The sequence below is a fragment of the Schistocerca piceifrons genome, chromosome 10 (genome assembly GCF_021461385.2).
Source record: "Schistocerca piceifrons isolate TAMUIC-IGC-003096 chromosome 10, iqSchPice1.1, whole genome shotgun sequence".
NCBI classification, from domain to species: Eukaryota; Metazoa; Arthropoda; class Insecta; order Orthoptera; family Acrididae; genus Schistocerca; species Schistocerca piceifrons.
In genome coordinates this window covers 39065657-39209835 of record NC_060147.1, presented here as the reverse complement: position 1 = coordinate 39209835, position 144179 = coordinate 39065657, and the positions used below count along the sequence as shown (strand labels likewise).

At 43.8% G+C, this 144179-nt stretch overlaps 1 non-coding gene across 1 annotated transcript; it reads left to right on the top strand.

Annotated features, from left to right (window-relative positions):
* The first annotated feature begins 68117 nt into the window (after positions 1-68117).
* Positions 68118-68191, top strand: Trnat-ugu. Its single transcript has one exon. It is a non-coding gene; the product is annotated as a tRNA-Thr (tRNA).
* Positions 68192-144179: the final 75988 nt, after the last annotated feature.

Here is a 144179-nt window from a genome sequence, read left to right as displayed (position 1 = left end):
GAAGTTGAACGTTTTACAGATTATTTATTGGAATATGGGCTACAACTTAACACAGGGATTTTACAAAATTTTAGTTCAGTTATTAAAGATGATTTTTTTTCAATTGTAATAAAAATTCACAACATTTTTTTGCAATTTTTTATTTATATATTCAAAAATATACAGTTTTTTGGAAAAAGCCTGTGTTAAATTATGCAGAAGGTACTGTGTAACATTTACTGAAAGTTTGAAACAAATATGTTTGGAAGATCCTTAGAAAACATGTAATTAGTATGAGAAAATAAAAGTTTTGGGAATCGAGCGACAAAGATTGGATTAACTTTTTAGTGCATTCCACGTCCATAGGATGGATTATCTTCATCCTCTGCAAACTCCTCCTCCAGCTTCCTCTTGTTCCTCCTCCTGTTTACTCTTGCTTGTATTTCTAGACTCTTTACAGCCCTGTCTGCAGCCCGAAGGCGTTCCTTGTCTAAAGCAAGCATCGCTCGTTGTTGTGTTCGTAGATTTTGCTACCATTTTCTTCAGTTGCAGTTACTGCAACACTGTTCCAAAAGGTGGTCATGTATGAACACTTATCACATTTCAGTTGTATTTCACTAGCAAGTCCTACGTGCTTTATTATGGAGAGTTCCAGACCAACTTCACTACAATGTTTGAAAAAATTCCTTTGAGAACCGACATATCAAATATTTCATTCACATCCGATTCGCCCATGAAACATTCATAGTTTTCACTCATGGAACCAAGCTTCTTCTGTGAAGTATTTTCTTTCCCACTTTGACTGCTATGGGCAGGTGTACTTGAGAGGTTAGGTTCACTCACTTGGTTATCGTCTTTATTGTTTACAGTAATAACACATACCTTCGGCTTCCCAACATTTCTCCTTTTCTTAAAAGCCTTCAGAGGATTTCTAATAACTTTACTTTTACTCATTATTATACTTCAACAAAACAGAGACTCAAGAAACAGAATTAATTACGAATATTTTCGAGATAACGAGAGAATAATAAACATGAAACAATCGACAATCACACCAGCGATATATATTGAACCATCACAGGTTAGCCACAACACATACTCTATCACACATCACTAAAATGTACCTGATGAACACGGACGTTAATAATAACACCATTTGACAGCAGTTTAACAGCGCCACAGTGGGTCACGCCCATGTAGAACACATTTCAAAAAAAATTTAAAAATAGTTGTAGCCTTCGGAATTGAATAAATTATATATCTATTAAAAGGTAATAGTCTGCAGATTCAGAAAACGCAAAAAAGTAAAAATTGAACTTTTCATGATTTTGAGCCTTTGCGGAGCCCCTTAAGCAAGGACCTTGAAATAATTTGTCAACATCAGTTCAATTACGTGGTTTGCTGCAAAATGCCTTTCTGTAAAGCATTATATACAGTATATGCAGATTTTCGACGTTTGTGTGTGAAAACAGGCCTGCGTTCCCACGTGGCACTAGATAGCCACGTGCGCGTAGCATTAATGCAGTTAGTTAGGCGCGTTATTGGTGCATAAAATGTGCCGCGGTTCTGTTTAAATTCCCCCGTGTCGGTGGAAAACACGCGCCGTCGTGTTCCTAGCTTTGTACGGTCCTTAAACACTCTAACGACACACATTTCATTAACACCATTCTAATTAATCCAACAGTACTTATATTTTGCAAAGGATGGAGATGTTAAAAAAAAACAATTTTGCCTCTTACTTTGTACTAACTCTTTGATATTCTAGAAATTGGCGAGTAAAGACCTGAATTCGATATTTAACGAAAGTAATCAACGTCCATTGTATTACACAATTAACTAGAATTTATTCTATGCAGATTCTTAGTTCTTAGGTGAACGCGACCTTTCAAAATAACAATAATCATTTTCAATGACCACATCTTACCAAAAACTTCGTCAACGCACAAATTGATCTCTCCAGCTCTTCGTCCTTTACTCCGTTCCGTTATTGTTCTTCTTCGGGGCATAGAGAAGTCGTAACTATTGAAAACGAAGAGACTTAAAGTTTAGGAGCTTACTTCACCTTTTATGGTAACGGCGGCAAATGAGGGCAAAGTTAGTTACGTTTATTCTTAGATAACCCAAAAGCCCTTTTTCTCACGATCGGGTAGATGCATCAGCTGTGTCGCATATGCGGTGTAGAAAAATTAAGCTTCTCGTCACTGCAATCCAAAGATTCGGGCATATACGTAACATACTTCGACACTCACCAAATCACTCCTCAAAACCTATGCGGTATTTCCTGTTGATGTAGAATCGTGAAAAATGTCTCAAGCACGGTTCCGCAGTACAAGTGAAGTAAAAAGTCTGGAACTTGTTAAATCATACAACATAAAAAATACCTTATTGTCGTTTGAACATAGACTGCATTCATCAATCGTCGAAAGTATAACACACGAATATTACTGCATGAAAACATATAATTTAAGTTGAAGTCATTTTTTTATAGGTAAATAAAAACTGTTTTATTAAATCTTCTGTCTCTACATATATAAATTGAAGTCCCTTTGTCGATTGTCTTGTATGTCCGGGCTAGTCCGAGGAACTATGTAAGGATTTTAATGCGGTCTTGGAATTGTTGAAAACCAGCAAAAGTAGTTGAAATTCTGGATTTCGACGATAGTTGCGCTACATGTATATAAATACAGAAGAGCCGAAGAAACTGGTAGACCTGACTAATCTCGTATAGCACCCCCGCGAGCAAGCAGAAGTGCCGCAACACGACGTGGCATGGACTCGATTAATGTTTGAAGTAGTGCTGGAGGGAACTGACACTATGAATCTTGCAGGGCTGTCCATAAATCCGTAAGAGTACGAGGGGGTGGAGACCTCTTCTGAACAGCACGTTGCAAGGCATCCCACATATGATCAATAATGTTCATGTCTGGGGAGTCTGGTGGCCAGCGGAAGGGTTGAAACTCAGAAGAGTGTTCCTGGAGCCTCTCTCTCTCTCTCTCTCTCTCTCTCTCTCTCTATTCGTTTAGTCTGTTCCGACTCTTCGTGACCCCATGAACCAAATCACGCCACTTTTTCCTGTCTTGCACTTTCTCCCGTAGACCTTCCAGGTTGGAACCCATTGCTTCTGTGATGCCATCGATCCATCTCATCCTCTGACGTCCTCTTCTTCTAGTTCCTTCAATCTTCCCCAGCATTAATGTTTTTTTCCAGCGAGGCATACCTTCGAATTGTGTGTCCAAAGTAGGTCAGCTTTTGTTTTAACATTAGACCTCCCAGGGAGAAATCTGGTTTTATTTGCTCCAATATTGATCTGTTGGTTCTCTTTGCAGTCCATGGTACTCGAAGAAGTTTCCTCCAACACCACAATTCGAAGGAGTCAATTCTTCGCCGTTCAGCCTTTCTAATGGTCTGGCTTCGCTCAGCTCAAAATGCTCCTGGAGCCACTCTGTAGCAATTCTGGACGTGTGGGGTGTGACATTATCCTGCTGGAATTGCGCAAGGCCGTCGGAATGCACGATGGACATATATGGATGCAGGTGATCAGAGAGGATGCTTATGTACGGGTCATCTGTCAGAGTCGTATCTAGATGTATCAGGGGTTCCATATGACTCCAACTGCACACGCCCCACACCATTACAGAGCCTCCACCAGCCTGAACAGTCCCCTGTTGACATGCTGGCTCCAGTGATTCATGACGTTGTCTCCATACCCGACACGTCCATCCATTCAAAACGATTTGAAACGAGACTCGACCGACCAGGCAACATGTTTCCAGTCATCAAAAGTCCAATGTCAGTGTTGACGGGCCCAGGCGAGGCGTAAAGCTTTCTGTCGTACAGTCATCAAGATTACACGAATAAGCTTTCGGCTCTGAAAGCCCATATCGATTATGTTACCTTGAATGGTTCCCATGGCGACACTTGTTGATGGCCCAGCATTGAAATCTGCACAAATTTGCGGAAGGGTTGCACTTCTGTTCAAATGGTTCAAATGGCTCTGAGCACTATGTGACTTAACTTCTGCCGCGCGGGATTAGCCGAGCGGTCTGAGGCGCTGCAGTCATGGACTGTGCGGCTGGTCCCAGCGGAGGTTCGAGTCCTCCCTCGGGCATGGGTGTGTGTGTTTGTCCTTAGGATAATTTAGGTTAAGCAGTCTGCAAGGGAGTGATGACCTTAGCAGATAAGTCCCATAAGATTTCACACACATTTTTGAACTTAACTGCTAAGGTCATCAGTCCCCTAGAACTTACAACTACTTACACCTAACTAACCTAAGGACATCACACACAGCCATGCCCGAGGCAGGATTCGAACCTGCGACCATAGCGGCCGCGCGGTCCCAGACTATAGCGCCTAGAACGGCTCGGCCTCCCCGGCCGGCTGCACTTCTGTCACGTTGAACGACTCTCTGCAGTCATCACTGATCCCGTTCTTGCAGCACCTTTTTCCGGCCGCAGCGATATCTAAGATTTGATGTTTTACCAGATTCCTGATGTTGACGGTACACTCGTGAAATGGTCTAACGGGAAAATCCCCACTTCATCGCTAGCTCGGCGATGCTGTGTCCAATAGTTCGTGCGCCAACTATAACACGACGTTCAGACTGACTTTAATCTTGATAACCTGCCATTGTAGCAGCAGTATGCGATCAAACAACTGCGCCAGACACTTGTTGTCTGTTTACATACCTCTGTCTTTAAATGCGCATGTACAGGGTGTTTCAAAAATGACCGGTATATTTGAAACGGCAATAAAAACTAAACGAGCAGCGATAGAAATACACCGTTTGTTGCAATATGCTTGGGACAACAGTACGTTTTCAGGCAGACAAACTTTCGAAATTACAGTAGTTACAATTTTCAACAACAGATGGCGCTGCGGTCTGGGAAACTCTATTTTCCACATATCCACCATGCGTAGCAATAATATGGCGTAGTCTCTGAATGAAATTACCCGAAACCTTTGACAACGTGTCTGGCGGAATGGCTTCACATGCAGATGAGATGTACTGCTTCAGCTGTTCAATTGTTTCTGGCGGCACACCTGGTCTTTCAAGTGTCCCCACAGAAAGAAGTCACAGGGGTTCATGTCTGGCGAATAGGGAGGCCAATCCACGCCGCCTCCTGTATGTTTCGGATAGCCCAAAGCAATCACACGATCATCGAAATATTCATTCAGGAAATTAAAGACGTCGGCCGTGCGATGTGGCCGGGCACCATCTTGCATAAACCACGAGGTGTTCGCAGTGTCGTCTAAGGCAGTTCGTACCGCCACAAATTCACGAAGAATGTCCAGATAGCGTGATGCAGTAATCGTTTCGGATCTGAAAAATGGGCCAATGATTCCTTTGGAAGAAATAGCGGCCCAGACCAGTACTTTTTGAGGATGCAGGGACGATGGGACTGCAACATGGGGCTTTTCGGTTCCCCATATGCGCCAGTTCTGTTTATTGACGAAGCCGTCCAGGCAAAAATAAGCTTCGTCAGTAAACCAAATGCTGCCCACATGCATATCGCCGTCATCAATCCTGTGCACTATATCGTTAGCGAATGTCTCTCGTGCAGCAATGGTAGCGGTGCTGAGGGGTTGCCACGTTTGAATTTTGTACGGATAGAGGTGTAAACTCTGGCGCATGAGACGATACGTGGACGTTGGCGTCATTTGGACCGCAGCTGCAACACGGCGAACGGAAACCCGAGGCCGCTGTCGGATCACCTGCTGCACTAGCTGCGCGTTGCCCTCTGTGGTTGCCGTACGCGGTCGCCCTACCTTTCCAGCACGTTCGTCCGTCACGTTCCCAGTCCGTTGAAATTTTTCAAACAGATCCTTTATTGTATCGCTTTTCGGTCCTTTGGTTACATTAAACCTCCGTTGAAAACTTCGTCTTGTTGCAACAACACTGTGTTCTAGGCGGTGCAATTCCAACACCAGAAAAATCCTCTGTTCTAAGGAATAAACCATGTTGTCTACAGCACACTTGCACGTTGTGAACAGCACACGCCTACAGCAGAAAGACGACATACAGAATGGCGCACCCACAGACTGCGTTGTCTTCTACATCTTTCACATCGCTTGCAGCGCCATCTGTTGTTGAAAATTGTAACTACTGTAATTTCGAAAGTTTGTCCGCCTGAAAATGTACTGTTGTCCCAAGCACATTGCAACAAACGGTGTATTTCTACCGCTGCTCGTTTAGTTTTTATTGCCGTTTCAAATATACCGGTCATTTTTGAAACACCCTGTAGTTTGGCTGGCTCTGAGCACTATGGGACTCAACTGCTGTGGTCATAAGTCCCCTAGAACTTAGAACTACTTAAACCTAACTAACCTAAGGACATCACACACATCCATGCCCGAGGCAGGATTCGAACCTGCGACCGTAGCAGTCGCACGGTTCCGGACTGCGCGCCTAGAACCGCGAGACCACCGCGGCCTGCCCCTGTAGTTTCTTTGGCTCTTCAGTGTAAAAGTAAGAAGGGTAGCCTGTAAGAAGTAGGAACTGTGCTGCATTTCGGAGCAAGATAAAAAAAATTCCCGGCAGCCTTCCTGGAGAGAGCGCTTCGATTATGGAACGTTCCAACGAATAGCAAACCTGCGCCGTCCTGCTCCTCGTATTCTCGACAAGTCCCCACCCTGCGCCAATGCGCTTTGACGAGAAAGAAATATGGCGGCTCGCGTACGGCTTTCATCGGCTCCAAGTAGGCCGGCGAAAACAGAGCCACCGTCCGGCGGAGTCCGCTACTCAAAGCCGGGCCCAGCAAAAAGCCTTTTAGGGCGAAGGGCCGCCGCCAACTCCGGCCATAAATATTCATCGGGGGCCGAAATTAGGTCCTCCAGTCGGGCTGCTGGAGGCTCCAGAACTGCGCCCGGCGGCTAATGCCCTCCTCTGCTCTCCAGCGAGCAAACTCCTCACAATACTTTTCGTGCGCGGCTGCTCCGGGCCGCTCGAGTATCGCAAACATTTACGTCGACGCTCTCCGAGGCGAGCTAGCGCGGTCGAAAAGCGCTTAAGGCGTAATATTTGCTGCGGTGCTGCTTACCTGTTTTTCGTGTGGGTTCTCCGCGCCCAATCTTCAACATCATCTTCTTCAGTCGGTGGACTAATCTGATGCCTTACAATAGAGCGCGGTCGCCGCTATCTGCCGGGCCAAAATTGGAAAGCACAATCCCGAGCCGGCGGGAGTGGCCGTGCGGTTCTAGGCGCTACAGTCTGGAACCGAGCGACCAATACGGTCGCAGGTTCGAATCCTGCCTCGGACATGGATGTGTGTGATGTCATTAGGTTAGTCAGGTTTAATTAGTTCTAAGTTATAGGCGACTGATGACCTCAGAAGTTAAGTCGCATAGCGCTCAGAGCCATTTTTGAACCACAATCCCGGTCACGTGAGGCAGGGCAAACCGCGCCGTGTCTGTCATCACGCACGTCGAGACTTCGGCTCCAGTTTTGCATAACTGAATTCAACAAGTGATTTCAACAATTAACCCTCTCAGAGTTAAAATTTATTTTGCATAAATGTTCAAAGTGTGCGAATTCCTAAGGAACCGAAACGCTGATGTCATTGGTCCCTATACTCACACACTACTTAAACTAACTTACGCTAAGAACAACACACACACTTATGCCCGAGGGAGGACTCGAACCTCCGGCGGTAGAAGCCGCGCAATCCGTGACATGGCGCCTCTACCCGGGCGGCTATTTTGTATATATTTGAAAAACAAAACCTCAAAAACTGTCTTCATTTGCCATGAATAATATCATTTTCATTTTAAAAAATTTTGACCGACTTTGAAGATCGGTGTAGTGGGACAGATAGGACCCAGTAAACTAACTACACGGAAGCGCCAGAGAAACTGGTAGAGGTACATTACATGTAAACAGGCAGAATACGGCGCTGCAGTCGGCAACACCCATACAGGGTGGTACATTGAACGTGACCGGGCCAAATATCGCACGAAATAAGCGTCAAACGAAAAAACTACAAAGAACGAAACTTGTCTAGCTTGAAAGGGGAAACCAGATCGCGGTTTGATTGGCCCGCTAGATGGCGCTACCATAGGTCAAACGGATATCAACTGCGTTTTTTTAAAATAATAACCCCCATTTTAATACATATTCGTGTAGCACGTAAAGAAATATGAATGCTTTAGTTGGACCACTTTTTTCGCTTTGTGATAGATGGCTCTGTAACAGTCACAAACATATGGCTCACAATTTTAGACGAACAGTCGGTAACAGATAGGTTTTTTAAATTAAAATACAGAACATCGGTTCGTTTGAACATTTTATTTCGGTTGTTCTAATGTGACACATGTACCTTTGTGAACTTATCATTTCTGAGAACGCATGCTGTTAGAGCGTGATTACCTGTAAATACCACATTAATACAATAAATGCTCAAAATGATGGCCGTCAACCGCAATGCATTTGGCAATACGTGTAACGACATTCCTCTGAACAGCGAGTAGTTCGCCTTCCGTAATGATCGCACATACGTTGACAATGCGCTGACGCATGTTGTCAGGCGTTGTCGGTGGATCACGATAGCAAATATCCTTCAACTTTCCCCACAGAAAGAAATCCGAAGACGTCAGATCCGGTGAACGTGCGGGCCACGGTATTGGTGCTTCCACGACCAATTCCCCTGTTATGAAATATGCTATTCAATACCTCTTCAACCGCACGCGAGCTATGTGCCAGACAGCCATCATGTAGGAAGTACATCGCCATTCTGTCATGCAGTGAAACATCTTGTAGTAACATCGGTAGAACAGTACGTAGGAAATCAGCAAACATTGCACCATTTAGATTGCCATCGATAAAATGGGGGCTAATTATCCCTTCTCCCATAATGCGGCACCATACATTAACCTGCCAAGGTTTCTGATGTTCCACCTGTCGCATCCATCGTGGATTTTTCGTTGCCCAATAGTGCATATTATGCCGGTTTACGTTACCGTTGTTGGTGAATGAGGCTTCGTCGCTAAATAGAACGCGTGGAAAAAATCTGTCATCGTCCCGTAATTTCTCTTGTGCCCAGTGGCAATTCCTGGTGCATAGAAATATGGTACAGGTGCAATCGATTGTGATGTAGCATTCTCAAGACCGACGTTTTTGAGATTCCCGATTCTCGCACAATTTGTCTGCTACTGATGTGCGGATTAGCCGCGACAACAGCTAAAACACCTACTTGGGCATCATTTATTTGTGGCAGGTCGGGCTTGACGTTTCACACATGACTGAACACTTCCTGTTTCCTTAAGTAACGTAACTATCCGGAGAACGGTCCGGACACTTCGATGATGTCGTACTGAGCGGCATACATAGCACACGCCTGTTGGGCATTTTGATCACAATAGCCATATATCAACACGATATCGACTTTTCCGCAATTGGTAAACGGTCCATTTTAACAAGGGTAATGTATCACGAAGCAAATACCGCAATACCGTCAGTTAAATTTTGATAACCTGCCACTGTATCAGCAGTAACCGAACTAGCAACTGTGTCGGACACTTGTTGTCTTATACAGGGTGGTCCATTGATAGTGACCGCGCCAAATATCTCACGAAATAAGCATCAAACAAAAAATTACAACGAACTAAACTTGTCTAGCTTGAGGGGGGAAACCAGATGGCGCTATCGTTGGCCCGCTAGATGGCGCTGCCGTAGGTCAAACTGATATCAACTGCGTTTTTTTTTTAAATAGTAGTACTTAAAGAAATATGAATGTTTTAGTTGGACCACTTTTTTCGCTTTGTGATAAATGGCGCTGTAATAGTCACAGGATTCGAACCTGCGACCGTAGCAGTCGCGCGGTTCCAGACTGAAACGCCTAGAACCGCTCGGCCACTCCGGCCGGCCCGAAGTCTATCGAGGAGATGGCAGCAGTCGCAGGTTAGAATCCTGCCTCGGGCATGGATGTGTGTGATGTCCTTATGTTAGTTAGGTTTAAGTAGTTGTACGTTCTAGGGAACTGATGACCTCAGATGATAAGTTCCATAGTGCTGAGAGCCATTTGAACCATTTGAAAGACTTCGAAACGAGACTCTTCCGACCAGGCAACATGTTTCCAGCCATCAACAGACCAATGCCTGTGTTGACGGGCCCTGGTGTTTTATTTCAGGACACTCATCTACATCTACATCATACTCTCCAAGCCACCTAATGGTGTGTGGCGGAGGGTGCTTTCGGTACCACTACCTGATCCCTCCAAGCCTGTTCCACTCGCCAATAGTGCGTGGGAAGAATGGGTGTCGGTAAGCCTCTGTATTGGCTCTAACTTCTCGACTTTCCTCCTCTTGGTCAATACGAGAGACGTGTGTGGAGGGAAGGTCCTCCTGAAAAGTGCCGTACCGAAATTTCAATGGGAAATCCCTTCATGACGCACAACACCTCTCTTGTAACGTCCGCCAGTGGAGTTCGCCAGCTAAACAATCCCGTGAAGAAACGCGCCGCTCTTCGTTGGATCTTCTCCATCTCCTCTATCAGCTCTACCTGATAGGGATCCCAGATAGATGAAGAATACTCAAGGCACTTCTTTTGCGGATGACTTACATTTCCTTGAGATTCTTTCGATGAATCTGGTTGTGGTGTCTGCTTTTCCCACTATCTGTTTTATGTGGTCATTCCACTTAATGTCGCTCTGGATAGTTACGCCTGGATATTTTACGGCAGACGCTGTCTCCAGCTGTTTGTCATCAATAGTGTAGCTGTACAGTAGTGGATTTCTTTTCCTATGTATGCGCAGTATGTTACATTTATTTACGTTCAGAGTCAACTGCCAGAGTCTGGACCATTCGTCAATTCTCTGCAGGTCGTCCTGCAAATTCTAGCTATCTTATGGCATTGCATCATCTGCGAATTGCCTTAAAGAGCACCTGACGCTTTCTGCTAGATCATTTATATATATTGTAAACAGCAACGGTCCTATCACACTGCCCTGCGGTACTCCGGATTTTACCTTTACATCTGTCGATTTTGTTCCGTTAAGAGCGACGTGTTGAGTTCTAGCAGGAAGAGAGTCTTGAATCCAATCGCAAGTCTGCTCCAATACTCCGTACGCTCGCATTTTTTACATTAAGCGGCAATGTGGGACGGTGTCAAATGCTTTACCGAAATCAAGGAACACGGCATCAGCCTGAGCGCCGTCGTCCAATGCGCTGTGGATCTCATGGAGGAACAGAGCGAGCTGAGTTTCGCAGGATCTCTGCTTGCGGAATGCATGTTGATTTTTATAGAGGAGATGTTCATTTTCGAAAAACGTCATAATTCTTGAGCACAACTCATGTTCCATAATTCTACAACAGAGTGACGCCAACGATATAGGTCTGTAATTGTGTGAATCTTAGGGCCTTTCTTATAAACAGGAATGACCCGCGCTTTTTTCTAATCGTTAGGTACCTTTCGCTGCCAAAGGATCTACGATAAATAACTGCTACAGGGGGAGCAAGTTCTATCGCGTAATCTTTATAAAATCTTATATGGCTCTGAGCACTATGGGACTTAACTGCTGAGGTCATCAGTCCCCTAGAACTCCGTAAACCTAACTAACCTAAGGACATCACAAACATCCATGCCCAAGGTAGGGTTCGAACCTGCGACCGTAGCGGTCACGCGGTTTCTGACTGTAGCACCTATAAAATCTTATAGGATGCCATCTGGTACTGAAACCTTTCTGCTACTAAGCGATTGTAACTGCTTTTCATATACGCAACACAGACAGAACCAGCAGTCAGTTTTGCTCAGCTATAGAATACGACAGCTAAAATATATTTTACACGAGGAAAGAAGTTTTCGAAATTTGCGTATTCAGTTTTCTATTCTACACACACTATTTTATAGGAAGCTTCCATATCTTAAAACTGTGGCGAATTTGTTTACCATGAACACGTTCCGCTTTGTCGAGCAGTAGTTTTCAAATGGTTCAAATGGCTCTGAGCACCATGGGACTTAACTTCTGAGGTCATCAGTCCCCTAGAACTTAGGTTTAAAACTAACTAGCCTAAGAACATCACACACATCCATGCCCGAGGCAGGATTCGAACCTGCGACCGTAGCGGTCACGCGGTTCCTGACTGTAGCACCTATAAAATCTTATAGGATGCCATCTGGTCCTGAAGCCTTTCCGCTACTAAGCGACTGTAGCTGCTTTTCACATACGCAACACAGAGAGAACCAGCAGTCAGTTTTGCTCAGCTATAGAATACGACAGCTAAAATACATTTTACACAAGGAAAGAAGTTTTCGAAATAGGCGTATTCAGTTTTCTCTTATACACACATAATTTGATAGGAAGCTTCCATATCTTACAACTGTGGCGAATTTGTTTACCATGAACACGTTCCGCTTTGTCGAGCAGTAGTTTTCAAATGGTTCAAATGGCTCTGAGCACCATAGGACTTAACTTCTGAGGTCATCAGTCCCCTAGAACTGTTTAAAACTAACTAGCCTAAGAACATCACACACATCCATGCCCGAGGCAAGATTCGAACCTGCGACCGTAGCGGTCACGCGGTTCCAGACTGTGGCACCTATAAAATCTTATAGGACGCCATCTGGTCCTGAAGCCTTTCCGCTACTAAGCGACTGTAGCTGCTTTTCACATACGCAACACAGAGAGAACCAGCAGTCAGTTTTGCTCAGCTATAGAATACGACAGCTCAAATACATTTAACACAGCCGGCCGCGGTGGTCTAGCGGTTCTGGCGCTGCAGTCCGGAACCGCGGGACTGCTACGGTCGCAGGTTCGAATCCTGCCTCGGGCATGGGTGTGTGTGATGTCCTTAGGTTAGTTAGGTTTAAGTAGTTCTAAGTTCTAGGGAACTTATGACCTAAGATGTTGAGTCCCATAGTGCTCTGAACCATTTGATACATTTTATACGAGGAAAGAAGTTTTCGAAATTGGCGTATTCAGTTTTCTCTTCTACACACATTATTTTATAGGAAGCTTCCATATCTAACAACTGTGGCGAATTTGTTTACCATGAACACGTTCCGCTTTGTCGAGCAGTAGTTTTCAAATGGTTCAAATGGCTCTGAGCACCATGGGACTTAACTTCTGAGGTCATCAGTCCCCTAGAACTTAGGTTTAAAACTAACTAGCCTAAGAACATCACACACATCCATGCCCGAGGCAGGATTCGAACCTGCGACCGTAGCAGTCGCGCGGTTCCAGACTGTAGCACCTATAAAATCTTATAGGACGTCATCTGGTCCTGAAGCCTTTCCGCTACTAAGCGACTGTAGCTGTTTTTCACATACGCAACACAGAGAGAACCAGCAGTCAGTTTTGCTCAGCTATAGAATACGACAGCTAAAATACATTTTACACGAGGAAAGAAGTTTTCGAAATTGGCGTATTCAGTTTTCTCTTCTGCACACATTATTTTATAGGAAGCTTCCATATCTTACAACTGTGGCGAATTTGTTTACCATGAACACGTTCCGCTTTGTCGAGGAGTAGTTTCGTCTGTGTGCTTGTTTGCAAATCACTGTTCGCATTGACCCTGTGTCCATAATCATGTTGTACAAATGGAGATGATGTCGTAACTATTGATGACGCCTTTGGCACAGTTGTTTTATTGATCTCCATTGCAGGGTGTAATTTTAGTAAGTAACTAAAAGATTTTGTGCCTGTATTACTCTGGTAATTTTGCGGTTACTTAAGCTTTAGTGTTTTTTCTTTCTCATTTCTGATGCTAAGATTTTGCTAATGAAAGTGTCTTCCTGTGCAGGATTTTTTTACTTGTGATGAAGGTATATTTATATATATACCGAAACCTTGGTCAAGAATTTTAATAAATCTTTATCCTGCAACTGTATTAGCTGTCATCATTTACCGTGAAGAATTTCAACAGATGCTGTTTCAGCCATGTTTAAAATCTTGTCACTCGTGACTTTTCCGAGACTAAATTCCCCTAAACGAGTCCACAGGCAAGCGAAACATTGCCCCAGCTGGTAATTTTGTTATACCCCGAACATTGGGATTAATGCGGTGGAGGGCAGCAATTAAAAATCTGTCATCCGCAGCGAGAGCGTGCGCTAGGGACCTCGAGCCCGGGAACTGGGCAGCAATTACCAGTAGCGCGGTGAAACAGATGGCCGTAATTACGCACCCTATCGGCGGAGATAATCAGCGCCTGTGATTGCTGGCAACAGACCAGGGGGCGCTGCTAAACGCACTCTGCCCGCCGTCGTGATAAACTGTTCAGCGCCCGTGCTCGTAACAGAAACTGCCGCGTTCTGTTGGCACCTGGTGCTGTACGCCTCTCGGTGTGAAATCTCGGTTAAAGGCCTGGCCAGACAGAATCCGGCCTGCCGCTGAGACGGACGGCGCAGCGGTAGGCCGGGCCAGTCAAAAGCGGCCAGGGACGCCACACAGGCAACGGCCGGCCGCAGCGGCTCTTGATGCGTCAGCTGTTACACTGTGGAAAGGGCCGAACCCAATTATTAAGCTTAAAGTGCAAAAATGAGTAAGCTCGCACTAGCGATACGAAATGGCACCAACAAAAGGAGACGTTGGGTGCACGACATTAATAGCAAGAGAGAAAGCTTAGGAGAATACCATCGGCTGTGTATTGATCTAAAGTCTGACGAAGATAGCTTCTTCAAATATTCTCGTTTGTCGCGAGAATGTTTCCGGTCTAAGGCACTGCAGTCATGGACTATGCGACTGGTCCCGGCGAAGGTTCGAGTCCTCCCTCGGGCATGGGTGTGTGTGTTTGTCCTTAGGATAATTTAGGTTAAGTAGTGTGTAAGCTTAGGGACTGATGACCTTAGCAGTTAAGTCCCATAAGATTTCACACACATTTGAACATTTTTGAGAAGGTTTCGAGGAACTGCATCGCCTGATAAAAAGGTAGCACCGCGGAGTGCACAACGAACCGGAGAAAGCCAATTGATACAAGGCAGAGACTAGTCATTTGTTTGAGGTAAGTTTTACCATTTGTGGCCTCTTTGTGCTTCAAACAGAAGTCGTATAATTTATTCCATTTCAGTTTTGCAGTATCATATGAAAGGTTTGGCGGAAGAAAGTGCTATCCCACAACATAGTTACGAGTGGAGTGATAAATTTATCTGCAGTGTTTACGAATACAGCAAGCGATAGTAACATCTAGTTCCGTATGTCCCGCTAGAGAGAACTTTCAACTTAATAGATTGTTTTGTTTCATTGTATTCATAACATTGTCATTGAATTTAAACAAACATATCTCTGGTCGTTAACTTATCTATTCGCTCTATCGGCATAATTGATTTTAATCTTTTCCATATACTTGACTACAGGCGACAGTCACCAGACCATAGCTTTTTCTTTTCGGTTAGGACGTTCAACACTCTCAGATATTGTGAAACAAGTGTGCCAGGCAATAAGGGCTGTTCTACAGCCCAAGTATTTTCCTACCCCTACAACAGAGATGTGGAAGAAATCTGAAGAAGGATTTATAGAACTGGCGGTTTCCGAACTGCCTTGGAAATACAGACGGAAAGGCTGTCAGGTTAAAATGCCTGGAGGATGGTGGATCCCAGTTCTTCTGTTACAAACAGTTCTTTTCACTAGTTCTCCTGGCGATCGTTGATCGATACTACCGAGTTTACAGTAGTTGATATTGAAAGTTATGGACGCCACAGTGAAAACACTCTTTAGCTTTCTATCAAGAGTATATCGAGGGCAAAAGTATTCTACCTCCAAATCAGGATCGCGTGTATCATACAAAAAGTTGTATTCTCTCACCTCCCCTCACCTTTCTGTGTGCGTGCACTACGAGCTGCAAGACAAAAACCGCCTCACGCCGTTGCTTCTAGTGTGACAGCAGAGCAGTTGAGTGCGCCAACAGAGGCAAGCAGCCGCTCCGGCTTGCGGCGAATCTGTAATCTGTGACAACCCGGCGGCGGCCGGTGCGTCAGAGCCGCAGTCTGTGTGACCGCCGCCATGCAGTAACGAGCGATTCAACAGTGCGGCCTGCCGGCTGCGGTTCAAGGCCACAGGCCGGACAGCCAGGCCGCATTCTGTCTGGCCAGGCCTTAAAGTACACCTTGCAGCAACCGATGACTGCGGCCGCAGAAAACTACCTAACTACGCTGTCCAGTCTGAACACCTGTCAGAAGCCAGAATAACCACCTTTTGCAGGGCGGACCGCTCCAAGACGTGCGGGTAGAGCGTCAGTAGGGGTTCTGACACGTGCGGTCTTAACCGAAAGATTGAATGGGGTGCAGGTGAACCGTGGCGCGCAGGTGGGAACGATGCAGTTGAAAGACTCGTCCTTACTAGAGATGGGCAAACTCGTTCATCGTTGGGAACTGTGGTGTGCGTACTGTAAGATCTTCAGTACACACACCATCAGATTATTTGACATGTCGCTCTAACGAAGTAGGCGAGTGTCAACAATATGTCTCGTGGTCTTATCGTGTCGTGTTTATCTTCTGCCATTAGGTCACACGATAGAAATGCCGCTTGCACCCTTAGAGTAGCAGATGGACGGTGACCAACTTTAAACAGAACTTAATTAATTTTCACACACATTTATTAAAATAATAACAAGCATAAAAATTACTTAACTTGGTTCTGGATGCTATTTACAATTGACAATATGAAGTTCATTTGGTATTGGTACGTTAATCTTATTCTCACATATATCTCTGATACTTGACAAAAGTGTCTATACGTTTATCTTCATTGCAATGTACAGGAATACGATAATCTTACTAGGCGCAGACTGAAACTTGACTATAGGCTGGTACATACAAATGTAGAACTCGTACAGACTGTTGCAGACAAATGGAGACTGGTACAAACTGATGTAGACAAATGCAGACTGACTAATCGGAGGTCTGCACACTCGTTATAATATCTCGCGCATCAGGTATTAATGCGCGAATGTGAACCGCGAGGAGAAAAGGTTCTACGTTAGCAGCAATCTCATTGGCTGCGTTGCATATTAATACGTGGATCGGCGGAAGCAGAATTTGGTCCGTCTCTAAGGCAGCGCCATCTCGTAGTGTGGAGATGGACAAGCGCTGCGCCTGCGCTGTTGTGCTTCGTGGGACGCGCTCTAGTGGGAAAAGTGTGTACATGCTGACTACGCGGAACTATGTACACAACAGGAACTACAGTCCAAGTCTTTTATCTTGGTGGCTCGCGCATGTCCGACCAGACGCGGGAGATTGCTGTGTTGCCAGTTGCAAACGACGCACGCCCCAAGAGAAGCAGCGCCATAGTATAGTATAGTTCGCAAGCTTACGTTTAGGGGGGAGCGCGCAGTTTATGAAGTAAAGCCACCACGGCCGCATTAACCCTTTCGCTGCTACAGAGACGTGCTCCCCGCATTCCACACTGTGCGCGATTTTATCATCACTGCACTGCTCGCCTGTGCAGACACGTGGTGTTCAAACTGCTTTCACACACTTATCATTTGTTTTCACAAAAACTATTTGGCCCAAAAATTTGATTTTTACGCATCTTCTTGACCGATACCTTCCCCCCATAAATGACTTAATTTTGTTTCGATGTTCAACGCAGTTATTATGCAGCATTATATATAGTAAACCATTGCACGAAATTTTGAAGAGTTTGCAGAGGTAAAAGTCCATAGAGTATACTTTCCGTATGGTCGATTTTAGTTGCCACAATGTTGAGAATGAAACGTGGACAAGATACCGAAATTTCATATAAAATTTACTGTATAACAATATCTCATTTAAGTACCAGATAGGTGTAGTATGTAATATTGAGAAATATTGTGTCTTTCGCGACTGTAATAAAAGTTTTATTTATACCAGTCATTTCGCTTTTTTGTAAAAAGTGCTGATTAAATAAAAGTTGGCAAAGTACACAAAACTGAATTGTGGACATAATAAAACATAGAAACTAAAATATATTGTCAGTGAGGCGAAGTGCGCAAACAATTTATGTTTGTCACAATGGACAGTAAATACTTGCCAAAACATAGATAAGTCGATGAAAATATTGTATATCATGATGCTGCCAAAGCAGCGAAGCAAAGAATTGCGTCAGACAATCAAGTAGCTCGGCAACGTACGAGCCGAAATTCTGCTTTAAATAATACTTTTAATACTGTAGCAAAAGAATATATCTCAACATGAATAGTAAAACAGTGACTGCGGAAGAGAAGAAATACAAACAAAACAGATAACATGAATATTGCGTGTGTGCATTTTCATTGTTTTTAACTGCTGTGAAAAGAAATATTGGAGGACAAAATTAGAAAAACCGAAAACTTATTATGATTATAATGAAGAGACAAAGCACTAGAAATTTCAAAAAATTACATTCAAACGAATAAAATTCATGAAGTAAGACACTTCGATATTGTTTTTAAATAAAGAAAATATTAAGCACCAAACAAGGTTTGAACTCAAAACCTTTCGCTTAGCAGTCAAATACATTAACCATAATGCTAAAGCAGCTCGTCATAAACTCAACTCCTGGAGGACTATAAAATATCACGCAAAGTACCGACAAACACTGTAGGCATGAGTGTGAATTACTCATATTTCGTCGAAGTACAATAGGAAATAAACAATTACCGCTGTTCTTTATTGCGAAAAAGTGGTTCGTGAGAATGATACAAACACCTTTCCTTGCTACGGCCTGAATTAGGAGGCTTTTTGCTTGTTTGGTTTAATTAATTAATAGAACATGAAGCAATTGGTATAAAGAATGCTTTTTCCAAACTTTCTATAAAAGAAAGTCTGCTATCAAGACATTGCTTTTGTTCAATAACTTTATTTATGACTGAACGTTTCTAAAACTGAAGATACTCGTCCGTGCTCTGCACTGCAGTCGATCTCTGGCAATGTGTGGTGTGCGTACTGTAAGACGTTCGGTACACACACCATCAGATTATTTGACTTGTCGCTCTAACGAAGTAGGCGAATGTCAGCAATATGTCTCATGGTCTTATCGTGGCGTGTTTATCTTCTGCCATTAGGTCAGACGATAGAAATGCCACTTGCACGCTTAGAGTAGCAGATTTATTAAAATAATAAAAATCAGAGACATTCCATAACTTGATTCTGGATGCTGTTTACAAATGACAATCTGATGTTCCTCTGGTCTTGGTACGTTAATCTTATTCTCACATATCTCTGATACTTGACAAAGTGTCAACACATTTCTCTTCATGGCTATGTACAGGAATATGATAATCTTATTAGACGCAGACTGAAACTTGACTACAGACTAATGCAGACTAACTAATCGGAGGTCTGTACACTTGTTATAATACCTCGAGTGTTCAGGTATCACTGCGCGAGTGTGACCTGCAAGGAGAAAAGGTTCTACGTTAGCAGTAATCTCATTGGCTGCGTTACATATTAATACACAGATCGGCGGAAGCAGAATTTGGTCCGTCTCTATGGCAGCGCCATCTCGTAGTGTGGAGACGGACGAGTGCTGCGCCTGCACTGTTGTGCTTAGCGGGGCGCGCTCTAGTGGGAAAGTTGTGTACACGCTGACTACGCGGAACTATGTACACAACACAACGTCATTCTCTGTTCATTGGCTGACTGTGTTTTGTGACTTAAGATTCGCCGAACGAACCTAAACTCGGCCGCCGTCGTAAATGACGCGCACTATAGTCCACTGGCGATGGCTCTTTTTTGGGAACCGTTCATTTTTATTGGTCCACCGTTCATTTGTGCTTATTAAATGGTTTTTATGAAAAATTAGTAGCATAGGTGATTGATGATGGAAGGCACCAACAGTGGGCACTTTCCTCCCCCCTGGAGTACAGAGTTTTTATTCATAATAGAATTCACACACACTTGTAATTTTCGTAATTCTGCAAAACATCTCCATAAGCCAACTGTAGCGTTATGTGGCTGATCGCAGTCAAACAATATAAGGTGGCGCACGAAAAACCGGCCCCGGATACAGACAGCTCGCCAGTTACGCAAGATTTGTTAACCGCTACGAGCAGAATACATAAACACGTAATAATTAGGCAGCGTAGAAATAACGGAGAAGCTAATTCAAACAACAACTTCGAAACAATAGATGATGATTGTTGGGCGACAATGAGCAGTCTATGACTCGGGGCCGATGTTTCGTGCGCCACCCTGTACCACTGAAATAATATTGTAAGAATTATCATATTCTCTTTGCAAAATGTGACACCAGACACGCGATTATGGAGCGCGGGCTTCATTCGGTTGTAAGTCGGTCTGCCTTCCATAATAAAGCACATGTTTTTTTACCTTGAATCAAAAAAAGACGGAAAATGGCCACTCGTGTGTGCCGTGACCACTTCTTTTGCAAGGTTAATAACAAAAAAATCTTGCCTTTTTTCAAGTATTTCTTCTGCTGTTTATCAGAATAGTGAAGGAAGCTGATATGCCATTTTGCAACCTGAAAAGGTGTATGTATTACATAACACGTAATTTTTATGCAATTTACGTAATTATAAAATATATTTTAATTACCAGTCATGAACGCTGAATAGAATACCACGAAAAGAACCAGAAGTTCAGAGTTGAAAAAGTTTTGAAGCAGGTCTACACAACTGCCCATTAAAATTGATACACCACGAAGTTGACGTGTTACAGACGCGAAATTTAACTGAAAGGAAGAAGATGCTGTTATATGCAGACGATTAGCTTTTCAGAGCACTCACACAAGGTTGACGCCGGTGGCGACGCCTACAACGTGCTGACATGAGGAAAGTTTCCAACCGATTTCTCATACACAAACAGCAGTTGACCGGCGTTGCCTGGTGAAACCTTGTTGTGATGCCTCGTGTAAGGAGGAGAAATGCGTACCATCACGTTTCCCACTTTGATAAAGGTCGGATTGTAGCCTATCGCGATTGCGGTTTATCGTATCGCGACATTGCTGCTCGCGTCGGTCGAGATCCAATGACTGTTATCAGAATATGGAATCGGTGGGTTCAGGAAGCTAATACGGAACGCTGTGCTGGATCCCAACGGCCTCGTATCACTAGCAGTCGAGATAACAGGCATCTTATCCGCATGGCTGTAACGGATCGTGCAGCCACGTCTCGATCCTTGAGCCAACAGATGGGGACGTTTGCAAGACAACAACCATCTGCACCAACAGTTCGACGATGTTTGCAGCAGCATGGACTATCAGCTCGGAGACCATGGCTGCGGTTAACCTTGATGCTGCATCACAGACAGGAGCGCCTGCTATGGTGTACTCGACGACGAACCTGGGTGCACGAAAGGCAAAACGTCATTTTTTCGGATAAATCTAGGTTCTGTTTACAGCATCATGATGGTCGCATCCGTGTTTGACGACATCGCGGTGAACGCACATTGGTAGCGTGTATTCGTGATCGCCATCACCCGGCGTGATGGTATGGGGTACCATCGGTTACACGTCTCAGTCACCTCTTGTTCACATTGACGGTACTTTTAACAGTGGACGTTACATTTCAGATTTGTTACGGCCCGTGGCTCTACCCTTCATTCGATCCCTGCGAAACCCTACATTTCAGCAGGATAATGCACGACCGCATGTTGCAGGTCCTCTACTGGTCTGTCTGGATACAGAAAATGTTCGACTGCTGCCCTGGCCAGCACATTCTCCAGATCTCTCTCCAACTGAAAACGTCTTGTCAATGGTGGGCGAGCAACTGACTCGTCACAATACGCCAGTCAGTACTCTTGATGAACTGTGGTATCGTGTTGAAGCTGCATGGGCAGCTGTACCTGCACACGCCATCCAAGCTGTGTTTGACTCAATGGCCAGGCGTATCAAGGCCGTTATTACGGCCAGAGGTGGTTGTTCTAGGTACTGATTTCTCAGGATCTATGCACCCAAATTGCGTGAAAATGTAATGGCATGTCAGTTCTAGTATAATATAATGGTCCATTGAATACCCGTTCATCTTCTGCGTTTGTTCTTGGTGTAGCAATTTTAATGGCGAGTAGTGCAGAATGGGCGTGTGCAGCGAACGAAACGAACAACAACCCGATACTGAAGTATGAGCAGTCAGCCGGCAGTGGGACTGCGACGAGTGACGTCTGCGAAGAAAGAAGAGTCCGGGCGTGCGAGACCGAGACCTGGACAGATTGGAACTGGATCGAGGCTGGAACGAGACCGGCCATTTCCCAGTGCTGGTAACTGTAAGTAGAAAGCCGCGACCGAAATTAACTATGAAAGACCGTCCCTTAGAATTCGTTCCTCGCTCGTAACGTTCTTCTTGATGAATCGTTCCTTTGGACCCGTTAGTTTGCGAACGACCCGTCTCTAGTCCTCACCCATGTGCAAGCAAGCGTTGAGCAGTGCCTCGCGCAAACGTCTGCCTGTATGAAACCCGTGCGCAGTAATGCAAAATTTGAAAAAAATGTACAGATGTGTGTGAAATCTTATGGGACTTAACTGCTAAGGTCTTCAGTCCCTAAGCTTACACACTACTTAACCTGAATTATCCTAAGGACAAACACACACACCCATGCCCGAGGGAGGACTCGAACCTCTGTCGGGACCAGCCGCACAGTCCATGACTGCAGCGCCAAAATTTGAAATAATGAAAATCAGTCCAGTTAAGGAAACTAATTGTGTGCACAATGAAAAGTATGTTACTAAAACTCAGTACCGAAGCAGTACGATGCGCAATATGAAGCACAATGTTAAACCAAGAATTCCACGAAAATAGATCAGCGCTGTATTCGGATGGAAATAACAGTTTGAAATTATCAACACTATTCACTGAAACTTAATGTGCTAGCTAGGTCGACAACTAGCAATCTCGACTACACACTGATCAAGAATGCAAGGTGAGATCTGCCCTGAAATAAAACAGACATACCATCTTGTTCGGCAATCACTTTTTGTTGGTTGGTTGATTCGAGGGAGGGGACCAAACAGCAAGGTCATCGGTCTACATCTACGTCTGCATCCATACTCCGCAAGCCACCTGACGGTGTGTGGCAGAGGGTACCTTGAGTACCTCTATCGGTTCTCCCTTCTGTTCCAATCTCGTATTGTTGGTGGAAAGAAGGGTCGTCGGTATGCCTCTGTGTGGGCTCTAATCTCTCTGATATTATCCTCATGGTCTCTTCGCGAGATATACGTAGGAGGGAGCAATATACTGCTTGGCTCCTCGGTGAAGGTATGTTCTCGAAACTTCAACAAAAACCCGTACCGAGCTACTGAGCGTCTCTCCTACAGAGTCTTCCACTGGAGTTTATCTATCATCTCCGTAACGCTTTTGCGTTTACTAAATGATCCTGTAACGAAGCGCGCTGCTCTCCATTGGATTTTCTCTATCTCTTCTATCAACCGTATCTGGTACCGATCCCACACTGGTGAGCAGCATTCAAGCAGTGGACGAACAAGTGTACTGTAACCTACTTCCCTTGTTTTTGGATTGCATTTCCTTAGGATTCTTCCAATGAATCTCCGTCTGGCATCTGCTTTACAGACGATCAACTTTATATGATTATTCCCTTTTAAATCACTCCTAATGCCCACTCCCAGATAATTTATGGAATTAACTGCCTCCAGTTGCTGACCTGCTATATTCTAGCTACATGATAAGAGATCTTTCTTCCTATGTATTCCCAGCACATTACACTTGTCTACATTGAGATTCAATTGCCATTCCCTGCACCATGCGTCAATTCGCTGCAGATCCTCCTTCATTTCAGTACAATTTTCCATTGTTACAACCTCTCGATATACCACAGCATCATCCGCAGAAAGCATCAGTGAACTTCCGATGTTATCCACATCGGATTAGGGAAAAATAGCGAAGGAAATCGCCCGTGTCCTTTCGAAGGAACCATCCCGACATTTGCCTTGAAGCGATTTAGGGAAATCGCGTAAAATCTAAGTCAAGACAGCCGCACGCGGGTTTGAACCGTCGTCCTCCCGAATGCGAGTCCAGTGTGCTAACCACTGCGCCACCCCGCTCGGTACTGTTTCTGTACCTGGAGTACTGACGTTGTCGAAAGCAAATACAGATCAGCAGATTCCGCAGCTAAAAATAAATAACACAGTGTCTTTTTATCAGGTACAGTCTGTTGCTTCGTGTGGCGTAAGGTGCATGCACGAACGAAAAAATTGGAATGGTTCAAATGGTTCAAATGGCTCTGAGCGCTATGGGACTCAACTACTTTGGTCATTAGTCTCCTAGAATTTAGAACTACTTAAACCGAACTAACCTAAGGACATCACACACATCCATGCCCGAGGCAGGATTCGGACCTGCGACCGTAGCAGTCGCACGGTTCCGGACTGCGCGCCTAGAACCGCGAGACGACCGCAGCCGGCGAAAAAATTAAAACTTTACTATGACTCAGGAGGTCAGTTTTACATTAACGAAGATCTTTTTCCAAAAGTCAGACGGTGATTGTTCAGGAAAAGACCGCACGACAATCGAGTACTCTAACAATTTAAAAATTCCTTCGAATTTTTCTCGATCGATAAAATGCGCAAGATAGCGTTATATGTCTGTTTTGATTTCCATAATGAAGTATTCTATATAGCTTCTCCCAGATTCACAGAAAACAGATTATATTCTTTGAAAATCCTAAAAACGCGCTAGCATGCCTAAAATAAGAATGGCTCAGCACCACGCAAGTGACTGACTAACAAGTCAACCACAGATAAAACGAAAAACAGAGTCAAGGATCTTATTAACTTCTCCCACAGTGCGGTCATTCATCTTTGTCCCCTTACAGTGAAGGGAATTATTTACAATACCAGAAAACATACGGAAACCTTACAAATACTTTATTGACCGAACTCCTGCACGACAAATGTCGCTATACACCACCACTGTTTCAGGATCTTAGCCCCGCCATAGATGTATCTGAAATCTAGTACAGTAGGACATCATGCCCTTGCCCTAATAACTAACCGGCAAATATCTATCGCAGACGGACCGTCAACCAACATCCCAAATTGTGGCTGCGAAGAACTCCAAATTTCAACCGAGGCCTGGGCGAAATGTAGTTCTGGCCGAGAAAGGAAGTAACGTAGGCCCATGATTCGGTGCAGTCAGGATACACTTCTAAGTAGAGAAAACTCTTGAGGGGGAGTATAAATGGCCGTTTAATTGAAAAATTTTAATTTTTTTTAAATGCAGAAACGTTATTTGGAATTTACTGATGAATTTGGTGAAGGAGTTATTAAAATTGGTACATGGGAAGTGTATTTATTTTAATTTAATTAGTTACACTGGACATTTTTAGGATTTCATAAACCATTACTCAGTTAAAAATTTAATATGTCAAGAACCATAAGGCAGGCCGGAGTGGCCGTGCGGTTCTAGGCGCTACAGTCTGGAGCCGACCGACTGCTACTGTCGCAGGTTCGAATCCTGCCTCGGGCATGGATGTGTGTGATGTCCTTAGGTTAGTTAGGTTTAAGTAGCTCTAAGTTCTAGGGGACTGATGACCACAGATGTTAAGTCCCATAGTGCTCAGAGTCATTTGAACCATCAAGAACCATGACTGTGATATGATTTAAATCCTAGTGGAGAACGTTGGTAGGGCTGATAAGACATTGGTGATACTTGATTACGTTGTGCATGCGGTATTCATGATATAATGGAGAAATCAGGAGCAAGACTGTTAGAAATCGTCTGCCAGACGATACCATCAATGAAAGATCAGAATACTGTCGTGAAGCTAAAGAAAGCAAATAATCTGGATAGTACGGAAAAGGCTATGAGGGCAGTCCTTTTCCACAAAATATTAACAGATCCACAACCTTCGTCGTGGTCTAGTGGCTAGCTCTGCTGCGTCTGGGTCACAGGGTCCTGGGTTCGATTCCCTGCCGGGTTGAGTATTTTCTCTCCCCGGAGTCTTTGTGTTGTCCTCATCATTTCATCATCATCATCATCATTCGTGACAGTGGCTACATTGGACTGTGTAAGAAAGACTGCGAAAAAGTTGGGCCTTTGAACGGGCTCTAATGGCCGCGCAGTTGAGCGCACCACAAAACAATCATCATCATCACAACCATTGTTTAAACGAGTGGTGTAACTATAAAAAAAGCATGAATCAGCTGGAACTTGAGACAAGTTCACCCACAAGAGCTCTTTACTAAGGCTGCTATGTTGGCTGTAGGGCCAGTATATGACGATCTGGCAAATCCAGATCTACTGGAGAAATGTATATATGCAGACTGAACTGAGGAAGGCCGGGCCTCGAACCTGGGTCTTTTGCTCACTAGGCAGATGTGCCAACCGCTACGACGCCCTGACGAAGTGGCTCTGCACAAATGCACGGACTCCCCTAGTTTCATATATTGCGGAAGTGTCTGATAGGGAAAACACAAAATGCGAATGAGTCATTCAACAATATTCTGTGGACAAGATGTCTACAATTGTATTTGTGGGGTACCATATATTGAAACTTGCCGTATGTGACGCAATCATCACATTTAACGATGGTAGTACTGGTAGACTGACAGTCTTGCAGGAATTGGGAGTGAACGCTGGTTGGAATAAGAGAGTCTTACTGGAGGGACTAGACAAGGAGCGAGTCGGAAGACTGAACTACAAACCCAAAATGTGTCCAGAGAGGCAAAAGTTTTGAAGCGGATGTGTTCGGAGAATGTAGAAGACATACTGCAGTTCCTTTGCGTTTTACCTGTTGTTTCTATTAAAAGGTGAGATTTGATTTAAATTAATTTGTACTTTCAATTGCTGATTTTTTTTCCCCCCTGCAGACAAATGTTCCGTTTTCTCTGGAAGTATAGATGACAAAGTGTTGACTTTTTTTACAATGCTTGAAAATTAAACAAAAGACTGTAATAAAACAAATACAGCAGAAAAAAACACTCTGTCCTAGGGTAAATGAAACTGAACTCCTCCCGATCATGCCATCAAGGCCTAGCGTCACCGACCGGCCGCCATGTCATCCTCATCATCCTCTTATCCGTCACTGAATGCGGACACGGAGGGGCATGTGGTCAGCACACCGCTCTCCCGGCCGTATGTCAGTTAACGAGACCGGAGCCGCTACTTCTCAGTCAAGTAGCTCCTCAGTTTGCCTCACAAGGGCTGAGTGCACCCCGCTTGCCAACACCGCTCGGCAGACCGGCTGGTCACCCATCCAAGTGCTGGCCCAGCCCGACAGCGCTTAACTTCGGTGATCTGACGGGAACCGGGGTTACCACTGTGCAAGACCGCTCGATCCTCGGATAAACAGTTCAACCAAAGTAGAGGAGTAAGTACATGAAGGATGTATAAGTAAACTGCAAAAGTTTCAATACATTGCATGACGTAGTACTTGAGAAAATGGCTTAGTAAAGTAGGAAATGTAACAGTATTGCTACAAGAAATCAATTCAAACACATTACATAGCATATAAACAGTGTTAAAGATGGCGCTTGATATGCCTGCTTCGCACTGTCACGTAAATGCACGGATACTACGGTAAGCGACGCGACCTAACATCGTTTACTTGCTTAACGAAATATGGAGGTTTGCCTGAACAGTAACACCTTCTGATGCGCATTTCCGTTCGGGAACACATCCGTGATCTTTACCGGTGTCACAATTGTTCAAATTATCCTCCAATTCGTAGAGTTCTTTCCTGGATAGCACATTCTTGGCGACGACCGCTTGTAACATTTACCATTGTTTACTTGCACACATAGTGCCAAAGTCGCCACTAGCTAGAATCTGAATTTCGAGATGGATCTGCAACCCTCGGGTTATCGTGGAACTTTCAACTGGTAGGAGTTACAATGTTTTGCATGCAGCTCAGTTTCCATTTTGGATTCGGGTAAAATGTAGGAACATTTGAGGCAGTACTGACCCTACGCCTTCTCTCAGAAGGTAGATTAAAGAAAGGCAAATCTGCGTTTACAATATTTGTAGACTTTGAGAAATTTTTGGCAGTGTTGACTGGAATACTCTCTTCGAGATTCTGAAGTCAGCAGAGGTAAAATAGAGGGGGTGAAACGCTATTAACAAATTGTGCAGAAAGCAGACGGCAGTTATGAGAGTCGAGAAGTAAGAAAGGGAAGATGTGGTTGAGAAGGAAGTGAAATAGGGTTGTAGACCCTATGTTATTCAATCCGTATATTGAACCATCAGTAAGGGAAACCAAAGAAATATTTGCTGTAGGAATTAAGCTTCAGAGAGAAGAGATAATAACTTTTTGCCAGTGACACTGAAATTTTGTCAGTCAGCAGAGGACTTGGACAATGTCTTGAAATGAGGACATAAGAGGGACATCAACAAAAGCAAAACAAGAATAATGGAATGTGATCGAAGCAGAAGGAAATACATTAGGAAACGAAATAAAGTACTAGATCAGTTTTCTTATTTGGGTAGTGTAACAACTGATGACGGGTGAAGTAGAGATGATTTAAAATATAGACTGACAATGGCAAGAGAGGTGTTGGCAGGAAGAAAATTTTCTAAACATCGAATATACATTAAAGAGCCAAAGAAACTGGTAGACATGCCCAATGTAGTGTAGGCCCCCTCGAGCACGCAGAAGTGCCGCAACATTGCATGGACTCGACTTATGTCTGACGTAGTGCAGGAGGGAATTTACACCGTGAATCCTGCAGGGCTGTCCATAAATCCGTAAGAGTACAAGGGGGTGGAGATCTCTTCTGAACATCACGTTGCAAAGCATCCCAGATATGCTCAATAATGTTCATGTCTGGGGAGTTTGGTGGCCAGTGGCAGTCTTTAAACTTAGGAGAGTGATCCTGGAGCCACTCAGTAGCAATCGTGGACGTGTGAAGTGTCGCATTGTCCTGCAGGAATTGCACAAGTCCTTCTGAATGCACAATGGACATGAATGGATGTAAGTGATCGGACAGGATGCTCACATACGTGTCACCTGTCAGAGTCGTATCTAGACGTATCACGGAACCTATATCACTCCAAATGCAAACGCCCCACACCATTCCCAGCTTGAACCATCCGCTGACATGCAGGGTCCATGGATTCATGAGATTGTTTCCATACCCGTTCAAGTCCATCTGCTCGATACAATTTGAAACAAGACTCTTCTGACCAGAAACATGTTTCCAGGCATCACCAGTCCAATGCCGCAGTTAACGGGCACAGGCGAGGCGTAAAGCTTTGTGCCGAGCAGTCATCAAGTGTACACGAGTGAGCCTTCGGCTCCGAAAGCCCAGATCAGTGATGTTGAATGGGTCGTAAGCTGACACTTGTCGGCCAAGCGTTGAAATCTGCAGCAATTTGCGAAAGGTTTGCAGATCTTTCACATTGAACGATTCTCTTCAGTCGACGTTGGTCCCGTTGGAACGTCCCCTTTGAACAATTCTACAAGACTGCTTAAACTGATACACAATATTTTTTCTTTTTTTTTTTTTTTTTTAGCGCAACGCAATCTGACTTTCAAAAATCCCTACGAAAGAATGGCCCTGACTAACATTAACCTATACGTTTCACAAATCACTTACCTCACAAAAATCTTCGCTGCTCAAGCTACTGCAATACAGCGAGCGCCACTACTGCCAGCTAAATAAAAGATTCAAACTATGGAAGGCACTAACTACTGATAGGGATAGTTGGCAAATGAAAGATATTAATAGAGAACAAACAATGTATTTACCTTGATATCATCATATATAAATATAGCAGTTCATGCCAAATTACAAATCTCCGCCATCTCTCTCCCCACATCCACCACTGCTGGCGGCTCACCTCCAACTGCGCAACGCTACGCGCTGTTCACATCCAGCTGCCGCTGCCCAACACTACAATGGCAGACAACAATGCAAACTAGCCACAGACTGCACACAGCACAGCCAGTGATTTTCATACAGAGCGCTACGTAACGTTGCCAATAAGAAAACATAAACAGCCTACTTACATAGAGAAAACATAAACAGCCTACTTACATAGCCCCCATGCTCCCCACAAAAAATTTTACAAATTTTTTTTGGGCAGTGGCCAATAATGATTTGATAAAATTTTTCATAATTACAATAACAAAGAAATCAAAAGCACACACTTATTGATACAATGTTGGTCAAAAGCTAAAATTTTCTCACAGTCCATAAAGACAGTCCTCATCATTATCACAGTAAAATTGCAGTGTTTTTTTCAAAGTCTGAGCAGTAAAGGAAAACGCACACAGAAGTAGTGGATTTCCATGCAATCTTGAAGAAGTAGTGTTGTCCTTCCAACGGAATGACAGTGCTGACTCTTGACATGCATACAGGTAATGGGCCACAACAGAGCAAACCCACAGCAGAGTCAGTCGAAATTTTGAAGAGTATTGGTAGGTAGGTCATCACAGAGCAGACCCACTGTAGTCCTGGTAGAGATTACGGTATTGGTGGGCCACCAGAGGTGCAGACCCACTGCAGTCCTTGTAGAAATAATGGTATTGAAGGATCATCAAAGATGTAGACCCACTGTAGTCCTTGTAGAAATAATGGTATTGGTGGGCCATCAAAGATGCAGACCCACTGTAGTCCTTATAGAGATGGCCAGCAGCCATGTGTTGTGACTGTGCAGGTGCACAGTCACCATCGAAGAGTCTTGCGGATAATATAGCAAGTCCATATACCACCACTTGTGCACTCACAAAGTTTTTGAAATTGTCCTTAGAACCAGCAATGCTGTTATCCAGTCCCTTGCTGAGCTATTAACACACGTGCAAACACTAACAGTCCCAACTTCTCACATATTGTCCATATACTATGACCAACAGAAACGTGTGCAGTGAAATGTAACTAACAAGTTAATAATATCATGAACTGGTGACAATTACAATTTTATAACATAAGAATACAATAACAAAGGTACAAAATACATCATTAAAAACATAACAATACAGATAACATTTGTAGTACCGGCTTTACAACAGAATAGAAATAAACATATACATCAGTGGAATTATGACATGAGTACATACATAAAAGATCACAATAACTTTTGAAACATCAACTTCACACATGAGCATTAAACAGAACAGAATTAATAATGTCTAACATCTTTACAAAGTAAATAACATAGTATCAGAAAAATTCTACAATGTAACTCATATCCGCTAAACACATAAAGACAGGAAAAACACAAATATACAAGAGTACACAAACACATAGCAGACTAACACAAGAGGAAAGGGCAGGGTTTGTTTTCAGTGTAACATTTGGTACTGCAGTCCAACCTAAAACTTCATTCCATAGATCTTTCGTCTTCTTTCAAAATTTGTTTCCACCAAAAAAATCCTATCAAAGCATGCTTTCTGTATTTATATGTTCACATATTTCTTACCTCATTATTTATTTCCAAGAAAATCCTACGTAAACCCGTTGTCCCTAAACCCTACTTTTTTGCTCATATCCTCTTTCAAAATACTTTTTTTGGCCAAACCATTTTCTTATAGCTTCTCAATGCATTTCTTCCAATTCATCACATCTCGTTCTCTCATATAGCCTACCCCATCTTAAGCTAACTTAAATCTACTGAGCTCAGATGCTAAACTGAGGGACGAGGCAATGCAGCAGCACAAAACAATTAACACAAGCAGCAATGACAAAAAATACAGATTGGCAAAGCTAGCAGCAGCAAATGTAATAACTTATATCAAAACATGACATAGCTCAAGCAGAAAAAAATATTACACTAAAAATGGCCATGTCTAATACCTATGTCACATCTTAACACTAGAGTGATGCATCACAATTTATTCTACAAAAGAAATTACCAAGTACTTGAAAAGAAAATTATGAATGCAGTTCCTGTGAAGGTAAATGTCGCTTTGTGCTCCCTCATTTTTTTTTAAAAAAAATTATTATATACTCGATCTGTAGACAGAAAATATTTATATTAGTACATCTATAAAATTTTATTTTAATCAATGCTGCAGTGAAGCTAGAAACTAGATATCAAATGAAATAAGCAACTATGTACAAAGCAAAGCGTAAGAACATCGTTCAATAGTCATGTGGCATTTCATAACTAGTAAAAAAATCCCTCATCTAGAAAGACAGTAGTCATAGTCAGGTGTGTAGACAAACTATTTCTTGTCATTTCATTAGGCATTTCAGTAAATATCAGAAAGTACGATATGTTTCCAAGTAATTAGCGTGTCGGATTTGCGATGCTTTCTCTAAAGGAATGACAATGGCCAGGATAATGGCCTCCCTTTTTTTTTCCTTCCTGTGCTCTGAAAGGCATGCACCAATGGCCCTCTCTCCAGGCGTCCGACACAGCTGGGTGCCCACGACGCATTACGTGCAGGTGGTCACTTAACTTTCTTACGGAAATATTTACGACAGCAGTTTCCGCTACAGTGACAGTCTCACATAAAAATATTTCACAGGTCAAGAATTAGCGTTGCAAATCTGTAGAAAGAAAATCCTATAAATATAAGTGTCCAAATAAAATATTCGTCAGTATTGTGATACAGTCACGCATTTACGCACATTTCATAACTTAAAGTACGATTCTTGGTTTCCAACATACTTCTTATTCCTCATATACGGTAGCAACATCTTATTGATCATAAACATATCTCAACAGCATAGTACACATCGTCGTCGTAATAATAACATCATAACACCTCAGTCAAATCTCAAAATCGTCGTAGCTTCCTCCAATATTTTCAAAACCTAAAAAAAATTCTCTGCTCATTTCAGTAGTGTCATCTACCTCAAACGTACTTTAAAATCATGCTCCCTTACCAAATACATCATTCAAAGCTCTCATAGTATCACAATGATTCCGAAAAAATATGAACAGTTTACAAAGTACAGACAAAATACAGTTTCATAAGTGTGAAGTTACCCAACTGTGTATTGCGTAAACATGTGTCACTGATGTAGTAAAAAAATGTTTATCTCTCAGTTAAATGATCAGATAGCTGTGTAATTTGTGTGTTAGAGAAATATGGTACCGATGTGTAAAGTTGTATAAGCAAATACCATAATAGCTAGGGTTCCTTGTGGTTGCCACACACATGGTACACAAAGTAAGCGTGTACCCCCCTGAGGATTAATGTAATTATACCCTCAGGTGTTACAGATTACAGCAGTGGAATAAAATGTATCACGGAAAACTACTTTGTAATTCAAAAAATCTTTAAAAATAAATGTTTTAAGTACAAAATTAATCACTCAAATACGTGTACTGTAGCGCTAAATGTGCGTCTTGTTGCAACATAATCTGTGTGGAAGTGTTGTAGTTATCGTCCTCCGAAAGCTAAGTTCTGCAGAAGTCAATGTACTTACCTCATAATACACAAAAGTGAAATGCTTTGCGTATAAATGTCTTAGTTATTACGCTTATTGCCGTGATGAAGAAAGTACTGTACTGTAACGTATTGTTGTGCTACGGAAAAGGCAGTCTCATTGTAGCTATACTACAAAAGTTACTACTAAAACCTGTTTTACTTTCCAGAATAAAACAGAAAACTGTGCAGATATAAAACAGAAACACTGCAAAAGCAACATTGCAAATTTTCACTCATTAATAGTGTCGTGATAAAACCGTGTAGTTTTCACATAAACTAATCACTGTGTCGTCTGGTATCTCACAGAAAGTACTTTAAACCCAGAATGTATTTTTAAGTAAACCAAAATGTTGCATTAAAATCTCATTAGCAGTACTGGTAAATGTTCTAAGTATGTGAGCCTTATAGTCGTTACGTAATCGTGCAACTAACAAGCAAGAATGTACAAATACAACACTGTGTCGTCTGTTCACTATAACAATGCATTCGTAATTTCTGTTTAAAAATGTTCCCTAGGTTCTAGACTGGATATTTAACTTCAAACATAGTTGTATGTTAACAGTTTCTTAAGTCTGACAAAGCATACTAGAAATGTGAAGTGAAAAGTTTTATGGCAAAGACGAAGTTAAAAGGCAGATTATCTTTCAATAAACGGTTTTACAAGTGAAATGTGGTGCAATCCTTTACTCTTCCTAGTACGCAGAGTTTCAACTTCAAAGCAATTATCATGTTGTATACGTCGGTAAGGAATGCTAAAATTTGCTCAAGGTTAGCGTCTATGTTATTTTTCCCTGAGCCAGCAGGCGCAGGTGGCTGCCTGCGGTGCGAGTCATTGTCCGTTTCTTTGTTGGCGCGCGTCGTTACTGGGATTAGGAGACCTAACTTCTACAAATTCACCTTGCCGAGAGGGCCCAGCCCTGTTTAAATCCCGCCAGTTCTGATGAAATTCAGGTCTGTCGTTGTGATTATATCGTCTGTCGTCGTGTCGGTAGTTCCTGTAGTTTCTTTCTTGTCGGTTAAGTGGTGGAGAGTTTCTCCCTGAATTATCACTGCACGGTGGAGCATTGCGTCTGAAGGTATTCTGTCTCCCGTGATAATAATAGTTCTGGTCGCCAAATTGTCTGTTTCTATGATTGTCTCTGTCATATTCATTACTATGGAAATGCGATCTTTGTCTGTAACTGTTATTCTGTCAGTGGTTGTCATACGGGTGGTGTCTGTTTTGGTCACGATTTGCGTTGTAAGAATAGACCAGTCGTGTCCGGTTATTGTTTCTGTCGTCACGGAATTGTGACGGATGTGACCTGTAATTGTTGTGTCCTTGTTTTCGCGTTCCGCGATTATCAGTGTCAATTTCTAGTTCTTGTAACAGTCCCTGAAAAGCTTCAATGTCGTCTTTGCAACGTCCTGCTAAAACAATATGCCGTAAATGTTCAGGCAATTTGAGTAAGCAAATGCGGATGAGTTCTGAGGGGCTGTATGGGTTTGAAAGATACTGATTCTTATGCAACATGTCTTCAAAATATTTGGCAAGACTGGAAAATTCAGATTGTTCAAAGTGTTTCATCATCATGATGCTATGTTTTATTCGGTCTTGTGTAGCTTGAGACCAATATGCTGAGAGGAAGGCATGGTAAAATTCTCCTTCACTGTGACAATCGTGAATGACCGATCGCATTCTTACAGCTGGTTCATTCTCTAAATAGCCACACATAAATTCTAACCTGTGCTCCAATGACCAGCTGGGAGGAAAACAATGAGAGAATTGATGGAGCCACGCTTGTGGATGAATGTCGTTGCCGGAATTCTTAAATGTTTTGAATTTACGTGTAGTAATGAACAGCTTATAGTCAAAGTCATCATGTCGGCGAGTCGCATATCGGTCATTGTTAGGTCGTGTCGGCCGTTCCATTTCAAAATTCGGTGCACATTGCCAATTTCTTTCATAACTTCCGAAATGCCCTGTGTTATTATTTTGCGGCTTTTCCGTGTTTCTAAGTCCCTCTTCCCGTGTTGGAGCGCCAGTGTCCTCTGAAATACGTAATTCTTGTATTACCTGCGTCAACTGATCTTGTACTTCCCGGATTTCTCTTTTGTACTGTGTATTGATTTGATTTTGATTTTGTTTGAATTTTCTTATTTGTTCATACTCTTCTGTGTCAGTGAAGGCTACGGGTCTTGTGTCATTCAGATCATCATCTACCTTTGTAGATAAGTTAGTGACCTGATCCGAAAGATCGGCTACTTTCTCCGATAGTGAAATTATTTCCTCTGTATGTTTTTCTGAACCAAGTTTCAGAGTATCTACTGTGTCCTTTAAGTCTTCCTGAGTTTTTGCAAGTTGCGTAACCGAATCGGTAGATGCAACTGAGTCAATTTTAGCCCACAAGGTCTCATGATTTTCATGAACAATGGTTTGCAGTTCTTTTATGGCTGTTTCGTGATTCTGTAATGCATTTTCTTGCCGCGAAAAAATAGGTTGGAAATGCTCACAAATTTGTGTTTTTACGTCATTACAGACCTTTTGACATTTCGATTCGATGTTATGTAACTCAGTGGTTAAATCTTCACGTGTTTGTTCAAGTGTAGTGTCTAACTTTTGAAGATTTTGTTCCATTGTGTCTAACTTTTTGAGATTTTGTTCCACTGTGTCTAACTTTTTGAGATTTTGTTCCATTTGTCTCTGATTTTGTTCCATTTGTTGCACTAATTGCAATAATAATGTATTAGTGTCTGGAATCTGTTTCTCTACGCTTTTCGGCAGTGCATTTGCACCGGCAACATTCACATTTTGACAAGCAGAAAATGCGTCTTGACTTATTTGAGAAAACGGTGATAACCCAAAACCTGAATCTACAGTATTTGCGAAATTGTGTCCTGTCATTTCGGATTCCTGAGGCGAGCTGTTGCCGACCGATCGATCGATAATGCTTCCCTGTTCACTACCTGTTTCACTGTCTACACCATTGTTTGCAGCCCGCTCCATTTCCCTATGCACAATTACCAAATTACTACTTTGAACATCAGTTAATTCATTACTGGGTGGCGCTAACACACTGCTTTCATTTTCACTGTCATTTCTCAGTTTACTTTGGAGCCTAGTATTACGTTTTTCACACGCCATTATTGTCACAATATTTCACACGACAACACAGAAAAGCACAATTTGAAGAGCAAAAATAAGAGAACACATTAACATAACACTGAAAATAATATCTAGTTAATTGCAGCTGCGAAATACTTGGTGCAAATCTACATGCATGCCACAACTGTTTTACTGTACAACAATGAAAGACTGCAACTACAAAGGAGATTTTCTCTACAAGTACGAGCTAGCAATAAACAAAATCTACACTAATTACACAACCTACAACAAAAAATCAGAAGATTCCAGTGAGGTATCCTCGGCTAAGGGTCGCCATATGGAACGTCCCCTTTGAACAATTCTACAAGACTGTGCTTAAACTGATACACAATTTTTTTTTTTTTTTTTTTTTTAGCGCAACGCAATCTGACTTTCAAAAATCCCTACGAAAGAATGGCCCTGACTAACATTAACCTATACGTTTCACAAATCACTTACCTCACAAAAATCTTCGCTGCTCAAGCTACTGCAATACAGCGAGCGCCACTACTGCCAGCTAAATAAAAGATTCAAACTATGCAAGGCACTAACTACTGATAGGGATAGTTGGCAAATGAAAGATATTAATAGAGAACAAACAATGTATTTACCTTGATATCATCATATATAAATATAGCAGTTCATGCCAAATTACAAATCTCCGCCATCCCTCTCCCCACATCCACCACTGCTGGCGGCTCACCTCCAACTGCGCAACGCTACGCGCTGTTCACATCCAGCTGCCGCTGCCCAACACTACAATGGCAGACAACAATGCAAACTAGCCACAGACTGCACACAGCACAGCCAGTGATTTTCATATTGAGCGCTACGTAACGTTGCCAATAAGAAAACATAAACAGCCTACTTACATAGAGAAAACATAAACAGCCTACTTACATACCTGGCAGGGTCGCCATATGGAACGTCCCCTTTGAACAATTCTACAAGACTGTGCTTAAACTGATACACAATATTTTTTTTTTTTTTTTTTTTTTTTTTTTTTTTAGCGCAACGCAATCTGACTTTCAAAAATCCCTACGAAAGAATGGCCCTGACTAACATTAACCTATACGTTTCACAAATCACTTACCTCACAAAAATCTTCTCTGCTCAAGCTACTGCAATACAGCGAGCGCCACTACTGCCAGCTAAATAAAAGATTCAAACTACTGAAGGCACTAACTACTGATAGGGATAGTTAGCAAATGAAAGATATTAATAGAGAACAAACAATGTATTTACCTTGATATCATCATATATAAATATAGCAGTTCATGACAAATTTCAAAACTCCGCCATCTCTCTCCCCACATCCACCACTGCTGGCGGCTCACCTCCAACTGCGCAACGCTACGCGTTGTTCACATCCAGCTGCCGCTGCCCAACACTACAATGGCAGACAACAATGCAAACTAGCCACAGACTGCACACAGCACAGCCAGTGATTTTCATATTGAGCGCTACGTAACGTTGCCAATAAGAAAACATAAACAGCCTACTTACATAGAGAAAACATAAACAGCCTACTTACACCGTTCTTGCAGGATCAAAAAATGATTTAAATGGCTCTGACCACTATGCGACTTAACTTCTGAGTCATCAGTCGCCTAGAACTTATAACTAATTAAACCTAACCTAAGGACATCAAACACATCCATGCCCGAGGCAGGATTCGAACCTGCGTTCGTAGCGGTCGCTCTGTTCCAGACTGTAGCGCCTAGAACCGCAGGGCCACTCCGGCCGGCTTTCACGATCTTTTTTCCGGCCGCAGCGACGTTGGAGATTTGATCTTTTGCCGGATTATTGATATTCACGGTACACTCGTGAAGTACGGGCCATCGTAACGGTAGTAACCTATCTGAAAACTGCGCCAGCCATTTGTTGTCTTATATAGGCGTTGCCGAACACAGAGCCTTATTCTACCTGTTTACATATCTGTGTAACTGAATAAGCAGGGCTATACCAGTTTCTTTGACACTGTAAGGCTTAGGAATGCTTTTCTGAAGTTATTTACATAGAGCACAGCCACGTATTGGCGTAAAACATAAACAATATACAATTTAGACATGAAGTGGTTTTTTAAGTTTGATGTTACAGAACAATGCCGAATATTAGATAGGTGCAACCACAACGGAGGGGTATGTGTGGAGAGGCCAAACAAACGTGTGGTTCCTCAAGAGGAGCAGCAGCCTTTTCAGTAGTTGCAGGGCAACAGTATGGATGATTGACTGATCTGGCCTTGTAACACTAACAAAAACGGCCTCGCTGTGTTGGACTGCGAACGGCCGAAAGCAAGGGCAAACTACAGCCGTAATTTTTCCCGAGGGCATGCAGCTTTAACTGGAATACTCTCTTTCAAATTCTGAAGGTGGCAGGGGTAAAATACAGGGAGCGAAAGGCCATTTACAATTTGTACTGAAACCAGATGACAGTTATATGAGTCGAGGGACATGAAAGGGCAGCAGTGGTTGGGAAGGGAGTGAGACAGGGTTGTAGCCTCTCCCCAGTGCTATTCAATCTGTATATTGAGCAAGCAGTAAAGGAAACAAAATTCGGAGTAGGTATTAAAATCCATGGAGAAGAAATTAAAACGTTGAGGTTTGCCGATGAAATTATAATTCTGTCAGAGACGGTAAAGGACTTTGGAGAGCACTTGAACGGAATGGACAGTGTCTTGAAAGGAGGATATAAGATGAACATCAACAAAAGCAAAACGAGGATAATGGAATGTAATCGAATTAAGTCGGGTGATGCTGAGGGAATTAGATTAGGAAATGAGACACTTAAAGTAGTAAAGGAATTTTGCTATTTGGGGAGCAAAATAACTGATGATGGTCGAAGTAGAGAGGATAAAAATGTAGACTGGAAATGGCAAGGAAAGCGTTTCTGAAGAAGACAAATTTGTTAACATCGAGTATAGATTTAAGTGTCAGGAAGTTGTTTCTGAAAGTATTTGTATGGAGTGTAGCCATGTATGGAAGAGAAACATGGACGATAAATAGTTTTGATAAGAAGAGAATAGAAGCTTTCGAAATGTGGTGCTACAGAAGGATGCTGAAGATTAGATGGGTAGATCACATAACTAATGAGGAGGTATTGAATAGGATTGGGGAGAAGAGAAGTTTGTGGCACAACTTGACTAGATGAAGGGATCGGTTGGTAGGAGATGTTCTGAGGCACCAAGGGATCACCAGTTTAGTATTGGAGGGAAGCGTGGAGGGTAAGAATCGCAGAGGGAGACCAAGAGATGAATACACTAAGCTGATTCAGACTGATGTAGGTTGCCGTAAGTATTGGGAGATGAAGAAGCTTGCACAGGATAGAGTAGCATGGAGAGCTGCAGGAAACCAGTCTGTGGACTGAAGACCACAACAACAACAACAAATTGTGTAACTAATGAGAAGGTATTGAGCAGTATTGGGTGGAGTAAAGAAGGGACTGCTTGACAGGTCACATTCTGAGAGATTAAGACATCACCAATGTAGAAGACCAAGAAAGCATAACCACAAGGATGTAGAATCCACTAGTTATGCAGAGCTGAAGAGCTTCATAAAGTATAGAGCATCAATCCAGTCTTCGGACTGAAGAACGTAAGAAGAGCAACAACAACCAACACAAGAACTCAGTTTCCTACCGAGTTTTGCTTACCATTTTTTGCAGCTGAAGGCTTCAGTTGTTCAAATCGTTCAAACAGCTTTAAACATTATGGGACTTAACATCTGAGGTCATCAGTCCACAGGCCGGGGTGGCCGAGCGGCTCTAGGCGCTACAGTCTGGAACCGCGCGACCGCTACGGTCACAGGTTCGAATCCTGCCTCGGGCATGGATGTGTGTGATGTCCTTAGGTTAGTAACGTTTAAGTAGTTCAAAGTGCTAGTGGACTGATGACATTAGAAGTTAAGTCCTATAGTGCTCAGAGCCATTTCATCAGTCCGCTAGACTTACAACTACTTAAACCTAACTAACCTAAGGACATCACACACATCAATGCCCGAGGCAGGATTCGAACCTGCGGCCGTAGCAGCAGCGCGGTTCCGGACTGAAGCCCCTAGAAGCGCTCGGCCACAGCGGCCGGCGCTTCAGTTGTCGAGTCCAGTTTGTGTTCTTCCCTGCACTCTTTCTGTTTACCCGCATCTCCATGATAAGGCTTCACGAATAAAAGTGTATACGGCACCCCGCCACCTTGCGAAGTTCCCGAGGCTGCATCAGTTGCAGGTGACCTGCTGCGGACGGGCCACTTCCGCTGTTGACTCTCATTGGCTGTCGCGGCGGTTCTCCCCGGCGCTACGAACAGCAGGCTAGGGTAGCTGAGCGCCGCTCGTCGGCCACGTGGCTACGCGCGCTGACGCGCTGCCCCTAATGAGATCGCGAGCAAATATGGCGTCCACTCCGAGGCGTGTGTCAGTTGCGCCGCTCCAGCTGTTTGGCCGACGCTCCAGCTTGTGTGCTGGACCATACTACACACTCCAGCGTGTTCCGCACTCAGCTACGGGTCGTTCCACAGCATAGCTGCTGCAGGCACTTCTCCGTCTGAACGCCCTCCCAATACTGGCTGATTGCTGGACAGGTACTGTTCGCACTGCGGTACACTCTGCTAAAACGTCACACAGTATGTATTTGTACCCTACATCAAGGACCATTTGAGCTCAATAAGATTTACAATCAGAGCATCCTGATTAAAGAAATAAAACCAAACCAATATGAAACTTCAGGGGGGTAGGACGTCAAACGGGCCGACCTGGAGCAGGGAGGCACCAGAGGACATTTTATTTTCTACTGTCTATACTTTTACAAATAAATTCATAAAACTTTGTCAGTATGACCAGGAAGGATTCAGGATTCACACTCATAGCAGTGGAAGTGCAAAAACATAACAAAATAATTTTTTTTCAGATATATCATTTTTTCACTTACTGTTGGCTGCATTTGTTGCTATAGGTACATTTTTCTTCACAAGTAAGAGAGATTCTTTGATGAATTCTGCACAGCGTACAAACCATACTTACAAGTGTATAAAACTCTAGAATTTTCCAAATCTGTTAAAAACTGTGGTAAAAATTGAGATAATTAACTATAAAATTTGATTTTTTTCTAAACATAAAGTTTAAAACGTAACAGCACATTCATTTTTTCATAAGTCAAATAGATTCTAGAGTTTCAGACACCCGTAAGTATGGTTTGTATGCTGTGCAAAATTCATCGAACAGTCTCTTTTACTTATGAAGAAAAGTGTACCTATAGCAACAAATGCAATAGCACAATAGCAGTAGGTGAAAAAATGATGAAATTTCACATGTAAAAAAATTATTTTGTTATGTTTCTGAACCATTACGAAAGCAATGAAAATACATGGGAAAACAAATTCGTAAAATAAAGTGAGTTAGTAAATTTAGAAATCATACAGCACAACAGACTAAAAATATTTGCGATGGATGTAAGAGTTAATAAAAAGAAAAAACATATACTTTCACAAAAAGAAATATCAGCAATAAGAAATGCATATCTAGAAATATGTAAATGAAACGCTGTATTACAGTGGTACTGCATGTTAGAAGCAGTCGAGCTACTTGAGACGGATTATCAGGAAAACACTGGGTGGAATACAAACCATGGATCTCTGGAAAACGAGAAGCAATGAAGATATCTGCCGAATTGTTTGTTTTTTGTGGTCTTCAGTCCAGAGACTGGCTGGAAGCAGCTCTTCATGCTACTCTATCCTGTCCAAGCTTCTTCATCTCCCAGTACCTACTGCAACCTACATCCTTCTGAATCTGCTTTCTGCATTCATCCTTTGGTCTCCCTCTACGATTTTTACCCCCCACGCTTCCCTCCAGTACTAACCGATGATCCCTTGATGCCTCAGAACACGTCCTACCAACCGATCCCTTCTTCTAGTCAAGTTGTGTCACAAATTTCTCTTCTACCCAATTCTATTCAGTACCTCATCATTAGCCACATGATCTACCCATACAATCTTCAGCATTCTTCTGTATCACCACATTAAATAATGAAGATAATAACAAGTTTCAAGACTTTGATGTAAATAACAATCCGTACAAGGTCTCTTAAAGATGTAGTTCAAAGGTGATGTTCTAGACGGCGAAATTTATATGTAGGCGAGCTAAAACTTTTTCTGTGATTAAAGCTTGCTTAACTCAATTCATACAAAATTTACGAAGATTGTAAATTGATGCATAACAGTGTAATAAAGTGATATGTGTCTGAGAAAGCGGCCGTTTAGATGCTGCTACTTGGGAAATCAGAATGCAGAAACGTAGGAGTATATAGAGGGTCTATACAAGGGCGGTGTACTTGAGGACAATATTATGGAAATGAAAGAGGATGAAGATGAAGATGAAATGGGAGAAACGATACTGCGTGATGAGTTTGACAGAGCACTGAAAGACCTGAGTCGAAACAAGGCCCCGGGAGTAGACAACATTCCATTAGAGCTACTGACAGCCTGACAGTCCTGACTGTCCTGACAAACCTCTACCATCTGGTGAGCAAGATGTATGAGACAGGCGAAATACCCTCAGACTTCAAGAAGAATGTAATAATTTCAAGAAAGCAGGTGTTGACAGATGTGAAAATTAACGAACTATCAGTTTAATAAGTCACGGCTGCAAAATACTACCGCGAATTCTTTACAGACGAATGGAAACACTAGTAGAAGCCGACCTCGGGGAAGATCAGTTTGGATTCGATAGAAAATTGGAACATGTGAGGCAATACAGACCCTACGACTTATCTTAGAAGCTAGATTAAAGCGAGGCAAACCTACGTTTCTAGCATTTCTAGACTTAGAGAAAGCTTTTGACAATGTCGACTGGAATACTCTCTTTCAAATTCTGAAGGTGGCAGGGGTAAAATACAGGGAGCGAAAGGCTATTCACAATTTGTACAGAAACCAGATGGCAGTTATAAGAGTAGAGGGACACGAAAGGAAAGCAGTGATTGGGAAGGGAGTGAGACAGGGTTGTAGCCTCTCCCCGATGTTATTCAATCTGTATATTGAGCAAGCAGTAATGGAAACAAAAGAAAAACTCGGAGTAGGTATTAAAATCCATGGAGAAGAAATAAAAACGTTAAGGCAGTTGAACGGAGTGGACAGTGTCTTGAAAGGAGGATATAAGATTAACATCAACAAAAGCAAAACGAGGATAATGGAATGTAGTCGAATTAAGTCGGGTGATGCTGAAGGAATTAGATTAGGAGACGAGACACTTACAGCAGTAAAGGAGTTTTGCTATTTGGGGAGCAAAATAACTGATGATGGTCGAAGTAGAGAGAATATAAAATGTAGACTGGCAATGGCAAGGAAAGCGTTTCTGAAGAAGAGAAATTTGTTAGCATCGAGTATAGGTTTAAGTGTCAGGAAGTCGTTTCTGAAAGTATTTGTATGGAGCTGAAACATGGACGATAAATAGTCTGAACAAGAAGAGAATAGATCTTTCGAAATGTGGTGCTACAGAAGAATGCTGGAGATGAGATGGGTAGATCACATAACTAATGAGGAGATATTGAATAGAATTGGGGAGAAGAGGAGTTTGTGACACAACTTGACTAGAAGAAGGGATCGGTTGGTAGGACGTGTTCTGAAGCATCAAGGGATCACCAATTTAGCATTGGAGGGCAGCGTGGGGGTAAAAATCGTAGAGGGAGACCAAGAGGTGAATACACTAAGCAGATTCAGAAGGATGTAGGTTGCAGTAGGTACTGGGAGATGAAGAAGCTTGTACAGGATAGAGTAGCATGGAGAGCTGCATCAAACCAGTCTCAGGACAAGACCACAACAACAACAACTTGGGATGGAGCGGATGACCGCAAGTGTTGTCTTCAGCCGTCCGCTGCGCCCGTATACAGGGTGTTACAAAAAGGTACGGCCAAACTTTCAGGAAACATTCCTCACACACAAATAAAGAAAAGATGGTATGTGGACATGTGTCCGGAAACGCTTAATTTCTATGTTAGAGCTCATTTTAGTTTCGTCAGTATGTACTGTACTTCCTCGATTCACCGCCAGTTGGCCCAATTGAAGGAAAGTAATGTTGACTTCGGTGCTTGTGTTGACATGCGACTCATTGCTCTACAGTACTAGCATCAAGCACATCAGTACGTAGCATCAACAGGTTAGTGTTCATCACGAATGTGGTTTTGCAGTCAGTGCAATGTTTACAAATGCGGGGTTGGCAGATGCCCATTTGATGTATGGATTAGCACGGGGCAATAGCCGTGGTGCGGTACGTTTGTATCGAGACAGATTTCCAGAACGCAGGTGTCCCGACAGGAAGACGTTCGAAGCAATTGATCGGCGTCTTAGGGAGCCCGGAACTTTCCAGCCTATGACTCGCGACTGGGGAAGACCTACAACGACGAGGACACCTGCAATGGACGAGGCAATTCTTCGTGCAGTTGACGATAACCCTAATGTCAGCGACAGATGTTGCTGCTGTACAAGGTAACGTTGACCAAGTCACTGTATGGAGAGAGCTACGGGAGAACCAGTTGTTTCCGTACCACGTACAGCGTGTGCAGGCACTATCAGCAGCTGATTGGCCTCCACGGGTACACTTCTGCGAATGGTTCATCCAACAATGTGTCAATCCTCATTTCAGTACAGGTGTTCTCTTTACAGATGAGGCTTCATTCCAACGTGATCAAATTGTAAATTTTTACAATCAACATGTGTGGGCTGACGAGAGTCCACACGCAATTGTGCAATCACATCATCAACACAGATTTTCTCTGAATGTTTGGGCAGGCATTGTTGGTGATGTCTTGATTGGGCCCCATGTTCTTCCACCTACGCTCAATGGAGCACGTTATCATTATTTCATACGGGATACTCTACCTGTGCTGCTAGAACATGTGCCTTTACAAGTACGGCACAACATGTGGTTCATGCACGATGCAGTTCCTGCACATTTCAGTCGAAGTGTTCTTACGCTTCTCAACAACAGACTCGGTGACCGATGGATTGGTAGAGGCGGACCAATTCCATGGCCTCCACGCTCTCCTGACCTCAACCCTCTTGACTTTCATTTATGGGGGCATTTGAAAGCTCTTGTCTACGCAACCCCGGTACCAAATGTATTGTGGACGGCTGTGATACAATACGCCATTCTCCAGGGCTGCATCAGCGCATCAGGGATTCCATGCGACGGAGGGTGGATGCATGTATCCTCGCTAACGGAGGACATTTTGAACATTTTGTTGTGTCGGTAGCTGGGCCGACACCGTGAAGTGGAGATGGCTGAAAATGCACGCTAGACTAACGCAGACGGGCGTGATGTACTGGAACAGGATACGTAATTAATGTTAGGAAGAAAAGTACGGAGCAGGATTAATACTTATCTTTAATATCATTGTGGTACATCGATCTTGAAGATACACAGGAGACTTTAAGTTCAATCACTGTATGGCTAATGCGCCTTGCTAGTTCGTAGCCATTAACTTAGCTGATGGCTATTCTGTCTCTCGGCTAATGAGAGAGAAAGGCTTCGTACATCTGGTCGGTAGCTAGGTTCTCGTACAACTGGGGCGAGTGCTCTCTCATATCACGAGACCTGCCTTGGTGGTGGCGCTAGGTCTGCGATTACACAGTGGCGACACGCGGGTCCGACATGTACTAAATGGACCGCGGCCGATTTAAGCTACCACCTAGCAAGTGTGGTGTCTGGCGGTGACACCACACATTTCCTGTAACAAAGTGTTTGAAGTCACGCTGGTACGTTCTGTTGCTGTGTGTTTCCATTCCATGATTAATGTGATTTGAAGAGAAGTAATAAAATGAGCTCTAACATGGAAAGTAATCGTTTCCGGACACATGTCGACATAACATATTTTCTTTCTTTGTGTGTGAGAAATGTTTCCTGAAAGTTTGGCCGTACCTTTTTGTAACACGCTGTATAAATACGGCCTTAGAGGCAGTGGCTGGACTCCACTTCACATACAGCTACAACACGGTCCGCGTCAGACAAACGCCAGCTTACGCACTGCCTCGGGTGACGTCACAGCCAGGCTGCAACTAAATGCACGTTTTTCGGTACAGGTAGTAAGTGAAATCGCGAAGACTGATTTGCAGCCCCTGAAAACTAAAGGGTAGGCCGAATGTAGAAAGCGAGTAGGAGCAGGTGAGGTGAAAATCTCGGTACTGCTTTTAAAGTAAAAGATGTTTACTTTAGGTAAGACAATAAATACCGGGTAACATAACTTTGGCTATGATGAGCACGTAGGTGCGAAGCCGGATGTATCTAAGTTAGACAAAATCTGCAGTGGCTCGCCTACTATAAAAAAGAAAACAAATGTTGCTTGTTCGTCTGCTCGGAATCTGGAGCGGCGCTCGTAGAGCTGCACAGTGCCGGCTAGAGGACGCTGTCGTCGGTGTCGGTGTCGTAGTGCCAACCTAGGAACTTGTACCTACGCCTTGGCATCGTAGCTATCGCTATCACAGACTGTACACCGTCTTCGATCGCTTACATTTTGTGGGAGTAACTGTCTGTCTGCCGCCCGTAATGTTGACAAAAGCGCGTGACTAATGGTGACTTTATTTTCCACGAGCAATCAACTTTGACTATCTGAAATCAGGGCGAAAGACCATTTAATGTGTACTTACGGTAGAGGTCACCACTGAACTGCTCATTGTGCTGTTTATGATAGAGACATCATTACTATTATTATTATTATTATTATTATAACGGTTGTTCCCCTTTAGGAGAGCGATTGAACTTGAATTCATAATTTCATCTTCGGATGTTTTTCTTCTTTGCTTCCCAAAACCTCCTCATCCTCTCAGAATGCTCCTTCTTCCGTTCCTCTGTCCATTTTTTACCAGGCTGACGCGATGTTCTTACCCAAAACTTCACACTTGTGATTTTACGCCGGCACTCGGTGCGATCTTCGAGATTTTTTATGTTGATCTGCTGTAGATCCCTCTGGACTTCTTTCAGCCATTCTGTGCCACATTTACTCCTTGTTATAATATTGAATAATTTCTTTGCTGTTCTGGAGTCTTCCATCCTGTAGATGTGCGTATAAAATTTGGCTCGGCGCTTTCTGATTTCATCTGTTACTATGTTGATCTTTCTATAGAGTTCGTTTTGTGGTCTCTTCATCCAAATGCCATTTTTGTTGATTGGACCGTAAATCTTCCTGAGAATTTTTCTTTCCTGCTTTTCTATTTCCTTTGCTTCTGGAAGAATCACTGTTGTATAGTGCCTTAATTTTGCGTCTGTCGAAATGCACTTCTTGTTGTAATGCATCCATGTTAGCTTGTAGGCCTTCTGGAGCTTGGTGATTCTTTGTTCATTGGCAATTCGGTTTAATCCTGAGGACTGTATAGTTTCACCGAGGTATTCAAAATGGCAGACTTGTGCAACTTTACCATATTTTGTTATTAAAGGGGATTTATTTGCTGGCTGCCTTTCCATATATTGGGTTTTTTCATATCTGTAGTCCGGTTTTTTGTGAAATTTCATGTAGTTTTTCCACTGCGTGAATCGCTTCTGTTCTGTTATTGGTGATAATTGCAATATCGTCAGCGAAAGCAAGGCACTTGACTTTAATTCGGTTCTCTTTCTTGATACCGATTTGGATACCCTTTACGTGAGGTTCCCATTCCATGATTATCTTTTCTTGAACAATATTGAAAAGGATTGGGGATAGTCCGTCCCCCTGTCGGACTCCAGATTTGATTTCGAAGGGTTCTGATACTTCGCCCATGAATTTCACTTTGGCCGTTGTTCCTGTAAGTGCCTGTTCTGTGATTTTTCGTGTCTTTCGGTCGATCCCAAATTCTTCCATGATTTTAAACAGGGTTCCACGGTCCACTGAATCATAAGCTTTCCTGAAGTCGATGAATGTAACTACTGTGTTTCTGCATTTCCTCATTTGCAATATTGTCTTTAAGCACCAGATCTGTTCCGCACATGAGCGTCCTTTTCTAAATCCGGCCTGGTATTCACCAATTAGTGTATCTGCTTGGGATTCTATCCTGTTTAAAAGCGCTTTGGAAAGGATTTTGTAAGCGACTGGGAGCAGGGAAATTCCTCTGTAATTGGTCGTGTCTGTCTTGTCGCTCTTTTTGTGTAGCGGGTGAATTAGAGCGCATTTCCAGTCCTCTGGTATCTGCTCCGTTATCCATATCTCTGACATTATATGGTGTAATTTCTGCATAAGTATAGGATCGTTTAGTTTCCAGAACTCAGCAATGATCCCATCTTCTTCTGGTGCTTTGATATTTTTCAACTGCTTGACTATCTCCATAATTTCTTCAAGATCCGGGGCATGTGAGTCTGGGTGTGTGAATACTGTAGAAGAGAAGACAAGTTTTTCTTGGGGTGGTTCGCAGTTGAGGAGGGAACTGAAATATTGGGCTAAGATTTTGCAGTTATTTTTCGTGTTGGTTTCCAAAGAGCCATCGGGTTTCTTGAAGCACAAGCTAGGCGCTTGGTATCCCTGTAAGTTTTCTCTGAAAGTCTTATAAAAATTTCTTGTATTATTTTTGATGAAATCCTGCTGGATTTCAGAGAGTCTGTTGTTGTCATATCCCCGTTTTTCTTTTCTAATTATTTTTGAGGTCTGTTTTTGAGTTTTAAGAAAGCTCTCCCAGTTTTCTTCAGTTTTGTGACTGCTAAATTTTTTCCATGCAGTTATTCGGTTGTCGACTGCCTCATCACAGGTTGCATTCCACCAGCGATGTTTCCTGTTGCGAGGGGGTTGTCCTAATTTGAGAGCTTCCTGAATTTTCTCTGTTAGTTTCTTCCAGTCTGTTGATTTTTCCTGATTAATTCGCATGATGATTTTTTCTTTGTTGAGTTGCAGATATTCCGGATCTGGTTTGGCACTTTTGGGTGGCCTTTTTAGCATTCTGTTGGGTTGGAATTTTGTTTTTATTTGGAGAAGATGATGATCTGATTCAAAGACACCTTTGCGGGTTCTGATGTTTTGAACTTCTTTTATGTTTTCTTTGTAAATTGCGGCATGGTCTGTTTGGTATTCACCCTGTCTAAGACTGGGTGATCTCCATGTTGTTAATTTATGTGCAGGTGTTTGAAACTGGGTACTCATTATTTTAAGTCCAAAGTTTCTGCAGAAGTCGATTAGTTTTTCACCATTCTTGTTGGTACGTTTGTGTTTGGTGTGGCGTCCAGTGGTATCTCTGAATTTTTTTTCCTTCCATAATTGTGCGTTAAAATCGCCTACTAAGATTTTCACATGGTGCCTAGGTACTTTATTTGTTGTTTCTTCTAGTGTTTCCGAGAAATTGTCCACTGTTTCAGGGTAGATTTTATTCTGGTGATTTGTGGGGGCGTGCACATTGATCAGAGTGTATGCTTTATTAGCTGATTTTACTGATAGCAGGGAGACTCTTTCATTGGGAGACGTGAAGTCAATAACTGAGTCGAGTACGGAAGTGAGTACGGCGAATCCTGTTCCGAAAAGTGGTAGTTTGTCTCTTACTTTTATGGCAGGTTTGCCCTTGTAGATCCTGTAATTCTCTGTGTTAAAGTGTCCTTCATCTGCGAATCTTGTCTCTTGCAGTGCAGTGATTTTCAGGTTAAATTTTTCCATTGCGTTGGTAAGTTGCTTTAATTTGCCTGTTTTAGTGAGGGTGTTCACATTAATTGTACCAATAAAATTTTTACGTTTCGTTTTGAGAGTGTGAGAAGTTTTTGAGAAGCTCCGATTCTTCTCCGCATGGTGTCCCTGATCCCCCAGAATCCGATGATCAGGTGAATCCAGTCAAATGTTCAAATGTGTGAGAAATCTTATGGGACTTAGCTGCTAAGGTCATCAGTCACTAAGCTTACACACTACTTAACCTAAATTATCCTATGGACAAACACACACCCATGCCCGAGGGGGGACTCGAACCTCCGCCGGGACCAGCCGCCCGTCTATGACTGCAGCGCCTAAGACCGCTCGGCTAATCCCGCGCTGCTGTTATTATTATCAGCAATATTATTATGTAGTGTGTGTGAATGTTTATCAAATATATCGACCAATTAGAACTCAAAGCTTTCATTTATAACGGTAGTTCCTGATCTTGTTCAGTAAATAGAGAGTACAAGGATTTCAAATGGTTCAAATAGCTCTAACCACTATGGGACTTAACATCTGAGGTCATCAGTCCCCTAGAACTTAGAACTACTTAAACCTAACTAACCTAAGGACATCACACAAATCCATGCCCAAGGCAGGATTCGAACCTGCTACCGTAGCAGCAGCGTGGTTCGGGACTGAAGCACCTAGAACCGCTCGGTCACAGCGGCCGGCTATAAGGATTTCTTTCAGTGTACAAATGGAGAATGGAAATTATGGTCAGCATTTTCTCCATCGCTTTCTGGCTCACTGCAAAAATAGTTTTCAGGGTCTCGTAAAGAAAAGACGGTGCCACTGCCCCACAAACGGTTGTTTACGCTTTGTTAGTCTCGTAGCTACTAGCGATTGAAATTTGACGGAATCTTGCCAACGAAAAAGTTCGGGCAACGAGCGAATACACGTTTTCATGTCAGAATGGTTCAAATGGCTCTGAGCACTATGAACTTCTGAGGTCATCAGTCCCCTAGAACTTAGAACTACTTAAACCTAACTAGCGTAAGGACATCACCCACATCCATGCCCGAGGCAGGATTCGAACCTGCGACCGTAGCGGTCGCGCGGTTCCAGACTGTAGCGCCTAGAACCGCTCGGCCACTCCGGCCGGCCATGTCAGAATCATTAACATTATCATACGTCGTGCTTTTAGCATATATATCGTATAGGTGCCCAGTTTTTCTGCGGTGCAGTAAAAAAGTCTGTGTGACTATGTAATCTCCCCCCTCCTTCCTAATCCCGGTTGAGCCCCCACTTGCAACCTCCCCTCCCCTTCCTAATTCTAGCTGTTGTCCACTAGTTTACTTAGCTTTTCGTGCAGAGTTGGCTCCAGTTCCTCTTGTCTAGGGCCCGATTCTTGAAGCTGAAATTGTCACATTTTAGGTCCTCATGGTTGAACTCATATAAATAAATTTCAAGATTGTTGTTGCAGAATATATGTTGTTACGCCAATATATTTTGCCTTGGAAGGGCCAACAGACCAACAGGCCGCCATGTCACCCTCACCCCAGTGGACGCTGATATGGAGGGGCCTGTGGTCAGCACACCGCTATCCCGGCTATATGTCAGTTTACGAGACCGGAGCCGCTACTTCTCAATCAATTTGTTCTTGTTGTTGTTGTGGTCTTCAGTCCTGAGACTAGTTTGATGCAGCTCTCCATGCTACTCTATCCTGTGCAAGCTTCTTCATCTCCCAGTACCTACTGCATCCTACATCCTTCTGAATCTGTTTAGTGTATTCACCTCTTGGTCTCCCTCTACGACTTTTACCCTCCACGCTGCCCTCCAATACTAAATTGGTGATCCCTCGGTGTCTCAGAACATGTCCTACCAACCGATCCCTTCTTCTAGTCAAGTTGTGCCACAAGCTCCTCTTCTCCCCAATTCTATTCAATACCTCCTCATTAGTTATGTGATCAACCCATCTAATCTTCAGCATTCTTCTGTAGCACCACATTTCGAAAGCTTCTATTCTCTTCTTATCTACGCTATTTATCGTCCACGTTTCACTTCCATACATGGCTACACTCCATACAAATACTTTTAGAAACGACTTCCTGACACTTAAATCAACATTCGATGTTAACAAATTTCTCTTCTTCAGAAACGCTTTCCTTGCCATTGTCAGTCTACATTTTATATCCTCTCTACTTCGACCACCATCAGTTATTTTGCTCCCCAAATAGCAAAACTCCTTTACTACTTTAAGTGTCTCATTTCCTAATCTAATTCCCTCAGCATCACCCGACTTAATTCGACTACATTCCATTATCCTCGTTTTGCTTTTGTTGATGTTCATCTTATACCCTCCTTTCAAGACACTGTCCAATCCGTTCAACTACTCTTCCAAGTCCTTTGCTCTCTCTGACAGAATTACAAAGTCATCAGCGAACCTCAAAGTTTTTACTTCTTCTCCATGGATTTTAATACCTACTGCGAACTTTTCTTTTGTTTCCTTTATTGCTTGCTCAATATACAGATTGAATAACATCGGGGATAGGCTACAACCCTGTCTCACTCCCTTCCCAACCATTGCTTCCCTTTCATACCCCTTGACTCTTATAATTGCCATCTACTTTCTGTACAAATTGTAAATGGCCTTTCGCTCTCTGTATTTTACCCCTGCCACCTTCAGAATTTGAAAGAGAGTATTCCAGTTAACGTTGTCAAAAGCTTTCTCTAAGTCTACAAATGCTAGTGAAACGTCCCCTTTGAACAATTTCTACACAACTGTCCTTAAACTGACACACAATATTTTGTTAGCGCAACGCAATCTGACTTTCAAAATTCCCTACAAAAGAATGGCCCTGACTAACATTAAACTATACCTTTCACAAATCACTTACCTCACAAAAATCTTCGCTGCTCAAGCTACTGCAATACAGCGAGCGCCACTACTGCCAGCTAAATAAAAGAGTCAGACTATGGAAGGCACTAACTACTGATAGGGATAATTAGCAAATGAAAGATATTAATAGAGAACAAACAATGTATTTACCTTGATATCATCATATATAAATATAGCAGTTCATGACAAATTTCAAAACTCCGCCATCTCTCTCCCCACATCCACCACTGCTGGCGGCTCACCTCCAACTGCGCAACGCTACGCGCTGTTCACAGCCAGCTGCCTAACACTACAATGGCGAGTATTACAACAATGCAAAGCAGCCACAGACTGCACACAGCACAGCCAGTGATTTTCATATTGAGCGCTACGTAACGTTGCCAATAAGAAAACATAAACAGCCTACTTACATAGCCCCCATGCTCCCCACAAAAAATTTTTACAAATGGTGTTGGGCACTGGCCAATACAGATTTGACAAAAATTTTTCACAATTACAGTAACAAAGATATAAAATGCACACACTTATTGATACAATGTTGGTCAAAAGCTCAAATTTTCTCACAGTCTATAAAGACAGTCCTGATTCATCACAGTAAAATTACAGTGTTTTTCCTTTTTTTTCAAAGTCTGAACAGTAAAAGAGAATGCACACAGAAGTAGTGGATTTCCATGCAGTCTTGAAGAAGTAGTGTCCTTCCATCAGAAAGACAGTGCTGACTCTTGACATGCTGACAGGTAATGGGCCACAACATAGCAAACCCACAGCAGAGTCATTCGACGTTTTGAAGAACATTGGTAGGTAGGTCATCACAGAGTAGACCCACTGCAGTCCTGGTAGAGATTGCTGCTCAAGCTACTGCAATACAGCGAGCGCCACTACTGCCAGCTAAATAAAAGATTCAGACTATGGAAGGCACTAACTACTGATAGGGATAATTAGCAAATGAAAGATATTAATAGAGAACAAACAATGTATTTACCTTGATATCATCATATATAAATATAGCAGTTCATGACAAATTTCAAAACTCCGCTTTCTCTAAGTCTACAAATGCTAGAAACGTAGGTTTGCCTTTTCTTAATCTTTCTTCTAAGGTAAGTCGTAAGGTTAGTATTGCCTCACGTGTTCCAACATTTCTACGTAATACAAACTGATCTTCCCCGAGGTCGGCTTCTATCAGTTTTTCCATTCGTCTGTAAAGAATTCGCATTAGTATTTTGCAGCTGTGACTTATTAAACTGATAGTTCGGTAATTTTCACATCTGTCAACACCTGCTTTCTTTGGGATTGGAATTATTATATTCTTCTTGAAGTCTGAGAGTATTTCGCCTGTTTCATACATCTTGCCCGCCAGATGGTAGAGTTTCGTCAGGACTGCCTCTCGCAAGGCCGTCAGTAGTTCTAATGGAATGTTGTCTACTCCGGGGGCCTTGTTTCGACTCAGGTCTTTCAGTGCTCTGTCAAACTCTTCACGCAATATCATATTTCCCATTTCATCTTCATCTACATCCTCTTCCATTTCCATAATATTGCCGTCAAGTACATCACCCCTGTATAGACCCTCTATATATACTCCTTCCACCTTTCTACTTTCCCTTCTTTGCTTAGAACTGGGTTTCCATCAAAGCTCTTGATATTCATGCAAGTGGTTCTCCTTTCTCCAAAGGTCTCTTTAATTTTCCTGTAGGCAGTATCTATCTTACCCCTAGTGAGATAAGCCTCTACATCGTTACATTTGTCCTCTAGCCATCCCTGCTTAGCCATTTTGCACTTCCTGTCGATATCATTGTTGAGACGTTTGTATCCTTTTTTGCCTGCTTCATTTACTGCATTTCTATATTTTCTCCTTTCATCAATTAAATTCAATATTGCTTCTGTTCTGTTGTTGCAGAATTTCTGTTGTTATGTCAATATCTTTTGCCCTGGAAGGGCCAACAGATCGACAGGCCGCCATGTCACCCTCACCCCAGTGGATGCCGATATGGAGGGTTATGTGGTCAGCACACCGCTATCCCGGCCGTATGTCAGTTTACGAGACTGGAGCCGCTACTTCTCAATCAAGTAGCTCCTCAGTTTACCTCACAAGGGCTGAACGCACCCCGCTTGCCAACAGCGCCCGGCAGACCGGATGGTCACCCATCCAATTGCTAGCCGAGCCCGGCAGCGCTTAAGTTCGATGATTTGACGGGAAGCGATGTTGCCACTGCGTCAAGGCCGTTGGCTAGTATATCATACAGTCTTTTGAATTTTCACAGTAACAAAGCCTAAGTTGCATTATTCACCCTAATTACAAAAATAAGTCCAGTCACATCAGAGACATGCTTACTATCATCTCACTCAGCGGAAATAACAAAACTCCAAAGGATTTACATGTTTTCTTGAAAAATGAATTTAAGTCCATTTCGTTGTCCGCCCCCGGTAGCTGAGTGGTCAGAATGTCAATCCGAAGGGCTCGAGTTCGATTCCTGGCTGGGTCGGAGATCTTCTCCGCTCAGGTACTGGCTGTTGTGTTGTCCTAATCAACATCATTTCATCCACATCGACGCGCAAGTCGCCGACGTGGCGTCAAATCGAAAGACATGCACCAGGTGTTCGGTCTACCTGACGGGAGGCCTTAATCACACAACTTTTATTTATCAGTTTCGATTTCATAAATGAATCCAGAGATAAACACATTAAACACTGAGAGGTTGCATGAGCCCCCTCTCATATTTCTATCTTACGATTTTCGTCTCTAATTGCATGCGGTGAAAAGTTGCTATTCCTTCACATGCGGACTTCCCACGCAGCGTCTCTCGTCACCCAGGTGGTCCGGTGACAGGCGGGCTCTGCTGATCTTGAGAGGGTTAAGCCGACGGGTGTGAGGGAGTCGAGTGAATGCTTTCCAGACGCCGACATTGTCAAGAGACACGCCCGCAGGGGCCTGAAGTAGTGGCTGGGCTAGAGGTTCCGTTACTTTGCAGAAACTTTGCGAAAACACTTTCTGGCGGGCTACCAGCGAGGCGTGGGAATGACTTGTGTACCCAGGCAGTTGTGGAGGGAAAATTCCCGCGCTTTCTGAAAAATAGTAACTGTGATTGGCTTGCTCAGGGCATAGCTCCGTGACGTAGCAAAATCAGCGCAGAAATTGGCGCCAAGAATCTCCATTGGTGGAATGGTAGTGCTCCGGCAATAGAGTGGAATTTTCCGCCGGTTTTCGAGTTGCTGATTGGAACGTTTAACCACGGCCACTGTCGTGGGGGCGGGAATGGTCTGTGTTTGGCCTGTACGGGTGCTCTTGTGGGTAGTCGGCTCTCGCCTTTCGGTCGGAGTAGGTTACAAGACTGAGCTCTCGCTGCTCTGGTCAGCCTGCCTTCCTTTGGCTGTCTAATATACTTTTATTCAATTGTAACTGTTTGACGAAGTTGCTGAAGTTTCGACTTCAACGTAACTTTCTGAGTACAGTTGTCAATTGAGCGTTCTGTGTACAAGAGGCCTATGTTGTCTGTCTTGAGCAGTTTTGGCTAATGTTGACTGTATCGGAGTTACTGGGTGACTTTGCTTGTTAAAATCAATCACTGTACCGTCAGTGATTGTGTGGCGAGCCTTCTTCGTCTCCCTCAGAGGCGCATTTGTATTGCTAGGAAGTCTTTAGTCTGGAACAACCAGGCCAGGATAATTTGTTTCGGGCTATACTCGTGACATTATCGTCACCACGATGGGACGTCGAAGCAACCAGCCATCGCTTCCAGTACGCCAGATCGTGTCCTTGCAGCTAAGAAGACAGCTGGGTAATGTACGTCTGCAGCATAGGCAAAGCAGGCATTTTTGCTAGGCGATAATCAGAGCTCAGCAGAGCGCGCCTGTTCGTCTTTTCCAACTTTGTTCTATCTTGGGAGATCATCGTCTGAGTTCTCACTAATGTAGCAGCAATTAATGTTGGGTTAGCTGTGTGTCTCTCTTAAGATTTGAGTGGCAAGGAATTGGCTCCACATACCACTTCGTCATAAACCTCACAATCTAGTTTAGGGACAACTTCACCTTCACAGCGTTTGTTTGAGTATCCAATTTGAGTCAATTTGATGTATTGTAAATGTTTCATGTGTTTTTGTTTATTATTTTGTGTTTAGTCTTAATAAATCATATTGTTATTTTGGACAGAACTTTCATTCTGTGAATCGGTAGAGCAACCCTATCATTTATCACTACGTTAATGAAACCTTCCTTTATTTAATTTATTTATCAAATTAAATTATTGCAGGTGCCAAACTCTTCTCTACTCCACTTACAGGGTTGATTTCAGTCAGTTCGCGTGTATTTTTTAGTCCATGTGCAACAGCAAAAGTCGGAGTTAGAATAGGGGGGGCTTAGAGCATCATTTACATATGTAGATTCTAGAAGAATTTGTGTTAAATACACTGCTAGCCCCGGCACCTCGCAACACTACTAGATTGCGTAATTATTAATAGAAATTTTAACTGTGCTAAAAGAATTCGTAATTTCAAAAAGTTTCTAAAAACAATAATTTCAGCTATAATTTCGGAGCTGGTACTTATCCATTGTAACATCGAAAATAAAGTTATTCTTTTTCATAAATTTTAGCTTCAAATATAACATGTTGTGTATAAAATTATATATAACTTTGCAGAAAAGAAGCTGAGATAATTCTGACCTGCCGGCCGCAGAGGCCGAGCGGTTCTAGCCGCTACAGTCTGGAACCGTGCGACCGCTACGGTCGCAGGTTCGAATCCTGCCTCGGGCATGGGTGTGTGTGATGTCCTTAGGTTAGTTAGGTTTAAGTAGTTTTAAGTTCTAGGAGACTGATGATCTGAGAAGTTAGTCCCATAGTGCTCAGAGCCATTTGATTAATTCTGACCTGTCCAAAATATGAAAAAGGATGCAATTTTGTCATATGATGACATGATGGAGACCGTGGCTGTTGTTTGAAGACAAATGTTGATGGTTTTAAGACAGCAACCAGCCACAAATTTACTTTCAGTTCCTTTATTCAAAGTATACCGTTACCGGTTTCGAATCATTGTGATTCACACTCAGACGGTTTACACGCCTTCTTTATGACATGTGGTGTGTTTTTTACAGATTAATTGTCCTAAAATAGAAATAATATGTAATTATAAACACGTCACACACAGATGGTTGCGTTACAGATTTTCGACGCATGTGACTTACGTGGAACGTCGGTTTGGAGTGTCTGTTTTCATAACATTCGTCCAACAGATGTGAATATATTCCCACTGCATTCTTATTGTAGCACACGTAAATTGTTCTCTGAACACTTTAGATGTGTCACTAAGAAGATTTCTACCACACACCACATGTTTTGATACATGCAAAGAGCTTACAATCATATGAGTATCAAAGATGCTATGATATATCGTAACATTTGACGATGATGTCCTATGTTTGGAAAGGGTCATATATTCATTTACGTAACTGTAATGCCTTTTACACTATTAGCTTTTCCACAAATAATAAATTACAACAACAAGTAATCCATGATGTAAATACCTCCAAGTGTCCCTACCGTGAATCAGGAATATCCAAACTCAAATGCGATACATGCCCAAAATTCTACATTGGACAGACTGGTAGGAGCTTTCAAATTAGATAGAAAGAACACACTGATGGTTTAAGACTTGGTAACTCGAACAGATCTGCATTTGCAACCCATATTGCTGAAGAAAACCATTCAGTGGGAAACATTGAGGACAATTTAAAAATTTTACTTCTGGCAGAAAAAGGAGCCACTGTGAATATATTAGAGGAAATAGAAATACACACACACAAAACAGCACCCCAGACTATATCCTTAACGAACACACAGAGTTAGCTAACACTCCTTTCCTGAAAATTTTTACAAAAATTATTTTCCAATCTCCAAAGCTAATAACATTAGTACACCTATATGCAGATCAAGTAGCAAATTTATATGTTACTATAATTCTCATGATGCTAAATGTAATTAAATAATGTACTATTTTACCTATACAGTACTATAAATATATGTATAAAAACAACTTTATAATTAATGTAACAATATCAACTCAAAAAAAATCAATTTCTCTGTACTAGTGTAAACGGCATTACAGTTGCGTAAATGAATTATGATCCTTTCCTAACATAGGACATCATCGTCAAATGTTACGATATATCATAGAATCTTTGATACTCATATGTTTGTAAGCTCTTTCCATTTATCAAAACATGTGGTGTGTGGCAGAAATCTTCTCAGTGACAAATCTAAAGTGTTCAGTGAGAAAAATTTACGTGTGCTACAATAAGAATGCAGTGGGAATGTATTCACATCTATTGGACGAATGCCGGCCGGAGTGGCCGTGCGGTTCTAGGCGCTACACTCTGGAACCGAGCGACCGCTACGGTCGCAGGTACGAATCCTGCCTCGGACATCGATGTGTGTGATGTCCTTAGGTTAGTTAGGTTTAAGTAGTTCTAAGTTCTAGGGGACTGATGATCTGAGAAGTTAGTACCATAGTGCTCAGAGCTATTTGATTAAATCTGACCTGTCCAAAATATGAAAAAGGATGCAATTTTGTCATATGATGACATGATGGGGACCGTGGCTGTTGTTTGAAGACAAATGATGATTAAATTAGAACAGCAACCAGCCACAAATTTACTTTCAGTTCCTTTATTCCTTAGAAGTTAAGCCCCATACTGCTCAGAGCCATTTGAACCGTTTAATTCTGACCTGCACAAAATTTGAAAAAGAATAGTGGTTTCGCCAAGTACTGTTGAGGAAAAGTAATGCTAGAGGAGTTACAACTACCAAGTGAAGGTTAAAATTTTATGACTGCACTCCCGTCGTGTTGAGGGTACATGGTAACAGCGGGAGCTAGGTGTCCGCGCGAGACGTACTCAGGTTTTAATTACAAATTAAAAGCCCTGTCCGGGAGTTAATTGAAAACGGGCGGAATAATTTATGCGGCTTTTCCCCCGAGACGCAACCTCTGGGGGAAGAAATGCCCCGGGCGACGTGAGGCGGCGGCCGAGGCGAGGCGCGTGGGGGCGGCGGGGATGGCGGGGGCGGCGAAAGAAAACGGGAAAGCAATTTCACAACTGGGCGGGCCTGCGCGCTGATTTAATTCCTCGGCTGTGCGGGTCGGACTGGACTCGCCTGTCCCCACCTCAAAGGCGGCGCCGACCGGCGAAGACAATGGCGCTTCCGCCGCCGCAGGCAATCGCTTCCGTTTCCGCCCCCGCTGTCGGCGGCGCTTTATGGACGCGCCGCGTCGCGGGAGCTGGCCGGCCGCGTAACGGGACAAAAGGGGCCCCGCGCGGAAATATCGAGGGCTGTTTTATGGGTGAGAGACGTGTTCGCCGTTCCCGAGTCGATGATCGATAGCAAAATTTTGAACATTGCTCTAGTGTAGTGGTTCCCGCCTTGGGGAAATTACCCCCTGAGGAGTAACAACGAAAGGCTGGACTTGTTCTGCGTCACGTAACTACACTACTGGCCATTAAAATTGCTACACCAATAAGAAATGCAGATGATAAACGGGTTTTCTTTGGACAATTATACTAGAACTGACATGCGATTCCATTTTCACGCAATTTGGGTGCATAGATCCTGAGAAATCAGTACCCAGAACAACCACCTCTGGCCGTAATAACGGCCTTGATACACCTGGGCATTGAGTCAGAGCTTGGATGGCGTGTACAGGTACAGCTGCCCATGTAGCTTCAACACGATACCACAGTTCATCAAGAGTACTGACTGCCGTATTGTGACAAGCCAGTTGCTCTGCCACCATTGACCACACGTTTTCAGGTGGTGAGAGATCTGGAGAATGTGCTGGCCAGGGCGGTAGTCGAACATTTTCTGTACACAGAAAGGCCCGTACAGGACCTGCAACATGCGGTCGTGCATTATCCTGCTGAAAGGTAGGGTTTCGCAGGGATCCAATGAAGGGTGGAGCCACGGGTCGTAACAGATCTGAAATCTAACATCCACTGTTCAAAGTGCTCTCAATGCGAACAAGAGGTGACCGAGACGTGTAACCAATGGTACCCCATACCAACACGCCGCGTGATACGCCAGTATGGCGATAACGAATACACGCTTCCAATGTGCGTTCACCGCGATGTCGCCAAACACGGATGCGACCATCATGATGCTGTAAACAGAACCTGGATTCATCCGAATAAACGACGTTTTGCAATTCGTGCACCCAGGTTCGTCGTCGAGTACACCATCGTAGGCGTTCCTGGCTGTGAAGCAGCGTCAAGGCTAACCGCAGCCATGGTCTCCGAGTTGATAGTCCGTGCAGCTGCAAACGTCGTCGAACTGTTCGTGCAGGTGGTTATTGTCTGGCAAACGTTCCCATCTGTTGACTTAGGGATCGAGACGTGGCTGCACGATCCGTTACAGCCGTGCTGATAAGATGCCTGTCATCTCGACTGCTAGTGATGCGAGGCCGTTGGGATCCAGCACGGCGTTCCGTATTACCCTCCTGAAGCCACCGATTCCATATTGTGCTAGCAGAATCCGACCGTCGCCAGCAGCAATGTCGCGATACGATAAACCGCAATCGTGATAGGCTACAATCCGACCTTTATCAAAGTCGGAAACGTGATGGCACGCATTTCACTTCCATACACGAGGCATCACAACAACGTTTCACCAGGCAGGCCGGAGTGGCCGCGCGGTTCTAGCCGCTACAGCTCCATCCAGTACCATGGAAGTCATTCCCTCATGTCTTAGCTGATGTTATATCATCCTGTCCCTTCTCTTTATCAGTGTTTTCCACATATTCCTTTCCTCTCCGATTCTGCGTAGAACCTCCTCATTCCTTACCTTATCAGTCCACTTAATTTTCAACATTCGTCTATAGCACCACATCTCAAATGCTTCGATTCTCTTCTGTTCGGGTTTTCCCACAGCCCATGTTTCACTACCATACAATGCTGTACTCCAGACGTACATCCTCAGAAATTTCTTCCTCAAATTAAGGCCGGTATTTGATATTAGTAGACTTCTCTTGGCCAGAAATGCCTCTTTTGCCATAGCGAGTCTGCTTTTGATGTCCTCCTTGCTCCGTCCGTCATTGGTTATTTTACTGCCTAGGTAGCAGAATTCCTTAACTTCATTGACTTCGTGACCATCAATCCTGGTGCTAAGTTTCTCGCTGTTCTCATTTCTACTACTCCTCATTACCTTCATCTTTCTCCGATCATTTAATTCTTCTTCACTTTCACTCAGGATAGCAATGTCATCAGTGAATTGTATCATTGATATCCTTTCACCTTGTATTTTAATTCCACTCCTGAACCTTTCTTTTATTTCCATCATTGCTTCCTCGATGTACAGATTGAAGAGTGGGGGCGAAAGGCTACAGCCTTGTCTTACACCCTTCTTAATACGAGCACTTCGTTCTTGATCGTCCACTCTTATTATTCTCTCTTGTTGCACATATTGTATATGACCCGTCTCTCCCTATAGCTTACCCCTACTTTTTTCAGAATCTCGAACAGCCTGCACCATTTTATATTGCCGAACGCTTTTTCCAGGTCGTAAAATCCTATGAAAGTGTCTTGATTTTTCTTTAGCCTTGCTTCCATTATTAGCCGTAACGTCAGAATTGCCTCTCTCGTCCCTTTACTTTTCCTAAAGCCAAACTGATCGTCACCTAGCGCATTCTCAATTTTCTTTTCCATTGTTCTGTATATTATTCTTGTAAGCAGCTTGAGCGATAATTCTCGCACTTGTCAGCTCTTGCCATCTTCGGAATTGTGTGGATGATGCTTTTCCGAAAGTTAGATGGTATATAGCCTGACTCATATATTCTACACACCAACGTGAATAGTCGTTTTGTTGCCATTTCCCCCAATGATTTTAGAAATTCTGATGGAATGTTATCTATCCCTTCTGCCTTATTTGACCGTAAGTCCTCCAAAGCTCTTTTAAAATCCGATTCTAATACTGGATCCCCTATGTCTTCTAAATCGATTCCTGTTTCTTCTTCAATCACATCAGACAAATCTTCACCCTCATAGAGGCTTTCAATGTATTCTTTCCACCTATCTGCTCTCTCCTCCGTATTTAACAGTGGAATTCCCGTTGCACTCTTAATGTTACCACCGTTGCTTTTAATGTCACCGAAGGTTGTTTTGACTTTCCTGTATGCTGAGTCTGTCCTTCCGACAATCGTATCTTTTTCGATGTCTTCACATTTTTCCTGCAGCCATTTCGTCTTAGCTTCCCTGCACTTCCTATTTATTTCATTCCTCAGCGACTTTTATTTGTTTATTCCTGATTTTCCCGGAACATGTTTGTACTTCCTCCTTTCATCAATCAACTGAAGTATTTCTTCTGTTACCCATGGTTTCTTCGCAGCTACCTTCTTTGTACCTATATTTTCCTTCCCAACTTCTGTGATGGCCCTTTTTAGAGATGTCCATTCCTCTTCAACTGTACCGCCTAATGCGCTATTCCTTATTGCTGTATCTATAGCGTTAGAGAACTTCAAACGTATCTCGTCATTCCTTAGTACTTTTGTATCCCACTTCTTTGCGTATTGATTCTTCCTGACTAATGTCTTGAACTTCAGCCTACTCTTCATCACTACTATATTGTGATCTGAGTCTATATCTGCTCCTGGGTACGCCTTACAATCCAGTATCTGATTTCGGAATCTCTGTCTGACCATGATGTAATCTAATTGAAATCTTCCCGTATCTCCCGGCCTTTTCCAAGTATACCTCCTCCTCTTGTGATTCTTGAACGGGGTATTCACTATTACTAGCTGAAACTTGATACAGGACTCAATTAGTCTTTCTCCTCTTTCATTCCTTGTCCCAAGCCCATATTCTCTTGTAACCGTGGTCTAGGGGTAGCGTCTTTGATTCATAATCAAAACGTCTTACGTCCCGGGTTCGACCCCCGCCACTGCCTAAATTTTGATAAATAATCAGCATTGGCGGCCAAAGACTTCCGGCATAAGAAGTCAGCCTCATTCTGCCAACGGCCTTGTCAAAGAGGGCGGAGGAGCGGATAGAGGTTCAGGGCACTCTCTTGTACCAGGGGTGGGAAATTGCCCCTAAAGGCGGAAGAATCAGCAATGATCGACGACATGAGGATGCGGAAGGCAATGGAAACCACTGCATTAAAAGACACGTAACGTGTATCCACAGGACATGTGGCCTGTAATTGATGAAGTGTCATGATGATCTCTCCATTGGCAAAAGATTCCGGAATAGTCCCCCATTCGGATCTCCGGGAGGGGACTGCCAAGGGGGAGGTTACCATGAGAAAAAGATCGAATAATCAACGAAAGGATAACGTTCACCGAGGCGGGGCGTGGAATGTCAGTAGCTTGAACGTGGTAGGGAAACTAGAAAATCTGAAAAGGGAAATGCAAAGGCTCAATCTAGATATAGTAGGGGTCAGTGAAGTGAAGTGGAAGGAAGACAAGGATTTCTGGTCAGATGAGTATCGGGTAATATCAACAGCAGCAGAAAATGGTATAACAGGTGTAGGATTCGTTATGAATAGGAAGGTAGGGCAGAGGGTGTGTTACTGTGAACAGTTCAGTGACCGGGTTGTTCTAATCAGAATCGACAGCAGACCAACACCGACAACGATAGTTCAGGTATACATGCCGACGTCCTTAGGTTAGTTAGGTTTAATTAGTTCTAAGTTCTAGGCGACTGATGACCTCAGAAGTTAAGTCGCATAGTGCTCAGAGCCAAGACCGTTTCACCAGGCAACGCTGGTCAACTCCTGTTCGTGTTTGAGAAATCGATTGGTAACTTTCCTCGTGTCAGCACGTTGTAGGTATCGCCATCGGTGCCAACCTTGGGTGAATGCTCTGAAAAGCTAATCATTTGCATACCATAGCATCTTCTTCGTGTCTGTTAAATTTCGCGTCTGTAGCACGTCATCTTCGTGGTGTAGCAATTTTAATGGCCAGTAGTGTACAGTGTTTTTAAAGTACCATTACTATTCTCACTTCTTCATACACTGAACAGCTAAAGAAACTGGTATACCAACCGTGAGTACGCGAAGTACCACAACACGGCGTGGCACGGACTCGACTAATGTCTGAAGTAGCGCTGGCGCGAACTGTCACCATGAATCCTGCAAGGCTCTCCTTAAGTCCGAAAGAGTATGACGGGGTGGAGATCTCTTCTTAATAGCACGTTGCAAGGCATCTCAGATATGTTTAACAATGTTCATGTCTGGGGAGTTTGGTAGCCAGCGGAAGTGTTTAAACTCAAAAGAGTGTTCCTGGAGCCACTGTGTAGCAATTGTACAAGTGTGGGCTGTCGCATTGTCCTGTTGGAATTGCCTACGTCCGTCGGAATGCACAATGGGCATTCCGATGCTCGCGTACGTGTCACATGTCACATGTCAGAGTTGTATCTAGACGTATCAGGCGTCTCATATGACTCCAACTGCACACGCCCTACACCATTACAGAATCTCCACAAGCTTGAACAGTCCTCCGCTGACAAGCAGGATCCATGGGTTGTCTCCATACCCGTATACGTGTATCCGCTCGATACAATTTGGACTCATCCGCCAGGCAACATGTTTCCGGTCATCAACAGTCCAAAGTCGGTGTTGACGGGTCCAGACTAGGCGTAAAGGTTTCTGTCGTGCAGTCCTTAAGGGTACACGAGTGGGCCTTCGGCTCCGAAAGCCCATATCGATGATGTTTTGTTGAGTGGTTCGCACGCCGACACTTGTTGATGGCCCAGCATTGAAATCTGCAGCAATTTGCGAAAGGTTGCACTTCTGTCACGTTGAACGATTCAGTCGTCGTTGGTCCCATTCTTGGAGGATCTTTTTATGGCGTCAGCGATGTCGGAGATTTGATGTTTTACCTCATTCCTGCTATTCACGGTACACTCGTGAAATTTTCATACGGGTAATCCCCACTTGATAGCTACCTCGGAGATGCTGTGTCCATTGCTCGTGTGCAGTGCGCAAAAACTGAACTACAGGAACTCAGATAAAAAGGGAAGGTTGCTGGCTGAAATGGCCGAATTGTTTTAACACATTCGCAGAAGAAATGTACCAAAATATCAACAATTTGAGGAAACAGACAAAGTTGCTTTATCACATACGAGTGTAAGTCAATTATTATCCGCAATTTAGTAATATTTTTGTTTATTTCGGTAGTACTGGCGTTTTACGTTGATGACGCATGCAATGTTTATTCGTTGTTATATCTTTGCAATTTTCAAGCTGCTAGGTTAGTTTCGTTATCGCTGCCTTGCTGTTCATCATGGCTGCTCCGCTGTCTATTTATGCCAAAGATCAGGGGTCGAAATTCATGGAAGACTTTCAGAAGAGTAGGGGAACTGTATTTTGCCACAACGGACTGTCTACGAATTCACTGAAAAATTCCGGAATGGTCGCACAAGTGTTACGCACGATGAAGCAACCGGACGACCGTTTACCGCTACGAATGAAGAAACCATTGAGCGTTCACGTGAAATAATTTGGACAGACGATTAACTACTGACGAAGTGGCACATCGTATGCACTGTTCTGCCTAAGAAATCATAAAGTTTGTGCAAGATGGGCCCCAAAACAACTCACACAGCTGCATAAACAAACGCGCTTCGATACCAGCAAAAAACATTTGGATCGCTATAGCAACGAAGGAGACAACTTCTTAGACAGGATCGTTACTGGTGACGAAACATCGATCATTACGAGCCGGAGAGTAAACTGCAGAGAATGGAATGGAAACATCAAAATTCGCCATGCGAGAAAAAGTTCAAGGCCCAACCGTCCGCAGGAAAACTGATGGCCGAGCGGTTCTAGGCGCTACAGTCTGGAACGGCGCGACCGCAACGGTCGCGGGTTCGAATCCTGCCTCGGGCATGGATGTGTGTGATGTCCTCAGGTTAGTTAGGTTTATGTTGTTCTAAGTTCTACGGGACTGATGACCGCGGATGTTAAGTCCCATAGTGCTCAGAGTCATGTGAACCATTTTTTTTATGAGGGCATCAGGAAGCTTGTACAACGATGGACCAAGTGCGTTGAAGCGCAAGGAGATTGTGTCCAAAAATGATGTTCTTGTAAGTTTCCTATTTGATTACAATAAAATTTTATAACTACGTTGCTGGTGACTTACCGCCGTACATTAATTAACGTAGAGAAAACAAATGACGTTACGTTCCTTATGTAACTCGGAAAATTGCCGTTTAACTTAAATTAATGCTGCTGTATCTACAGTTTTCTATGACGTGGTATTTATTGATTGTATTACTAGATTGAATGTTCAGGAACAGATCTTCAGGAACCGGCGACTTCATCCTTAAGTTAATAGAATTAAATACGTTCAAATAATGGATGTAAGAGCAGAATCGCATCATTTATCAGATGTCAGCTCTACTTGGCTCTTGAACACGAGAGTGGATGTGAAGGTGAAATCAGGTGTAGCGTTATTGGAGTGTAGTTTTACGGCATGAAATATTAAAGAGAATAAACGGCCCTGATCCTAAAAATGTTTCTCACTAGCCGTCTGTAACACTACGGACTTACACATAACAGTGTATTGCTTGACGCTTTTGGGTCAAATTATAAGGAGTAATTCTTTCAACTTCACCGCTGTCTTTCTCATGAAATTACGGTATTGTTGTGAATTTTCCATCACAAGGTCTACAGTGAGATTCTTGCTCCCTTGAAAATCATACCGCCACCTAATCCACTCTCTCATCCAGCACGAACACGTCAGTTCACGTTTCTGCTTTGCCACTAAAGGTATTAAGGTCTCAGCTGCAGCCCCACGCCCTTACATCAGATCCTCTTACTTCACCCACAAAACTGCGACTGGAAAATCTCGCGGCTCATGTCGCGTATTATCGGTTGCAGAATTTCGGTTTTTTTTTTTTTATGTGAGCACAGTTACGGTGTGCGTGTATTGTGGCGGTGGTACTACGCCTCTGAGGATTTCCTTACAGATTTTTTCCTACTGCGCGCCCAGACTAAATGACAGAATGTCATATAAAATTGTATACGAAGACAGTAACTTGTTCTCGAAAGAACAGTTACTGTTGATGACCGTGCAGCTTTTCCCTGGAATAAATTATGACTAACTGACAACCTCAGCTGCCGACAGGTGTTGTTGTTATACCTCGATGTGGATAGCTGAAAATGCGTGCCCCGACCGGGACTCGAACCCGGGATCTCCGGCTTACATGGCAGACGCTCTATCCATCTGAGCCACCGAGGACACAGATGAATAGCGCCTCCCATGAGACTCACATTCCCAACTGTCCACAATTCTACATATGTAATGTACCTTATAGACATTTGCCCACCCACTCATTACTCGCGCACGCTTTGGCGATTCCCGTAAGAGTCTCACGGGAGGCGTGCAAGGGATAAGTCCCTGCAGTCGCGCTATTCATCTGTGTCCTCGGTGGCTCAGATGGATAGAGCGTCTGCCATGTAAGCAGGAGGTCCCGGGTTCGAGTCCCGGTCGGGGCACGCATTGTCAGCTGTCCACATCGAGGTATAACAACAACACCTGTCGGCAGCTGAGGTTGTCAGTTAGTCATCATTTATATAAAATTGTATTGCGAAATTACCGGGACCGAGCGATTCCCACCCTGTTATAAAGCTCATCCACAGTAACTGGCTCCACTAGTGTGGTATTTCGCTGTTAGTTAATCCGAGATAATGCTCCACATTGTGTAGGCAGCCTGCAGTTAGACTGGGTCCCACGCTTGTTGTAGAACACAAGAGGAGAAATACGTCGCACTGTTTGTGTGTTACAAAAGCCTTCATCACCTGTCCGAAAACTGCGAGTGAAACGCCTGTCGCATGCATCTTTATCAAGATGATAATTTTGGACCTAAATCGTGACAGTGTTATTTAGTGTGGGTGTACATTAGTCGTGTGACTGCCACAATATCATAAAATAATACTGTCGCTCGAGTTTTTGGGAGAAGACCTTGTAACGCTGCGCTTGTGGGGCACACGATACTCATTAAAGCCTGTACTATGGTAAGTTGGCGGGCTTCACCTTAAGAGAAAGGATTTTCGTATAGATATTGACCGCGTGTACCTGAATGGAGGCAAATCAGACTTACACCCACACTGTAATAACAATGATACATCAAGCAAGTCCGAAATGCAACCACACGTCAGGACGGACAAGAAACAACACAGAATATGCTACCAATTTGTTAATAATACGGTCGCCAGCCTAATTAGGCATTAACTGAGTTTCTTCTCTGTACAAGCTGATGTACGTTCATGCAAAACAACATGTAGTAACACTGCATAATATAGTAAATTTTAGAACCAGAAAATCAACTGAACTGATAATTTTACTTTCTGTACTGATATGGATAAACCATAAATACATAACACCACACTATAATGTTTACTACAAAACTTCGTACTGTCTATTGATCTGATTAAAATCGGGCATAGGTTGCCCTACAAATAGCACTTTCGGAACACACACACAATGTAAATTTTGATAAAGGTAAAACACTGATAAATTTTGGTTTTTATATTGACTTTAACTTTGCTGGTCAAATCAGTTTAGAACACTTCAGAATTCAAATGAATAAAAAAGAGGGGTGGGGCCCTGAAACTGTTATGATCACTGTATTGAAAATTTTGATTGCTGAAATCATTATGCACTCAAGATTTCCAATCAATAATTTACTACTCTTTTTATCTTATTTCCTGCTCATTTAAATACCATTATATCTGTCTGGAAATAATTAAACTTCATTACCAAATCAATATCAAAATTATCTTCCAACTTTGTCAGACCTTCGTTATTTACCTATTGATTCATTAACAAAACAGTTCTTTAAATATCATTCTAACATAGCTAGGTCTGCAGGTAATTACTATTAACATAAACTTTAATTCTTCATTTCGGGACACTCGGATTGCACAACATTTGGAAAGGACCCTGTCTAGGTTAGTTGTGAGGATAATTAAATGATAGGACAGTTCTGGTAAAATTCAAATTGTTATTGAACAGTATGGAACAAAAGTAACACTGGTCCATACGAATACAGTACTCAAAAGTTCAACCTGTTCGTATCGATGCGGCAGTTGCAGGCGGCGAGATGGCGAGGCACAGAGCACACATACAACCACAGCAATGGCTCTTGACGTATCGGCACTTTACTTCTTCTTAGCGTCGCAATACTTTTCCGTTTAGTGCCTATGGAATATAGCCATGCTGTATAGGCGTCGGAACGGTATATCCGAGGCTCAATGAAACTACGTCTTCCAGGAGAGCCTCCTCGATCCAGAACGTGTTGCTCAGACCGATGCCCAACTCCGACTACTACTGCTGAGCCCGTTGTGCCGTGCAGTGCCCGTGCGCATTTTCCCGCGCTCGCCTGCCATCCACCTTTTACCGCTCCCCTACAGACAGGGTATTCACCAGAGGTTTTGCATTCTACATATCCTAATACATTGCCTACGTGTGGACCAGACGCACAATTACAACTTTGACATCTTACAATAGTTTCAACGTTTCTTACATTTCAATTCTGTTATAATAGTGCTTGAAATCTGACATAAACATTAATATTCACATCGAAATTTGTTTACAGTTTTCTTAAAACAATGGCAAGAAACAAAAAAACAAAAACAATGAAATCAGAACATCACTTACACTAATTTATCGAAGAATCAGAAGAGAAAAAAAACATAATATTTATATGTACAATAGTTCAGCGTTGTTGTTGTTACAACCTTCTTCTCGGCGTACTCTCTCGTACAGCTGACTGATGCGACCTTACTGTTAGATTTCCCTATCGACCATTGTACGTGGTCACTCAAGAGTCTGGATACAGCGGTAGAAAAGTTGAACAGTGTGAGAAATCGTAATAGGATATGGTACAGGGTGTCAGTGTGTGTGTGGTTGGGGAGTTTGGGGAGGAGGGTGGGGTGGCGCAAGCTGCAGCAACGATGACGACAGAGGCGGCCTTGGTGAAATCCGCCATCATGGATTCGCTTTACGTGTTTCAAATGGGAAGCGGGTCACGTGGCACATCATTTTGAACTGCTCTTTTCTCAGTAATACACATGTGAAATCTATTTTAAGATATCTTTATTTGTGTAGGAAGTTTAGGACACCTGTCAGAGAAGGGTCAGGCAAAAGTCTCGATACACTTGTATAAAAGTCAATCAATGTGAGGAATCATAATAGTGTATGGTATAAGATAGGGTGTCTGTAGCCGGGGGCGGGGGAGGGAGGGGGAGGGGGGAGAGTGTCTTAGATCAGGAAAGCAGAAAAGGGACCCACTTGCAATGTCGGGACTATACCGCTTACCATGCACATGCTGAAAAGTTTACGTCGTAATGACTGGACGATCAATCAACACCAGGGTCAAAGAACATAAGCGACATTGCAGGTTGGGGCAGCTGGAGAGACTGGCCGTGGCAGAGCACGCACTGAGTAAGACCGACCACGTCATAAAAACCGCCGACACGGACGTACAGGCTGTAGAGTAGCACTATCACACGCTCTTGTTCAGAGAAGCTGTAGAAATACGCAAACACGCGAACAGTTTCAACAAGAAAGAGGAAAGCCTTAAGGTAAACGGATCCTGGCATCCCGTACTGCAGAGAACGACCGTCGCAGGAGGAGAACCGCGCCGGAAATGACCGCGGAGAAGCCCTCGGACATTGGAGCGCCAGGTACATATAGTCTGCGGCCGCGAGCTCGGCTCCAGTTCACCACCGGCAATGGAGGGTGAAGCTTTGACAATGCCAGCCACTCGTGCTGGCGAAATGTCAGAAAAATCATTAGATGAACGTCGGCCGAAGAACCCGAAACAGAAGCAAATAGGCAGTTTGTTAACCTAAGGACATCACACACATCCATGCCCGGGGCAGGATTCGAACCTGAGACCGTAGCAGCAGCGCGGTTCCGGACTGAAGCGCCTAGATCCGCTCGGCCACAGCGGCTGGCGGTGATGTCATATTTCAGTTCAGCAGTGTGTAACGTTGTTGCTTTAATTTGTTCTGATTACGGTGCTGATAGACAATAAAAGCGGGTTGAAGCTGTGAGCCGTCTGGGGAAGTTAACCTTGCATTACTGAGCAACTGTTTCACCAGGTATCCAGTCTATCTTACCAAATTCTCAACCACACTAACATTAATTATAATCTTTTAATCGTCATACGACAACGGTGATATATATATATATATATATATATATATATATATATATATATATATATATATATAAAGAGAATTTAAATAAAAAGAAATAAATCAGTTTATATTTGGAAATTTATTTTAACATTGATCATTGCAATTTCAGCATATTAAACTTGAGTCATAACTAAGCTGGTGCCTTATTTAGGATTGTGAAAATGAGAGTTTGTAATCTTACGGAACACATCAAATAGGGAGCCAAGATTGGGAGACTACATACAACACTGCATTCATAAAATAACACACGAAGAACGTTGAAACATATGCAAGAGGAAATTAACCACAACCAACCGATTCAATTTTCACCCAAAGAAGTTACGTTCGTAGCGCAATCCTGTCCGTCATGTAATTACCACACACTGGTATACTAAATTCAAACTAACTCCCTGTGAAATTTTCCCGAAAAGAATAGCTGAGGGCTACTCTGATGATTACACCACATGCTTCACGTGGTCAACTAGGTTTACACAAAGAGTGTAGCTCCACAATAATTTTGATAATTAAAATAAATTACATCGAAACTCAATTTACAAAAGAAAAACCTCGAACTGGTTACTATCGTCTTACTATTAACCTGATGGGTCAAACAATTGTATAAGCACGTGGTACTGGTCTCGCAAAGTACACCCCACGTGGGTTGAACATAAAGAAAAGTTGCTATATTGAAAAATATTGTCAAGACGAGACGTTATAATCTCATGCACATTTAAGATTGATGATCTTAGTTAGAGTTACTGATCAACACGTGGTTCCACTTTACTCACAAAGTAGTGACAAAGCAACTACCACAATATTATTCTGAACTTCACACTCGAATTACACTGCGTTGCAATTTAAGATAACATTAGATATTTTAGAGCTAAACCTGAAATAAAGGTGATTAAATTTTCAGCTAGGCTGAACTTAAGAAATCCATTGTCCTACGGACTTAGCAGACACGCGCTTAGCCGGAGATCTTACCACTTCAGACGCTCGCCGCAGACAGACTGCCCTGCGCTCCTACCGAGCGTGCTTCCCAGACACAAATGGAAGTGACCAGAGAGACAGCTTCCTATACCAACATGACAAGGGACGGACAGGACCATACTAAGCATAGAAACCTCACTGCTTTTAGAAAGTGCAGCTACCTGTTCCGACGTTGATCCTACTGTTCTCTAGAAGACAGGCTTGTCTGCTACCCTCAAGCATGCAACTAGAAATACATTTGCTCATTCATCCTTTCACACAGAAGGGAAGGGGGATGACAGTATCTTATCATATACAGTATATAAAAGAAAGCGGATGTAGGTTCCGTATGAGACTGTGTGACATGAATTACATATAAACTGTGTTTTAAAGTGTAGTGGTGTGACAGATCGTTCTTGTTTATGTGTAAAAGTAACACGTTCCACTGCTCAGTCACCTCCCAGATAGAGTCAGAAACACCACAGTAAATTTAGAAGAGGAATGTATGCCGTAAATGACAACAGATTTAAGAAATTAACATGAAAGGAATCCAACAGAAACCTTTCAAGTGTAACTGCCCATGTCTCGGAACCAGAACCATGCTACAGTGGTTTGAAGAGCAGTGTAGTAAGTCCACCTTGATGTCTCGGCGACCAAATTCGCGTGATGTAAATCCTATGGAACCCATCTCTATTGCTGTCGGGCGCCATCACCGCGTACCCAAATCAGCGGCCCGTTATTTACGCGAATTACACGACCTGTGCGTAGACATCTAATGCCACATAGCTCCACAGACTTACCAACATACTGTCGGATCCCTGGTATGCAGAGTCAGTGATGTACGAGGTGCATTCAAGTTCTAAGGCCTCCGATTTTTCTTCTCTGGACTGGAAAGAGATAGAAACATGCACATTGTATTAAAATGAGGCCGCGTTCATTGTCAATACGTCCCAGAGATGGCAGCACCGTACGGCAGATGGAATTTTACCGCCAGCGGCGAGAATGAGAACTGTTTTAAATACTTAAAATGGCGACGTTTGCCTTACTTGAACAGTGTGCAATCATTCGTTTTCTGAATTTGCGTGGTGTGAAACCAATTGAAATTCATCGACAGTTGAAGGAGACATGTGGTGATGGAGTTATGGATGTGTCGAAAGTGCATTCATGGGTGCTACAGTTTAATGAAGGCAGAACATCGTGTGACAACAAACCGAAACAACCTCGGGCTCGCACAAGCCGGTCTGATGACATGATCCAGAGAGTGGAGAGAATTGTTTTGGGGGATCGCCGAATGACTGTTCAACAGATCGCCTCCAGAGTTGGCATTTCTGCGGGTTCTGTGCACACAATCCTGCATGACGACCTGAAAATGCGAAAAGTGTCATCCAGGTGGGTGCCACGAATGCTGACGGACGACCACACGGCTGCCCGTGTGGCATGTTGCCAAGCAATGTTGACGCGCAACGACAGCACGAATGGGACTTTTTTTTCGTCGGTTGCGACAATGGATGAGACGTGGATGCCATTTTTCAATCCAGAAACAAAACGCCAGTCAGCTCAATGGAAGCACACAGATTCACCGCCACCAAAAACATTTCGGGTAACCGCCAGTGCTGAAAAAATGATGGCGTCCATGTTCTGCGACAGCGAGGGCGTAATCCTTACCCATTGCGTTCCAAAGGGCACTACGGTAACAGGTGCATCCTACGAAAATGTTTTGAAGAACAAATTCCTTCCTGCACTGCAACAAAAACGTCCGGGAAGGGCTGCGTGTGTGCTGTTTACCGAGACAACGCATCCACACATCGAGCTAACGTTACGCAACAGTTTCTTCGTGATAACAACTTTGAAGTGATTCCTCATGCTCCCTACTCACGTGACCCGGCTCCTAGTGACTTTTGGCTTTTTCCAACAATGAAAGACACTCTCCGTGGCCGCACATTCACCAGCCGTGCTGCTATTGCCTCAGCGATTTTCCAGTGGTCAAAACAGACTCCTAAAGAAGCCTTCGCCGCTGCCATGGAATCGTGGCGTCAGCGTTGTGAAAAATGTATACGTCTGCAGGGCGATTACGTCGAGAAGTAACGCCAGTTTCATCGATTTCGGGTGAGTAGTTAATTAGAAAAAAAAATCGGAGCCCTTAGAACTTGAATGCACCTCGTATTTCGTTCCAAAGACGGACAAAAAGCTGTTAAGCAGGTGCTCACAATGTTTCGGCTGACCAGTGTATATTGCGTGGCAATACCCTTCTTTCCCTTTGGGCCGAGAACTCTTACCGCCTCAACTCATTGAAATCTTATCTAACCAGACGCTGGTGCATTTATGTTTCAGATATCATTTCATCACAGATAGCACTTTCGTCGGAGGAAGGTGGGATATTACAAGTAACAGTATCTGTGAAATCATTAAAAAAATAACAACGTGTGTGGGAGTTCTGCAGTAACGCTTCTCCAAGGCATACTTAAAATTGCCTCGCGGTCTCTGCTCGATTCACCGTTCAAAATAATAGGCTGCATTCTGCACATATTAAAAATACTCCGTCTAGACATAAAGTACTTGAATATTCCACTGACCATGCGAGGTGGTAAGGTGGTTAGAACACTGGAGTCACGATCGGCCATCCAGATTTAAGTTTTCACTAATTTACGTACATTGGTAAATTGTGAATTTGTGGTAAGTTCGTATGGGACAAAACTGCTGAGGTCAGCGGTCTCTAGGCACTAATTAATAGAACTTAAACTAACTTAGACTAAGGACAACACATACACCCGTGCCCGAGGGACGACTCGAACCTCCCACGCGGAGGAGCCGTCCGTAAATTGCTTCAGGTTAATGCCGGGATGGTTTCTTTGTAAGGACACGGCTTCCTTCCTTCTCCATCCTTCCCTAATCCTATGGGATTGATGACCTCACTGTTTGGTCCCATTCCTAAAATCAACGAACTAATATTCCACAGTGGCGGATTCTGACTTTGTGGAGTTTTGTGAAAATCAAATAATTAATGCATTGATCTACTGCTATGCATTGCTTGCTGGATATTATGTGTGGAGTAACACATAGCGTTTTCCTCAATCGCCGTCCCTCCTCCAACACCTCACATAAGGTGAGGCAGCTGCTCCTATTCCATGCGTATAAATCTCAATTCTTTGCCACTATTTTCTTCATTGGTGATTCGAAGTGTGACTCAAAACTTCAGTCACGTTCTGTATTACCCGCCGACGAAATCCAATGCTCATATCGTAATATGAAATGAATTTCATGTTTTTTTTTTCCTCACCAATATACAGGGTGTTACAAAAAGGTACGGACAAACTTTCAGGAAACATTCCTCACACACAAAGAGAGAAAATATGTTATGTGGACATGTGTCCGGAAACGCTTACTTTCGATGTTAGAGCTCATTTTATTACTTCTCTTCAAATCACATTAATCATGGAATGGAAACACACAGCAACAGAACGTGCCAGCGTGACTTCAAACACTTTGTTACAGGAAATGTTGAAAATGTCTCCGTTAGCGAGGATACATGCATCCACCCTCCGTCGCGTGGAATCCCTCATGCGCTGATGCAGCCCTGGGTAATGGCGTATTGTATCACAGCCGTCCACAATACGAACACGAAGAGTCTCTACATTTGGTACCGGGGTTGCGTAGACAAGAGCTTTCAAATGCCCCCATAAATGAAAGTCAAGAGGGTTGAGGTCAGGAGAGCGTGGAGGCCATGGAATTGGTCCGCCTCTACCAATCCATCGGTCACCGAATCTGTTGTTGAGAAGCGTACGAACACTTCGACTTTTGTGCAGGAGCTCCATCGTGCATGAACCACATGTTGTGTCGTACTTGTAAAGGCACATGTTCTAGCAGCACAGGTAGAGTATCCCGCATGAAATCACGGCGGTGAATCGAAGAAGTACAGTACATACTGACGAAAGTAAAATGAGCTCTAACATGGAAATTAAGCGTTTCTGGACACATCTCCACATAACATCTTTTCTTTATTTGTGTGTGAGGAATGTTTCTTGAAAGTTTGGCCGTACCTTTTTGTAACACCCTGTATTTACATCAATTCTTTGAAAGTTATCCTAACGTGCGTCGAAATTATACTAAAGTGTCGGCAAGGATTTTCGCTGGGGACAAATGGCTGTTCTATATCTGTATGCAACTTGTTATAAATATATTTTTTTTATTCACGGCCCCTGCGGCACAGTAATCAATTCACAGTTTTGGTTGTGAGAAGTGGCTCTGGGAATTATTTATGTAGTGTTGGCAGAGGAGCCAACACTGTTTTTCTAGAGGAGGCAGAAATGCACGCGTTTAATTACACGCTGACTGGCGTGAGGTCTGGAACAGGACAATATCTTGAGAATTGCAAATAAAGTACATAGATGATGTAATACTTAACTTTAATCCACAGTTGTAGAACATCTCTCTTGACGGTACATGTTATAACCACAATATATATAGCAAAGGATTATGGAGCCTTGCTAGGTCGTAGGAAATGACGTAGCTGAAGGCTATGCTAACTATCGTCTCGGCAAATGAGAGCGTATCGGTCAGCGGAGCTTCGCTAGCATAGTCGGCTGTACAACTGGGGCGAGTGCCAGGACGTCTCTCTAGACCTGCCGTGTGGTGGCGCTCGGTCTGCAATTACTGACAGTGGCGACACGCGGGTCCGGTGTATACTAATGGACCGCGGCCGATTTAAAGGCTACCACCTGTAAGTAGGCTGTTTATGTTTTCTTATTGGCAACGTTACATAGCGCTCTGTATGAAAATCACTGGGTGTGAAAATCACTGGGTGTGCTGTGTGCAGTCTGTGGCTAGTTTGCATTGTTGTCTGCCATTGTAGTGTTGGGCAGCGGCAGCTGGATGTGAACAGCGCGTAGCGTTGCGCAGTTGGAGGTGAGCCGCCAGCAGTGGTGGATGTGGGGAGAGAGATGGCGGAGTTTTGTAATTTGTCATGAACTGCTATATATATTATGACTATTAAGGTAAATACATTGTTTGTTCTCTATTAAAATCTTTCATTTGCTAACTATGCCTATCAGTAGTTAGTGCCTTCAGCAGTTTGAATCTTTTATTTAGCTGGCAGTAGTGGCGCTCGCTGTATTGCAGTAGTTCGAGTAACCAAGATTTTTGTGAGGTAAGCGATTTGTGAAATGCATAGGTTAATGTTAGTCAGGGCCATTCGTTTGTAGGGATTTCTGAAAGTCAGACTGCGTTGCGCTAAAAATATTGTGTGTCGGGTTAAGAACAGTCCTGTATAATTTTTCTAAGGGGACGTTTCACACCTAGCAAGTGTGGTGTCTGGCGGTGACACCACAAATTAAGTAGGATCTCTTGAGATACTAGACATCAGTCTTCAAGTGCCTGCTAGTTCAGCATTTGCCTAGTTTCCCATCTGCTGCACTAGAATGAAACTAGCCTGTGAACATTATAACGCCGCTTTCTTCGGTTCTCCGTGTCCCCCAATGATTTGATCTGTCAGTGACTCCACGAATGAGTAGTTTCTTTCTAATAATAATATTGAGCCAGAATGAGATTTTCACTCTGGAGCGGAGTGCGCACTGATATGAAACTTCCTGGTAGATTAAAACTGTGTGCCGGACCGAGACTCGAATTCGGGACCTTTGCCTTTCGCGGGGAAGTGCTCTACCAACTGAGCTACCCACGCACGACTCATGACCCGTCCTTACAGCCTTGATTCCGCCAGCGAAAGAAAACCAACTCGATACTTGAAAATGTATTCAAAGTTCAGCGTGAGGAAATAAAAATTCATTTTACCGTGTGTGTTATATGTGGTGTGACCGCCAGACACCACACTTGCTAGGTGGTAGCCTTTAAATCGGCCGCGGTCCGGTAGTATACGTCGGACCCGCGTGTCGCCACTATCAGTGATTGCAGACCGAGCGCCGCCACACGGCAGGTCTAGAGAGACTTCCTAGCACTCGCACCAGTTGTACAGCCGACTTTGCTAGCGATGGTTCACTGACAAATTACGCTCTCATTTGCCGAGACGATAGTTAGCATAGCCTTCAGCTACGTCATTTGCTACGACCTAGCAAGGCGCCATTATCATTTGGTATTTATCTTGTGGTGCATGTACCGTCAGACCGATGCTCACCAATTATGGATTAAAGTTAAGTATTCCAGAAGCTACGTACCTTATTTTGCTAGTCTCTATTCCTTTAACTGTTCCAGACCTCACGCCAGCCGGCGTGAGCTTAAACGCGTGCCTTTCGGCTTCCTCTCCTAGTGGCTTAGCTGTCCTGCCAAGTCACAACATTATATTTATTTTATTAGTACGCGACTAGTTTCTAACTTTTACGCCATTTCCAAGTGATTTTCTTCATATATGATAAGCCAGCAAACTACAATGGCAAAGTCAGCCATTTGCGCTAAACTGACACTCTCTTTAAATTTACGTGTTCCACTTGTTTTACACTCACACACACAGACACACACATACACACGTACACAGGGAATAGCGCGGAAAACGCACTGTACGAGCACTTAATGACGCCTAACCGGAGAATAAACCCGGGATAACTAAACCGGTTGTTCTGGTAGGGTTGATGAAGTTAACTGGAGAATAATATTTCACAGTGGCGGCAATAGCTACAGAATGAGTGATGACAAGATTGTTTGTTAGAACGAGGACGGAGATGAAACTGGGACATCCCACAAATTGTGTGGAAGAATATGACGACTCCGAATTTATATAAAAATTTTGTACTACTACTACTTTTCGATCTCATGCTTGAGAAACTGGACCATATAAATGAAATGTGAAATTATTTCCTAACATGAAACTTTTTGCTTGTAGCAGGCCTAATAGGCCTTCGTGAATTACACTGCTGGCCACCGTAAATGCAACACCAAGAAAGACAAGAGGTAGCACAACAAAATTTATTTTGTAGATAACATGTTGACCAAGTATCAAATGATTACGTTTACAGACGTCTGTGACATGTGGTTCCTGCCAGAATCAGTGGCCAGAGTAGCCGCCATTGTTGGAGATCACCGCTGCCACACGTCTCGGCATTGAGTCAAAGAGACGTTGGATGTGTTCCTGGGGTACAGCAGCCCAAGCAGCTTCCACACGTTGCCAAAGGTCATCTGGTGTGGCAGCTGGGGATGTAATCTTGGTCACTCGTTGAGCAACCATGGACCACATGTTTTCTATCGGCGAAAGATCCGGGGAGCGAGCCGGCCAGGGAAGCAATTCAATTTGGTTATTGACGAAGAACCTTTGGACAATGCGTGCCACGTGTGGTCGCGCATTATCCTGTTGAAATATGGCTGTGGCCGAGCCCTGAAGGTAAGGAAGGACAACTGGCTCCAGCACCTCGGATATGTAGCGCCGGCTATTTAAAGTACCGGCAATGCGTACTAGAGGCGTGCGAGAGTAATATACAATACCGCCCCATACCATAATACCCGGTGCAAGACCAGTGTGGCGGTGCATAATGCAGCTGTCCAGCATCCTCTCTCCACGGTGTCTCCACACTCGAATCCGACCATCGTGGTGCTGCAGACAGAAGCGTGACTCGTCAGTAAAGACAACTTCATTCCATTCTGCCGTCCACATCCGTCTGTCATCACACCATTGGCGACGGAGACGTCTGTGGTTCTCCGTCAATGGTAGACGAAGCAATGGACGTCTTGCGGACAGACCACTCTGCTGTAAACGGCGTCGAACGGTACGCGCAGACACTGGATGATGCGTTACAGACGCAATGTGCTGTGCTATGGTTCGGGACGTCACTGAGCGATCCGTCACTGCCATGCGCTCAATTTGCCTATCAGCACGTGCAGTGGTGCACCGAGGTGAATGCGATCGACCACGTCGGTCAGTCGTACCCTCCTGCATCCAACGGTCACATATCCGCATTACAGTTGTTTGGTTTCGTCCAACACGACTAGCGATTTCTCTGTATGGTAATCCACAATCTCGGTAAGCCACTATCCTTCCTCTGTCGAACTCGGATACTTGATCAAACGATGTTCGCTGTTGTCTACGAGGCATAACTGATCGTCTTGTGAAACAACCACAAGGTAAACACACGTGCCGAACGTACACTCGTCGAAATCGCCAAGCCTTAAATGGCGCTATGAGGTGGCGCCACAGGCGCGCGTGATGTGCGTCTGCGCTGAAATTCTAATCAGTTGCATATCTCATCGCTGCAAACCCATGGTGTAAATTTCCTCGATTCGGATGTTTCCTTCAGGGTCTTGCATTTACGGTGGCCAGCAGTGTACATTCTGTAGTGTTATTTATGTATATGAAGTAGATAAAAATGTCCATTTGCGCCAAAACAGTCTCGCTTGTTTGACGTGTGTTACAGTTGCAGCAATATTGGAAAGGCCTATTCCGTTTATCTAGCGGACAGTGACGAAACAGAGGTAATCAAATCGAGAAACTAAACCAGTGTTGGGTACTATTCGAATTAACAGCTTTCTCAGCATTGGACAGCGACATTTTGATTTTTTATGAAGCAAAACGTTTGACGAACTTTGATGCTGTAATAGATTCTTTTTCAGAAAGAAAAGCACACCGTGTAAAGTTGTAGCAACATTAGAGAGAAAAAAAAAAATGCTGGGGCCTAAGCATTGGACTGTCTGGCTTGTCTCTCGTCTTTACTACTTTTGTGAGTCCTATATTTAGTTTTATGTCACACAAAAGAGGAAGTTATTAGCTAATAGGCTAAGAGTTCTTACTCTCCTGGTCAGAAATGATTCGACCCAGTACTAATAGTGAGCTTTTTTGAGGGGGGTAGGAGGCCAAATGGTTCAAATGGCTCTGAGCACTATGGGACTTAACGTCTATGGTCATCAGTCCCCTAGAACTTAGAACTACTTAAACCTAACTAACCTAAGGACGTCACACAACACCCAGTCATCACGAGGCATAGAAAATCCCTGACCCCGCCGGGAATCGAACCCGGGCGTGGGAAGCGAGAACGCTACCGCACGACCGCGAGCTGCGGACAAGGTAGGAGGCCAAATCAGCTGACTGGGATCAGCAGAGGCACCACAGGAGATTCTAATTTCCACTGTCCTGAATGTCGGCTTAACGGCTTCCAGTGCAAACTATACATTTCTGAATTCCCAGAGGCGATGTTCAGTACAGGAATGGAGTACGAAGAGGCGTGGCACTGCACTTTGGCACACTGAGGGCCAAATAACATGTCTTACATTTCCTCGAATGTACATATCAGACTCTTCAGACAGACGTGTGCTGCAAAGTGAACATATTTTTGAAAAATCGATTTTTTAAAAAGTTTCTGACATCGTATCTCAAAAGCTCCGCGTGAGGGGTGGCCGGGGGGGGGGGGGGGGGGCGCCAATATCATGTTTTTGTTGCCGCGGTTCGGAAATATCGTAGATCCGTGGCTGTCAGAGGCTGTGCTCAAAGCATATCGCTAACCTTCGTATCGTCTATCTTTTGCTTACGTTTGCCTGCAACCCGAAAGATCTTCATTGTAACCAAGACAAGTTGAACACGCTTCCAAAGTTGTGATCGGTGTATATCGCCCTTTATTTACGACTGCTATTAGCTTCAGCGATCTACTAACATGCGACGTCTCGAGTTATGTGTGTCAGTGAGAAATAAATAAAGTAAGGAGTGTATCCACTTGAGTGTCTGTGTAATGTACTTTCACGAAATCTTGTTTCTTCAGTGTCGTAATTTAAGTCATAGCTATTGATCAACTGCGTCCATGGTGCACACATGGTAAAAAGTTGAAAAGCTGGCAGCTTTTCGTAAACGACCCTCCCCTTTGCCCGTGACGCTCAAAATATTGTAGTTTTGTTGTTTTATTATAAAAAAATATGGTTTAAAACCTGAGTTTTAGAACAATATTTTGTAAAAATGCTTTCTCATTGTAATTTTTTTTGAAATTCGAAAGTTGTGGCTTTTATGGTTGGGGGGAGGGGAGGATTGTATGGCTTAACGAGGATTGTATGGCTGAAGAGATGCGTTCTGGCTCATTAATAGATTAAGCACTGCTTCAACGATATAACAATGCTGACGCTGTAGTTGAATGGCACAAGGACAGGATGAAGAAGCGAAGAAAGAAGAGGAATGCTGAAGATTAGATTGTTATACCGACTAGCTAATGTTGGTGTACTGTGTCGAGTACGAGGAAAAAGAAGTTTGTGGAATGACTTGACTAAAACAAAGGATCGTTTCAGATGATGCGTTCTGTTCCATAACTGGGGCAGATGTGAGCTGCGATAAATCGTTCTAGCGATTTACCAACGCTCGAATACAGTAAGGAGGTTCGAAGGTATATAGATTGCAGAAGCTGACAAGAGATGAAGAGGCTAGCACACGATAGTCTATCATGGAGAGATGCATCAGACCAGACTTTGGACCAAAGGACTGAAAGAAAGCATACGTACATTGAAGCGCCAAAGAAACTGGTATAGGCATGCGTCTCCAAATACAGGGATAACATACAGAACAACCAGAAGAGGGCGTTGTGGTCGGCAACGCCTGAATAAGGCAACAAGTGTCTGGCGCAGATCGGTTGCTGCTGCTACAATGACAGGTTATCAAGATTTAAGTGAGTTTGAAGGTGGTCTTACAGTCGGCGCGCGATCGATGGGACACAGCATCTCCGAGGTAGCGATGAATTGGGGGTATTCCCGTACGGCTATTACACGAGTGTACCGTGAATATCAGGAATCCAGTAAAGCTTCAAATCTCCGACATCGCTGAGGCCGGAAAAGAACCTGCAAGAACGGGACCAACGACGACTGAAGAGAATCGTTCAACGTGACAGAAGTGCAACACTTCTGCAAATTGCTGCAGATTTCAATGCTGGGCCATCAACAAGCGTCAGCGTGTGAACCATTCAACGAAACATCATCGATATATGTTTTGGAACCGAAAATCCACTCGTGTACCCTTTATAACTGCACGACACAAAGCTTAAACCTCGTCTGTGCCATTCTACACCGACGTGGAATTGTTCAGATGGTTCAAATGGCTCGGAGCACTATGGGACTTAACATCAGAGATCATCAGTCCCCTAGAACTTAGAACTACTTAAACCTAACTAATCTAAGGACATCACACACATCCACGCCCGAGGCAGGATTCGAACCTGCGACCGTAGCGGTCGCGCGGCTCCAGACTGTAGCGCCTAGAACCGCTCGGCCACTCCGGCCGGCACGTGGGACTGTTGATGACTGGAAATATGTTGCCTGGCCGGTCGAGTCTCGTTTCAAATTGTATCGAGCAGATGGACGTGTACAGGTATGGAGACAACCTCACGAATCCATGGACCCTACATGTCATCAGGGGACTGTTAAACCTGCTGGAGGTTCTGTAACCGTGTTGGGCGTGTGTAATTGGAATGATATGGGACCCCTGATATGTTTAGATAGGACACTGACAGGTGGCACGTACGTAAGCATCCTGTCTGATCACCTGCATCCATTCATGTCCATTGTGCATTCCGACGGACGTGGGCAATTCCAACAGGACAATGCGAAAGCCCACACGTCCACAATTGCTACACAGTGGCTCCATCAACACTCTTCTGATTGTAAACACTTCCGCTGACCACCAAACTCTCCAGACATGAACATTACTGAGCATATCTGGAATGTCTTGCAACGTGTTCAGAAGAGATCTCCACCCCCTCGTATACTTACGGATTTATGGACAGCCTTACAGAATACTACTACAGATATTAGTTGAGTCCATTCCAAGTCGCGATGAGGCACTTCTGGGTGGTTGCGGGGAGCGTACACGATATTAGGCTGTCCGCCACCGGTAGCTGAATGATCAGCGTGACGGATTGTCAATCCTCTGGGCCCGGGTTCGATTCCCGGCTGGGTCGGGGAATTTTCTCCGCCGAGGGACTGGGTGTTGCGCTGTCCTCATCATCATCCTATCATCCTCATCGACTTTGTTGATCCATTATGGACCACGCGACACAGTCTGTGTCGACCAAGAGCTGTTGCATAACGATTTCATTCACAGATCCAGTTGTATGGTTCCTTCCGTGTATAGCGAATTTACGACTATGATGTGTGAGACCTGAAGATGGCATCAATGTAATGAAGCAGCACATAAGAAGTTCATAAAATAAATTTCTACAATACATAAGGCTATTGGTAAATTATTGCATCAAGAAATCATCAACTGCAGGTCGTCGAAGTGGCGTCAAATTGAAAGACCGCCACCCGGCGAACGGTCTGCCCGACGGGGGGCCCTAGCCACACGATTAAATGGTACATTTTCACATTTTATATAGTCATATTTTTTTTTTTTTTTTGGTCATCAGTCTACTGACTGGTTTGATGCGGCCCGCCACGAATTCCTTTCCTGTGCTAACCTCTTTATCTCAGAGTAGCACTTGCAACCTACGTCCTCAATTATTTGATTGACGTATTCCAATCTCTGTCTTCCTCTACAATTTTTGCCCTCTACAGCTCCCTCTAGTACCATGGAAGTCATTCCCTCATGTCTTAGCAGATGTCCTATCATCCTGTCCCTTCTCCTTATCAGTGTTTTCCGCATATTCCTTTTCTCTCCGATTCTGCGTAGAATCTCCTCATTCCTTACCTTATCAGTCCACCTAATTTTCAACATTCGTCTATAGCACCACATCTCAAATGCTTCGATTCTCTTCTGTTCCGGTTTTCCCACAGTCCATGTTTCACTACCATACAATACTGTACTCCAGACGTACATCCTCAGAAATTTCTTCCTCGAATTAAGGCCGGTATTTGATATTAGTACACTTCTCTTGGCCAGAAATGCCTTTTTTGCCATAGCGAGTCTGCTTTTGATGTCCTCCTTGCTTCGTCCGTCATTGGTTATTTTACTGCCTAGGTAGCAGAATTCCTTAACTTCATTGACTTCGTGACCATCAATCCTGATGTTAAGTTTCTCGCTGTTCTCATTTCTACTACTTCTCATTACCTTCGTCTTTCTCCGATTTACTCTCAAACCATACTGTGTACTCATTAGACTGTTCATTCCGTTCAGCGGATCATTTAATTCTTCTTCACTTTCACTCAGGATAGCAATGTCATCAGCGAATCGTATCATTGATATCCTATCATCTTGTATTTTAATTCCACTCCTGAACCATTCTTTTATTTCCATCATTGCTTCCTCGATGTACAGATTGAAGAGTATGGGCGAAAGGCTACAGCCTTGTCTTACACCCTTCTTAATACGAGCACATCGTTCTTGATCGTCCACTCTTATTATTCCCTCTTGGTTGTTGTACATATCGTATATGACCCGTCTCTCCCTATAGCTTACCCCTACTTTTTTCAGAATCTCGAACAGCTTGCACCATTTTATATTGTAGAGCGCTTTTTCCAGGTCGACAAATCCTATGGAAGTGTCTTGATTTTTCTTTAGCCTTGCTTCCATTATTAGCTGTAACGTCAGAATTGCCTCTCTCGTCCCTTTACTTTTCCTAAAGCCAAACTGATCGTCACCTAGCGCATTCTCAATTTCCTTTTCCATTATTCTGTATATTATTCTTGTAAGCAGCTTCGATGCATGAGCTGTTAAGCTGATTGTGCGATAATTCTCGCACTTGTCAGCTATTCCCGTCTTCGGAATTGTGTGGATGATGCTTTTCCGATAGTCAGATGGTATGTCGCCACCAACGTGAATAGTCGTTTTGTTGCCACTTCCCCCAATGATTTTAGAAATTCTGATGGAATGTTATCCATCACTTCTGCCTTATGTGACCGTAAGTCCTCCAAAGCTCTTTTAAATTCCGATTCTAATACTGGATCCCCTATCTCTTCTAAATCGACTCCTGTTTCTTCTTCTATCACATCAGACAAATCTTCGCCCTCGTAGAGGCTTTCAATGTATTGTTTCCACCTATCTGCTCTCTCCTCTGCATTTAACAGTGGGATTCCCGTTGCACTCTTAATGTTACCACCGTTGCTTTTAATGTCACCAAAGGTTGTTTTGACTTTCCTGTATGCTGAGTCTGTCCTTCCGACAATCATATCTTTTTCGATGTCTTCACATTTTTCCTGCAGCCATTTCGTCTTAGCTTCCCTGCACTTCCTATTTATTTCATTCCTCAGCGACTTGTATTTCTGTATTCCTGATTTTCCCGGGACATGTTTGTACTTCCTCCTTTCATCAATCAATTGAAGTATTTCTTCTGTTACCCATTGTTTCTTCGCAGCTACCTTCTTTGTACCTATGTTTTACTTCCCAACTTCTGTGATGGCCCTTTTTAGAGATGTCCATTCCTCTTCAACTGTACTGCCTACTGCGCTATTCGTTATTGCTGTATCTATAGCGTTAGAGAACTTCAAACGTATCTCGTCATTCCTTAGTACTTCCGTATCCCACTTCTTTGCGTATTGATTCTTCCTGACTAATGTCTTGAACTTCAGCCTACTCTTCATCACTACTATATTGTGATCTGAGTCCATATGTGCTCCTGGGTACGCCTTACAATCCAGTATCTGATTTCGGAATCTCTGTCTGACCATGATGTAATCTAATTGAAATCTTCCCGTATCTCCCGGCCTTTTCCAAGTATACCTCCTCCTCTTGTAATTCTTGAACAGGGTATTCGCTATTACTAGCTGAAACTTGTCACAGAACTCAATTAGTCAGAATACAGCATAAATTAAAACTTGTCATTACAATTTACTACATTCGAATAATAACATCACTTACATACAGGACAATTTGCAAAGGAATAAAATATTTATGGTACCAGTTCGCTGATGAATCACAGTTTCATTTCGAACATTCATGTACGACAGGTTTCTGTGGAACACTGGTACATTCTGTTGCGTTGTGTTTGTCTCGATTATAGCTCTATGAGGAGTTGTAGGAAATAACCTATGAGATGGAAATGAAGCGTACGGTGACCCATGTCCATGTATTCCCTTTTGCTGTGTGTCAGAACCCAACCTGTTTCTCACACATACACTACTAGCCATTAAAATTGCTACACAACGAAGATGACGTGCTACGGACGCGAAATTTAACCGACAGGAAGAAGATGCTGTGATATGCAAATGATTAGCTTTTCACAGCATTCACACAAGGCTGGCGCCGCTGGCGACACCTGCAACGTGCTGACATGAGGAAAGCTTACAACCGATTTCTCATACACAAACAGCTGTTGATCGGCGTTGCCTGGTGAAACGTTGTTGCGATGCCACGTGTAAGTAGCAGAAATGCGTACCATCACGTTTCCGACTCTGATAAAGGTCGGATTGTAGCCTATCGCTATTGCGGTTTATCGTATCGCGACATTGCTGCTCGCGTTGGTCGAGATCCAATGACTGTTAGCAGAATACGGAATCGATGGGTTCAGGAGGGTAATACGGAACGCCGTGCTGGATCCCAACGGCCTCGTATCACTAGCAGTCGAGAGGACAGGCATCTTATCCGCATGGCTGTAACGGATCGTGTAGCCACGTCTCGTTCCCTGAGTCAACAGATGGGGAGGTTTTGAAGACAACAACCATTTGCACGAACAGTTCGACGACGTTTTGCAGTAGCACGGACTATCAGCTCGGTAGACCATGGTTGCATCACAGACGGGAGCGCCTGCGATGGTGTACTCAATGACGAACCTGGGTGCAGGAATGGCAAAACGTCATTCTATCGGATGAATCCAGGTTCCGTTTATAGCATCATGATGGTAGCATCCGTGTTTGGTGACATCGTGGTGAACGCACATTGGAGGCGTGTATTCGTGGTCGCCATACTGGCGTATCACCCGGCGTGATGGTATGGGGTGCCATTGGTTGCACGTCTCGGTCACCTCTTGTTCGCATTGACGGCACTTTGAACAGTGGACGTTACATTTCAGATGTGTTACGACCTGTGGCTCCACCCTTCATTCGATCCCAGCGAAACGCTACATTTCGGCAGGATAATGCACGACCGCATGTTGCAGGTCCTGTACAGGCCTTTCTGGATACAGAAAATGTTCGACTGCTGCCCTGGCCAGCACATTCTCCAGATCTCTCATCAATCGCAAACGTCTGGTCAATGGTGGCCGAGCAACTGCCTCGTCACAATACGCCAGTCACTACTCCTGATGAACTGTGGTATCGTGTTGAAGCTGGATGGGCATTTGTACCTGTACACGCCATCCAAGCTCTGTTTGACTCAATGCCCAGGCGTATCGAGGCCGTTATTACGGCCAGAGGTGGTTGTTCTGGGTACTGATTTCTCAGGATCTATGCACCCAAATTGCGTGAAAACGTAATCACATGTCAGTTCTAGTATAACATATTTGTCCAGTGAATACCCGTTTATCATCTGCATTTCTTCTTGATGTAGCAGTTTTAATGGCCAGTAGTGTAGTGCTGTGTGTCAGAACACAACCTGTTTTGCACACATAGTACGTAGCTTCTTCACACAGTGAAGCGGTCAGGCCGCGAGAATGCGTTGCAGTCGTCAGAACAACTGAGGTTATACTGCGCTGCCCCCGCGTTGCCCATGCCACACAGCGCAGCAATTATGAATCTCCTTTGTCACTCGCTTACCCCCCCCCCCTCGCCCCAAACCGACTCCCTCGCACACCTAACCCCCCGCCCCCCATCCCCCCACCCCTGCTTCCGTCTAACTTACTCCCGAGCCGCCAGAGGACTCTGTAATCACGGCCAGACCACACATCTCGCGGTCCGCTTGCTCCCTTTTGTCGCGGCCTTCCTGAGCGGAAAATTGGATTATTTTAATTCTTCCCGGAATTGTAGCAGACGAAGAACTTTTTTTCACATCTCCCCGCCCCTCCCCCTGCTCCACATTGCTGTCACGTGCCGATTCCTCGGCGCTCCCTCCGTTCTTCTACCCTTATTTTTTTTCCCTTTAACTCCTGAAAAACCAGTATTCTGTCGCGCTACTGCACACCTCTGCTACTGAATTTGCCAAACCAGCGAACTGCATCCCTCGCGCTTCTCTCTGACAGTGGCAGTTAATTAGGAATTAAGTCTTGTCAGCACACACACACACACACACACACACATAGCCCTGCACCACTTCGAGGCAGGAAGTCAGCGTGCGAAAAAGTTTGATTCACTGCATTGATCTGTCTCCCATGAAGTGCCACCTTCGAAATCCATCCGACCACGACTGCAACTTCGACATCAGCTTCTACACTGCAAGAGTCACGTAATGGTGTATGGCGGAGGGTACTCCTTTCCTACTCCTGGAAGCGAATGAGATGCTGGGGATTGACGTGTAGTTATTTTTAAGTCCTCTCTTTGTGTTCGTGTTCCGCAGTTTTGACGTGGACGCGTATGATCGTAACTATTCTCGCGCCCTAAAGCAAAACAAATCAAACAAATCAGTATACAGCAGTGAATAGCCCTAAGACAAAAGCAAGAAGTCGGTTGAAACGTCGGCAATTTAGCTGTTTTATTAGTTTCGATGACGTGGCCCATTACGCAAAGTTATTTTATCCAAAACGTTTTCAGTTGAACAGGAGGAGAGTGACGGCGAGTTCGGAAATCTACATCTACATCTACATGGATACTCTTAAAATCACATTTAAGAGCCCGGCAGAGGATTCATCGAAACACCTTCACAATTCTCTATAATTGCAATCTCGCATAGCGCGTGGAAAGAACGAACACCTATATCTTTACGTGCGAGCTCTGATTTCCCTTATTTTATCATTCTGATCGTTCCTCCCTATGTATGTCGGTGTCAACAATATATTTTTGCATTTAGAATAGAAACTTGCTGATTGGAATTTGGCGAGAAGATTGCTACGCAACGAAAAACGCGTTTCTTTTAATGATGTCCATCCCAAATCCTGTATCATTTCAGTGACACTCTCTCCCTATTTCGCCGTAATACAAAACGTGCTGCTTTTCTTCGAACTTTTTCGATGTACTCCGTCAGTCCTATCTGGTAAGGATGCCACACAGCGCAGCAGTATTCTAAAAGAGGTCGGACAAGCGTAGCGTAGGCAGTCTACTTTAGTAGATCTGTTATATTTTCTAAGTGTCCTGTACTTTGGTTAGCCTTCCCCACAACATTTTCTACGTGTACTTTCCAGTTTAAGTGATTCATAATTGTAATTCCTAGATATTTAGTTGAATTAGGTGAATTAGTTTATGGCCCTTAGGTTTGACTGATTTAGCGTGTAACAGAACTTTAACGGATTTCTTTCAACACTCATATGGAGAATCTGACACTTTCCCTCATTCAGGGTCAATTGCCAATTTTCACACCATACAGATATCGTTTGTAAATCGTTTTGCAATTTGTTTTGATCTTCTGATGACTTTACTAGTAAACAACTGCAAACAACCTAAGAGGGCTGCTCAGATAGTCTCCCAAATCGTTTATATAGATAAGGAAGATCAAAGGGGATATGACACTACCTTGGGGAACGTCAGAAATCACTTCTGTTTTAGTCGATGACATTCCGTCAATTACTACGAACTGTCACCTCTGTGACAGGAAATCGCAAATCCAGTCACATAACTGAGACGATATTCCATAACCGCGAAATTTCACTACAAGCCGCCTGTGTGGTAGAGTGTCAAAAGCCTTCCTGGAAATTCAGAAATACGAAATCAGTTTCAAATGCTGTGTAGCACTCGACACTGGTAGTTGTGTTTCTCAAGAACGATGTTTTCTAAATCGGTGTTGACGGTGTGTCAATAGGCCGTTTTCGTAGGCAATGTGTGGTTCAAATGACTCTGAGCACTATGGGACTTAACGTCTGAGGTCATCAGTCCCCTAGAACTTAGAACTACTTGAGCCTAACTATCCTAAAGACATCACACACATCCATGCCCGAGGCACGATTCGAGACCTGCGACCGCAGCGGTCGCGCGGTTCTAGACTGAAGCGCCTAGAACCGTTCGGGCACTCCGGCCGGCGAAGGCAATATACAGGGTGATTCAAAAAGAATACCACAACTTTAGGAATTTGAAACTCTGCAACGACAAAAGGCAGAGCTAAGCACTATCTGTCGGCGAATTAAGGGAGCTATAAAGTTTCATTTAGTTGTACATTTGTTCGCTTGAGGCGCTGTTGACTAGGCGTCAGCGTCAGTTGATGCTAAGATGGCGACCGCTCAACAGAAAGCTTTTTGTGTTATTGAGTACGGCAGAAGTGAATCGACGACAGTTGTTCAGCGTGCATTTCGAACGAAGTATGGTGTTAAACCTCCTGATAGGTGGTGTATTAAACGTTGGTATAAACAGTTTACAGAGAATGGGTGTTTGTGCAAAGGCAAAAGTTTTGGACGGCCGAGAACGAGTGATGAAAATGTAGCACGCATCCAGCAAGCATTTGTTCGCAGCCCAGGAAAATCGACTCGCAGAGCTAGCAGAGAGCTGCAAATTCCACAATCAACTGTATGGAGAGTCCTACGAAAAAGGTTAGTTATGTACCTGAACGTCAACTACCCGAGGCGATGGATCGGCCGCCAGGCAGCCCGTGACAGAGCACTTCATCACTGGCCTCCAAGAAGCCCTGATCATACCCCCTGCAATTTTTTCTTATGGGGGTATGTTAAGGATATGGTGTTTCGGCCACCTCTCCCAGCCACCATTGATGATTTGAAACGAGAAATAACAGCAGCTATCCAAACTGTTATGCTACAGAGAGTGTGGAACGAGTTGGAGTATCGGGTTGATATTGCTCGTGTGTCTGGAGGGGGCCATATTGAACATCTCTGAACTTGTTTTTGAGGGAAAAAAACCTTTTTAAATACTCTTTGTAATGATGTATAACAGAAGGTTATATTATGTTTGTCCGCAACTCGTGGTCGTGCGGTAGCGTTCTCGCTTCCTGCGCCCGGGTTCCCGGGTTCGATTCCCGGCGGGGTCAGGGATTATCTCTGCCTCGTGATGACTGGGTGTTGTGTAATGTCCTTAGGTTATTTAGGTTTAAGTAGTTCTAAGTTCTAGGGGACTGATGACCATAGATGTTAAGTCCCATAGTGCTCAGAGCCATTTGAACCATTTTTTATATTATGTTTCTTTCATTAAATACACATTTTTAAAGTTGTGGTATTCTTTTTGAATCACCCTGTATGTTCCAGAATCCTGCTTCATATCGACGTTAATACACTCCTGGAAATGGAAAAAAGAACACATTGACACCGGTGTGTCAGACCCACCATACTTGCTCCGGACACTGCGAGAGGGCTGTACAAGCAATGATCACACGCACGGCACAGCGGACACACCAGGAACCGCGGTGTTGGCCGTCGAATGGCGCTAGCTGCGCAGCATTTGTGCACCGCCGCCGTCAGTGTCAGCCAGTTTGCCGTGGCATACGGAGCTCCATCGCAGTCTTTAACACTGGTAGCATGCCGCGACAGCGTGGACGTGAACCGTATGTGCAGTTGACGGACTTTGAGCGAGGGCGTATAGTGGGCATGCGGGAGGCCGGGTGGACGTACCGCCGAATTGCTCAACACGTGGGGCGGGAGGTCTCCACAGTACATCGATGTTGTCGCCAGTGGTCAGCGGAAGGTGCACGTGCCCGTCGACCTGGGACCGGACCGCAGCGACGCACGGATGCACGCCAACACCGTAGGATCCTACGCAGTGCCGTAGGGGACCGCACCGCCACTTCCCAGCAAATTAGGGACACTGTTGCTCCTGAGGTATCGGCGAGGACCATTCGCAACCGTCTCCATGAAGCTGGGCTACGGTCCCGCACACCGTTAGGCCGTCTTCCGCTCACGCCCCAACATCGTGCAGCCCGCCTCCAGTGGTGTCGCGACAGGCGTGAATGGAGGGACGAATGGAGACTTGCCGTCTTCAGCGATGAGAGTCGCTTCTGCCTTGGTGCCAATGATGGTCGTATGCGTGTTTGGCGCCGTGCAGGTGAGCGCCACAATCAGGACTGCATACGACCGAGGCACACAGGGCCAACACCCGGCATCATGGTGTGGGGAGCGATCTCCTACACTGGCCGTACACCACTGGTGATCGTCGAGGGGACACTGAACAGTGCACGGTACATCCAAACCGTCATCGAACCCATCGTTCTACCATTCCTAGACCGGCAAGGGAACTTGCTGTTCCAACAGGACAATGCACGTCCGCATGTATCCCGTGCCACCCAACGTGCTCTAGAAGGTGTAAGTCAACTACCCTGGCCAGCAAGATCTCCGGATCTGTCCCCCATTGAGCATGTTTGGGACTGGATGAAGCGTCGTCTCACGCGGTCTGCACGTCCAGCACGAACGCTGGTCCAACTGAGGCGCCAGGTGGAAATGGCATGGCAAGCCGTTCCACAGGACTACATCCAGCATCTCTACGATCGTCTCCATGGGAGAATAGCAGCCTGTCTTGCTGCGAAAGGTGGATATACACTGTGCTAGTGCCGACATTGTGCATGCTCTGTTGCCTGTGTCTATGTGCCTGTGGTTCTGTCAGTGTGATCATGTGATGTATCTGGCCCCAGGAATGTGTCAATAAAGTTTCCCCTTCCTGGGACAATGAATTCACGGTGTTCTTATTTCAATTTCCAGGAGTGTACGTCGTTAAGCTCTTAGTATGTGCCTGTAATTTAGTGGAGTACTCCAACTACCTTCAGGCGTCGCGCTAGCGATTTCAGAGCGAGTATACAGACAGCGTTTCTGTTCCGTACCGGTAACATATCCCATCTCCCCACTTGAGCTGTGGAGAGGCGCCCAGTTGTGCCCAGACCGCCCCCTACAACCACCCTGCAGCCCCTCCCCTCCACCACCCACACACCCGCCCCCACACCCCCGCCCGGCGACAGACAGGCTTGTCAGAGGCGGTCGGCTAATGAGCGCCTAATAGCGCCAGTTTAATCACGCCCGGGGCTCCGGCCCCCCCGCTGCCACCTAATCTGCCCCCTGGACCCTGGAGCCGCGCCAATAAACTAATCGAGTTCGGCACGGTCGACCTGGCCACCGCAACATCGCCTCCCCCTCCCCCTCCCCCTCCCCCTCCCCCCTCCCCCAACAGCCCACAGGCTACTCACGCTGGCCACGCACCTCTCCACGCAGCCCCCTGCCAGGCTAGCTCAGCCGTTCACCATCCTAATAATAACAGAGTGCTCCACCTCACCTCGTGCCAGCAGCGGGGCGCCCGCTGGCCAAAGCGCGGACGCGTTGCCGCCCACGCACGCCGCTCTAGACACGGACAAACCCCTTCTCATCTCTGCGTACTACATAGCTCGCTGGGGACCGGCCCTTTGTCGCACCGGCTAATTTCTATTGCTCCGTGCGTCTCTAAAAATGGGACACTGTTAGGATTTTTATTTTACGGGCCCGCCTTGATCAGACAGGCTTTTACACTTCACTATTACCGGTTTCGGCTACTGCCATCCTCACATCTGTTACAAAAAAAAAAAACAGTGTTTAATCAACTAACAAGGGGAGGCCGCCAATTGTGAAATTCGGATTCGATTCATACTGCGCATAATAAAAGCTCATGGCGAGAGGTGTAATGTGGCAAAGCACCAAGATGCACTTCTCAGCCGTTGCCGAGAAAATCGACAGTTAAAAGAAACCGTTGCAGTGAAATACTCTCTACGATTAATAATTTTCTACAGCGTCGAGGCGCAGCGGTAAGCGCTCGGGTTCGTAATCCGAAGGTCGCCGGATCGAATCTCGCGCCATGCAACTTCTTTTTAGTATTTGTTTTTTGTAATTCAAATATATATATGCACACACACACACACATATATATATATATATATATATATATATATATATATATATATATATATATATATATATATATACATACATACATATATATATATATATAGTTAACGGAAGTCGTAGAAACGATATTCCGAAACGAATACGTATAGCGTAAGTCAAACGTTCGAATTATAATAGAAACCCCACGAACACAAATTTGCTGTGGCAGGTATGAAATATACACTCCGTTACTCGCTCGTTACACTTGAAGGACAGATGTTGAATGGGCGGAAACGAGCCGCCGCATAACAGCGTAGTTGCCTGCTAACTTGGAAAGAAGGTAGATGCGGTCCCTAGCGCAGCGGAAAAATGGAGGCGGTACAATTGGAGAGCGATCCGCCTTCACCAACATGCATAAGCAAATCATTAATGAATTACAAAAAACTAATAATAATAATTTAAAAAATGCATTGCGCGAGATTCGATCCGGCGATCATCGGATTACGAACCTGAGCGCTCACCGCTGCGCCACGACGCTGTAGAAAGTTATTAATCGTAGAGAGTATTTCACCGCAACGGTTTCTTTTAACTGTCGATTTTCTCGACAACGGCTGAGAAGTGCACCTTGGTGCTTTGCCACATTACACCTCTGGCCATGAGCTTTTATTATGCGCAGTATGAATCGAATCTGAATTTCACAATTGGCGGCCTCCCCTTGTAAGTTCAATTTGCTGACGCTAAATCTACACATATAAAAAAAAAGTTTTTGAATCACGCCGGTTCCCAGAACTTTTGAACAAATTTGGGGAAACTGACAGAAACTTCTACCTCTGAAAAGATCTGTTTGGATTCCCTACAAGGGAACCTCCCCATCGCACCTCCCTCAGATTTAGTTATAAGTTGGCACAATGGATACGCCTTGAAAAACTGAACACAGATCAATCGCGAAAATAGGAAGAAGTTGTGTGCAACTATAAAAAAAATAAGCAAAATATACAAACTGAGTAGTCCACGGGATCATAGGCAACATCAATGATAATCTGAAATCAGGAGCGCCGTGGTCCCGTGGTAGCGTGAGCAACTACGGAACGAGTGGTCCTTGGTTCAATTCTCCCCTCGAGCGAGAAATTTTTCTTTATTTTCGCAAAGTTATGATATGTCCATTCGTTCATTGACGTCTCTGTTCACTGTAATAAGTTTAGTGTCTGTGTTTTGCAACCGCACCGCAAAACCGTGCGATTAGTAGACGAAAGGACGTGCCTCTCCAATGGGAGCCGAAAACATTTGATCGCAAGATCACAGGTCAACCGATTCCTCCACTGGAAAACCCGTCTGATATATTCTATACGACACTGGTGACGGCATGTGCGTCACATGACAGGAATATGTTGTCGACCCACCGAACTTGTACACTTGGCGAATGGGTACAAAGATTCTTCTACCTTTCCCGATTTAGGTTTTCTTGTGGATGTGATAATCACTACCAAAAAAGTGATGAAAACGTAAGAGTTTGTCACATAAACTGCAACAAATGGATCCAAAAGTCTCACAGTCGCACACTTTTCCCTGTGCTCTGTCAAAACATATGCTTTTTTCAACGTTTTCAGATTTTTCCGTGTGTAGACCTTCAAAACCTGCATATGTCCAAGCAAATCTGAACATGTCCTGGAATTTTGGAGAGCGAAGTTGATTGTGTGTGAGTGCGTGAAATTTGATAATTGTCTGAAAACAAAAAATTAAACTTTTTGCTCGAAGGAAGACTTCAACCAAGGACCTCTCGTTCCGCAGCTGCTCACGCTAACCACGGGACCACGGCGCTTATGAGTTCTGTCCATCCTTGAAACTGCTTATCTTGCACATGGACTACTCAGTTTGTATATTTTGCTTATTTTTTCATAGTTCTACACAACTTCTTCCTGTTTTCTCGATTGATCTGTGTTCAGTTTTTCAAGGTCTATCCACCGTGGCAACTTGTAACTAAATCTGAGGGGGGTGCAATGGGGAGGTTCCCTTGTTAGATATATACGAGCACAGGGGGGAAAAACTGACCCTACTACATATCAACATTTGTACATTTAGGTAAAACTTTTGACAATGGTGACTGTAGTGCACTCTTTGAAATTTTGACCGTACCAGATATAAAATACAGGGAGCGAAATGTTATGCACAATCAGACTGCTGTAGTAGGGGTAGAAATACAGAAAATAAGAGAACTGAGACAGGTTTGTAGCCTATCTGCAATTTATCCGATCTGTAGACTGAGCAAGCAGTAAAGGAAACTATAGAGATGTTTAGAAAGCGAATTAAAGTTCGTGGAGAAGAAATACAAAGACTGAGGTTTCCTGATGGCATTGTACTTCTGTCAGAGGCACCAAACGGATGAACAGTTGAATCGACTGGACGAGGGGCTGTGAAATGATCATCAACAAAAGGAATGCAAAGCTGTTGGAATGCAATCGTACTGAATCAGCTGATGATGGTGGAATTAGATTAGGAAATGAGACACTGAAAACAGTCAACGTGTTTTGTTATTTGGACAGTATAGTAGCTGACGACAGCCAAAGTATGGAGGGTGTAAAATGCAGACTGTCTGTAGGAAGAAAAGCTTGTCTGCCAAAGAGAAAATTGGTTCAAATGGCTCTGAGCACTATGGGACTTGACATCTGTGGTCATCAGTCCCCTAGAACTACTTAAACCTAACTAACCTAAGGACATCACACACAACCATGCCCGAGGCAGAATTCGAACCTGCGACCGTAGCGGTCACGCGGTTCCAGACTGTAGCGCCTAGAACCGCATGGCCACTCCGGCCGGCGCCAAAGAGAAATTTGTTAACACTGAATAACAAATTAAGTGTAAGTAATTCTATTCTAAATCTATTTGTTAGGAGTGTAGTCTCGATCAGAAGTGAAACCTGGACTATGCAGACATTTCGGACGAAGAGAACAGAACCGGGCATCGATTGTAAATACGTTGTTTCAACAAAATAAAATAAAATCCGCCGCAATGCACAAAAATCCAGCATGGAGAAGCAACGAGTTTTTAAGCATATGTGTGCATGCATTTGGGATACCGGTTATCGCCTGATCGACCGGCTTTCAGTTATATCTCTTTTTTTGAACGTCAGTACAAGGTGATGGTTAAAACTGCTCAGAAAACTGGTTTTCGAAACAACAGATTTTCGAGTGTTTATTCCTATTACTTCCTGTTACAGACCTATAAATCGAGCAAAGAGTGAAAAATTTTCACTCCCTCAGTTTCAAGATATATAGAATCTGGATATGAAAGTAAACAGCCAAATGAAAGGAAAAATTTCTCAAATTGTGGTAAGTGGTTCAACGATACAAAAAAAATTACCAGTATTCTTCTACTGATTTCAATTTTTTTTTAATTGGGCATTATGAACAGTGCTAAAGAGTAAAAACTTAGACTGAACAACTATTTTTCGTGTTAATTTATCCGTTTTCAAAATCTACTTGGTAGATCAGCTACTTTCTATTTTTAGCGCAAACTATCAATCAATTGTTAAGTTTTAAGCCTTCTCCTCATATGATGAGTTTGTTCCGACTCCTCCCGGTTTTAATCTTTTAATGCAAATGGACTATATTACTTCATTGGTACTGCCCTTCATAAAATACATCCCGATTAGGGATTATGCTAATCTGTAACAGGACTGATGCCCGATGACACCGAGAAACCACAATACAGACCAGGTCGAGATGACTCTTGCACACTGCAAGTACACAGCGTACAATGTAACACACCACGCCACGTGGTAACAGGGACACTATTGTCTCAGCAACGCTGTACTAATTCTTATGCCATGCGTTTGTCGCTCATTTCCGTCGGAGTTGTCATGGAAATACACTGAAGCGCCAAGGAAGCTGGTATAGGCATACGTATTCAAATACCGAGATACGTAAACAGACACAATACGGCACTGCGGTCGGCAACGCCTACCTAAGACAACAAGTGTCTGGCGCAGTTGTTAGATCGGTTACTGCTGTTACAATGGCAGCTTATCAAGATTTATGTGAGTTTGTGTGGTGTCACCGCCAGACACCACACTTGCTAGGTGGTAGCCTTTAAATCGGCCGCGGTCCGGTAGTATACGTCGGACCCGCGTGTCGCCACTATCAGTGATTGCAGACCGAGCGCCGCCACACGGCAGGTCTAGAGAGACTTCCTAGCACTCGACCCAGTTATACAGACGACTTTGCTAGCGATGGTTCACTGACAAAATACGCTCTCATTTGCCGAGACGATAGTTAGCATAGCCTTCAGCTACGTCATTTGCTACGACCTAGCAAGGCGCCATTATCAGTTGCTATTGATATTGTAAATAATGTACAGACAAGAGCTACGTTCAACATTAATGGATTAAAGTTAAGTGTTCTACCAGTTACCTCCTTTTTTTCTAAGTTACAATTTCCTTGTCCTGTTCCAGACCTCACGCCAGCCTGCGTGAGCTTAAACGCGTGCCTTTCGGCTTCGTCTATTAATACGGGTTGGCTCTCCTGCCAGCCCACAACAGTTTAACAGTTTGAACGTGGTGTTATAGTCGGCACACGAGCGACGGGACACAACATTTCCGGGGAAGCGATGGAGTGGAGATTTTCCCGTACGACCATTTCACGAATGTACCGTGAATATCAGGGATCCAGTAAAATATCAAATGTCCGACATCGCTGCAGCAAGAAAAAGATCCTGCAAGAACGGGACCGACGACGACTGAAGAGAATCGTTCAGCGTGACAGACGTGCAACCCTTCCGTAAATTTCGGTAGACTTCAATGTAGGCTCACTCGTGTGTCCTTGATGACTGCACAAGACAAAGCTTTACGCCTCAAATGGCTCTGAGCATCATGGGACTTAACTTCTAAGGTCATCAGTCCCCTAGAACTTAGAACTACTTAAACCTAACCTAAGGACATCGCAAACATTCATGCCCGAGGCAGGATTCGAACCTGCGACCGTAGCGGTCACGCGGTTCCAGACTGTAGTGCCTAGAACCGCTCGGTCACCCCGGCCGGCCTTTACGCCTCGCCTGGGCCCTTAAACACAGACATTGGATTGTTCATGACTGGAAACATGTTGCCTGGTTGCTCGAGTCTCGTTTCAAATTGCATCGAGCAGATGGAAGTGTACTGGTATGGAGACAATCTCATGAATCCATGGACCCTGCATGTGAGCAATGTACTGTTCAAGCTGGTGAAGGCTCTGTAATGGTGTGTGGCGTGTGCAGTTGGAGTGATATGGGACCCCTGATACGTCTAGATTCGACTCTGACAGGTGACACTTACGTAAGGATCCTGTCTGATCAACTGCATCCATTCACGTCCACTATGTATTCTGACGTACTTGGGAAATTCCAGCCGGACAATGCGACAACCCACTCGTCCAGAGTTGCTACAGAGTGGTTCCAGGAACACACGTCTGATCTTAAACACTTTCACTGGCCACCAAACCCCCAAACATAACATTACTGAGCATTTCTGGGATGCCTTGCAGCGCGATATTCACAAGAGATTTCCACCCCTCGTTCTCTTCCGGATTTATGGACAACCCTGCAGGATTTATGGTGTCAATTCTTTCCAGCACTACGTCAGACATCAGTCAAGTCCATGCCATGTGGGACCTCTATACGATATTGGGCAGGTGTACAAGTTTCTTTTGCTCTTCACTGTAGCCCTGGTCGATTTTCCAATTTTCAGTTGTAGAGCGATATTTCAAAGTGACTGAATTGCTACAAATAAAAATTACTCAAAATTATTTAAATACCAAGAATTTTAGCACTGATGTTATGGTTAACTTATATTTCGGTTTTTCTCCCGGTTATTAGTAAAAAATAATAAACACCTTGCAATAGTTCTTTATTTGCGAAACCATTACCACCCGCCAATCCAATTTTTCGATACCGTAGAATAACGAATATTTTTCTACGTAATGTCTCATATTTTTCACTCTGTTCAAATTTGGTTTCATTTTTGTATGTAGGTACGTCGATATTTTGAGATGTTGAAATCGATATATTATCTAGTATGAATATCTTTGTACTTATTATCTTTGAGGCTGGCTTGTGACTTTTGGCGCGGAAGCGTACAAAGTAGTCAAGTTTTTGTGCTGAATATGAACAGTCTTGACTGTGTGTTGGAAATGCAAAGATGAGTCTGAGTTGTGGACAATGAGAAATGTTGTGCAGTAACGGCTGCGAAATTGTATGATGAAGTAATGTTTCGAACATCTGAAAGTATGAGAAGTTAATAAATGTGAATTTTTGTGAAAAATTGTCTTCGTAAGTTCTTCAAGTCGGCTTAATTAACATCCGAGTGTCTTTCGCACCAACACCGAGAGTCATGCTATCTACACAACATTTTTAATTACGACCCAAAGCCAGAGCTAGATCGTCGTTGGATTGCAAATAGAAGATAAGTGATATTATTGTTAATTTTCTTCAGTGACTCTAATCAATTGATGTAGCAATACCTGCCACATTAAGGACCTTTCAGTTGCGCAATAAAAAGATCATACTTTGAGTGACGGCCTTGGAAGAGCCAGTCCCGACAAAACTCAACCATCTGGTGAGCAAGATGTATGAGACAGGCGAAATACCCTCAGACTTCAAGAGGAATATAATAATTCCGATCCCAAAGAAATCAGGTGCTGACAGATGTGAAAATTACCCAACAATCAGTTTAATAAGTCAAGGATGCAAAATACTAACGCGTATTCTCTACAGACGAGTGGAAAAACTGGTAGAATCCGACCTCGGGGAAGATCAGTTTGGATTCCGTAGAAATATTGGAACACGTGAGGTAATACTAACCCTACGACTTATCTTAGAAGTTAGATTAAGGAAAGGCAAACCTACATTTCTAGCATTTGTAGAGTTAGAGAAAGTTTTTGACAATGTCTACTGGAATACTCTCTTTCAAATTCTAAAGGTGGCAGGGGTAAAATACATGGAGCGAAAGGCTATTTACAATTTGTACAGAAACCAGATGGCAGTTATAAGAGTCGAGGGGCACGAAAGGGAAGCAGTGGTTGGGAAGGGAGTGAGACAAGGCTGTAGCCTATCCCCGATGTTATTCAATCTATATATTGAGCAAACAGTGAAGGAAACAAAAGAAAAATTCGGAGCAGGTATAACAATCCAAGGAGAAGAAATAAAAACTTTGAGGTTCGCGGATGACATTGTAATTCTGTCAGAGACAGCAAAGGACTTGGAAGAGCAGTTGAACGGAATGGACAATGTCATGAAAGGAGGGTATAAGATAAACATCAACAAAAGCAAAACGAGGATAATGGAATGTAGTCGAATTAAGTCGGGTTATGCTGAGGGAATTAGATTAGGAAATGAGACACTTAAAGTAGTAAAGGAGTTTTGCTATTTAGGGAGCAAAATAACTGATGATGGTCGAAGTAGAGAGTATATAAACTGACAATGGCAAGGAAAGCGTTTCTGAAGAAGAGAAATTTGTTAACATCGAGTATAGATTTTAGTGTCAGGAAGTCGTTTTTGAAAGTATTTCTATGGTGCTAGCCATGTATGGAAGTGATACATGGACGATAACTAGTTTGGACAAGAAGAGAATAGAAGCTTTCGAAATGTGGTGCTACAGAAAGATGCTGAAGATTAGATGGGTGGATCACATAACTAATGAGAAGGTATTGAATAGAATTGGGGAGAAGAGAAATTTGTGGCACAACTTGACAAGAAGAAGGGACCGGTTGGTAGGATATGTTCTGAGGCATCAAGGGATCACCAATTTAGTATTGGAGGGCAGTGTGGAGGGTAAAAATTGTTGAGGGAGACCAAGAGATGAATACACTAAACAGATTCAGAAGGAAGTAGGTTGCAGTAGGTACTGGGAGATGAAGAAGCTTGCACAGGATAGAGTAGCATGGAGAGCTGCATCAAACCAGTCTCAGGACTGAAGAGCACAACAACAACAACAACAACTTTGAGTGCGCGACGTAATAATATTTGAACTAATTAACTGTTAGTGGAGGTATTGTTATAACCTGTTATAAACGAGGCTGAACAAGTAATGAAAAATACCGGTAATCCAGAACTAAAATACCTGTATCGCTTTTAACGTCTCGGGTTTTTCCTTCCCTAGCATGCATGGCTACCAGATCTGGAGATACTAGGTTGACAGTTCGCTGCTTATGGCGGCCAGGTGTGGGTGGAAGTAGCCGTTGCCACCGTGGCTGCTGGAGCCATTTTAGCCTTACAGGCACGAAGCGATTCCGTCGGTGCAAGAGCGTTTGAAAACGGAGCCAGTTGTAACCGCGTCACGTTGGTCTCGACAACAGCTGTGTGCGGTTCACCACAGCGAGTTCGCAGCAATAACACTCCCTGTATAGCTGTCGCGAATGGTCAGTTAGTTCTATCAGGACCGCGACCACATTTAATGTACTCAACACTGCAGGCGCGGGCTGAACTGGCTCTGCAGAACAAGGGGCAATATAGCCTTTAACGTCCCACAAACAGACCTATAAACCGCAAAGCGATATGAAGTTGCGAAGTTAGTGCGAACCAATCAATAGAATGAAATTATATCAGCAAAAATTGTTCTCAAAGCTCGACCGTGCTACTATAAATAAGTGCAGATAAATCTATTACTGACTGAGCATGGTGTACTGAATAACATTACATCAGCATTTACGTCATATGCATACTAATAGTTATAGCTATTACGAGTCACATGTTTTTAGGTTGGGTAGCACCTCCAAGCCATGTGGTAAGAGCAAGCCGTTAATGCTTATTTTCCCCTGGGCAGCAGATTGGGCTTCAAAGTGTGGGCACGTGCATGCAAAACGGTTAGTCTATACATACAGGCGTAGTGTACTTAGTGGTACAGTTATGGCCGTGCAAGAAACATGCTGTTGTTGTTGTGGTCTTCAGTCCAGAGACTGGTTTGATGCAGCTCTCCATGCTACTCTACCCTGTGCAAGCTTCTTCCTCTCCCAGTACTTAGTGCAACCTACATCCTTCTGAATCTGCTCAGTGTATTCATCTCTTGGTCTCCCTCTACGATTTTTACCCTCCACGCTGCCCTCCAATACTAAAGTGGTGATCCCTTGATGCCTCAGAATATGTCCTACCAACCGATCCCTTCTTCTAGTCAAGTTGTGCCACAAATTTCTCTTCTCCCCAACTCTATTCAATACCTCGTCATTAGTTATGTGATCTATCTAGCATTCTACTGTAGCACCACATTTCGGAAGCTTCTATTCTCTTCTTGTCCAAACTATTTATCGCGCACGTTTCACTTCCATACATGGCTACACTCCATACAAATACTTTAAAAAGACTTCCTGACACTTAAATCTATACTTGATGTTAACAAATTTCTCTTCTTCAGAAACTGTTTCCTTGCTATTGCCAGTCTAAATTTTATATCCTCCCTACTTCGACTATCATCAGTTATTTTGCTCCCCAAATAGCAAAACTCCTTTACTACTTTAAGTGTCTCATTTCCTAATCTAATCCCCTCAGCATCGGCCGACTTAATTCCACTATATTCCATTATCCTCGTTTTGTATTTGTTGATGTTCATCTTATATCCTCCTTTTAAGACACTGTCCATTCCGTTCAACGGCTCTTCCAAGTCCTTTGCTGTCTCTAACATAATTAAAATGTCATCGGCGAACCTCAAAGTTTTTATTTCTTCTCCATGGATGTTAATTTCTACTCCGAATTTTTCTTTTGTTTCCTTTACTGTTTCCTCAATATACATATTGAGTGTCGTCTGGGATAACCCTGTCTCACACCCTTCCCAAGCACTGCTTCCCTTTCATGTCCTTCGACTCTTATAACTCCCATCTGGTTTCAGTAGACATTGTAAATAGCCTTTGGCTCCCTGTATTTTACCCCTGCCACCTAAAGAATTTGAAAGAGAGTATTCCAGTCGACGTTGTCAAAAGCTTTCTCTAAGTCTACAAATGCCATACAGTAAAGCTGCATGCCCTCGGGAAAAATTACGGCCGTAGTTTCCACTTGCTGTGAGCCGTTCGCAGTACCAGCACAGCAAGGCGGTTTTGGTTAGTGTTACAGGGCCAGATCAGTCAATCATCCAGACTGTTGCCCCTGCAACTACTGAAAAGGCTGCTGCCCCTCTTCAGTAACCACATGTTTGTCATGCACTCTCAACAGATACCCCTCCGTTGTGATCGCACCGGGGTACGGCTATTTGTATTGCTGAGGCACACAAGCCACCCCACCAACGGCAAGGTCCATGGTTTCTGGGGGGAGGGCAAGAAACATAAGGTACTAAATTATATCATGTATCTGTTCGATACAGAGAAAAAATAGCCTACATACTGATGTGTGTTCATATTATGGTACCACATATAACAATACCTGTTACCCCTATATATCGTGACAACCGAAACTCGCTGCCTTCAACCGGACTTTTTGCGAGTTATTCCCTTAACCATTAGGGTAGCAGATGACGCATCCATAATAAATCAAAACTTTCTGTATTGCAGAACTTTATCGGATCTCTGTACAGCAGCATGAAATCATCAAACAAGTTCTTGGTAGGTTTCTGAGGAGAAGTGGCAACAGAAGTCCATGCCCATAGCATGCGATACCCTTAAACTATGATATGCTGGTTTGCCGGTGTGAAACTAGTGCTAGAAGTCATCCCAAAAATACTCGATCCGGTTCAGAACACAGGAATCTGGCGGCCAACACAGCAACGTCAGTCCCCTAGCACTCTTCTCGAACCACTGCAGCAGTATGTTAGCCTTGTGACATGGTCAGTTATCCTGCTGGAAGATACCATCCCAAAGGGGAAGACATAAAGTGTGAACAGGTGCAGGAGCTGTGCAGCTAATGTCCATAGCTATCTTGCTGCCTTCGATCACTATTGCAGCTTCCATGTAAGTGGAGGTGAATGTGCACCGTAGCATAATACTGTCCCCACTGGCATGTATATGTGGTGCAGTGTCTTTTTTGGAGCAATCGTTCACTTTGAAGATACACCATCGTTGACCTGGATTGTGTTTGGTTGGACGACTGGTGACAGATCATTGAGCGTAGTCGTAACAGGATATATCTGGTAGTATATATCTGGAGAAATTTGTATTGGGTGGTTGTAATTAAACTGGTAGTACTCGGAGTGCTGCGGTGCGGGATGTATATATTGCAGGGCACTGAAACATCGTAGGTACCCAGATTGAAATTTTCACTCTGCAGCCGAGTGTGTGCTGATATGAAACTTCATGGCAGATTAAAACTGTGTGCCAGGCCGAGACTCGAATTAAAGCTGGCGGAACTAAAGCTGTGAGGACAGGTCGTAAGTCGTGCTTGGGTAGGTAAATCTGTAGAGCACGTTCCCGAGAAAGGCAAAGGTCCCCAGTTCGCTTCTCCGTCTGGCACACAGTTCTAATCTGCCAGTAAGTTTGTTAAATCGTAGGTATGCTCATTAATCAGTGCGCTAACGGAGTATGCTGAAAAAATATAGTTCCACTTTCTGCCACCTGAAAATGGTCCTGTAAGCAATCACAATCTGAAATGTTTCCCCGATAAACATCACTATTTTTATAATTACGTAGGCTTCCGCGGCCAGAGTCAGTCGACATAAAAGTTTTCTGGGTATGGCACCGCGTCATAATGTAAAAAAACTACTGCTGCTGGAAAAAAAACCAACGTTTCGGCAACGGTTGCAGCGGCCGTCTTCTGGGTCAACCATTCATATGACGTCGAGGTGCTTATGGAACAGAAAAATGTGTCTTTCAGTATGTCACTGCTGAGTACATTGCGCAAATACACAGAAGAGCCAAAGAAAATGATACACCTGCCTAATATCGTGTAGGGTCCCAGCGAGCACACAGAAGCGCCGCTACACGACGTGACTTGGACTCGACTAATGTCTGAAATAATGCTGTAGTAGCTGACAACATGTATCCTGCAGGGCTGTCCATAAATCCGTAAGAGCACGAGGGGCTGGAAATCTGTTCTGAACTGCACGTTGCAACGCATCCCAGATATGGTCAATAATGTTCATGTCTGCGGAGTTTGGTGGCCAGCTCAGAAGACTGTTCCTCGAGCCATTCTGCAGCGATTCTGGATGTGTGGGGTGTCGCATTGTCGTGCTGGAATTGCCCAAGTCCGTCAAAATGCACCATGGACATGAATGGATGCAGGTGATCAGACAGGATGCTTACGTACGTGTCACCAGTCTGAGTCGTATACAGGGTGAGTCACCTAACGTTACCGCTGGATATATTTCGTAAACCACATCAAATACTGACGAATCGATTCCACAGGCCAAACGTGAGGATAGGGGCTAGTGTAATTGGTTAATACAAACCATAAAAAATGCACGGAAGTATGTTTCTTAACACAAACCTTCGTTTTTTTAATTGGAACCCCGTTAGTTTTGTTAGCACATCTGAGCATATAAACAAATACGTAATCAGTGCCGTTTGTTGCATTGTAAAATGTTGATTGCATCTGGAGATATTGTAACCTAAAGTTGACGCTTGAGTACCACTCCTCCGCTGTTCGATCGTGTGTACCGGAGAGCACCGAATTACGTAGGGTTCCAAAGGGAACGGTGATGGACCTTAGGTACAGAAGAGACTGGAACAGCACATTACGTCCACATGCTAACACCTTTTTATTGGTCTTTTTCACTGACGCACATGTACATTACCATGAGGGGTGAGGTACACGTACACACGTGGTTTCCGTTTTCAATTACGGAGTGGAATAGAGTGTGTCCCGACATGTCAGGCCAATAGATGTTCAATGTGGTGGCCATCATTTGCTGCACGCAATTGCAATCTCTGGCGTAATGAATGTCGTACACGCCGCAGTACATCTGGTGTAATGTCGCCACAGGCTGCCACAATACGTTGTTTCATATCCTCTGGGGCTGTAGGCACATCACGGTACACATTCTCCTTTAACGTACCCCACAGAAAGAAGTCCAGAGGTGTAAGATCAGGAGAACGGGCTGGCCAATTTATGCGTCCTCCACGTCCCATGAAACGCCCGTCGAACATCCTGTCAAGGGCCAGCCTAGTGTTAATTGCGGAATGTGCAGGTGCACCATCATGCTGATACCACATACGTCTACGCGTTTCCAGTGGGACATTTTCGAGCAACGTTGGCAGATCATTCTGTAGAAACGCGATGTATGTTGCAGCTGTTTGGGCCCCTGCAATGAAGTGAGGACCAATGAGGTGGTCGCCAATGATTCCGCACCATACATTTACAGTCCACGGTCGCTGTCGCTGTACCTGTCTGAGCCAGCGAGGATTGCCCACGGACCAGTAATGCATGTTCCGTAGGTTCACTGCCCCGTGGTTTGTGAAACCCACTTCATCGGTAAACAGGTAGAACTGCAACGCATTCTCTGTTAATGCCCATTGACAGAATTGCATTCGATGATTAAAGTCATCACCATGTAATGGCTGATGTAGCGACACATGAAACGGGTGAAAGCGGTGACGATGCAGTGTGCGCATGACACTACTTTGACTCAGTCCACCGGCTCTCGCAATGGCCCGTGTACTCATGTGTGGGTTCATGGCAACAGCAGCTAACACACCAACTGCACCCGCTTCTCCTGTGACGGGCCTGTTACGGACCCGTTTGCATGCTACGACCATACCTTTTGCATACAGTTGGCGGTAGATGTTTTGCAATGTGCGGCACGTTGGATGCCCTCTGTCCGGGTACCGTTCTGCATACATCCTGCAGGCTTCAGCTGCATTTCGTCGACACTCGCCATAGATGAGTATCATCTCCGACTTTTCAGAGTTGAATACACCATGGTCACAGTTCCTACAACACTACACTATCACAGACGTCTGGTAACACGGTGTACTACAGTTGGTCTGCGTGCGGAGACGAATGCAGAATAACAATAGCAGCAAGCGCTACATGCGGACACTGCGACAGCTAGACCAAACCACAACAGTGCACTACAGCCACACTCGTAAACACGGTCGTCATCGTAAACATGTCCCTGCAGATGCTGCTCGCCGACCGTGGCCAGTGTTTGTTACAACACGCAACTGAGCGTCGGAGGTTTCAAGCGTCAACTTTAGGTTACAATATCTCCGGATGTAATTAACATTTTACAATGTTCAGATGTGCTAACAAAACTAACGGGGTTCCATTTAAAAAAACGTAGGTTTGTGTTAAAAAACATACTTCCGTGCATTTTTTTATGGTTTGTATTAACCAATTACACTAGCCCCTCGCCTCACGTTCGGTGTGTGGAATAGATTCGTCAGTATTTGATGTGGTTTACGAAATATATCCAGCGGTAACGTTAGGTGACTCACCCTGTATATATATATATATATATATATATATATATATATATATATATATATATATATATCAACGGATATTTGTCTGTGAGCAGGTATGGTATGTAAAAGTCCATCGAAGGTACATGACCAAATTTTTGTTGTTATGGAGTGTCATGCTGCAACTCTGCGCATTCGACTTGCAGATCTTCTGGCGACGTGTCTATATTGTTTGCAAAAGTTGTCGCATAAGTACAAAAATTTTGATTATGTTTTCCAAAATACTGAAACCCATTTTCAGATTCATGCACCAAATTGAAAAGAATGGTTAAATATTTCACCCCATCTTCAGGATTACGTATTTAAATCTCTAGTTCGGTAGTTGCAACTATCAAATTTTCTATGAGATACGAGACGAGCGCATCTAATGGATACGCCAATTTCATGCACGGTCGGCAATGACAAGAACGGGATGGACAAATGAGACAATACCATCGTACGGCGAGAGTCTCAAATTGAAAATATTCAATTTATCGTAACTAGGACCAGAATAATATGCAATTAAATATTCTGTTGCTTCGTACACTGAAGGGCCAAAGAATCTGGTACATCTGAGTAATATCATGTTGGGCCCCCACGAGCACGCATAAGTGTCGCAACACGACGTGGCATGGACTCGACTAATGTCTGAAGTAGTGCTGGAGGGAACTGACACCACGAATCCTGCAGGGCTCTTCATAAATCCATAAGAGTACGAGGGGGTGGAGATCTCTTCTGAACAGCAGGTTGCAAGGCATCCCAGATATGCTCAATAACGTTCATGTCCAGGGAGTTTGGTGGCCAGCGGAGGTGTTTAAACTCAGAAGAGTATTTCTGGAGCCACTCTGTAGTAATTATGGACGTGTAGGGTGTCGCATTGTCTTGTTGGAATTGCTCAAGTCCGTCGCAACGTACAATGGACATTAATGGATGGAAGTGATCAGACAGGATGCACACGTTCATGTCACTTGTCAGAGTCGTATGTAGACGTATGAGTCCCATATCGCTCCAAATGCACACGCCCCACACCATTACAGAGCCTCCACAAACTTGAACAGTCCCTTGCTGACATACAGGCTCCATGGATTTATGAGGTTGTCTCCATACCCGTACACGTCCATCTGCTCTATGCGATTTGAAACGAGACTAGTCCGACCAGGCAACTTGGTAACAGTCATCAACAGACCAATTTCGGTGTTGACGGACGCAGCTCAGGCGTAAAGCTTTGTGTCATGCGGTGATCAAGCGTACACGACCGGGCCTTCGACTTCAAAAGCCAATATCGATGATGTTTCGTTGAATGATTCGCACACTGACGCTTGTTGATAGCCCAGCATTGAAATCTGCACCAATTTCTGGAGCGGTTGCACTACTGTCACGCTCAACGATTCTTTCTTTCGTCGTTGCTCCCATTCTGGCAGGATATTTTTCCTGCTGCAGCGATGTCGGAGATTTGAAGTTTTACCAGATTTCTGATATTCCCGTTACACTCGTGAAATGATCGTACGAGAAAATCTCCACTTCATCGCTACCTCGGAGATGCTGTGTCCCATCTCTCGCGAGCCGGCTATGGCACACAGTATTTCCGAGGTAGCAATGAACTGGGTATTTTTCCGTACGACCATTTCACGAGTGTACTGTGAATATAAGGAATCTGGTAAAACATCAAATCTCCGACATCGCTGAGGCCGGAAAAAATTCCTGCAAGAACGGGACTAACGACGACTGATTCAAAACGGTTCAAATGGCTCTGAGCACTATGGGACTTAACATCTGAGCCCATCGGCCCCCTAGAACTTAGAACTGCTTAAACCTAACCAACCTAAGGACATCACACACATCCATGTCCGAGGCAGGATCGAACCTGCGACCGTAGCAGTCGCGTTGTTCCGGACTGAAGCGCCTAGATCGACGACTGAAGAGAATCGTTCAGCATGACAGAAGTACAACCCCTCGGCAAATTGCTGCATATTTCAATGCTGGGCCATCAAAAAGTGTCAGCGTGCTAACCATTCAACGAAACTTCATCTATATGGGCGTGGGGAGCCGAAGGCCCACTCGTGTACCCTCGATGACTGCACGACACAAAGCTTTACGCCTCGCCTGGGACCGCCAACTCCGACATTGGACTGTTGATGATTGGAAGCATGTTCCCTGGTCAGACGAGTATCGTTTCAAATTGTATCGAGCGGATGGACGTGTACGGGTATGGAGACAACCTCATGAATCCATGGACGCTGCATGTCAGCAGGGGACTGTTGAAGCTGGTGGAGGCTCTGTAATGTTGTGGGGTGTGTGCAGTTGGAGTGATATGGGACCCCTGATACGTGTAGATACGACTCTGACAGGTGAGACGTACGTAAGCATCCTTCTGATCACCTGCATCCATTAATGTCCATTGAGCACTTCGACGGGCAATTCCAGCAGGACAATGCGACACCCCATACGTTCAGAATTGCTACAGAGTGGCTCCAGGAACACTCTTCTGAGTCTAAATTCTTCCGCTGGCCGTCAAACTCCCCAGACACGAACATTATTGAGCATATCGTGGATGCCTTGCAATGTGCTGTTCACAGGAGATGTTCACCCTCTCGTGTTCATCGATAGATCTGAATTCCCTCCAGCAGCACTTCAAACATTAGACGAGTCCATGCCACGTCATGTTGCGGCACTTCTGCGTGGTGTTGGAGCCCCTACACGATATTAGGCATGTGTTCCAGTTTCTTTGGCTCTTCAGTGTACAAATGAACGACTCTCATTGTTGTTATTGAACCGTGATTTATTTTAAAGGAATATTCTTAAGAATTTATTTTATTTATTAGCGATTCATCAAGCACATTAACACATTTAATCACACTATGTAAGCATGGAATTAGTTGCCAGGGAGTAACTGATGAAATCATAGCCAGATTCCTTTTTAACAAATGCGAATTTTATTCACTTTAATAGTGCCTAAAGCCTTTTTTAAAAAGAAACAGATTTAAAATTATAATCAGAAAGCACCCTGTAAATATCAAAGTTACAAATTGTTCAGAGGTGCAAAGAAACAAGTTTTGACTGTTTTCGCTTTCGGGCAGAGAACCTTACCGCTCCCTTTTGACATAGCCGTAGTTACGACCGCTCACAACAGCCTCTGAAAGACTACACTGGTGCAAATCTGCAACACACCACATAACTGCCGGCCGGAGTGGCCGTGCGGTTCTAGGCGCTACAGTCTGGAACCGAGCGACCACTACGGACACAGGTTCGAATCCTGCCTCGGGCATGGATGTGTGTGATGTCCTTAGGTTAGTTAGGTTTAATTATTTCTAAGTTCTAGGCGACTGATGACCTCCGAAGTTAAGTCAGAAAGTGCTCAGAGCCATTTGAACCATTTTTCAACCAGATAACTTTAAACTAGGAGTTTTAACAATTTACACAAGCACACAAACTATGCACCCCCCGTATGAGGGATGGAAATGGTACAAAACACTAACAATTAAAATATTAACCTTGCCACCGAAGGTGCAACTTGATTTTAACTTCTAAGAAAAGTCTTACGGTGAAAGGGTGGCAACTTTATATACTAAAATGACTATTTAAATAAAAGCCCATGAAATGCAATCTTATATAAAATTCTACAAGGTTGACCAAACAATAGTTAAGATGCTCTGCAGTAAACAGATACCGCCCCTCAAGATCATAGGCAATAATATCAAAGTTTCCAAAGATCAAAACGTATTCCAGCAATAAATTCGTTAACACACCAAATCCGACAAACATGACAGAGGCAGCTACTAACGTACGGTAGATTGATAGGGAGATTACCGTACAACCCGAATCGCAGGCTGCTCTAACCCGCCCCTACACCACAAGGGAAAAACGAACCACCCAATTTATAGACAACCACCTTCCTGCGGGTGGGCAAACGGAGAAGAATGGTGGGACGACCCCAAAACAAAGCGGCTGGTGACCTCACCAAGAAAACAAGTAGAATTTAACAAGAGTAGGCCTAAATAAAACAACGTATCACCAATCACTTAACTTCTAATAAACTGCGGTTTCTCGAGAAGACCTGGCGCAACACACCCAAATCGCTCTCCCGAACCGTCCGCTGCCAGCCGCTTCAACGGACGCAGGAAGGCGCGCCGATCTCCCGTCTCACGGCGTCGCAGCTCGCCCCGGCCAGCCCGACGTCGTGGGTTGACTCCTGTTGCTCTCGTGTCGGCCGCGAAGTCGCTACCCCTCGCTATACGGCGCGGCCCACTGGACTCACGTGGCGGGCGACCTCGCATGCGCCGACGCTCAAGACGGACAAGTCATCTTGTGTCTCAGTGCGCGACCGACCAACCGATCGATACAACCACCAATGACCATTGCCTGAGCAAACTCGAGCAGACTGGCGGCCAAACGCGCAGACTCAGATGCAGGAACTAAGCCCCGACCGGGCGACCACTCGCTGAGTTCTCTTACTGACAGAGTGGAAAGATTCTCATTTTGCCTTCTTTAAATGTTGATCCGAACGACAGACAGACAGTAACTGCCTAACAAATGTGGACGAGAGACAGACTAGCAAGCTGGGGACGAGAGACTGACCGACTGGCGAGCTCATAGCGCCCCTTAAATGCACGTGAGCAGGCGACCTTTCCCTTTTCCCACCAGAGGGAGACACCAAAGCTGCGACTGCCACAGCGGCGCCACCGCCAGAAACGGAGGGCGACTGCTTCACACTACGCGCTACGGCGCGCTCTTCAAAACAGCAATTTTTATCACGGCTCAGTTATTACCGTATTACAAAATATCGGAGATCGTTCCATGTGCAAGAGCTGCATTTAATGTTTGATTTTCTACTCTAAACCCTCAGTATCGCCTGATTTAATCCGACTACATTCCATATGTGGTGTCACCGCCAGACACCACACTTGCTAGGAAAGGTCCATTAGTATACGTCGGACCCGCGTGTCGCCACTGTCAGTGATTGCAGACCGAGCGCCGCCACACGGCAGGTCTAGAGAGACTTCCTAGCACTTGCCCCAGTTGTACAGACGACTTCGCTAGCGATGCTACACTGACAACTACGCTCTCATTTGCCGAGACGATAGTTAGCATAGCCTTCAGCTACGTCATTTGCTACGACCTAGCAAGGCGCCATAATCCTTGCTATATATATTGTGATGCCTGTACCGTCAGACCAATGTTCACCAATTTTGGATTAAAGTTAAGTATTCTACCAGTACCTCCTGTTTTGCTAGTCTTATTTATCTGACCTGTTCCAGACCTCACGCCAGTCTGCGTGTAATTAAACGCGTGCATTTCGGCCTCTTCTAGAAACACGGTGTTGGCTCTTCTGCCAACACTTCACCATATCTGAAATCTTGTTCTCTTCAGCAATACATTATTGTGGGTCTTTACCTGCAACAGTGCCCATGGAAACAAATGGGAGGCATTAAATTCGAAATGATCCTCGCAGAAACGCTGTTTGTTTAATATGAATGTACATGGGAGAATTAAATTTACCCCCACGAAATACAGAAAAATCGTGAGCAACAGAGCAAACTTGTTTAGGCCCGCGGCTGCACCGGCGGACAATACGGACTACGCAATGGTGCCCGTGCGTACACGCACTCACGCGCACACACACCGCCCCCGTCCACCTGAGCACGCGGCTATTTGTTCCGCCAATATTTGCCTTCGCACACCAACTGCCGCTACCAGAAATTTTCGGCGCTGAAAAATTTCGCTACGAATTCCACGTAAATGTGCGAGCACTGTCCAGTACCGTTCCCTGCTGCACGTTATTTACACTACTTAAAGTTGCTACATCAAGAAGAAATGCAGATCATAAACGGGTATTCATTGGACAAATATATTATAGTTGAACTGACACGTGTTTACATTCTCACGCAATTTGGGTGCATATATCCTAAGAAAGTACCCAGAATAACCACCTCTGGCCGTAATAACGGCCCTGATACGCCTGGGCATTGAGTCAGAGCTTGGATGGCGTGTACAGGTACAGCTGCCCATGCAGCTCCAACACGTTACCACAGTTCATCAAGAGTAGTGACTGGCGTATTGTGACGAGCCAGTTGCCCGGTCACCATTGACCAGACGTTTCCAATTGGTGTGAGATCTGGAGAATGTGCAGGCCAGGGCAGCAGTCGAACATTTTCTGTATCCAGAAAGGCCCGTACAGGACCTGCAACATGCAGTCGTGCATTGTCCTGCTGAATTGTTGGGTTTCGCTGGGATGGAATGAAGGGTAGAGCCACGGGTCGTAACACATCTGAAATGTAACGTCCACTATTCAAAGTGCCGTCAATGCAACCAGAGGTGACCGAGACGTGAAACCAATCACGCCGAGTCATACGCCAGTATGGCGACCACGAATACACGCCTCCAGTGTGCGTTCACCACGATGGTCTCCGAGCTGATAGTCCGTACTGTCGTGCTGTCGATCTGTTCGTGCAGATGGTTGTTGTCTTGCAAACGTCCTCATCTGTTGACTCAGGGATCGACACGTGGCTGCACGATCCGTTACAGCCATGCGGATAAGATGCCCGTGACCTCGACTGCTAGTGATACGAGGCCGTTGGGATCCAGCACGGCGCTCCGTATTACCCTCCTGAACCCACCGATTCCATATTCTGCTAACAGTCATTGGATCTCGACCAACGGGAGCAGAAATGTCGCGATACGATAAACCGCAATCGCGATAGGCTACAATCCGACCTTTATCAATGCGGAAACGTGATGGTTCACATTTCTCCTCCTTACACGAGGCATCACAACAACGTTTCACCTGGCAACTCCGCTCAACTGCTGTTTGTGTATGAGAAATCGGTTGGAAACTTTCCTCGTGTCAGCACGTTGTAGGTGTCGCCACCGGCACCAACCAAGTGTGAATGCCGCGAAAAGCTAAGAATTTGCATATCACAGCATCTTCTTCCTGTCGGCTAAATTTCGCGTATGTAGCACGTCATCTTCGTCGTGTAGCAATTTTAAAGTCTATTTTTATTTGGCGTTGCTAAACATTGCAATGTCTGTGATACAATCGTGGTGCTGCTAGAAATCGAGAGGAAAAAGTTCTAAGTCGTCGACACGGATAACGCTTTTATGAATGAAAGTAATCTTTATTATACTAGTAGAGAGTGTTACTTTTATTGTGGGCGTTAAATGTGAAGAAGGTGGCATGCAAAGGATTACCATCCTAGCACAGCGGCAGAGACCGCGACCCAGTAATGGCATCTGTTGGTTCGCCGCATAACTTACTGCCGTTTCTACAATGCCACGATTTTATTTCGCTAGTATAAAATACCAGGTGTAAAAGTATGAAAAAAGGACTTTGTTGCAATAATTGCACGTCCGTTGTATGAAACTGGTCAGCAATATTTTATTCAAAATTATCTCCAAAGCTGTTTATACATTTCTTCCAGCTCTCCGGCAGGCTATGAATGCCACGCCAAAAAAATGAAAAAATTCTTCTTTTGAAACGAACCAGTCAGCGAACGATTTGCGTACATTTTCATACAAATTGGAGCATTGTTAAGCGAGAGCGTGTCCCAGTGATGCATGCGGCCGGGGTAGCCGAGCGGTTCTAGGTGCTACAGTCTGGAACCGCGCGACCGCTACGGTCGCAGGTTCGATCCTGCTTCGGGCATGGGTGTGCGTGACGTTCTTAGGTTAGTTAGGTTTAAGTAGTACTAAGTTCTATGGGACTGGTGACCTCAGTCCCATAGTGCTCAGAGCCAATTGAACCCAGTTATGTAAATAGATGATAATCGGACGGAGCCAAGTTCAAATGGTTCAAATGGCTCTGAGCACTATGGGACTTAATATCTGCGGTCATCAGTCCCCTAGGACTTAGAACTACTTAAACCTAACTAACCTGAGGACATCACACACATCGATGCCCGAGGCAGGATTCGAACCTGCGACCGCAGCGGTCGCGCGGTTCCGGACTGAAGCGCCTAGAACCACTCGGCCACACCGACCGGCATAGGGCCAAGTCTGGAGAATGAGCCGAATGCCCTGGTATTTCCCAGCTGAACGCCTCGATCGTTTCTCTGCCCGTTTTGCTGCGTGTGATGGGGCGTTATCATGGAGCAATATGACTTTGTGTTGCCTTCTGCCATATTCCGGTCGTTTTTCACATAATGCTCGAATAAATCGATCATTTGCTGTTCTTAGCGATCAGTGTTAACGGTTTCCCAAGGTTTTAGCACCTCATTATAGATGACACCTTTCTGGTCCCACCCAACGCAGAGCATTGTCTTCTTTCCAAAGCGATTTCGTCTTGCAGTGGATGTCGATGTTTTGCCTGGATTCACCCATGTTTCACGACGCTTAGGATTGTCAAAATACATCAATTTTTCATCACCTGGCACTATTCGATGAAGAAATGACTTTCTTTTGTATCTGGCGAGCAAGATTTCACAAATGGTCTTTCAGTCTGCTTGCTATCTTTCATTCACTTCATGCGGAACTCATTTTCACACTTTCTGCACCTTTCCCGTAGGTTTCCACAGAAGAGAAACGGCTTACTGCGTCGCATTCAATTGTTCCGCGAGTTCCTGTTGAGTCTGAGTGTCATCTTCACCCAGTGAGGCATGAAATTCGTTGTCTTCGAATTTTTTGGCTGGTTTCCGACGCTCGTCGCTTCTCGCGTCAAAATCACCGCTTTTGAATTTTTTTAACCTCTCGAAATACTGTGTTTTCCCAAGAGCATGTTAGCCGAAAACTACGTCAAGCATTCGATGCGATTCTGCAGAAGCTTTCTTCAAATGATAACAGAAAACCAATGCTGTCCGCATATCGTAATTCGTAGGCACAAACCTGGACATGTTTAGGGGTTTGAAGCAGATACAGATGTACGGAACTTGGGTTACTGTGCGTTGACATTCGTCGTCTATGGTTTGCCTGGATTCACCCATGATGTAGGACGCTTAGGATTCTCAAAATACACTCCTGGAAATGGAAAAAAGAACACATTGACACCGGTGTGTCAGACCCACCATACTTGCTCCGGACACTGCGAGAGGGCTGTACAAGCAATGATCACACGTACGGCACAGCGGACACACCAGGAACCGCGGTGTTGGCCGTCGAATGGCGCTAGCTGCGCAGCATTTGTGCACCGCCGCCGTCAGTGTCAGCCAGTTTGCCGTGGCATACGGAGCTCCATCGCAGTCTTTAACACTGGTAGCATGCCGCGACAGCGTGGACGTGAACCGTATGTGCAGTTGACGGACTTTGAGCGAGGGCGTATAGTGGGCATGCAGGAGGCCGGGCGGACGTACCGCCGAATTGCTCAACACGTGGGGCGTGAGGTCTCCACAGTACATCGATGTTGTCGCCAGTGGTCGGCGGAAGGTGCACGTGCCCGTCGACCTGGGACCGGACCGCAGCGACGCACGGATGCACGCCAAGACCGTAGGATCCTACGCAGTGCCGTAGGGGACCGCACCGCCACTTCCCAGCAAATTAGGGACACTGTTGCTCCTGGGGTATCGGCGAGGACCATTCGCAACCGTCTCCATGAAGCTGGGCTACGGTCCCGCACACCGTTAGGCCGTCTTCCGCTCACGCCCCAACATCGTGCAGCCCGCCTCCAGTGGTGTCGCGACAGGCGTGATTGGAGGGACGAATGGAGACGTGTCGTCTTCAGCGATGAGAGTCGCTTCTGCCTTGGTGCCAATGATGGTCGTATGCGTGTTTGGCGCCGTGCAGGTGAGCGCCACAATCAGGACTGCATACGACCGAGGCACACAGGGCCAACACCCGGCATCATGGTGTGGGGAGCGATCTCCTACACTGGCCGTACACCACTGGTGATCGTCGAGGGGACACTGAATAGTGCACGGTACATCCAAACCGTCATCGAACCCATCGTTCTACCATTCCTAGACCGGCAAGGAAACTTGCTGTTCCAACAGGACAATGCACGTCCGCATGTATCCCGTGCCACCCAACGTGCTCTAGAAGGTGTCAGTCAACTACCCTGGCCAGCAAGATCTCCGGATCTGTCCCCCATTGAGCGTGTTTGGGACTGGATGAAGCGTCGTCTCACGCGGTCTGCGCGTCCAGCACTAACGCTGGTCCAACTGAGGCGCCAGGTGGAAATGGCATGGCAAGCCGTTCCACAGGACTACATCCAGCATCTCTACGATCGTCTCCATGGGAGAATAGCAGCCTGCATTGCTGCGAAAGGTGGATATACACTGTACTAGTGCCGACATTGTGCATGCTCTGTTGCCTGTGTCTATGTGCCTGTGGTTCTGTCAGTGTGATCATGTGATGTATCTGACCCCAGGAATGTGTCAATAAAGTTTCCCCTTCCTGGGACAATGAATTCACGGTGTTCTTATTTCAATTTCCAGGAGTGTACATCCATTTTTCATCACCTGTCACTATTCGATGGAGAAACGACTTTCTTTCGTATCTGGCGAGTAGGATTTCACAAGTGATCTTTCGGTATGCTTGATGTTTTTCACTCAGTTCGTGCTGAAACCATTTTTCCCACTTTCCGCACCTTTCCCACAGCTTTCAGCCGAAGAGAAACGGCTTTCTGCGTCACATCCAATTGTTCCGCGAGCTCCTGTTGAGTCTGAGTATCATCTTCATCCAGTGACGCATGAAATTCGTTGTCTTCGAACATTTTCGGTGGTTTCCCACGCTCGCCGTTTCTCGCGTCAAAATCACCGCTTTTGAATTTTTTTGAACCATTCCAAACACTGTGTTTTCCCAAGAGCATGTTCGCCGAAAGCTTCGACAAGCATTCGATGCGATTCTGCAGCAGTTTTCTTCAACTGATAACAGAAAACCAACGCTGTCCGCAAATCGTAGTTCGTAGGCCCAAACTCGACGTGTTTACGGGTGCGAAACAGATATCGATGTACGGAGCTTGGGTTACTGTACGTTGACATTCGCCGTCAGCCGCTACAGGAAGCAGATGGCGCTGCAGACGCGGTCTCACGGGCCCTGCACTGACGGCCAGCACCATCTGCAGGGGAATTCCGGTTTCATACTTCCACACCTGGCACACTACGTTACATTACTGCACATTACAGAGAATCAAGCCGTTCACACTACTCAGTGATGCAATCATTTCCTTTGTCAATGACTACCGGAATGCATAGAGGCAGGAGTTCAACGTTTCTCCTGTAGAAACGAAGCACGTGTTGGCCAATAGAGCAGACAACTTCCAAGGTCTTTTGGCAAGAGCGTGTAGTATTAGCTGTTCAGTACACGCATCAGCTATTATCGTTTCATCCCTTGTTAAAAATTCATGATGGAGATGGTCAGTTTCGTTCCACCGAATATGCAACATGATTTTTTGAGGGTGTGCACCATCCTCCGCCACAGAGTGGCATTTTTCGACGGCTGAGCCGTCCTCTCCTCAAGTTCATATCCATACATCATTTTTTCTACATCTACATCTACATCCATACTCCGCAAGCCACCTGACGGTGTGTGGCGGAGGGTACCTTCAGTACCTCCATCGGTTCTCCCTTCTGTTCCAGTCTCTTATTGTTCGTGGAAAGAAGGATTGTGAGTATGCTTCTGTGTGGGCTCTAATCTCTCTGATTTTATGCTCATGGTCTCTTCCCCAGATATACGTAGGAGGAAGCAATATACTCCTTGACTCTTCGGTGAAGGTATGTTCTCGAAACTTTAACAAAAGCCCGTACCGAGCTACTGAGCGTCTCTCCTGCAGAGTCTTCCACTGGAGTTTATCTATCATCTCCGTAACGCTTTCGCGATTACTAAATGATCCTGTAACGAAGCGCGCTGCTCTCCGTTGGATCTTCTCTATCTCTTCTATCAACCCTATCTGGTACGGATCCCACACTGCTGAGCAGTATTGAAGCAGTGGGCGAACAAGCGTACTGTAACCTACTTCCTTTTGTTTTCGGATTGCATTTCCTTGGGATTCTTCCAATGAATCCCAGTCTGGCATCTGCTTTACCAACGTCAACTTTATACGATCATTCCATTTTAAATCACTCCTAATGCGTAGTCCCAGATAATTTATGGAATTAACTGCTTCCAGTTGCTGACCTGCTGTTTTGTAGCTAAATGATAAGGGATCTATCTTTCTATGTATTCGCAGCACATTACACTTGTCTACATTGAGATTCAATTGCCATTCCCTGCACCATGCGTCAATTCGCTGCAGATCCTCCTGCATTTCAGTACAATTTTCCATTGTTACAACCTCTCGATACACCACAGCATCATCTGCAAAAAGCCTCAGTGAACTTCCGATGTCATCCACCAGGTCATTTATGTATATTGTGAATAGCAACGGTCCTATGACACTCCCCTGCGGCACACCTGAAATCACTCTTACTTCGCAAGACTTCTCTCCATTGACAATGACATGACGCGTTCTGTTACCTAGGAACTCTTCAATCCAATCACACAATTGGTCTCTTTCATTAAACGACTGTGGGGAACTGTATCGAACGCCTTGCGGAAGTCAAGAAACACGGCATCTACCTGTGAACCCGTGTCTATGGCCCTCTGAGTCTCGTGGACGAATGGCGCGAGCTGGGTTTCACACGATTGTCTTTTTCGAAACCAATGCTGATTCCTACAGAGTAGATTTCTAGTCTCCAGAAAAGTCATTATACTCGAACATAATACGTGTTCCAAAATTCTGCAACTGATCGACGTTAGAGATATAGGTCTGTAGTTCTGCACATCTATTCGACGTCCCTTCTTGGAAACGGGGATAACCTAAGCCCTTTTCCAATCTTCTGGAACGCTACGCTCTTCTAGAGACCTACGGTACACCACTGCTAGAAGGGGGGCAAGTTTCTTCGCGTACTATGTGTAAAATCGAACTTGTATCCCATCAGGTCCAGCGGCCTTTCCTCTTTTGAGCGATTTTAATTTTTCTCTATCTCTCTGTCGACTATTTCGACATCTACCATTTTGTCACCTGTGCGACAATCTAGAGAGGGAACTGTAGTGCAGTCTTCCTCTGTGAAACAGCTTTGGAAAAAGACATTTAATATTTCGGCCTTTGTCATCCTCTGTTTCGGTACCATTTTGGTCACAGAGTGTCTGGACATTTTGTTTTGATCCACCTACCGCTTTGACATAAGACCAAAATTTGTTAGGATTTTCTGACAAGTCAGTACATAGAACTTTACTTTCGAATTCATTGAACGCCTCTCGCATAGCCCTCCTCACACTATATTTCGCTTCGCGTAATTTTTGTTTGTCTGCAAGGCTTTGGCTATGTTTATGTTTGCTGTGAAGTTCCCTTTGCTTCCGCAGCGGTTTTCTAACTCGGTTGTTGTACCAAGGTGGCTCTTTTCCATCTCTTACGATCTTGCTTGTCAAATACTCATCTAACGCATATTGTACGATGGTTTTGAACTTTGTCCACTCTATCTCTATCGTTAAAACTTTCAAGACCAGGTACACTAGGAACTCCACTACCACCTCTCACTATGACAACAGTGAACCATCCATTTCCATGTGAGAATGTGTCGTTTATGTGCAAGCTAAAATTAAGTGAACATCCAAAAAAACACAGGGTCCATCGACGAGGGCATTGGCTGCAACACTTCACTGGAATGCAATTCTTCTTATCGGCTGATGTTGTTGTAAGTTCAATGTTTTCTATGGTTTTGTAGACTGTTGTGCGGGTACGGCGATACCTCCTGTAGGGCATGTTGGCGGCGTTCAATGCAGTTGCCTGTGCAGCAGTGAGAATTTTTGTCACAACAGTTCCCAGGTCCCCAATAGATGCCTTGTGCCCACTCCAAGCCAAACGGCAATGGACCAGCAAAGACGCTTACTCGCTGATTTGTAACACAGATGGTACCCAGATACCCAATTCCTGCTCCTTACCGAATGCAAGCAAATGGCACAGTCTCGTTGTGTGGTAGATTTCCCCAATTCGTGCCAATTCTGACGTTGTTTGGCGAGGATTATTCAGAATCAACTGGTTTAGGTTGTTTTCATAGAAAAAGGAAAAGGTCTCGCAGAACCTGGTTCATCATGCAAGTCGAATTTTCCCTTAACGAGGAAACCATTTCGCTGGAGTCCTTTCGGCAAATGATTTCCTCCGGTACAGACCACAAGTTCTTTTCGTAGCTCCTGCCACGCTAGGACCTCAAATAAACTCGAATAGTAAAACGCGTCGGACGTGTTTATTTTCCATTGTTTGACGCTCTTAAGTGATTGAAAATGGCCAAATCGAATTGCTAACAACTCACAGGCTCCTGTTTTGCACGGATAAAATTCCACAATCGAGAACGACAGTTCAATAACTCAAAAAGAATGCCGCGCAGGTTAGCCGTGCGTCGGTCTGAGGCGTCTTGTTACGGTTCGCGCGGCTCCCCACATCGGAGGTTCTATTCCTCCCTCGGATATGGGTGAGTGTTGTCCTTCGCGTGTGGTTCAAATGGCTCTGAGTAGTATGGAACTTAACATCTGAGCTCATCAGTCCCCTAGAACTTGTTGTTGTTGTTGTTGTGGTCTTCAGTCCTGAGGCTGGTTTGATGCAGCTCTGCGTGCTACCCTATCCTGTGCAAGTTTCTTCATCTCCCAGTACCTACTGCAGCCTACATCCTTCTGAATCTGCTTAGTGTATTCATCCCTTGGTCTCCCTCTACGATTTTTACCCTCCACGCTGCCCTCCAATGCTAAATTTGTGATCCCTTGATACCCCAGAACATGTCCTACCAACCGGTCCCTTCTTCTCGTCAAGTTGTGCTACAAATTCCTCTTCTCCCCAATTCTAAACAATACCTCCTTATTACTTATGTGATCTGCCCATCTAATCTTCAGCATTCTTCTTTAGCACCACATTTCGAAAGCTTCTATTCTCTTCTTGTCCAAACTATTTATCGTCCATGTTTCACTTCCATACATGGCTACAGTCCATACAAATACTTTCAGAAACGACTTCCTGACACTTAAATCTATACTCGATGTTAACAAATTTCTCTTCTTCAGAAACGCTCTCCTTGCCATTGCCAGTCGACATTTTATATCTTCTCTACTTCGACCATCATCAGTTATTTTGCTCCCCAAATAGCAAAACTCCTTTACTACTTTAAGTGTCTCATTTCCTAATCTAATTCCCTCAGCATCACCCGATTTAATTCGACTACATTCCATTACCCTCGTTTTGCTTTTGTTGATGTTCATCTTATACCCTCCTTTCAAGACACTGTCCATTCCGTTCAACTGCTCTTCCAAGTCCTTTGCTGTCTCTGACAGAATAACAACGTCATCTGTGAACCTCAAAGTTTTATTATTTCTTCTCCATGGATTTTAATTCCTACTCCGAACTTTTCCTTTGTTTCCTTTACTGCTTTCTCAATATACAGATTGAATAACATTGGGGAGAGGCTACAACCCTGTCTCACTCCTTTCCCAACCACAGCTTCCCTTTCATGCCCCTCGACTCTTATAACTGCCATCTGCTTTCTGTATAAATTGTAAATAGCCATTCGCTCCCTGTATTCTACCCCTGCCATCTTTAGAATTTGGAAGAGAGTATTCCAGTATTGTCAAAAGCTTTCTCTAAGTCTACAAATGCTAGAAACGTAGGTTTGCCTTTCCTTAATCTTTCTTCTACCATAAGTCGTAGGGTCGGTATTGCCTCACGTCTTCCAATATTTCTACGGAATCCAAACTGATCTTCCCCGATGTCGGCTTCTACCAGTTTTTCCATTCGTCTGTAAAGTATTCGTGTTAGTATTTTGCAGCTGTGACTTATTAAACTGATTGTTCAGTAATTTTCACATGTCAACACCTGCTTTCTTTGGGATTGGAATTATTATATAAACTACTTAAACCTATCTAACCTAAGGACATCACACACATCCATGCCCGAGGCAGGATTCGAACCTGCGACCGTAGCGATCGCACGGTTCCAGACTGAAGCACCTACAACCGCTCGGCCACACCGGCCGGCAAAAGAGAAATAGAAATGGATGGAGATACAATTAGTGGGAGGAATAGGAAGAGGAGCCAGTGCAAATGAAAGATACATATGAGGCTTGGGAAGTCTGAATCCTTCCACACCAGCGAACTGTAACACATAGGTAAAGTGGAGGGCGTATTTTGTGGCGATATTTAGGGAAAATAAGGGAATATAGAAGAAAAATTAAGTTGGAACTCCTGAGAATTTCTGATCTCCCGAGAGGTATGGTGAAGAGAGTGGCAGCAGGAAGGAAAGGCAAAAGGAGACAGTGTAAATTACAGATGAGACAGTGACAGATAGCCGGCCGGAGTGGCCGTGCGGTTCTAGGCGCTACAGTCTGGAACCGAGCGACCGCTACGGTCGCAGGTTCGAATCCTGCCTCGGGCATGGATGTGTGTGATGTCCTTATGTTAGTTAGGTTTAATTAGTTCTAAGTTCTAGGCGACTGATGACCTCAGACGCTAAGTCGCATAGTGCTCAGAGCCATTTGAACCATTTGAACAGTGACAGATGCATATATTGTAAACCAGTGGGAGAAAAATTAGACAGTGGGAGAGCGACGTGTATAGACAGTGGCAGTGAGAGGGAGAAGCCGTGCCAAGGCAATGGGTAAAATCATTTAGAGTGTTCTTTGTTAAAAGTGGGTGGATATGTTCACACGCATGCCAAAATTTTTGGTGATGAGGGCGGAATGAGGTTGAAGCAGCTGGTGTTCCACTTTTCTGTGGGACGCAGTTAATGGGGTAGGCCATCGAAAGGGCCGACTTGGAGCAGGAGAGGCACCACAGGACATTTTAATTTCCACTGTCTATACTTTCACAAATAGATTCATAAAAATTTGTTAGCACGAGCAGGAAGGATTCAGGATTCACACTGTTAGCAGTGGGAGTTCACAAACATAACAAAATATTTTTTTTTTTACATGTGAAATTTCATAATTTTTTCACTCACTGTTGGCTGCATTTGTTGCTGTAGGTACACATTTCTTCATAAGTAAGAGATATTTTTCGATTAATTTTACACAGCATACAAATCATACTTAAAGGTGTATTGCACTCTAGAATTTCTTTAATTTATGAAGAAATGAATGAGCTGTTACATTTTAAACTTCATGTTTAGAAAAAACTCAAATTTCATACTTAATGATCTCAATTTTTACCACAGTTTTTAATATATTTGGAAATATCTAGAGTTCTGCATCAAGGAAATGGTTCAAATGGCTCTGAGCACTATGGGACTTAACATCTATGGTCATCAGTCCCCCAGAACTTAGAACTACTTAAACCTAACTAACCTAAGGACAACACACAACACCCAGTCATTACGAGGCAGAGAAAATCCCTGACCCCGCCGGGAATCGAACCCGGGAACCCGGGCGTGGGAAGCGAGAACGCTACCGCACGACCACGAGATGCGGACTTGCAGCAAGGAGTTTGTGTTTAATAAGCATACTAAATTTGAAAGTAATAGGATATTTATGATGGATGTTACATGTACCTATGTACAGGAATATGTGTTTTGCGGAAAATGGCCGTTAAAGTTTCTGCTTGATATGAAATTCTTTTAGAAACGTCGAGCACCATAAACAGGTTCTTTTTTTTAATTTTCTAAATCAGTTTTCTTCCTTTTCACATTCCTATGATGCACTCTTATTGATTTTATCACCTCCAAAAATGATTTATCTGCTTTCACTGCACGCTGTCTATCGCATACAAAGCTTTGATGCAGTTCGCTCCCGGCTTAATTCCCATTTTCTCTATAACATATTTCCTGCATTGTGCACTAACATTAAAACATGAAACTGCCTCATAAACCCCCATAGCAAGTGCATTTCTTCCCACAAAAATGGTTTTTGGCAATCTTTCCCATACACATTGGTTAAAACTTTCATTTGGGTTTTCGGTACCAACATGAACACATTTCGTCAATACGTTTTCGTTTGCAGGATCCCTGAATATAGGTTTGATGACCTGCATTACAGCATTTGGTAGAGAATTCCTGTGATGATATAGTTCACCACCAGCAATTGATCTTTGGTAGCCACACCATGATAAACTCCCTTTCGGGCACAAGTTGTGGATAGGATTATTGTCTGTGGTCATTTTGTGCAAGTATAAGGCCAAAACTGCTTGATGCACATATTTCAAGTCCGCTGTGTTCCACAAAACAGCACAGGCAAACGAAAAAGTTTTCGAAAGTCACAACCTCACTCTATAAGCCTTTCAAAACAGAGGACAAACGAAATCAGCGATCAAAACAATGCACGTCGATAGCAGCAGAGAAAGTATGGATATCAACACTCCTTTGTTTCACGTATGACAATCTCTGGCTCAGATATAAACACTGGAATTCTACAGAGCGAAATACACTTACGTATGACAGAAGAATGCTGTGCAAAGGGGTGTGGCGCTGCATCTTGGTACACTTCAGACCAAATAACGTGCCTTATAATCTCTCAAATATTTATGTTTTATACGTCAAACTATTCAGGAAGATGTCCGCTACAAAATAGACATATTTTTGAAAAATCTTTTTTTTTTAATTCTTGACGTCCTATCCCCCTTGAAGAGGAGCACATTTACCTTTTCGAGCTGTGATAGGAGAGTTATTCTGTTGGTATGAGAAACTGCTGATTAAAGGATATATATTTCGTCATGCAGTCAGTACTGAAGCTTCGCTTCTGTGACACTTAAGGCTTCCTACCCCATTCTGTGGCATCTAATAGTCAGGCCTACTAGATGAGTGGCCTGCCAAGTGAGTGCAATTATTATTCGTACATCAGAAATATTTCCATGATTTATCATACCCACTGCAACTATGCTTGAAATATGAGCCCTAGTCCCTATCAGTTAAGCTATAATTTATTCTCGTCCTTACTTCTTAATGCAACTGAATGGACAATGCATCTGACTAATGGCTATTGCACATTTCTGATGGACTCACTCCACTGCAGGTTCCTCGACTTTGCGCCATAGGGTGGTGGTGTTTCGGGTTCCGCTGGATAGGTCAGGAGACCACTACACGCAGCAAGCGGCTACACGGGTAGCAGGGGTTGTGTGGCGTGGACTGGGCGGTTTTTTAGGTTAGATGGCCTCGGGCAAGTACAGAAAGGGCAGCAGCCTCAAACGGTGCGGGGCAAAGTCAGGACATGCGGGGACCAAGCAGCAAATGGTATTGTAATTGTAAACTGTCGAAGCTGCATTGGTAAAGTACCGGAACTTCAAGCGCTGATAGAAAGCACCGAAGCTGAAATCGTTATCGGTACAGAAAGCTGGCTGAAGCCAGAGATAAATTCTGCCGAAATTTTTACAAAGGCTCAGGCGGTGTTCAGAAAGGATAGATTGCATGCAACCGGTGGTGGCGTGTTTGTCGCTGTTAGTAGTAGTTTATCCTGTAGTGAAGCAGAAGTGGATAGTTCCTGTGAATTATTATGGGTGGAGGTTACACTCAACAACCGAGCTAGGTTAATAATTGGCTCCTTTTACCGACCTCCCGACTCAGCAGTATTAGTGGCAGAACAACTGAGAGAAAATTTGGAATACATTTCACATAAATTTTCTCAGCATGTTATAGTCTTAGGTGGAGATTTCAATTTACCAGGTATAGACTGGGACACTCAGATGTTTAGGACGCGTGGTAGGGACAGAGCATCGAGTGACATTATACTGAGTGCACTATCCGAAAATTACCTCGAGCAATTAAACAGAGAACCGACTCGTGGAGATAACATCTTGGACCTATTGATAACAAACAGACCCGAACTTTTCGACTCTGTAAGTGCAGAACAGGGAATCAGTGATCACAAGGCCGTTGCAGCATCCCTGAATATGGAAGTTAATAGGAATATAAAAAAGGGAGGAAGGTTTATCTGTTTAGCAAGAGTAATAGAAGGCAGATTTCAAACTACCTAACAGATCAAAACGAAAATTTCTGTTCCGACACTGACAATGTTGAGTGTTCATGGGAAAAGTTCAAGGCAATCGTAAAATGCGTTTTAGACAGGTACGTGCCGAGTAAAACTGTGAGGGACGGGAAAAACCCACCGTGGTACAACAACCAAGTTAGGAAACGATTGCGAAAGCAAAGAGAGCTTCACTCCAAGCGTAAACGCCGCCAAAACCTCTCAGACAAACAGAAGCTAAACGATGTCAAATTTAGCGTAAGGAGGGCTATGCGTGAAGAGTTCAGTCAATTCGAAAGTAAAATTCTATGTACCGACTTGACAGAAAATACTAGGAAGTTCTGGTCTTACGTTAAATCAGTAAGTGGCTCGAAACAGCATATCCAGACACTCCGTGATGATGATGGCATTGAAACAGAGGATGACACGCATAAAGCTGAAATACTAAACACCTTTTTCCAAAGCTGTTTCGCAGAGGAAGACCGCACTGCAGTTCCTTCTCTAAATCCTCGCACAAACGAAAAAATGGCTGACATCGAAATAAGTGTCCAAGGAATAGAAAAGCAACTGGAATCACTCAACAGAGGAAAGTCCACTGGACCTGACGGGATACCAATTCGATTCTACACAGAGTACGCGAAAGAACTTGCCCCCCTTCTAATAGCCGTGTACCGCAAGTCTCTAGAGGAACGGAAGGTTCCAAATGATTGGAAAAGGGCACAGGTAGTCAAGTATAGACCTATATCTCTGACGTCGATCTGTTGTAGAATTTTAGAACATGTTTTTTGCTCGCGTATCATGTCGTTTTTGGAAACCCAGAATCTACTCTGTAGGAATCAACATGGATTCCGGAAACAGCGATCGTGTGAGACCCAACTCGCTTTATTTGTTCATGAGACCCAGAAAATATTAGATACTGGCTCCCAGGTAGATGCTATTTTCCTTGACTTCCGGAAGGCGTTCGATACAGTTCCGCACTGTCGCCTGATAAACAAAGTAGGAGCCTACGGAATATCAGACCAGCTGTGTGGCTGCATTGAAGAATTTTTATCAAACAGAACACAGCATGTTGTTAGCAATGGGGAGACGTCTACAGACGTTAAAGTAACCTCTGGCGTGCCACAGGGGAGTGTTATGGGACCATTGCTTTTCACAGTATATATAAATGACGTAGTAGATAGTGTCGGAAGTTCCATGCGGCTTTTCCTGGATGATGCTGTAGTATACAGAGAAGTTGCAGCATTAGAAAATTGCAGCGAAATGCAGGAAGATCTGCAGCGGATAGGCACTTGGTGCAGGGAGTGGCAACTGACCCTTAACATAGTCAAATGTAATGTGTTGCAAATACATAGAAAGAAGGATCCTTTATTGTATGATTATCTGATAGCGGAGCAAACACTGGTAGCAGTTACTTCTGTAAAATATCTGGGAGTATGCGTGCGGAACGATTTGAAGTGGAATGATCATATAAAATTAATTGTTAGTAAGGCGGGTGCCAGGTTGAGATTCATTGGGAGATTCCTTAGAAAATGTAGGCCATCAACAAAGGAGGTGGCTTACAAAACACTCGTTCGACCTATACTTGAGTATTGCTCATCAGTGTGGGATCCGTACCAGATCGGGTTGACGGAGGAGATAGAGAAGATCCAAAGAAGAGCGGCGCGTTTCGTCACAGGGTTATTTGGTGAGCGTGATAGCGTTACGGAGATGTTTAGCAAACTCAAGTGGCAGGCTCTGCAAGAGAGGCGCTCTGCATCGCGGTGTAGCTTGCTCGCCAGGTTTCGAGAGGGTGCGTTTCTGGATGAGGTATCGAATATAATGCTTCTCCCTACTTATACATCCCGAGGAGATCACGAATGTAAAACTAAAGAGATTCGAGCGCGTACGGAGGCTTTCAGACAGTCGTTCTTCCCGCGAACCATACGCGACTGGAACAGAAAAGGGAGGTAATGACCGTGCGACGTAAAGTGCCCTCCGCCACACACCGTTGGGTGGCTTGCGGAGTATAAATGTATATGTAGATGTAGACCCTGGAAAAGTCACATTTCCTTCATGTGGTACATATTTTATCCAGTCCTGAGTGCGAGTCTGGGTCGGACACACAGTTTTAATCTGCCAGGAAGTTTCATATCAGTGCACACTCCGCCGCAGAGTGAAAATCTCATTCTGGATTTTATCTTAAGCTTGGACATCCCAGCAAGAAAATGAAGGTTATGGTAAAATACCTCAACAAAATGGCTACCCACAACTCAATAATCAAGACCACCATTTGTCTCACGTATCTCCTCTTTTATTACAATAAATTCTCTCACGGTAACGTTGCAAAATTTCTTGCATTACACTTAAACACAATAGTTAAACAAGGGATTCTCCACCCAGTGGGCATGATATACCATAAGCATTTTACTATTCTATGGCCTCGTAATGTTTCTGTCTATTGCTACAGTGCACTTTCTGGATTGGTAAGGAATCTTTCGCTATTTCATTCTCTCCCACACTCCCATAACCTCATTCATTATCAACGTAACGAATTTACTGACTATCGTGCGGTACTAGAAAAAATCATGCTTGACCCACTAAATTTGCTACTGTCTCATGCAAATCACGCAGATTAAATACACATAATAAACCGCACTGACAGTATAAAACACATATTTAAAAACCAAATGTTTGGTTTTCTACTCGTTCTGCTTTCCCCAATCAAACAATAGTCATCCCAGATTCACACGTCATTGACCCACGTAATAAATTTACCTGCCACAAACTCTGGAGGATTTATGCACATCTCTCTGTGCAATGCAACCTACATGGTGTTGCTGGGTAGATGGCTGACTCACCTGAATTCACTCTCAAAGTATCTGAATATGTAGTTGGCGTCACACTAATCTATCTCATAATGGAAGTTTTGGTATCTTCTATACCTCTCACATACGGATCCTCAACTGAATGCTTGACAAGTTCCCATCCTTTTTATTGCCTCATAGTCAGGTTGAGACTCGCACTGTACTCACCACATGGAAGTGCTTGTCTCTAATTCAAGTTCTGCACACGGAAATTTCAATTATTTTCAACTTATATTTACACACGCAAGTATTTCATCTTAAGGGGAGCCGGAGGTGCCTATGCTACCCATGTTAAAATCACTAAGTTTGAGGAACATTTATGAATAAACTACCAAATAGAAAAACTTGAATTTTTTTTTACATATAGAGTGGTTTAGTATTCGAGTTATGACAGAGGGATTTTGGAGTATCTTTTCTAGTTTCCTTCCAATTATTTTTTTATTAATGACCCAAATTTTTTTACAAATAATTGCTTTATAATTAAACTGAAATGAAACTACTGAACATATTGCCAAATGGCTGTGTTACAATGTAAGTTTGACCACTAGGAGTGCTGTATAAAAATTTCATCTCTCTAACTTGAGTGGATTTTGAGAAAATGTTCCTTATATTCGAAAAATTCTAATTTACGGGAAATGACTATCAAAGTTTCTCAATACATTCCTGCACTATAGGATGGATTATCAGGGTCTTCTTCTTCATCCTCCAAAAGCTTCTTCTTCTGTCTTCTTTTCTGGCCTGTTGTTCCATCATACGTCATATGGCTTTCTCTTCTTTCTGCTCCTCTTATCCTTTCTCTGTCAATATTTCTTAGTGCTCGTACAGTGTTCACCCCAGCTGTAAATCCTAATGCCTTCAAAACTTCACACTGTTCCCTTGGTTGTAGGTTGCTATTGCATCATAAATGTCAAAGTGCAGTGTTTTTATGCTTACAAACACCCTTTTAGGAATCACTTTCCAAATCAAATTGTTAACGCTCTCATTAGGATTCTGCGTCTTTCCGTGTAGACATTTGTGTAACAATTCTGGCTGTGCTAAGTCATGAAAAATTGGTTTTATTGTTCCCTCCTGATTCTTGTACATACTGCATATTACCCGCTTTACACAAGAAGTATAATACTACCAACAACAGGCGCAACACTGAACTAATTCGAAACGGTAAACAGCAAAGAGACGATGTTCCGCGCTCTTATTCATTGTAGTATCGCCACTTGGTATTAGTGTTAATTTTCTTTTCCCTGCGTTCTTCCTCTTCTTACATACACGGTTACTAAAAGGTGGCATTATAACCAGAACAAAAGTGTACGACAATATTAAATGGAGCAATATGTTCGAAATTCTGAGGAAAATAGGAGTAAGCTGTAAGGAAATACGGGTAATATTTGTCACAGAAAACAATGTAGCCAACCCTTGCACACTCGCTGTATGCGTAACATAAGGCGCTGTATGCGTAACAGGCCGAGAAAATCCCAAGCAGTTCGCCAGGAAGTCACGGGAGGGTGTTAGATGCATTCAGCGGCCGCCCATTTCCTCTGCAAGCTTGGGGGAAAATGGTAATAACTCCACTTCTAGGGCGAGTAGAACAATAATTCAAAGTTTACATTAAAGAGGAATGTTCCGATTAATTTTCGGTAGCAAAAAAAAAAAAGAACGTAATTTTCTGGATTTGTCCACCTCCGGCTCCCCTTAATACTACCACACGCTAGTATTTCGTCCTATAATTACATCACTCGATTTCTTTGTCGCTTCCGAAGAATCCTACGTTCCCCATGAATTTTCACCTGCCTACCATTATCCAAACAATTTACATGAGCCTCCCACCAAAGGTTTCTGAAAAGAGAAATTAGAAGTTTATCTACTCTTAAATATTCTACATGCATACCATTTACATTTAAATTTGTTTTTCCGGAGCACACACAGAGCTCGTCTTCACACCTCGGGAACCAGAGACAGAGTGCTGAAACATGGCCGTTCATCCGGTCATTCCGCGCTTCTGCAGAAGTAGGGGAGGACCTTGCCACCGTATTGGTCAGCCACATTCTAAGCCCTGTGGTGCTCTTGTGCACTTCCTGTCTTTCGTTCAGCAACAGGTGACCAGAGAACTGTCTCAAACATGATTATACAGGGTGTTACAAAAAGGTACGGCCAAACTTTCAGGAAACATTCCTCACACACAAAGAATGAAAATATGTTATGTGGACACGTGTCCGGAAAAGCTTACTTTCCATGTTAGAGCTCATTTTATTACTTCTCTTCAAATCACATTAATCATGGAATGGAAACACACAGCAACAGAACGTACCAGCGTGACTTCAAACACTTTGTTACAGGAAATGTTCAAAATGTCCTCCGTTAGCGAGGTTACATAAATCCACCCTCTTTCGAATGGAATCCCTGATGCGCTGATGCAGCCCTGGAGAATGGCGTATTGTATCACAGCCGTCCACAATACGAGCACGAAGAGTCTCTACATTTGGTACCGGGGTTGCGTACTCAAGAGCATTCAAATGCCCCCATAAATGAAAGTCAAGAGGGCTGAGGTCAGGAGAGCGTGGAGGTCATGGAATTGGTCCGCCTCTACCAATCCATCGATCACCGAATCTGCTGTTGAGAAGCGTACGAATACTTCGACTGAAATATGCAGGATCTCCATCGTGCATGAACCAAATGCTGTGTCGTACTTGTAAATGCACATGTTCTAGCAGCACAGATAGAGTATCCCGTATGAAACCATGATAAAGTGCTCCATTGAGCTTAGGTGGAAGAACATGGGGCCCAATCAAGACATCACCTACAATGCCTGCCCAAACGTTCACAGAAAATCTGTGTTGATGACGTGATTACACAATTGCGTGCGGATTCTCTCTCCCACACATGTTGATTGTGAAAATTTACAATTCGATCACGTTGGAAGGAAGTCTCATCCGTAAAGAGAACATTTGCACTGAAATGAGGATTGACACATTGTCAGATGAACCATTCGCAGAAGTGTACCCGTGGAGGCCAATCAGCTGCTGATAGTGCCTGCACACGCTGTACATGGTACGGAAACAACTGGTTCTCCCGTAGCACTCTCCATACAGTGACGTGGTCAACGTTACCTTGTACAGCAGCAACTTCTCTGACGCTGACATTAGGATTATCGTCAACTGCACGAAGAATTGCCTCGTCCATTGCCTGTGTCCTCGTCGTTCTAGGTCTTCCCCAGTCGCGAGTCATAGGCTGGAATGTTCCGTGCTCCCTAAGACGCCGATCAATCGCTTCGAACGTCTTCCGATCGGGACACCGTCGTTCTGGAAATCTGTCTCGATACAAACGTACCGCGCCACGGCTATTGCCCCGTGCTAATCCATACATCAATTGCGATTCTGCCAACTCTGCATTTGTAAACATTGCACTGACTGCAAAACCACGTTCTTGATGAACACTAACCTGTTGATGCTACGTACTGATGTGCTTGATGCTAGTACTGTAGAGCAATGAGTCGCATGTCAACACAAGCACCGAAGTCAACATTACCTTCCCTCAATTGGGCCAACTGGCGGTGAATCGAGGAAGTACAGTACATACTGACGAAACTAAAATGAGCCCTAACATGGAAATTAAGCGTTTCCGGACACATGTCCACATAACATCTTTTCTTTATTTGTGTGTGAGGAATGTTTCCTGAAAGTTTGGCCGTACCTTTTTGTAACACCCTGTATAATCTACCTTCACTATCTGTGGTCAGCAGAGGATCAGCCATTCATTCAGTTCACTAACATTACCAAAATAGATTCAGGGATCTTTTTTAAGGAAGTGCACATCTGAGTAATTAAACATACAAATTGCTCTTCTTTCCTACGTTGGTATCCGGCTTCGGTGTATTAAATAAAATGGTGTTATTCTACAAAAAACTATGTTCTGACAAGAATAAACAAAGTATGTTGTTGTACATCTTTTCTGTGTCGGGCAGTGCTGTACCCTTTCAAAACCAATACTGGTACATATTTTATCCAGTCCCGAGTTCGAGTCTCGGTCCGGCACACAGTTTTAATCTACCAGGAAGTTTCATATCAGCGCACACTCCGCTGCAGAGTGAAAAACTCATTCTGGATTTTATCTAAAGCTTGGACATCCCAGCAAGAAAATGAAGGTTATGGTAAAGTACCTCAACAAAATGGCTACCCGTCCAGCTACTCTTCCAGGGGGGTTGAAGTGCTCGGAGTTTCGAAGTCACCTGTTTTGGGTGTGCATTGTCCATGTTCACTAGTCTGTTTATTCCAGTGCCGTGAAGACATATGGAGTGTCCGCTGAGACCCGGCTTGTGGTGGTGTTCCAGTGTGGCGGGTGTCTGGGGAGGCGCTATGGGAGGTGGCGGTGCGCATGCGCTGCCTGGTGCTGGGCCTGATCCAGCTGGTGCGGCCATCCCGCCTCCTGCACACCGCCTACCGCAGGCTCGAGTCCGCCGCCGCTGGTGAGTACACGTGCAGGGCAGTCTGGCGTTGGGAGACTGTCCTTTCTTGGACCAAAATACGCTTAAGTCTCCATCACTCCAATTTATATAGATGGTTGCCAGACATCGGCTGTGCTCTATAAACAGTCGAATCAAACCACCTTCGTGCGGTAGCGTTCTCGCTTCCCACGCCCGGGTTCCCGGGTTCGATTCCCGGCGGGGTCAGAGATTTTCTCTGCCTCGTGATGACTGGGTGTTGTGTGATGTCCTTAGGTTAGTTAGGTTTAAGTAGTTCTAAGTTCTAGGGGACTGATGACCATAGATGTTAAGGGGCTCCGGAACGCCCTATACTTGCAATGTTAAAATAACGCTTATAAATTACATCTTTCCTCACAAAGTATTTGAGGTAGGAAGTTGAACTTTTTACAGATTATTTATTGGAATATGGGCTACAACTTAACACAGGGATTTTACAAAATTTTAGTTCAGTTATTAAAGATGATTTTTTTTCAATTGTAATGAAAATTCACAACATTTTTTCGCAATTCTTTATTTATATATTCAAAAATATACAGTTTTTTGGAAAAAGGCTGTGTTAAATTATGCAGAAGGTACTGTGTAACATTTACTGAAAGTTTTAAACAAATATGTTTGGAAGATCCTTAGAAAACATGAAATTAGTATGAGAAAATAAAAGTTTTGGGAATCGAGCGACAAAGATTGGATTAACTTTTTAGTGCATTCCAGGTCCATAGGATGGATTATCTTCACACAACACATACTTTATCTCACATCACTAAAATGTACCTGATGAACACGGACGTTAATAATAACACCATTTGACAGCAGTTTAACAGCGCCACAGTGGGTCACGCCCATGTAGAACACATTTCAAAAAAATTTTAAAAATAGTTGTACTCTTCGGAATTGAATAAATTATATATCTATTAAAAGGTAATAGTCTGCAGATTCAGAAAACGCAAAAAAGTAAAAATTGAAGCTTTCATGATTTTGAGCCTTTCCGGAGCCCATTAAGTCCCATAGTGCTCAGAGCCATTTTAACCATTTTGAACCAATCAAACCACCTTCAGCAGTAAATTTCCTGATATTTTACACTGAAGAACCAAAGAAACTGGTACACCTGCCTAACATCGTGTAAGGCCTCCGCGAGCACCCAGAAGTACAGCGACACGACGTGGCATGGACTCGACTAATGTCTAATGTAGTTCTGGAGAGAAATGATACCATGAATCCTGCAGGACTGTCCATAAATCCGTAACAGTACGAGCGGTTGGAGATCTCTTCTGAACAGCACGTTGCAAGGCATCCCAGATATGATCAGTATGTTCGCGTATGGAGAGTTTGGTGGCCACCGGAAGTGTTTAACTCATATGTTATCAATTCATCATCATCATCATCAGCCAATTCAATCATTAGATGATGAGACCTCTTCGAGTCGTGGATTCAGGTAGTCTTTCAGAAGTCTTCTCCAATCCCTTGTCAATAGCACTCAGCACTTCATGTGAATAAAGAGCTAGTTGTGTTTCACAGGAACAGTGTTTTCTAAACCCATGTTGACTGTTTGTCAATAGACCGTTTTCTTCGAGATAATTGATAACTTGGATGCAAGTTATCAATTATCTCGAAGAAAACGGTCTATTGACACACAGTTAACGTGGGTTTAGAAAACACCGTTCCTGTGAAACAAAACTAGCTCTTTATTCACATGAAGTGCTGAGTGCTATTGACAAGGGATTTCATATCGATTCCGTATTCCTGGATTTCCGGAAGGCTTTTGACACTGTACCACACAAGCGGCTCGTAGTAAAATTGCGTGCTTATGGAATATCGTCTCAGTTATGTGAATGGATTTGTGATTTTCTGTCAGAGAGGTCACAGTTCGTAGTAACTGACGGAGAGTCATCGAGTGAAACAGAAGTGATTTCTGGCGTTCCCCAAGGTAGTGTTATAAGCCCTTTGCTGTTCCTTATCTGTATAAACGATTTGGGAGACAATCTGAGCAGCCGTCTTCGGTTGTTTGCAGATTACGCTGCAGTTTATCGACTAATAATGTCATTAGAAGATCAAAACAAACTGAAAAACGATGTACAAAAAATATCTGAATGGTGCGAAAAGTAGCAGTTGACCCTAAATAACGAAAAGTGTGAGGTGATCCACATGAGTGCTAAAAGGAACTCGTTAAACTTCGGTTACACGATAAATCAGTCTAATGTAAAAGCTGTAAACACAACTAAATACCTAGGTATTACAATTACGAACAACTTAAATTGGAAAGAACATATAGAAAATGTTGTGGGGAAGGCTAACCAAAGGCTACGTTTTATTGGCAGGACACTTAGAAAATGTAACAGACCTACTAAGGAGACTGCCTACACTTCGCTTGTCCGTCCTCTTTTAGAATACTGCTGCGCGGTGTGGGATCCTTACCGGGTAGGACTGATGGAGTACATCTAAAAAGTTCAAAGAAATGCAGCACGTTTTGTATTATCGCGAAATATGGGAGAGAGTGTCACAGAAATAATACAGGATTTGGGCTGGAAATCATTAAAAGAAAGGCGTTTTTCGTTGCGACGGAATCTTCTCATGAAATTCCAATCACCAACTTTCTCCTCCAAATGCGAAAATATTTTCTTGACACCGACCTACATAGGGCGGAACGATGACCACAATAAAATAGGGGAAATCAGAGCTCGTACGGAAAGATAAATGTGTTCATTCTTTCCGCGCGCTATACGAGATTGGGATAATAGAGAATTGTGAAGGTGTAAGTAGGCTGTTTATGTTTTCTCTATGTAAGTAGGCTGTTTAGGTTTTTTTATTGGTAACGCCACCTCTGTATGAAAATCACTGGCTGTGCTGTGTGCAGTCTGTGGCTGCTTTGCATTGTTGTAATACTCGCCATTGTAGTGTTAGGCAGCTGGCTGTGAACAGCGCGTAGCGTTGCGCAGTTGGAGGTGAGCCGCCAGCAGTGGTGGATGTGGGGAGAGAGATGGCGGAGTTTTGTAATTTGTCATGAACTGATATATATATTATGACTTGTGATGATATCAAGGTAAATACATTGTTCGTTCTCTATTAATATCTTTCATTTGCTAACTATCCCTATCAGTAGTTAGTGCCTTCCATAGTTTGAATCTTTTATTTAGCTGGCAGTAGTGGCGCTCGCTGTATTGCAGTAGCTTGAGCAGCGAAGATTTTTGTGAGGTAAGTGATTTGTGAAAGGTATAGTTTAATGTTAGTCAGGGCCATTCTTTTGTAGGGAATTTTGAAAGTCAGATTGCGTTGCGCTAAAAATATTGTATGTCAGTTTAAGGACAGTCTTGCAAGAATTGTTCAAAGGGGACGTTTCATATGGCGACCCTGCCAGGATACCTCACTGGAATCTTCTGATTTTTCTTGTAGTTTGTGTATTTAGTGTAGCTTTTGTTTATTGCTAGCGCGTAATTGTAGAGAGAATCTCCTTTGTAGTTGTAGCCTTTCATTGTTGTACAGTAAAACAGTTGTGGCATGCATATAGATTTGCACCAAGTATTTCGCAGCTGTAATTAACTAGATATTAATTTCAGTGCTATGTTAATGTGTTCTCTTATTTTTGCTCTTCAAATTGTGTTTTTCTGTGTTGTCGTGTGAAATACTGTGACAATAATGGCGTGTGAAAAACGTAATACTAGGCTCCAAAGTAAACTGAGAAATGACAGTGAAAATGAGAGCAGTGTGTTAGCGCCACCGAGTAATGAATTAACTGATGTTCAAAGTAGTAATTTGGTAACTGTGCATAGGGAAATGGAGCGGGCGGCAAACAATGGCGTGGACAGTGAAACAATTAGTGAAGAGGGAAGCATTATCGATCGATCGGTCGGCAACAGCTCGCCTCAGGAATCCGAAATGACAGGACACAATTTCGCAAATACTGTAGATTCAGGTTTTGGGTCATCACCGTTTTCTCAAATAAGTCAAGACACATTTTCTGCTTGTCAAAATGTGAATGTTGTCGGTGCAAATGCACTGCCGAAAAGCGTAGAGAAACAGATTCCAGACACTAATACATTATTATTGCAATTAATGCAACAAATGGAACAAAATCAGAGACAAACACAGCAAAAGCTTGAAAAGTTAGACACAATGGAACAACACCAGAGACAAACACAGCAACAGTTAGACACAGTGGAACAAAATCTCAAAAAGTTAGACACAGTGGAACAAAATCTCAAAAAGTTAGACACAATGGAACAAAATCTTCAAAAGTTAGACACCACACTTGAACAAACACGTGAAGATTTAACTAGTGAGTTACATAACATTGAATCGAAATGTCAAAAAGTCTGTAATGACGTAAAATCACAAATTTGTGAGCATTTCCAACCTATTTTTTCGCGGCATGAAAATGCATTACAGAATCATGAAGCAGCCATAAAAGAACTGCAAACTATTTTTCATGAAAATCACAACACCTTGCAAGCTAAAATTGACTCAGTTGCATCTACCGATTCGGTTACGCAACTTGCAAAAACTCAGGAAAACTTAAAGGTCACAGTAGACACGATTGCAACACAAATGGACACTCTGAAACTTGGTTCAGAAAAACATACAGAGGAAATGATTTCACTATCGGATAAAGTAGCCGAACTTTCAGATCAGTTCACTAACTTATCTACAAAGGTAGATGATGATCTGAATGACACAACACCTGTAGCCTTCACTGACACAGAAGAGTATGAACAAATTAGAAAATTCAAACAAAATCAAAATCAAATCAATACACAGTACAAAAGAGAAATCCGGGAAGTGCAAGATCAGTTGGCACAAGTAGTACAAGAATTACGTATTTCAGAGGACACTCGCGCCCCAATACGGGAAGAGGGACATACAAATACGGAACAGACACAAAATAACAACACAGGGCACTTCGGAAATTGTGAAAGAAGTTGGCAAGGTACGCCGAATTTTGAGATGGAACCGCCGAAACGACGTAACTATGACCGAGATGCTACTCGCCGACACGATGATTTTGACTATAAGCTGTTCATTACTACACGTAAATTCAAAACATTTAAGAATTCTGGCAACGACATTCATCCACAAGCATGGCTCCATCAATTCTCTCATTGTTTTCCTCCCAACTGGTCATTAGAACACAGATTAGAATTTATGTGTGGCTATTTAGAGAATGAACCAGCTGTAAGAATGCGATCGGTCATTCACGATTGTCACAGTGAAGGAGAATTTTATCATGCCTTCCTCTCAGCATATTGGTCTCAAGCCACACAAGACCGCGTAAAACATGGCATCATAATGATGAAACATTTCGAACAATCTGAATTTTCCAGTCTTGTGAAATATTTTGAAGACATGTTGCACAAGAATCAATACCTGTCAAACCCATACAGCCCCTCAGAACTCATCCGCATTTGCTTAATCAAACTGCCTAAACATTTACGACATATTATTTTAGCAGGACGTTGCAAAGACGACATTGAAGCTTTTCAGGGACTTTTACAAGAATTAGAAATTGACACTGACAATCGCGGAACTCGAAACCAGGAACACAACAATTACAGGTCACATCCGTCGCAATTCCGCGATGAAAGAAATAATAACTGGACGCGACAAGGCTATTCTCACAACACAAATCGTGACCAAAACAGACACCACCCGTATGACAACCGTTGGCAGAGTAGTAATAATTACAGGGAAAGATCACCTCTCCGCGGTAATGACTATCACAGAGACAATCAGAGAAACAGACAATATGGGAACCAAAATAATTATTACTATGGGAGACAGAATAACTTTAGACGCAACGGTCCAGCACGCAGTTACGACTCAGGGAGAAATTCTCCACCACGTGACAGACAAGAAAGAAACTATGTAAACTACCGACAAAACGACAGACGTGAATTTCATCAGAACTGGCGGGATTCTAACAGAGCTGGGCCATCTGGGCAACGTGAATTTGTAGAAGCTAGGTCTCCTAATCCCAGTAACGACGCGCGCCAACAAAGAAACAGACAATGACTCACACCGCAGGCAGCCGCGTGCGCCGGCTGGCTCAGAGAAAAATAACATTGACGCTAACCTTGAGCAAAATTCCAGTATTCTTTACGGACGAATACCGCATGATAATTGCATTCAAGATGAAATTCTGCGTACTAGGAAGAGTAAAGGTTTACACCACATTTCTCATGTAAAACCATTTATTGACAGATAATCTGCCTTTTAACTTTGTCTTTGCCATAAAACGTTTCACTTCACGTTACTAGTATGCTTTAGAAACTGTTACCATGCAACAATGTTTGAAGTTAAATATCCAATCAAGAACCAAGAGAACTTATTTAAACAGAAATGACGAATGCATTGTTATAGTAAACAGACGTCACAGTGTTATTGTGTGTGTACATTCTTGCTTGTTTGTTGCACGATTACGTAACGACTATCAGGCTTACATACTTAGGACACATACTATACTGGCACTGCTAATGAGATTTTCATGCAACATTTTGCTTTACTTGAAAATACATTTGGGATTTAAAGTACTTTCTGTGAGATTAAAGATGACTTAGTATTTGGTTTCTTTGACAGCTACACGGTTATATTACGACACTACTAATGTGTGACATAATTTACATTGTTGCTTTTGCGGTGTATTTGTTTTATATCTGCACAGTTTTTCTGAATTCTTCTGGAAAGCAAAACATGTTTTATTAGTAACTTTTGTGGTATAGCTACAAGGAGACAGCCTTTTCCATAGCACAACAATACGTTACAGCACCGTACTTTCATCATCACGGCAATAAGCGTAATAAGTATGATATCTATACGCAAAGCATTTCACTTTGTTTATCATGAGGTAAGTACATTGACTTCTGCAGAACTTGGCTTTCGGAGGACGATAAGTACGACACTTCCACAGAATTATCTTACAGCAAGACGCACATTTAGCGCTACAGGACACGCATTTGAGAGATTTTGTACTTAAGCCATTTATTTTTCAAGATTTTTGAATTACAAAGAAAGTTTTCCGTGATATATTTCATTCTATTGCTGTAATCTGTAACACCTGAGGGTATAATTACATTAATCCTCAGGAGGGTACATGCTTACTTTGTGTACCATGTGTGTGGCAACCACAAGGAACCCTAGCTAATATGGTATTTGCTTATACAACTTTACACATCGGTACCATATTTCTCTAACACACAAATTACACAGCTATCTGATTATTTAACTGAGAGAGACAAACATTTATTTTACT